This window comes from Crinia signifera, chromosome 4 (genome assembly GCF_055691185.1).
Source record: "Crinia signifera chromosome 4, ASM5569118v1, whole genome shotgun sequence".
Classification (NCBI taxonomy): Eukaryota; Metazoa; Chordata; class Amphibia; order Anura; family Myobatrachidae; genus Crinia; species Crinia signifera.
Window position 1 is genome coordinate 213059745 of NC_139220.1, and position 144179 is coordinate 213203923.

A 144179-nucleotide genomic window follows, 5' to 3' on the forward strand; every position below is an offset into this window, starting at 1 on the left:
ATTTTAAAAAGTGAAAAGTAACTATTATTACATTCCCCATAAAAACAAAACATTTAATGTACGACAATAACCTTCAATGTATGAAGAATTTTGAATAATTAAAGGTAAAAAATAAAGATTGCTGACCTCGACCTGGGTTTCTCTGTCTATTAGCAGTGAAATAAGATGATACTGTGGATAAAACCCAAATAGGCTGTAACGTCTGGGACTAGGTAGGCTAAATCGGTGTGGGTATTCACACATAAAGCATACCTCCCAACTTTTAAAAATCCTGAAACGGGACCTGACACTCCAAATGCGTAACCTATCTGAAAAGGGGCGAAGCTAAGGGGTGGAGAAGGCGTGGCCTAGCTCAGCAACCCCAATTTTTAACATTTTCAAGGGCATGCCCAGTGCTCCCCTAGGGCCTTATTCTGGTTGATGCGGGCGGACCGCGTTCGCATGGTCCGTCCGAGCAAATTCCGCATTCTCTCGGGAGAGCGTGAGTCTGCCCACAGCACAGCCGTGCACGGACGAAGTTCGTTCACATGAGCGTACGCCACGTGCTCGGACGGATCTCAGCCTTTTTCACCGACATCTGGCGTACATATGAGCGTACGCCACCGTTCTCGGATGGATCTCAGCCTTTTTTGCTCGGAGACTCAATGAGCATAAGACATTTAACAAACATTGCAAGTATAAAAAGGTGTCCCAAAAAAACATTGTTGGTGTTAGACGTGATAGATGTGTGAAACGAAGTAATGTGACTTGTATGTTTGTGTTGCAGTGAAACAGTTGACACATGTCGTCTCCTGTGATTTGTGGATCCTGTTTTCAAAATATGGAAAACACACTTGCATTAAGGGTGTAGATGTATACAAAATAAATAAATGTACATATTGAAACATGTGTAATTGGATTAATACTACAGAAACATAAACCAACCTTTAAATGGTGAGAAGTGTAGAAAGAGAACCTTCCAATGTATTTCAGGGCTGTGTATGGCTTGCAAGTACTGAAATGAGGCATTTCACTTAATAGGCTGCAGCATTGCTTAATATTGCAGTCAGGTGTATGCAATTTAATTGTAATTGGCGTTAATTAACAGATCAGGATGTCCGCATTCAGGCAGAAACTCTAAGAGTGGTATTGAGCACTCTTTGGTGTCCAACTGTTATTGGGCAAAAATCCACTGTGCGCTCGCTGAGCGAGGTGGTTGTCTGTCCGTGCAGTTTGAGTGCACACCCCCCGTGTACGCCCAGGTATATGCCCAGTTTTGCCCACTTTTCTGGCCTCTCCCATAAAGACGCCCACATCACTTCCACTCCTGTGCGAATGCGGTCCTCCCGCACCAACCAGAATAACCCCCTAGTAAATAAGCAGCCCCCTTCTTATACTCCCTTCCTCCCTCCCTGCACTGAAGAGATGCCATGCGCTTGCAGACAGCAGCAGTGATATTTGACTCCCCCCAACTGCCCCCCGCCCATGGGACAATGCTACACGTGGGATTGTCCTGCTGTAATTAGGACAGTTGGGTGGTATGCATAAAGATACCTTCATGTGAAAATAACCCCTTCTCAGATGTAGACATTAATGTGAGCAAATACTGCATTATTATTCACAAGAGGTAATCCTCTAGTAAATGTACTGAACACCATATTATAAGGAGCAGAGCCTTGACACACCTCTGTACAGAATTTTACAAGTGGCAGCTCCTACCTTATAGTAGGAGGGGGGCTTCCGCTGGGCACTGCTGCTCCTGGCCAGTCCCCAGCCGCTGCGGTGCCATTGACTGTACAATGAAGACAAGTATCGGCACTTGCGCATGTTGCGCGTGTGCAGTACCGACTGACACACACATTTTTTTTTTTAATTTAGTAGTTTTTATTGATTTTTCAACAGAACCTGATACCCAAACAGATAGACAAATCAATATGCATGTATGCATGTGGTATACAGCAAGTGAGTGGCATAGTACATCACAAAGAATGATAAGCATCATACATTGGTTACAGGATATATAAAGCACTTTCTGCGTACGATACTATATCAGGAATACCCAAAGGCGCCATTCGGGTGAATATCTAGTATAGTGAAACAGGAGTATATGGTAGAGATGTATCTAAGTATAATGCACCAAGTCTCTCATTGCAAGTTGTAGAGAAAATATCTGCATACCACCTCAGAGGAAAATGGCAAAAACGATATATTGACATTGAAGTGTCAAACAAGCAATAAAAATATAAATAAAACCAAAACAAACCTACCATATAACCCCCCACCCTGTACAACCCACCCCCAACTTAGGCGTACTTGGATCCCAAAACCTAAACCTACCCCTTCCCCACTAATTATCTATTGCGGACTATAGAAAGGAAGTAGATTAGTGGCCCTTAGCTAAAATAAAGTGAAAGTTACATTAATAGGATGTGGACATTATTATATTAGCTAAACTATGCCAAAAATAATCTAACCTACCCCTCTCACCCTACCCATCCACCCACTAATTCTATCATAACCATACCCCCCCCAACTGAAGGATGACTGCTGTATGGACCTAATGGGGCAGTGAACTTGTGGTAACGTAATATCTCAAAAACAACCTTCCCTTCCCGTCAAAAAAAAAAGGAACAGGTAAAAAGGGGTGTCATTATACCAGCAGACATGTAGCAGCGGATGGACTGAAAGTTAAGAGACAAATATAAAATCAGAGCAACAAGCACAGGAGCTGTAAATATTTAGTCTGGCCAGGCCCTCTTCTCATGCAGCGCCATATAAGTAGCAATTCGTCCATCATCCAACGTAGATCTCACATACAGCAGCCTGCAGTACTGGGATAAACGTTCCAAGGCCATCCCATCCAGCCAGGGATATTGAAACTAGGGATGTTCACCGGCCACTTTTCGGGTTTTGGGTTTTGGGTTTTGGGTTCTGATTACCTTGAGGTTTTGGGTTCTAATGGGTTTTGGCAAAACACCTCCTAAGTGTTTTGTGTTTGGATTTATTTGGGTTTTGGGTTCTGATTTTTTTGTTAAAAAAAGCCTAAAAACAGCTAAAATGGCAGAATTTGGTGGTTTTTTTGCTCCTACGCTATATTGACCTCAATAACATTCATTTACACTCATTTCCAGTGTATTCTGAACACCTCACACCTCACAATATTGTTTTTATTGCCAAAGTTTGCACTGAGGTAGCTGGATAACTATGCTAAGCCACACAAGTGTGCGGCACAAACACGTGGCTCATGTAAGAGTGGCACTGCAGCGGCAGACATGATGGCAGTTTAAAAAAATAGGCCCATAAAAGATACCTATCTGGCTTGATCATGCACTGTTTACCATGTGCAGCCAAGGAGCGGTGGGCATTTTGTGCAGCACAGAGTTTGTCTGCAAGTGTGTAACTGTTTCGATCACTTTAACATCCAACAAGACCCCTATCTGGCTTGATTGTGATTATGATTATTTATAATTAATTTCATCTGATTTTTAATTTGGTGATTAGTAATATTATTCATTTATTATTTATTATTACCATTCGTCTCGTCAATCATTGCCTAATGGGTGGAGGGGAGGGGGCTAATCAATGACTAGGTGGCAGCTGGAAGAGTTCTATCTGGCTGCGACTTCTGTAACTCTATTGATCGCTAGGGTGGATTCAGGTGATCTGGCTCGCTAGGCGGGTGTTCCCTTTGCTCACTGCTTCACATGCGTCCCTCGTGAAGCTGTGCGCTCTGTCGAGGAGGATGTCCTTTGCCGGTAGAGAAGTACTGATCTTCTCTCAAGGTGTTACGACTCGTAGCTGCACTCCCCTGCTACAACCTCAAAACAAGCACCAAGACCCCTATCTGGCTTGATTGTGCACTGTTTACACAGTGCAGCCGAGGAGCAGTGGGCGATTGGTGCAGCAATCAATTACTCTCATTAGTGGAATGCAATCAGTTGTATGCATTTAAAAGACAAGTCCCTCATACGAATGACTCTCAGCAGTGGGCACCAGACCAGACAGGTAGATGAAGCAGTACTAGACACCACACGGTAGATAAGTCAGTACTAGGCACAAGACCGGTAGATAAGGCAGTACTAGGAAGTACTAGGCACCAGACGGTAGATACGGTAGTACTAGGCAGTGGGCACTAGACCAGACAGGTAGATGAGGCAGTATTAGTTGTGTGTGTATCTGTTTTGGTCAGTTTAATATTTAACAAGACCCCTATCTGGCTTGATTGTGATTATGATTGATTGATTATTAATTAATTTTTTGATGTGATTGATTCATGGTCGAAACCCCGTTTAACAACCTGGTTGATCCTGACCCTGATGTGCAGTTTGTCTCTGTGCTGAAAGATCCCAATCTCAAATGGCAGACTGAACAACCTGTGGATAGCCATATTTCAAAAAATGTGAATGGGCTTGTGTGGCAGCCCACTACAGGATACCCCCTGTGCCCCTGGAGTGCCCCCAAAGAAGTTTAATTGCAGCCAATGCTGCTCAGAGGAAAACTGCAGGGATGTGAGGGGTTAAACAGCCCCAGCTCAGTCCACGTGCAGGGAGCCTGACACCCCCGATTGGCTGCCCAGGGATTGTGGCAGTCCACCCCTGGTGTACTCTTGTGCCCCCAAAGAGATTTTAATTGCAGCCAATGCTGCTCAGAGGAAAACCTCCTTTGCTTGTGGAAGCTGCAGGTCTGTGAGGGGTTAACAGACTCAGCTAGTGTCCTAGTGTCCCAGCTCCCCTGCACATGAGACAGGAAGCTGGGAGGTCAGAGGTGATCCCAGCAGCAGTGTGTGAGAGAGAGAGAAAGTGTGCAGAGGGGTGAAGAGCTTGTATCCTGAGCCAGGAAGCATGCAGACAGAGATGCTGTGCAGAGAGAAGCACACATCTGAGACCAGGCACTGGGAGCAAGGACCCAGCAGTTAATGACAGCCAGCACTGCTGACCAGAAGAAGGGGTGAGCAGCATGTGAAGGGAGATAGAGCCCAGTAGGAGTGACTGCAGAGACCTACAGCACGGAACTAGGCAGAGAGGGACATTGCCGCCCATCTGGGAGTCACCCAGAGGACCACACAGTACCCAAGACAGGCAGTGGCCAGCCAGGAGTCGTGACCAGCAGGAGCTGGCAACTGCAGCTGATTGTTCAGGTACTGGGGTGTTGGATACCCCCACTAACAGGACTGCCTGTTTGCCTCTGATACAGGAGATTGCCCTAAGGGATGGGAATCTGCCTGCCCCTCTTAGAGAGGATTTTTGATCACTTTTGTTATACATAAAAGTAGTGTGCACACTAAGTTATGGCCTAATCACCTTGTGAGGATTTCCTTCGCGGGACCGTTATTCAAATTCAGGAACTGTGTTGTTTTGCACCAGGGACTACCGCGCAGTGTATATAGGGTGCATAGCGCCACTTGGCGGACATGTTGTGACGTAATATTATTCTGTCATATTGTTATTGTTGTGATGTAATTTTTTGCGTAATCGTTCTCTCTTTAATCTGGTCATTGATTAGTTATAGCTTTAATTACTGAATGATATAAAGTGACTGTTTTGCATAAGTACGTGAGTGTATTGCAGCAACCCATTTACATATCTCCTTTAAATAAATATTTGTTGCTGCTAGCCGTAGTAGCCTTGTCTTTTGTGGGTTCTCCTTGGGTTGTGCCATTCCCTGCCACAGGTTCTCCGGAAGAAGCCGTGAGGAATCCAGAAGCTGCCGCCGTAATCAGCTCCAGATTCAGGTACTATTTTGCACCACACCGTTACAGGGGCACTGGCACAGGAGCGCAAAAGGAGAGGTCAGAGGTGAAATGAAACTGTGCCGGAGGAGGGTTTGCAGCAGCGTGAGAGAGGATGACACGTGCTTAGAGAGAGAAGACAGGCTGGGCACCCTAAAGATCCACAGAGAGGAGAGCAGCAGAGTGCGCAGCCTGGAAGCGTGCAGAAGTGAGACCCGCTAGAGAGGAGAGAGCCGGGCAGCGTTTCCGTGCAGGAGACCCGGCGGTGATGGACAGCAGCGCACACAGAGAGAGCCAGCAGCCAGCATCATGAGGGAGGCAAGAGGGAAGCCGTGAGGAATCCAGAAGCTGCCGCCGTAATCAGCTCCAGATTCAGGTACTATTTTGCACCACACCGTTACAGGGGCACTGGCACAGGAGCGCAAAAGGAGAGGTCAGAGGTGAAATGAAACTGTGCCGGAGGAGGGTTTGCAGCAGCGTGAGAGAGGATGACACGTGCTTAGAGAGAGAAGACAGGCTGGGCACCCTAAAGATCCACAGAGAGGAGAGCAGCAGAGTGCGCAGCCTGGAAGCGTGCAGAAGTGAGACCCGCTAGAGAGGAGAGAGCCGGGCAGCGTTTCCGTGCAGGAGACCCGGCGGTGATGGACAGCAGCGCACACAGAGAGAGCCAGCAGCCAGCATCATGAGGGAGGCAAGAGGGAAGCCGTGAGGAATCCAGAAGCTGCCGCCGTAATCAGCTCCAGATTCAGGTACTATTTTGCACCACACAGTTACAGGGGCACTGGCACAGGAGCGCAAAAGGAGAGGTCAGAGGTGAAATGAAACTGTGCCGGAGGAGACACCAGGGACACCAGGGAGACACCAGGGAGACGCTACCGGCCGGAGCCGGCAAAAGCAGCAGAGTACAAGGGTGCCCTACCCCCACTCAGCCTGTACCCTTCCTGCCCCAGCCCTGACTCCCCCAAGTCAGGGAGATCACATTCTCACCCATAAAGATGGTGACACAATTTTAAAAGAGGACAGAGAACAATCTCATGCACATGAGACCACTGTGCTTGATACAAGACAGACCAGAGTCCACCTAAAGGTGTCGGCTAGTACAGCATCCCTAAAAGTCTCAAGGCTCCAAAAAAAATTAGGCAGTGAGCCCCTGACCAGACAGGTACAGCAGTATTAGGCAGTGAGCCCCAGATCAGACAGGTAGATACGGCAGTATTAGGCAGTGAGCCCCAGACCAGACGGTAGATATGGCAGTACTAGGCACCAGACAGGTAGATAAGACAGTAGTACTAGGCACAAGACAGGTAGATACGTCAGCAATACTAGTATTGTGCACCAGCAGAATTTATAATAATTAATTTTCTTATTAGGTACTGTTCGGCCGTGGCACTCAGTGGCAGACGTCAGTGCACAAGCAGCATGGAATTCTTTTTTACAGTCCCACACAGCACAAGTATTATTTTTATTTTTATCAAATTAGATATAGCAGCTGTGTGGTTGGAGGAATATGGCCGACGTGTCGCTGGATGAACTGATCAGGAAACGGGGAATGTCCGTGGGCACCGGGATGTACCGCAGGGTCAGTAACAGGGGAGGTATAGGAAACGTGAGATCCAGACTCCAACCATCTGTGAACAATCGTCCACTTGCCACCAGTTTTCAGAGAACATTTGATGCTCGTCAGAAAATTGGTGTGACTGATGCACGCCAAAAACTAGGGATAAAAGATGCCCGTGAAAAGTTGTTGGCCAAAGATGCTCGCTTCCGCATAAGGGGTAAAGTGCAGGACGCCCGTGAAATGCTGAATTCGAATAAGCAACAGATCATGGCAGGAGACAAGCCTATCAAAGTGATGGACGCTCGTGAAAAGATTACTTTAAGAGGAGTGCTCCAACAGTGGTCGAAACCCCGTTTAACAACCTGGCTGATCCTGACCCTGATGTGCAGTTTGTCTCTGTGCTGAAAGATCCATATTTAAAAAAATGTGTGGCAGCCCACTACAGGATACCCCCTGTGCCCCTGTGCCCCAAAGAAGTTTAATTGCAGCCGCCCCCAAAGAAGTTTAAATGCAGCCTCCCCCAAAAAAGTTTAGCCGCCCAAAAAGATGTGTAACTAATTGTACCCAACTGGTCATCAAAAATAAATCAATCTTTATTGTGAAAACAAGGTATCAAGTGGCAAAGAAAAGGAAGCCAGTGATGAGAATTTTGTGAGCTGTGAAAGTATTATCAAGGAAACATAACTTTACTTAAGTTTTGAGGAAAGGCTTTATCGGACCATTTCATGAATAAAGAACAGTTGATGAAGAAATTAAAGAAGTATTCATCGTTCTTGTCATTAAATAAAAAGGAGAGAGATGCGAAGGTCAAATCATTACAAAGGTTATCTGATGAGGAAAAAGCAGTTCTCTCTAAAAGGCTATGCACATATGACAAATACTACAAAATGTTTGCAAATCAATTAAAAATTGAAAAGGGGGGCCAGAAGGTTTGTACAGCTTTATCTCCTAAAAAATTTCCAACAACTTGTTCCGAAGCAACTGTGTCTGTTAGTAGGTCAGCCTGTACAACTAACGGCAAAGAAAGTGACTATCTTCAAAACAAAAGGATTTTTGCCGCTTCAGAAACTGATCATGCTCAAGGTGAAGGCAGTCAGTGTACACCTCAGAATGCTAACCAAATACACAAAGTCCATGCAAAGATAAAGGATATTGTAAAAGAAAATTGCACTGACAAGTCTTCAACTTACAAAAACCAAGCTATGTATAAAACTGCAGTAACTGGAAAACTAAAAAAAACTTTAGCCGCCCACAAAGAACTTTAATTGCAGCCGCCCAGGCTTGATTCTGATTATGATTGATTGATTATGATAGATTGATTGATTATGATTGATTGATTATGATTGATTGATTATTAATTATGATGTGCCTGATCCTGACCCTGATGTGCATTAAAAATGACTCTCAGCAGTGGGCACCAGACCAGACAGGTAAAAAAAGGTTAGCCGCCCAAAAAAAGAAGTGTAATTGAGCCTTCCTGCCCCAGCCCTGAGTCCCCCAGGTCAGGGAGATCACATTCTCACCCATGAAGGTGCAGCAATGAGGTGGAATGCAAACAGCTATATGCATTTGAAAGACAATACCCTCATTAAAAATGACTGTCAGCAGTGGGCACCAGACCAGACAGGTAAAAAAAAGTGTAGCCGGCCAAAAATAAGTGTAATTGAGCCTTCCGGCAACAGTCCTGACTCCTCCAGGTCAAGGAGATCACATTCTCACCCATGAAGGTGCAGCAATGAGGTGGAATGCAAACAGCTATATGCATTTGAAAGACAATACCCTCATTAAAAATGACTGTCAGCAGTGGGCACCAGACCAGACAGGTAAAAAAAAGTGTAGCCGGCCAAAAATAAGTGTAATTGAGCCTTCCGGCAACAGTCCTGACTCCTCCAGGTCAAGGAGATCACATTCTCACCCATGAAGGTGCAGCAATGAGGTGGAATGCAAACAGCTATATGCATTTGAAAGACAATACCCTCATTAAAAATGACTCTCAGCAGTGGGCACCAGACCAGACAGGTAAAAAAAGGTTAGCCGCCCAAAAAAAGAAGTGTAATTGAGCCTTCCTGCCCCAGCCCTGAGTCCCCCAGGTCAGGGAGATCACATTCTCACCCATGAAGGTGCAGCAATCAAGTGGAATGCAAACAGTTGTATGCATTGAAAAGACAAGTCCCACATATGAATGACTCTCAGCAGTAGGAATAATGAATGGTGATGCAAGATGGAATTGTCCTTGGGCCCTCCCACCCACCCTTATGTTGCGAAAATAGGACATGCACACTTTAACAAACCAAACATTTCAGCGACAGGGCCTACAAAACTGTGGCTGAAATGATTGGTTTGTTTGGGCCCCCACAAAAAAATAAAACAATTCATAATATCTCCCTGTATAAACTGGCTCTACAGTAACAAGATGTCATCGTCACTCATCATCATCATCATCATCCTCCTCCTCCTCCTCCTCTGATTCCTCGCCCCCTTCAGTGTGTACTTCCTCATTCTCAGAGATTATCAATTCGTCCCCACTGGACTCCACAATCACAGGTCCCGTTATAATCTCTGGAGGCAATTCCTGCTCTTCATTGAATAAGTGATAATTCATTTTTATAAACATCATTTTCTCAACATTTTTCGGGAGCAACCTCCTTCGCCGCTCACTGACCAGGTTCCCCGCTGCACTGAATACTCTTTCGGAGTACACACTGGAGGGGGGACAACTCAGGTAAAATAGAGCCAGTTTGTACAGGGGTTTCCAAACTGCCTTTTTTTCCTGCCAGTACAGGTAAGGACTGTCTGACATGTCTACTTGGATGCTGTCACCAAAGTAATCATCCACCATTTTTTCAATGTTGACAGCATCCAATGCACCGACAGTAGACATGTCAGCAATCGTTGGCAGGTCCTTGAGTCCAGACCAGATGTCCAAACTCCCTCCTGCCTGCCCTGCATCCCCGCCAGCGGGTTGTGTGGGAAATCGCAGCTGTTTCCTCACAGGCACAGGTGGGGGAGAAAATGAAGGAGGAGCTGGGGCCATGTCACGGTCCCCTTCAGATGACAATCTCCTGACCAGCAGGTCTTTGCACCTTTGTAGACTTGTGTCCGCCGGAAACAGAGACACAACATACGCTTTAAACCGAGGATCGAGCACTGTGGCCAAAATGTATTCCTCTGACTTTAACAGACTGACCACCCTCGTATCCTGGCAAAGCGTATGGAGGGCTTCATCCACAATAGCGACATGCTTTGCGGAATCGCTCCGCTTTAGCTCCTCCTTCACTTTCTCCAGCTGCTTTTGTAACAGCCTGATCAGGGGAATCACCTGACTAATGCAGGCAGTGTCGGAACTGACTTCACGTGTGGCTACTTCAAACGGCTGTAGAACCTTGCACAACACGGAAATCAGCCTCCACTGCGCTTGAGTCAGGTGCAGCCCCGCTCCTCTGCCTATGTCGTAGGTGGCTGTGTAGGCTTGAATGGCCTTTTGCTGCTCCTCCATCCTCTGCAGCATATAGAGGGTGGAGTTCCAGCGCGTCACCACCTCTTGTTTCAGCTGATGGCAGGGCAGGTTGCGGAGTTTTTGCTCCCGCTCCAGCCTTCGGCAGGCTGTGGCAGAATGCCGAAAGTGTCCGCAAATTTTGCGTGCCACCGCAAGCATCTCCTGCACACTCCTGTCATTTTTTATGAAATGCTGCACCACCAAATTTATTGTGTGGGCAAAACATGGCACGTGCTGGAAATTGCCCATGTTTAATGCCCGCACAATGTTACTGGCGTTGTCCGACACCACAAATCCCCAGGAGAGTCTAAGGGGGGTAAGCCACAGGGAGATGATTTCCCTCAGTTTCTCTAAGAGGTTGTCGGCGTTGTGCCTCTTCTTGAAACCGGTGATACACAGCGTAGCCTGCCTAAGAAGGAGCTGACATGCAGGAGATGCTGCTGCTGCGGAAGGCGATGCATCTACCCAGTGGGCTGTCACAGTCATATAGTCCTTAGTTTGCCCTGATCCACTTGTCCACATGTCTGTAGTTAAGTGTACAGTGGGTACAGCCGCATTTTTCAGGGCACTGAGGACACTTTTTCTGACCTCCCTGTACATCGCGGGTATCGCCTGCCTAGTGAAGTGGAATCTAGACGGGATTTGGTACCGGGGACACAATACCTGCATCAACCGTTTAAATCCCACTCCATTGATGGCGGACACCGGACGTACGTCTAACACCAACATAGCTGTCAAGGCCGCAGTTATCCGCTTTGCCATAGGATGACTGCTGTCGTATTTCATCCTCATGGAAAATGACTGTTGGACGGTCAATTGCTTAGTGAAAGACGTAGCGGTCTTACGACTTCCCCTCTGGGATGATGACTGACTTCCCCTCTGACTTCCAGGAGCAGCAGCAGCAGCGGCAGTAGTAGTAGTAGTAGGCGTAGTGCTGCAGGATCCTCCGGAGGAATCTATGGAGTCATTCATGCAGGTGAGATGGACTGCAGGACTCCCCCCTATCCGGATCGAGGAGGAATTTGTCGAGGAGGGAGTTGGTGGTGTGCTTTTCAGGCATTTGGCTCCAAAAGGAGGACCAAGTGATTTAGGTGTCGCTGGACTGCTAGCCGCACTTTCTGGACTAAACACTGAACCATGACGCTTCTTTAGGTGACGTTGAAGGGAGGTTGTCCCTAGGTGGGCAAGATCCTTACCCCTGCTTATTGGAGTTTTACATAAGCTACAAATGGCAATACTTTTGTTGTCCGGATGCGGATAAAAAAAATTCCAGACCGCAGAGGTGGATTTATTGGTCCTTTGTCCAGGCATGACGATGGGCTTTTTCATCCCATGGACAACAACTTTTTCCACCACAGGTGCCTCATTCCCCCCTGGTGCGTCATTTAAGCAAACCAAGTCTCCATCCTCCTCGACAACTTCCTCCTCAGTGACAGCTACATCAATATCCTCCTCCTGGTGTACAACATCATCTTCACTAATAAAATCTGGAACTAGACTGTGGGTCATCCTTCCAGCATATGCAGAGGGCATACTGCAAATGGTGGAAGGAGCCACCTCTTCACGTACAGTGATAGGAAGGTCCGGCATCACAACCACCGCCACCCTCGGACTCTCTGTGGGGATTTGGGATATGTCTTTAGAAGGATGAGTTATTTCCAGATTTATTTTCTGAATTTTTTTCTGTTTCTTTTTCAGAAATTTTGTCAGACTTTTTTGAGTCGGTGTCAGCCTAACTCTCTTTGATTTCCTATTGGGCGGGGAGAGAGGAGGAGGAGGACTTTCCTCGTCATCTGAAGCTGCACCACTAGTCATGAAGTTAGGCCATGGCCTTAGACGTTCCTTGCCACTCCGTGTCGTAAATGGCATATTGCCAAGTTTAAGTTTCTCTTCCAACGATTTACATTTCATAGTTTTATTCCTTTTACGGAAGTTTGGTTTCAATTGTACATGCCCTCTGCCTTCACACTGGGCATCGGCCGTGGCAGACGACGTTGTTGGCATTTCATCGCCTATGTCATGACTAGTGGCAGCAGCTTCAGAACTATGAGGAAGTGCATCTTCATCTTTCCTTTGTTTGTTAACCTCCATATTTTGGATCTCCATTATTATTGTGGAGTTATGTCACAGAACAGCGCCACTGGTGTGCAATTATATATGTCAGTGAGTATGCACCAGCAGGCAGTTATACAGATACAGCAGTATTAGGCAGTGAGCCACACACCAGACAGGTACGTCAGTATTAGGCAGAGAGCCCCAGACCAGACAGGTAGATAATGATATACGGCAGTATTTAGGCAGTGAGCCCCAGACCACAAAGGTAGAGATATACGGCAGTATTTAATTATTTATTAGGCAGGCAGTATTTAATTATTTATTAGCCGGTGAGCCCCAGACCAGACGGTACATACGGCAGTATAGCCAGTGAGCCCCAGACCACAAAGGTAGAGATATACGGCAGTATTTAATTATTTATTAGCCAGTGAGCCCCAGACCAGACGGTACATACGGCAGTATAGCCAGTCAGCCCCAGACCACAAAGGTAGAGATATATGGCAGTATTTAATTATTTATTAGGCAGGCAGTATTTAATTATTTTTTAGCCGGTGAGCCCCAGACCAGACGGTACATACGGCAGTATAGCCAGTGAGCCCCAGACCACAAAGGTAGAGATATATGGCAGTATTTAATTATTTATTAGCCAGTGAGCCCCAGACCAGACGGTACATACGGCAGTATAGCCAGTGAGCCCCAGACCACAAAGGTAGAGATATACGGCAGTATTTAATTATTTATTAGGCAGGCAGTATTTAATTATTTATTAGCCGGTGAGCCCCAGACCAGACGGTACATACGGCAGTATAGCCAGTGAGCCCCAGACCACAAAGGTAGAGATATACGGCAGTATTTAATTATTTATTAGCCAGTGAGCCCCAGACCAGACGGTACATACGGCAGTATAGCCAGTCAGCCCCAGACCACAAAGGTAGAGATATATGGCAGTATTTAATTATTTATTAGGCAGGCAGTATTTAATTATTTTTTAGCCGGTGAGCCCCAGACCAGACGGTACATACGGCAGTATAGCCAGTGAGCCCCAGACCACAAAGGTAGAGATATATGGCAGTATTTAATTATTTATTAGCCAGTGAGCCCCAGACCAGACGGTACATACGGCAGTATAGCCAGTGAGCCCCAGACCACAAAGGTAGAGATATACGGCAGTATTTAATTATTTATTAGGCAGGCAGTATTTAATTATTTATTAGCCGGTGAGCCACAGACCAGACGGTACATACGGCAGTATAGCCAGTGAGCCCCAGACCACAAAGGTAGAGATATACGGTAGTATTTAATTATTTATTAGCCAGTGAGCCCCAGACCACAAAGGTAGAGATATACGGCAGTATTTAATTATTTATTAGGCAGGCAGTATTTAATTATTTATTAGCCGGTGAGCCCCAGACCAGACGGTACATACGGCAGTATAGCCAGTGAGCCCCAGACCACAAAGGTAGAGATATACGGCAGTATTTAATTATTTATTAGCCAGTGAGCCCCAGACCAGACGGTACATACGGCAGTATAGCCAGTCAGCCCCAGACCACAAAGGTAGAGATATATGGCAGTATTTAATTATTTATTAGGCAGGCAGTATTTAATTATTTTTTAGCCGGTGAGCCCCAGACCAGACGGTACATACGGCAGTATAGCCAGTGAGCCCCAGACCACAAAGGTAGAGATATATGGCAGTATTTAATTATTTATTAGCCAGTGAGCCCCAGACCAGACGGTACATACGGCAGTATAGCCAGTGAGCCCCAGACCACAAAGGTAGAGATATACGGCAGTATTTAATTATTTATTAGGCAGGCAGTATTTAATTATTTATTAGCCGGTGAGCCACAGACCAGACGGTACATACGGCAGTATAGCCAGTGAGCCCCAGACCACAAAGGTAGAGATATACGGTAGTATTTAATTATTTATTAGCCAGTGAGCCCCAGACCAGACGGTACATACGGCAGTATAGCCAGTGAGCCCCAGACCACAAAGGTAGAGATATACGGCAGTATTTAATTATTTATTAGCCAGTGAGCCCCAGACCAGACGGTACATACGGCAGTATAGGCAGTGAGCCCCAGACCACAAAGGTAGAGATATACGGCAGTATTTAATTATTTATTAGGCAGGCAGTATTTAATTATTTATTAACCAGTGAGCCCCAGACCAGACGGTACATACGGCAGTATAGCCAGTGACCCCCAGACCACAAAGGTAGAGATATACGGCAGTATTTAATTATTTATTAGGCAGGCAGTATTTAATTATTTATTAGCCAGTGAGCCCCAGACCAGACGGTACATACAGCAGTATAGCCAGTGAGCCCCAGACCACAAAGGTAGAGATATACGGCAGTATTTAATTATTTATTAGCCAGTGAGCCCCAGACCAGACGGTACATACGGCAGTATAGGCAGTGAGCCCCAGACCACAAAGGTAGAGATATACGGCAGTATTTAATTATTTATTAGGCAGGCAGTATTTAATTATTTATTAACCAGTGAGCCCCAGACCAGACGGTACATACGGCAGTATAGCCAGTGACCCCCAGACCACAAAGGTAGAGATATACGGCAGTATTTAATTATTTATTAGGCAGGCAGTATTTAATTATTTATTAGCCAGTGAGCCCCAGACCAGACGGTACATACGGCAGTATAGCCAGTGAGCCCCAGACCACAAAGGTAGAGATATACAGCAGTATTTAATTATTTATTAGCCAGTGAGCCCCAGACCAGACGGTACATACGGCAGTATAGGCAGTGAGCCCCAGACCACAAAGGTAGAGATATACGGCAGTATTTAATTATTTATTAGGCAGGCAGTATTTAATTATTTATTAGCCAGTGAGCCCCAGACCACAGACCGCCAGACTGGCAGATTCAGTGCAGGCAGCAGTGCAGCACCAGTGGACTATATATATATTTATATTTAATATAATTAATTAATAATTATATATATAATAAATGGCACAGCACAGCACCAGAGGTATGCCCCAGCACAGAGGAGACAGTACTACAGGCAGGTACACAGTTAGACTGTTCTCCTAAGCAGAGGAGAACATAGTACACAGCAGCACTGAGGGAGACAGCCCTAGCAAATAAAATAATTAATTACAGCACAGTTCACCAGAGGTAGACCGCACAGAGGAGACAGTAGTACTACAAGTACACAGTTAGACTGTTGTCCTAAGCTGAGAACAGAGTACACAGCAGCACTGAGGGAGACAGCCCCAGCAAATAAAATAATCAATTACAGGCAGCACAGCACACCAGAGGTAGACCGCACAGAGGAGACATTAGTACTACAAGTACACAGTTAGACTACTACACAGCAGCACTGAGAGACAGCACCAGCGATTGCAAAAGCTCAAGGACAAGCTCAAGTTTAAGCCCCAGCAGCAGCACCAACACACCCTCTCCCAACCCACTACTTAACTGGAGTGAAGATGGCGGGGGCGCGGCAGCTGCTTATAAAGCCTCGCGAAATCCGACGCCGGGAGATGACGTTCTAATCACGCGGACGGACCGAGTCAGGCGGGAATCTCCGAGCGCTGCTCGGAATCGGGCTCGGAATGATGACGTCCGTAGGGGCTCGGATCTCTGATATCCGAGCCCGCACATCTCTAATTGAAACACATAGAGGAAGCAGGCAGCGAGGGAGTTATTTATCAGCAGCACATCCGCTGGAGCCATAGGACGGATCTTTGTAAAGTCCCCAATATTAGGAGTTGATATCATAGTAGAGACAGCCGGGGGCGGCTCTTTCCGGCAGGATAGAACCAGAGAGGGCACAGATGCAGGTGACACATCAGTCACAGGTGCAGGGTTTGTAGAAGTAATGTGTACATCTCCAAGTTTAGCAAGAATCCTCTGTGTAGAGGCACTAATGGCCTCAAGGATTAGGTACAAAGGACCAGACATCCCTGATGTATTTTAACCAAGATACAGTTCAGAAAGATAGTAAAGGCTAGATTGTGGTGGCTAGCACACCACAACCACAACAATGGAGTATACGGATAAATGGCTGTCTGAAGCAGCCCAATGTACACAAAACTATTGGCAGGAGTGTTCAATGCTGCAATGATCTGCAGGGAGGCACAATAATCATGGTCGTCCAATATGTAGTCTGGAGCAGTCTGGTCTAGTGTAGTCTAGAACAGGAGTGTAGTACCTGAACTCGTGGGTATGGTGCACTCTTCATGTACAAATTGACCTCGGCCCAGCTGCTTGATGAGTGCAGCTATACAGTTGCAGGAGATAGGGGATACAGACTGTTGAGCCACACTCACCCCACTCAAGATGGATTCCAGTAATTGCCCCCGCTGCTGCAGCCTCCAGGCCCCAAGCAGAGTTGTAGATGGAGGAAGGAAGGATCCAAGATGGTGCCCGAAGCTCAGGGGCGGCCACACTGACGGGACAGGGCACCGGTGCTATTGCCCTCCGGAATTAAGGATCTGCCGCTGTAGAGATCCCAGGAGGTCCGGCCCCGCAGATTGAACACCAGCTTCCTCCGCAGCAGTCGCCAGGCAGTGCCGCAGCCGGAGCCGCCGAAGGGAGGATTTCAAGATGGCGCCCGGGAGTTCAGCGCACGGAGGGCCCGGCCAGCCACATCAGCCCACAGAAGCCGCACAAAGAAGCAGACGGCGGTGCAGGGCGTGCAGGAGATGCTCCGAAGGTTGAGTGGAGAGGGGTGAAGGATCACCGGACCCAGGGACAGGAGATTCAGGCAGGATATCAGCGGAGCTCCCTGGGCACACGTCCTCCTACTTGAGTTGCCAAGCCACGCCCTCGACTGACACACACATTTACTTGCATTTCTAATAGTAAAAAAAGTACCAAAATCCTTCATAGTAACATCCACATGGATTATTTTAGTGGTATTTCTTCTGCTGTAGTCGAGGTTGGGGTCTAGCCTTCCATCCATTGGACTTTCACCTACAGTGCCACACTGACCATAAGCATTAGGTTGACAGTGTCTAGGTCAACAGTCAAAAAGGATTACATGGGCTTTTTACTTTTTTGATCCCAACTGTCAACAAAGATGTCATGGGCACTGCATAGGTGCACCACGTCCCCTCGTATGGCTCGCTGTGCTTGCCATGCTTCAGGCATGGTGCCTTACTGCATTTGGCAAACTAGTCGTTTCTCCCTCTATGCGATGGGAGGGCATGAAATACTGCCTGCCGGCACATGTCGGCTAAAAAAAAAAAACATGTTGACCATTTGACTATCAACCTAGATACTGCCGACCTAATGTTTTTGTCGAACATTTAACCATGAGAACCTTAAGAATGTCAACCCATTTCAGGTGTTGACCTAAGCCAGTGGTAGCCAACCCTAGCCCTCGAGAGCTATCAACAGTTCACATTTTCCAGACAACCTAGCTGCTGCACAGCTGCACTCATTAATCACTGACACATTTTAAAAGATACACAGATGGAGCTAATTACTTCACTTGTGATTCTGTGAGGAGACCTGCATAACATGCACTGTTGGTAGCTCTCGAGGACTAGGGTTGGCTACCCCAGATCTAAGCCATGTCGACCTTTATTGTTCAACCCAAAGCATATTGTTCTTTTGTGTGTCAACCAAACGACCGTATAACTATCAAAGTACTTTATATAGAGGCTTGCACTTGGGTATCACCTAAATTAGAGAGATATCACAGTCCCACACCGACAGCTGTGCACCCTGCAGCACTGATAAGGGAGCATCTACACCTCTAGCTGCAACCCTGCAAACCCGCACTGACCTGGCTGCCCCATAAGCCACAGTACGTACGTACGCACGCACACGCACACACACACACACACACTCTCTCAGCCAATCAGCGGCCGCCCGGTCTTTTGAATAAGATTTCTTTATATTCTCCCGCCACGCCCCCGGTCTCCATCTGCGCCGCCTGCCGCTCCCCCAGGTAGCCGTCAATGCAGGTGGGGGGGACGCTGCGAGGCGGCTGGGGGACACAGAGGCGGCAATTACTTATAGCTGAGCCGGGCAGGGGGAGCCGGGAGCTGTCACTGTCAGTACGGAAGAAAAAAAAAAAGCCCATACAATGAATCGGCAGCCTGTGATTGGTCGAGCGCTCTCTCAGCCAGTCAGCAATTGGCTGAGAGAGCGCTCAGCAGCCAATCACAGGCTGCCCATTCATTGTATGGGCTTTTTTTTTCTTCTTCAGTACAGACAGCTCCCGGCTCCCCCTGCCCGGCTCAGCTGTAAGTAATTGCCGCAGCTGTGTCCCCCGCAGCGTCCATCCCCCCAGCCGCCTCGCAGCGTCCCCCCCACCTGCACAGGTAAAGACTGGGGATGGTGCGGCGGGCGGCGGGGTGTAACGTAACTATAGCACTGCAGCCCCCGGCGCCCGCACATGCATAGCGCCCCCCCGCGGTCGCGGGGGCTGCGGTGCTATAGTTACGCCCCTGCATCTGCAAGTCAGCTCCCCACTGATCTAGGGTTATCTTAGTGAATGGTGCAGAGCCATCCTTAAAATAGGGCCTGCTGCCTTCCCCATGGAGCCGTGGGCACCCTTTGGTGCAATTGTGAGTAACTTCCCTGCAAATGGTGCTGCTGTTGCACTGACTCTACTTGGGGGTGGAGGTTAATAGCAGCTCTCACACTGTTTTTATGTGCAAGAGGCATTGGATGTAATTCCTGATAGGCTGGCTTTCAATTTAGATGTATTGATAAGTGCTGCTATCATGTAGCCTTACAGCAGACAATAAAAAGGCCCATTATGGGTGCTGTTATCATGCAGTATAGGACCTTCTTCATGAGGCCCGGAAGCTTATCATATCTTTTGCAATGTATATTTAACTAAGATCTCTGAATTATCTTCTATTAGCAGCACCTGAGGGCATTACTTATGTGATTGAGCAGCTCTCACACTGTTTTTTGGGGTGGAGGTTTACCCAGAACCTCTACACCTGACTCATGTGCCTCCCAATGGGCCTATTGCTGCGCTCAATTCTTATACTGTCTAAACCAGGCATGTCCAACGTTGGCCCTCCAGATGTTGTGAAACTACGCATCCCAGCATGCTTTGCAATAGTTTTAGCATTCTCTAATAGCAAAACCGTGGCAAAGCATGCTGGGATGTGTAGTTTCACAACATCTGGAGGGCCAACGTTGGACATGCCTGGTCTAAACCATTGGCTTTAATCAATGCCTTTTATGGCACTATGTTCTGCTATGCTCTTATATTTTCTCTCGGTTACTCCCACTGTACACTATACCCAGGGTCTGATTAAGGCTTGTGGGTGCCCTTGGACAACAAAATTGTGGAGGCCTCCACCAGTAAAATGACCTCTTGCCCTGTTTATGGTGTGGCAATTGGAACAGGATTGCAGCGCAGAGCTGCACCAGTCCCTTCATCAGTGTCATGAACCTGATGTTTCATGTGGTGCTAATGAACAGCTGTATGCAGCCCGAGCAGTGGCAGCTATGTTCCAATTGCTGGGTAAGAAAACACAGAAGGTGGTACCTAGGTGGCCCAGTTCAGGGAGGGAGTGCAGACTCTGTCCAAATAGCTAGATCAGATGACCCGATATAGTGGGTTTATACATTTAATAACTTTCCATCAGTCAGCTTCTTGAATGACTAATCTCCCTCAGTGTAACCTTTGCAGTGAGCCCAAGATGGCTGCTTCCCCTGGGGCACAGGTGGATGGGATGAAGAATACACAGATTGATGGTTATGGAAGGACAAACTCAGAGCATTAGGATGCTGAAACATCCATTTAGTGTCATCTCTTCTATGATTAACACATTCCAACCAGGATAATCCTACAGAGTGCACTCAACATGGCTGCCTCATCTGGTACCTTTTGTGGGTTGAATATATAATCTGTGAAGTTATTACCGAAAAGACTGTGCCAACCCTGCAATATGCTTTTTGTGCTTTCTGTGGGGTAAATGTACTATACTGTAGCTTCTAAAAATGGGTGATGTTGCCCATAGCAACCAATTCAAATTCTATAATATCAGTACTTGTGTATTATCACGGCGCTCATTGCATCGCAGGCTATAAGGCATGCGATATCGCGCAATGTTCCCCAATGTCATACAATGTTAAAATTGTATGGCATTGTATATGACATACAATGCCATACAATGCGATGCAATGCGATTATAAATTGTATAAGCACCCTAATAGGTGCTTATAAGCACCCTAATGGGTGCTTACAATGTTAAATGCACCCCCGCGCCACCCCCACTATTAACGTGAACCCGAAGCATGGCGAGCGCAGCGGTACGCGTCCTTTGACCGTGTCATACCCCCACTATCCACGTCGGTGTGGAGTTGATCTCATATAGTGTGGCGAGCGCAGCGAGCCACCGAGCCCGAAGCGTGGCGAGCGCAGCGAGCCACCGCGAGGGGACGCGCATTACTTCACAGGTATATGCGTCCGCTCACCACGCTTCGGGCTCGGTGGCTCGCCACACTGTATAAAATCAATTCCACGCTGACGTGAATAGTGGGGGTATGAAAAGGTCGGAGGACGCGTACCACCGCCCCTCGCAGGCTCGCTGCACTCGCCACGCTTCGGGTTCACGTTCATACTGGGGGGTGGCGTGGGGGTGCATTTAACATTGTAACCACCCATTAGGGTGCTTAAAAGCAACCATTTGGGTGCATATACAATTTAACATCGTATAGGGGACTTACATCGCATTGCATCGGGTGTATGGCATGCGATGCGATGCAATCAAAAATCATGCGACTAAATATCGGGGGCTCCGTGATAGTACACAAGTACTTTCTATATTGCATCCTAGAACTGATAGACAGAATCTGATTGGTTGCTTTGGGCTATATCACATCTGTTCAAGCTTTAGTAAATATACCCTCGGTTTCTGTTGTTTTTAATTACTTCTGTGCAGTTTTCCATATTACTGTATGTAATAGCAAGTGCTTGTACAATGGACCATCTTCTTTATTTCTGAGAATTGGAGTACTACAGGAGAAAAGCACTATATAAATAAATTTATTATCTAAAATCAAATTAACAAACATTAGTTTTTTTTAAATAAATTTCAGTGGAATATGAAAGTTCCCCAAACCATGAATGTTCTCAAAGCAAACTCAGTACTGTTATCATGGGCTTGATACTGGTTCACTCGCAAAAGCAATTTCGGTTCTTCTTCATCTTTGCGGCCACAGCTTACGCTACGGAACTGACGTAGCGTAACACACACCACCCTGGGTCCACGCCACCTTCCTGTGTCCTCACGACAATCTATTACCTTTAGTAAAGTTGTGGCGAGTGGAGCGAGACACCAAGCTCGAAGCGTGGCGTGCGAAGCGAGCCCGCGAGGGAACAATGGCGCTATTCTGAAAGCAGGAAACGTAACTGGTGTAAGCAGTGGCCTCAAAGACGAGAAAGTACCGCAAATTCTCTCTCTAATGGACAAAACCATGGGGGTTATTTTGGTTCACTCTTTCTGACAAAATCCTTCTTAATGGACAAAACCATGTGGACTGCAGGGGGGCAGGTGTAAAATATGCAGAAATAACTAGATTTGGGTGAGTTATTTTGTTTCTGTGCAGGGAAAATAGTGACTGCTTTATTTTTACACTGCAATATAGATCTCACATTGAAGTAAAACCCCACCCAAATCTAATTATATCTGCACAAGTAACATCTGCCCCACCTGCAATGCACATGGTTTTGTCCACCTAAGAAGGATTTTTTTCAGAAAGAGTGAACCAAAATAACCCCCCATATGCACTTCAGGTGGGATAGATGCACCACAGGGTTGCCTACCTGACTTGGGTTGGGATCGTTTGGTCTACAGCCAGTGGCGTAGCTACGTTTTGGGAGCCCCCCCGCCGTTAGGGGGGGGGGGGGGGCACCCCTACCCCCGCCGCCGCCCATGCAAACCCCCCCTCAATCCCCCACAGCCTTACCTATCGCGCTGGTCCCGGCGGCTCCGTTCTTCTGCTGAGGACCACCAGAAAATGGCCGCCCCCATACAGCAGACAGTTTCAGAGAACTGTGTGCTATATGGGGGCGGCCATTTTGTGGTGGTCCTCAGCAGAAGAACGGAGCCGCCGGGACCAGCGCGATAGGTAAGTCTGCGGGGGATTTGGGGGGTTTAACTATAGCACCGCAGCCCCCGGCCCCCCCACATGCACAGCGCCCCCCCCGCGGTGGCGGGGGCTGCGGTGCTATAGTTACGCCGCTGTCTACAGCAAGTTGGTCGACAAGCATTAGGTCGACATGGGTCTAGGTCAGGCATGTCCAAACTGTGGCCCTCCAGCTGTTGTGAAACTACACATCCCAGCCTGACTTGCCATAGTTTTAGCTTCCCCTAATAGCAAAACTGTGGCAAGGCATGATGGGACTTGTAGATTCACAAGAGCTGGAGGGCCATAGTTTGGACATGACTGGTCTAGGTTGACAGGTCAATAGGTCGACACAAGCATTAAGTTGACAGTGTCTAGGTCGACAGTCAAAAGGTCGACATGGGGTTTTTCACAGTTTTTTTACCCAAATGTCAACACCGTCGACATGGACACAGTTTCCTGTGCACCGCATCCCCTCGCATCGCTCGCCATGCTTGGCACATGTCAGCTCAAAACAGTGAAAAACCCCATGCCGTTCATTTTGACTGTCAACCTAGACACTGTCAACCTAAATCCATGTCGACCTAGACCCATGTCGACCTATCGGTGTCGACCCAATGCTTGTCGACCAACTTGCTGTAGACCCAATGACCGTATCCCCTTGACTCTCTCCTCTCCTTCAGGGAGAAAATGCTCTGTTCCTGGACTTCCCTGGTAATGTATGAGTGTCATCACCTGTGGTGAAATTCCTTTCTTATCAATTAACTATCTCCCCACAGGTTAAATACCTCCCAACATTGAATTGTAGGTATGAGGGACAACTTGCACGCCGTTTTCGCCACTGTGGGGGCATGCTCAGCAGCTCCGTGAGCCATGGACACTGGGAGGAATGCGAGAACGTCCCCCAAAAAATGGGACATTCACGCGGTAAGCAGGACAGTTGGGAGGTATGAGGTGATGGTCATCATACATTACTAGGGAAGTCCAGGAACAGAGCATTTTCTCCCTGAGGAGAGGGTCAGGTAGGCAACCCTGATGTAACATATTGTGCAGAGAAAGTTAGATTTGGGTCAATTATTTTGTTTTTGTGCAGAGTAGATACTGGCTGCTTTATTTTTACACTGCAATATAATATATATATATATATATATATATATATATATATATATATATATATATATATATATATATATATATATATATACAGTGGTCGAAGTGGGGCGGTATACGGGGGTATGGCATACCCCCACTTTAATCTGAAGATAAAAAAAAAAAGTTTTTTTTCCCCCTCAGGATGCTCTCTGATCACTCAGCAGCACATATTGTGCTTTTGTAATACCCCTGTACAACGGGGCAGTCTGGCAGGGGACGTTGATGGACAGGGGGGTGTCCGAAGGTGCGCACTATATTCACTCTTTACTTTTCCATACCCCCACTTCAAAATTTCCATACCCCCACTTCAAAATTTCCACTTCGACCACTGTATATATATATATATATATATATATATATATATATATATATATATATATATATATATATATATATATATATATTCAGTTGGAAGTGCAAACCCCACCCAAATCGGTTTGCAGCTTAGAATGATATTGCTGGAGTCTGTCACTAGGAGTTTTGTTAGTGTACTTACTGATGATATAACTGCTGCTGAATTAAGCTTGTTGAAAAAAAAAAAAAAAAAACCTCGACAACAGTGAGTGAAGCGAAAGTTCAAGATATAGCCTAATGATGCCCAGTGCTGCTTACTGCAGGAAATAAGGGAGCAGCAGCTTTTTAAATACTGTAAGTGAATGTGATTTTGCTATTGCTGTGCAGATCTAATAATTGGCAGAACATATGCAACTTGCATATGATACTAAATGCAAATACTGTATGCATAGCAGCTGTGTCAGTATGCATCAAGTATTATACATGTTCTGAAAGCTGTATACATGCTTTTCTTTTCTTTGATATTATTGTGCTGAAGTAAAAGTAAACGCTACAGTACTTCCCTTTGGCAGTGCTACAACTACTGTACTTAAATATTAATTTAAGACAGGGTTGCCGACTTTGAAATGCTCCTCTCCGGGAAAAGCCCGGAGAGGAGACTTTCATTACCCGTTCGGGGGGCGGGGCTTGACTGTGACGTCATTAAGCCCCGCCCCCATTTCGGAACATACCCGAAATTGCTGATCTCCTCGGAGGGGGCGGGGCTAAAATGACACAAGTGTATCGTTTTAGCTCCGCCCCCTCCTCTGAGACCCGTGGATTGCGGCATTTAAATGCCACGATCGGGGGGCTCAGTGGGGGTCCCCCTGATTCCGGGAGGGTTACCCACCCTTCCGGGGGGCCGGGAGGGGGACCCGATTTTCGGGAGACTCCCGGTAATTCCGGGAGGGTCGGCAACCCTGATTTAAGAAACTTTTTTTTGTCCATTTAAATAATAAACCTACTTTTATATGCTTAGCTTAGTTATTTCAGAAACACCTCAGCTACTCTATGTCCCACAACTCGCTGTGAGCTTCCACACCTGTGCATTAATGCAGTGGTGTGGAAGCTGTGGTGCTGGTCACAACCCCTATTATTGCGCATAATAGGCCCTTGATAATTTTCAGCTCCAGGCCCATTTAGACCTTAATCTGGCACTGTGGACAGGTACATTGTATGTGTAAATCAGTGGTTCCTAACCCTGGTCCTCAAGTACCCCCAACAGTGCACGTTTTCCAGGTCAACCGGCAGGTGCACTTATTATTCAAACACATTTTAAGAGATCCACAGGTGGAGCTTATTATTTCTCTTGTGGTTCTGTGTGGAGACCTAGAAAACGTGCACTGTTGGGGGTACTTTAGGACCAGGGTTGGAAACCACTGCATTAATGGGAGACTAGGTAAATTGCATTAAATGTAGAGATGGCCATCACCGATTGATGGTTTATGGCCGATGTCAAATAGTTTTGCCATCGATGGGGGAGAACCAGATGGTTCCGCCCCATCAATGTCAAACTTAAATGACTAAGGATCAGGACATGGAGCATACAGTAGCTCTGCCGCCGACACCCGTGAAGCCCTGCCCCATACTTTGCTTGGCCCTACAGGCCAATCAATCAAAGAAAATGGATGACCATCGATATGTAAAAACATTGATGGTCATCCATTGCATAGTACAACACTATCGATGGCCAGTTGCACTTTTTCCATCAATGGGAAAAGGCCACGATGCCCATCCCTAATTAAAACTGTTGTTGTATTTTCCATGTAATTTGCATATGTTGTACTCCTTTCTATTACATTCTATTGTGCTGGTAGCCTACATTAATGCATCCAATGTGAGCCATACTTGAGCTGCTCGGGACCTTCACAGGCAGCAGGATTGCATGTGATATAGTGTATACTGTACAATATATCACATGCAATTCCAGCCAAGCCTACTTGGCTTGGATGTAATCCAAAAGATAGCTTCTGCAACCAGTACGACAAGCAGGCTCTGATGCTAAGTAGAGAGGACGGCGCATCACATTGAACCTGCTGTCAATCACATTTTTCCATGCAACTGATCACTGTAATCACATTAAAAGACCCCAAATCGCACTTACAGATGGTGCAGGCCTCTTTGCTGGCGAATTGCCAGAACGTCACCGCTGGCGATCCGCCAGCAGTCCGGCTCACTATCTGACTGAGACACTCGTGCGTCTCACGCGCACGCGCGTCTCAATCTCCATCTGCCTGGCGACGGGAACCCTGTCCGTCTCCGCTTCAGGGAGATGGACAGGGTTAGGGGGGGGGGGGTGCGGGCAGGAGGCGGGGACCCCGGGTGACCGCCGACAAGCCGGCGGTCACCCGGGGGAATCGCTGTCGGAAGGGGACGCGCGCGCCTCTCGTGCACGCGCGTCCCCTTCTCGCTGTACAGATGGCGGCTGGCGTCGCCATCCCCTGCAAGGATGAGTCCTGCCCCATCTGTATATAGCCAAGTGTATGGCCGGCTTTAGGGGAAAATTTTATAAGATGGGAGTTCTATTGAAGAAGAGATGTTGCCCATAGCAACAAATCAGATATGTCTTTTTATTTATTTAGCACCTTCTAGAAGATAATAGATCTGATTGGATGCTATGGGCGGGCTAAGGCCATTCCGACTCAAGAATCACACTAACACATTTAAGGGGAAGGGTTTATTTTCTTGTTTTCAATAAACACTCTGTAGGCAGTTTCTGTTGACTGGTGGGAATATTATTAGTTCCGTATGGTGCAATGTGTTGTAGATGTGATTTGAAAACTTGCATGGGCACCTTTAGCCTTTAAGCGAAATACAATGGAGAGAGATAAAGTAGCAGACATTCAGCTCCTTTAACCCCTACACACTAGACCCCCTCAACAGTTCACCCCAACAGTTCACATTTACCAGGTCACCAAGCAGGTACACAGATGTACTCCTCACTCACTAAAATTTTTTAAAAGATCCACAGGTGGAGCTAATTAGTTCACTTCTGTGTGGAGACCTGGAAAACGTGCACTGTTTGGGGGGTACTTGAGGGCCGAGGTTGGGAACCACTGTACTACCGTGTTTCCCCGATTTTAAGCCCTCCCCCGAAAATAAGACCTCCCCCAGATTTGGGCTGCTGCTCCAATATAAGTCCTCCCCCGAAAATAAGACCTCTCCAAATACCTAAATTTTCCGTTTAGAAAACCCCCCTTGATGTCCCCGTCCACCAGCCGTAACTCCCCTCACCTGCATGGTGTCGGTATGGTGTGCAGTGGCTTCTACTGAAGCCACTTCTCCCTTGCTCGCGGTCCCAGTCATGCTTTGCGAGCCGCGCATGACGTCATCCCGCAGATCACGCGGCTGCAGAACGGAGTTCTGTGGCGCAGTTCTGTGCTGTGTGTCCTGTTACCCGGATTTATTTTGATTGGGGGCATGTTAATTAAGGAGGACTGGGGGCATGTTTGTTAAGGAGGATTGGGGGCATGTTAAATGTCTGGCACCTGTTTTAGGACATTTGCTGTCAAGGTCTATTAAAATAAGCCCTCCCCCGAAAATAAGACCTATGGTCTTTTTTGAGGGTTCAAAAAAAAATAAGACAGTGTCTTATTATCGGGGAAACACGGTAGATGACCCGCACCATTGGCAGTATTGTTAAAGATGTTGGCTGTGGCTGAACAAATTCAGCATACACACTGAACGATGTTGGTAATTGATGTCACCGTGAACCCGATGAACATGCAGGTCGTTGGCATGTTCAGTGGGTCCCAGTCATTAACAATGCACAGGAACATGCATCGTTAATGACATTGAATATGCACACTACCCTAAAAAGATATCTCACAGAATGGTCGGTACTCTTTACCTAGAACGGCGCCCACGATGTCCATCGCGGTCATCGGGGGTAAAAAATCGCGGGCATCGCGGCCATCGCATGCACTAAAAAAACGGGTGCGACGCGATGCCCGCGATTTCCCATAGGGATCAATGTTAAAAGTGTCAATGGACGCGATTTTTGTGTTCAATGCCTCAATGCCCGCGATTTTTCCATAGGAAACAATGTTAAATGGCCCAAAGAGCCCTAATAGTCCCCCTGAAGCTAGAAATGGCCCCCACAATTGTTAACGCCACCCCACGATCAACGTGAACCCGAAGCGTGGCGAGCGGCGGCGGTACGCGTCCTCCGACCTTTTCATACCCCCACTATCCACGTCGGCGTGGAGTTGAGAATAGAATAGTGTGGCGAGTGCAGCGAGCCACCGAGCCCGAAGCGTGGCGAGCGCACGCGGATACCTGTGAAGCCCGCGAAGGGACGCGTTTTCCTGTGAAGGTATCCGCGTCCCCTCGCCACGCTTCGGGCTCGGTGGCTCGCTGCGCTCGCCACACTATTCTATTCTCAACACCACGCCGACGTGGATAGTGGGGGTATGAAAAGGTCGGAGGACGCGTACCGCCGTCCCTCGAGGGCTCGCGGCTCTCGCCACGCTTCGGGTTCACGTTGATCGTGGGGTGGCGTTAACAATTGTGGGGGCCATTTCAGACTTCAGGGGGACTATTTGGGCTCTGTGGCCCATTTAACATTGTTTCCTATGGAAAAATCGCGGGCATTGAGGCATTGAACACTACAATCGTGTCCATTGACACTTTTAACATTGTTCCCTATGGGAAATCGCAGGCATCGCGTCGCACCCGTTTTTTAGTGCATGCGATGGCCGCGATGCCCGCGATGGGCGCCGTGCTAGGTAAAGAGTACCGAATGGTCCTTCTCAGCCATGACTTTTAAAAAATTAAGTAATGTATATAGAACTTAGCTGCCATGTTACAAGGTAAAAAATGATAGAAGCTGAATGGTTGGCACGTTTATCTCTCCATGTTTATCTCTTTCCAAGGCTACAATTGTGTAGTCGGGTGATACTTGATTTGAGACCACTTTACACTGGCGACTGCACTTGGCAATAATAACGGGTGGGTGATGACACTGGAGGAGGGTAACGAGCCAGTGCTAGGAGATGAGAGGAGACTGTCACTGACTGTGGCGGCACCCTCCTCAGCCATGGACCCTTCCAGCCAGGCCCCTGCTGAGCTCAATATATGTTAGGGCTTTTCTCACAGCAGCCGCTGACATCCTATTCTATTTGGTGCAGCTTCAGAGGGATGCTGGCAGAGGGGGTGTGGAAAATACCCTCTCGTGCCAGCCTATAGCAAGTAACAACCAAATTGTGCTCTGTGAAGCAACCATCAGTGCCCCCACCTCTCACGGACATGCGCTGCACATAAAAAAAAAAACTTTGGGCGAATGGCTGCACCGTACAGCAGGCCTCTATAACTCAGGCGGTAGTTCTGCCCCTGCTCTAGTGGGCCGCTTGTCACTGCTAACTGGTGGGGAACAGAGGGCTAGACAGGATCAGGTTGGCATGCAGGCATCCGGCCCGTGGGCCGTATGTTGCCCACCCCTGGTCTACAACATAGTCTACCAGGTGACACAGGCAAAGGGACTGCTCAGGTGGGCAAAGGGACAGCTCAGGTCTGATTGGCTGTAGGCATCTCAGAGGAGACCCTTACAGCCATTCAGGGATAAGCGGGGTCCCTGGCACGGAGGTCCATGCGATTCCGTCATAGGGACTCTGTACCGTAGAGGAGCCGCTCCTGAAAGGATGAGGGTTTGGGTGTGTGTATATTACATTTTTTTTAAATAGTTTTGCTGTACTAGTGTGTGTGTGTGTGTGTGTGTTGTTTCTGCATTATTTTCACAGTAGAACTACAAGAACCAGCGGGCCCATTAATGCCCCCATGCTGGGACTTGTGGTTCACCAAGTCCCATTATGCGGGGGAGGCCTAGTGGGACTTGTAGTTCTACTTTGACAACCAATGTATTTTTACACTTTTTTTTAACACAAAAGCATCATCCCCGCCTCCCACATCCCAGGGGTGGCAGAAATAGCCCTGGGAGGGTGAAGCATGGTGGAGGACCCCTTTATTTGGGGGATCCCCACTCCCCCAGGTACCCCATCGGCATCCAGGGCTGACCAGCCACTGTGATCATAGTTCAGACGGGGGACCTTGCATAAATAGTGTCCCCCAGGCTGTGGCTTGACACTGCCACCTGTTAGAGCCTGCTGCTGATTACAAAATACAGGGGACCCCAGTCCCCCGTATATTTGGAACCAGGACTGGTTCAAGAGCCAAAGGCTGGTTTCTTAAATATGGTGGATCCACACACCATTTTTTTTATTTTATTTTAATTTTAGAGCACTTTTCTGGAAAGAATCATGCACAGATCTAACTGCTCTGTGCATGGTTCTGTCTAACTCGCCAGCCTGGACCTAGTCTGTTTTGCAATTTTAGGTCATTTTAAGGGAACAAATTAAAAATGTCCACCCTTTTACATTTGCGATTTTGATGTGATGTGTTTTCTATGTTACTGCAATTCTCACATCACTACATGTGTGATTTTCGGAAAATGTGTGATTTTTGATGGAAAAATGCACATTCCTGAAAATCGCAACATATTACATCTCGCCCATTATTTCGGGGCTATTGTTTTAGCTCAGTAATGGAATAATTATGGGTGATTTCTTTTGTATCTGATATATTTCCTGTGGGTTGTGTTTGTGAAAGCAACTTGAGCAGACCCCTTGGATCAATAGGCTTGCTGTGCCTTACAAATGTTTAACCAACCAAAAACAGACCTTTGATCAAGCCTTTAGTTGTTTTGTAATAGTGCAGTACATTGAATATTCTGTGGAACCTTGTATGTACCCATTCATCATCCAGTGAACACAGTAGGTACATTATCAATTAGCAATGCAGATATATATATATAATTAATTACCCCTTTCACATTACAGCTAAAACACGGTAAATTGCAGATTTTAAATGGCTTTAAAATGTTTCTAGCTGTAATGTGAAAGGTCCACAGACAATTTACCGTTTTTAAAATACCTGTAATCTAAAACAGGTTAAAACAAAGCAGTGTCCTACTCGTTTCAGAGCCAATCCATTTGTAGTGTAATACCCCTTTCACATTACAGCTAAAACACGGTATATTGCCAATTTTAAATGGCTTTAAAACGTTTCTAGCTGTAATGTGAAAGATCCAGAGAGAATTTACCATTTTTAAAATACCTGTAATCCAAAACGGGTTAAAAGCAGTGTCAAAAGCTGGTTTCACATTGCAAAAACCTGCTTTCAACCCGTTTTTTGCAACGTGTCTTAAAACGGGTCAAAAGCCAGTTAAACCCCTTTCATATTGCATGTTGTAAAGGTATATTGCAGTTTTAATACTGTTTTTGAACCTTCAGATTCCACCCGTTTCACCCATAGAAAGCCATACAATGTAATTTAAAAATAAATTTCCTGCTTGTGGGCGGGGATCAAGTGTGGTTATCATTTGTAGCAAATACCGTTTCTGAGCTTTTCAGACTGCAGGGAAAACGGCTCAGAAACGTGTAGGATCCTGCTTTTAACACGTTTCAAAATACCGGTATTTTGTAACCGGTAAATTGATTGTGGAGCTTTCATATTGCAGCTGGTACCATTTTAAAGCAGTTAAAAATCTGCAATATGCCATGTTAAAACTGCAATGTGAAAGGGGCTCTACCCGTTTCAGAGCCAATCCATATGTAGTGTGATGCTGCTTTCACATTACAAACCTGCTTTCAACCCATTTTTGTAAATGTTTCTTTAAACGGGTCTAAAGCCAGTTAAACCCCTTTCACATTACATGTTGTAACTGGTAAATTATCATTTCAATACCGTTTTTGTACCATTCACATTCAACCCATTTCACCCATAGAAAACAGTGGATATCATTTTAAAGGGTGTGGATTGTTTTATTAACCATACTTAGGTCGACACCATTGGGTCGACAGGGCTCTAGGTCGACATGGGTGAAGGTCAACAGGTGTCTAGATCGACATGGGACAAGGTTAACACGGGTTTAGATCGACATGGGTTATGTCGACAGGTCGTTAGGTCGACATGGTTTTTTTCCGCTGGTTTTTAACCCGAATGTCGACACAGTCGACATGGACACAGTTGGAAGTGAACCGCAGCCCCTCGCTTTGCTCGCGATGCTTCGGGCACTGTGCCTCCCTGTGCTCAGCACACTATTTTATTCTCCCACCACGCCCTAGTGGAGGGTAGGGCATGAAATACCGCCTGTCAGCACATGCGAAACCTGTCGACCTAACGCATGTGTCGACCTAAACCCATGTCGACATTGTCCCATGTCGACCTAGACTCATGTCGACCTTCACCCATGTTGACCTAGACTCATGTCGACCTTCACCCATGTTGACCTAGACTCATGTTGACCTAGACTCATGTCGACCTTCTGCCATGTTGACCTAGACCAGGGCTGGGCAACACCGGCCCTCCAGATGTTAATGAACTACACATCCCAGGATGCTTTGCATTAGTTTTGCTATGTGGCCATGCTGAAACTGATGCAAGGCATGCTGGGATGTGTAGTTCATAAACATCTGGAGGGCCGGTGTTGCCCAGCCCTGACCTAGACTCATTTCGACCTTCTGCCATGTTGACCTAGACTCATGTCGACCTTCTGCCATGTTGACCTAGACACCTGTCGACCTTCCAGCATGTTGACCCAACAGTGTCGACCTAAGGACTGTTGACCAAATGATCCCAACACCTGCACAGTATGTACTGGGTTAAAAAAAGTCTCCTCTATGCTCTTTACTTCCTGCCTGTGCCTGGTGAGATCACATGGGAGATAGCCTATCACCCTCTGTGACCTGCTCATGACTTGTAAATAACATTTCAGAGCCATTTACACTACAAATGGATTGGCTCTGAAACGGGTAGGACACTGCTTTTAACCCGTTTTGGATTACAGGAATTTTGAAAATGGTAAATTCTCTCTGCACCTTTCACATTACAGCCCGAAACGTTTTAAAGCCATTTAAAATCGTCAATAGACCGTGTTTTAGCTGTAATGTGAAAGGGGTATGAATGGCTCTGAAACAGTATTTACAAGTCATTAACGGGTCACAGAGTGTGATAGGCTATCTCCCTTGTGATCTCACCAGGCACAGGCAGGAAGTAAAGAGCAGAGAGGAGACTTTTTTAACCCAGTACATACTGTGCATATATTGGGATCATTAGGTCGACACTGTTGGGTCAACATGCTGGAAGGTCGACAGGTGTCTAGGTCAACATTGCAGAAGGTCAACATGGCAGAAGGTCGACATGGGCAAAGGTCGACAGGTGTCTAGGTCGATATAGGTTGACACATGCGTTAGGTCGTTAGGTTGACGTGGGTTTTTTCACTGTTTTTTGAGCCAACATGTGCCGACAGGCGGTATTTCATGCCCTACCATCCACTTAGACATGGTGGGAGAATAAAATAGTGTGCTGAGCGCAGCGAAGCACCGTGCTCGAAGCATTGCGAGCGAAGCGAGGGGCTGCGGTTCACTCCCACCTGTGTCCATGTCGACTGTGTCGACATTCGGGTAAAAAAACAGCGAAAAAACCCACGTCGACCTAACGACCTAATCCATGTCAACATTGTCCCAAAATCGGGACTGTTGGGAGGTATGATACCGGTCTTTTGTAACCGGTAAATTGATTGTGGAGCTTTCATATTGCAGCTGGTACAGTTTTAAAGCAGTTAAAAATCGGCAATATGCCGTGTTAAAATGGCAATGTGAAAGGGGCTTTAGTGTTGTGAGTCATGAGGACAGTCCCTTATGCTGCTTTCCCACTGCAGACCAGTTTAAAGTACTGGTAATCTTAAATGGTATTTAAAACGGTATTAGCATTCCCACTGCAGCAGATTACCGTTTTAAATACCATTTAAGTACCATTCCCATTGCAGTGAACCTGTATAATGTAGAGTGCCTAACCCCCCCCTTCCCCCAGTGTAAAGAGTGCCTAATTCCCCCCCCCCCCCCCAGTGTAAATAGTGCCTAACCCCCCCACCTCCCCTCCCCTTGTACTTACCTGTGGGCAGTGGGGAGGCAGCGGGGGTCATTGCAGGGTCCATGCAGGATACAGGCAGTCCCAGTGCCTGATGAGACCTAGTAGTTCACTTTTCGCATATGTAATGAGTGCACGTGCATACTAATGAGCCGCTCATTTCATATGCGCATATGTAATTAGCGGCTCATTAGTATGCACGTGCACACATTACACATGCACAAAGTGAGAACTACTAGGTTTCATCAGGCACTGGGACTGCCTGGAGGCTAAATAACGTTTAAGAGGCATTCCCACTGCCTCTTAAACGTTATTTAACCGTGTAGTGCTGCTTTCAGACCGCATAACTGGCTTTGACCCTGTATTTGGAAACGTTTCCAAAAACGGGTCTGCCAGATAAAACCCCTTTCACACCGCAGCACTTAAACGGTATATTACCGTTTAAGTGCCGATTTTTTGACACTGGCAGACCCGTTTTTGGAAACTTTCCAAATACAGGGTCAAAGCCAGTGCAGCCTTCAGCCCTCCCCTCCGTGCAGCTCCCCCCCCCCCCTCGCGTGTCGACCGAGAGCATGTCGACGCCCCCCGCGCATGTCGACGCCCCCCGCGCATGTCGACGCCCCCCGCGCGTGTCGACGCCCCCCCACCCCGCGTGTTGGCGCCCCCCCCCCCCGTGTCGACTTACCCCGTGCCGGTACCTCCGTTGTGGACTGCAGCTCAGTATGCTCGGAAAGCACTTATGAAAAAAGAGTCTTCCAGAAAATGGCTGCCCCATAGGAAACCCTGTTTAAAAAAACTGTCTTCCGTATGGGGGGCAGCCATTTTCTGAAAGACACTTTTTTCATAAGTGCTTTCCGAGCATACTGAGCTGCAGTGCCGGGAACCACAATGGAGATACCGGCACGGGGTAAGTCGACACGGGGGGGGGGGGGGGGCGCCGACACGCGCGGGGGGGTCGACACGCGGGGGGGCCGTCGACACGCGCGGGGGGCGTCGACACGCGCGCGGGGGGTGTCGACACGCGCGGGGGGGGGGGCTCCAGTGCTGTGAATACTTAATGAGCGCTCATTAAGTATTCACTGTGCTGAATTTAGGACCCAGCTCATTGGCTGGGTCCTAAATACCGTTTCTGAGCCGATTTTTGCGCTAAAATACCGGTTCAGAAACGGGTAGGACCCTGCATTTTAACCGGTTAGAAAAAACGGCATTTTCTAACCGGTTAAGTGGGACTGGACCTTTCAGACCGCACACATTACCGTTTTAAAACGGTAAAAAAACGGCAATTTACCGTTTTAAAAGTGCGGTCTGAAAGGGGCATAGGACTCTGCTTTGAAAACGGGTTGAAATACCGTTTAACTTTAAACGGTATTTCAACTCTGGCACTTTCCCACTGCAGCCTTAAACGGTATTTTGCCCTCAAAAATCGGCAATATACCGTTTTAAGGCTGCAGTGGGAAAGGGGCATTACTTCCTGTGCTTCCTGTTTTTCCTGTGCTTCCTGCATTTCAGCTTGACACATTACAACAATCCAGGATACCGCACAAATGAAATAACAGTATTATTTCTTATCAAATAGTGAGTATGATGCAAGGTAATAAGTTAATAGTGCTTTGTTTCTAATGCAAATTATTACTTTGCCGATGAAAATGTAATCAGAATGCAAGTGTGTTTGTGATGTGTATAGTATGGTTGACACTACCGACATTTCAATAGCAGGAAAAAGACACATCCGATGAATAAATAATTGGCACGTTGGATATTGTTATCAGTGGCTTCTTGCTTAGAGGTTTTTGAATTTGGTGAAAAGGGAAAATAATGTACTCTATATTAGAATTACATGAAGAGTGCACACTTCTAAATCTTCATTTTGCTATTTACACATCCAGTGATATAAGCAATATTGTAAACTAGGGTTCATGTAATCATTTTCTAGCTACTGCATATCCTCCACATGACCCATTCCATTAGGGACAAAATGCTCTGTATGCTTGCCATCACCTGTTTTATACAGGTTCATGTGTAAGAAAGGTGTTTCTACACAGGTGATAGCAATCATAAATGAAGAGGGAAGTCCAGAAACATACCTCCCAACAGTCCCGATTTTAGCGGGACAGTCCCGATTGTCAGGGCCTGTCCCGATGTCCCACCCGCGGGCGGCAGTGTCCCGCGGTGTGGGGGGGCTGTTGGGAGTCCCCCCTGTCAGCTGCTAAGCAGCGGGGAATAAACGCTGTGCGCATGCGCACAACGTCTATTCCCGCAGCCAGGGGGCTGGGGGCATGGCTAGAGGCTCACAGAGCCTCTGGGTCATGCCCCCATAGCGGCAAAATGGGGGCGTGGCCTCGCGGGAGAGCCGTGAGTATAGGCCACGCCCCCAAATTAGGCCATGCCCCGGAAATTTCAACGCGCCTGCGGCGCGCAGCAGCAGCGTCCCGCCTATAGACCTGGCAGAGTTTGGAGGTATGCAGAAAGAGAGCATTGTGTCCCTCCTGGAGAGGGACAATGTTGGAGGGTATGGTAGTATAATGTAATGTGTCATGTAGGGTAATTGTGTCAGTGTTTCTTAATCATCTGAGCTATCTTCTTTTGTATAAATATCCTTTTGTTGTGTATGTATCCATAGTAGGGGTGTGAAATTAGCCATAAACATGCTCTTGCGATTTAATTAAACTTATCATTAAATCATTATTATGGTATTGGAATAGGAGTGTTTGAGAACAAAGTCCAGAAACTCTAGGCTTACTCATTACTTATTACAACACAAGTAATTGGAACTAATTCAAACCCTAAATTCCACATACAGTACGTGCAAATTTGCCATTATGCAAACTGGAATAGCATTGATATAGCTATTTATATCAATTATGGTGATTCAGTATCCAGGCTTTTTATGTAACTCCAGGACTGCCATCAGAAATTGTGGGGCCCGGGACTGACAAAATAGGTAGAGCCCCCCTCCCTGTTGTGCCCATCACATAAACGTCTCCTGCAGGCATACCATAAGCATGCGCGGTCATTTGATAATTGCCAAGGTACCAATAACTCAGACATGTGAATGTGTCTGAATCAGTCTCCAAATGGAACAATGATTGAACCCCCCCCCCCCCAAAAAAAAAAAACCAGCAGCGAGATAGACCAGTGGGCAGCCCCTGTGTGTGGGGGGTGGCCTAGGTACTCAGAACCCCCCTGTATGCGCATATGTTAATGTCACCAGAATTTTTTTCAAAAATTTCTCTAACGAAGTTTGTTACAAATTGAGTGGGGCTTGATGATGCCAGCTCGACTTGTGCTCGGCTTCCCCCTACCGCATCTGTTCCTGCTGCCATCTCCACTCACAGTGTGACCGGCGAGGGTCTGTGTGTCCGCAGTGCCCCGAATGGTGGTAGGAGCTTTGCCTGGCTTTATCAATATTGAATCTTGTGGTAACCAGCCCACAGCAGTTATATATTTGGTACAAGTTCTGATATTCATAGTGGAAATCCACTACAGCTGTAAATAACTAACCTTTCCAGCATAAACTCTGTGAACGGAGATACTGTTATAATTCACAAATAGTATACATGATAATAGGTAGCAATATTCTGCCACCAGCCCTTGATAACAGCCAGTACTTGAGTAAAGAGAAATTAAATCTAGTGTGTCTAAACAGAATTTCATGCAAAACCATTTAAACATATACACATATATTACACGCATGTATTAAAATCGTCAGGAACTACATTTTCTTATCACTGCAGGGATACGAATATACCCTAATTCAGGGGTTCACAAACTTTTTTGAACCACGGCGCCCTAGAGCATCAAAATATTTTCAAGGCACCCCTAGGCCAAATGCTTCTTATCGAGAAATTCAGAAAAAAAATATTAAATTAAGTGCATTGTGTTTATGTCACAATTATCTGGTGAGGGACTGGATTTGCTCCTGTATGTCCACATATGTTATGATTGGAAGCCACAAGCACTGGTTTTGCCTGGTACATTGACCATAAATAATATGAATTGATCCTGGTCCACCAACCGAAGGCACCCCTGCATGTGTCCTGAGGCACCCTAGGGTGCCTAGGCCATACCTCCCAACAGTCCCGATTTTAGAGGGACAGTCCCGATTATCAGGGCCTGTCCCGCTGTCCCACCCTCGGGCGGCAGTGTCCCGCGGTGTGGGGGGGCTGTTGGGAGTCCCCCCTGTCAGCTGCTAAGCAGCGGGGAATAAACGCTGTGCACATGCGCACAGCGTCTATTCCCGCAGCCAGGGGGCTGGGGGCATGGCTAGAGGCTCACAGAGCCTCTGGGTCATGCCCCCATAGCGGCAAAATGGGGGCGTGGCCTCGCGGGAGAGCCGCAAGTATAGGCCACGGCCCCAAATTAGGCCACGCCCCCCGAAAATTTCGGCGCGCAGCAGCAGCGTCCCACCTGCTCAGATGGCAAACTTGGGAGGTATGGCCTAGGCACACAGTTTGGGAACCACTGCTCTAATTAATAATATCAGATATGGAGTGCTGGAATACAATATGTGTAAAAAAAAAAACTCCTTTGCTTATCCTGCTAAACCAATACTGTGAGCCACTGAAGATCTTCCTCTGCGCAGATAACATAGGGCGGGATGCACTATCACTTACTGCTGCGTTGTTCCGCTGTTATCGGTGCCGTTATCAGGATCGCGTATGCTGTAAGCATCTTTAGCAGAAGTGCGTTCTCTGCAGTTCCGCATTCCGCTCTCCTTCGTGACGGCGTCGGGTCTCCATAGGAACATACAGCTGTTCCGCACATGTGGTATGCACAAAGACTCGGCGCGGTGTTTATTCATGTTAATTAATCGCCACCTGAAGGTCGCGATATTAGGTCAATTTGAATCATCCAGCAGCGGGGGAGGCGGGGACAGAGCAGTAGGAGCTGGGCTGCTGCGGGGAACAGGCACTCCTCACCAGGGAAAAGTGAGCAGCAGCGGGCTGGCAGCAGTCATGAACCCACTTCCTAGTGCTGTTACCATTACGGGGGAGAGTCGGGTGAGCTGGGGAGTACATGAGCAGTAAAAAAAAAACGCGGAAGGGGGCTTTAACGCAAAGTAAAGGCGGTGTTAAAAACATTACAGAATATAGAGAAACTGGAAACAATATCGGTGCGTAACTGAGGCGGAAACATTGCGATAAAAAACATTATTCGGCACGAATGTAAGTGCATCTCCCCCTAGTCCACAAAATTTTTAGGGGATATGCTTGACCATATACAGGTGGGGCCGGGCTCTTCCTTGCTGGAGAATCGCCAGAACGTCACCGCTGGCAATCCGCCAGCAGCCCGGCTCGCCATCTGACTGAGACGGGCGTGCGTCTCACGCGCACGCGCGTCTCAATCTCCGTTGGCGGGGCAACGGGAACCCTGTCCGTCTCCGCTTCAGGGAGGCGGACAGGGTTAGGGGGGGGGTGCGGGCAGGCGGCGGGGACCACGGGTGACCGCCGTCAAGCCAGCGGTGACCCGGGGGAAGCGCTGCAAGCCTCTCATGCGCACGCGTCCCCTTCTCGCTATACAGATGGCGGCTGGCGGGGGATTGCGGCTGGCGTCGCCATCGCCATCCCCTGCAAAGATGAGCCATGCCCCATCTGTATAGCAGTGAACCTGCAAAAAAAGTTACAGTACTTGTGTACTAGCACGGCGCCCATCGCATCGCAGACCATAAGGCATACGATGGGATGCGATGCAATGGCAGGCGATGTTATACAATTTTAGGTACTTTTGTATTTTGACGGTGCCCACGAAATCGGCCGAAAATCGGCCGCAAATCGCATGGAAAAATCGGATGCGATTTTGCGGCAGATTTTTGGCAGATTTCTTTTTCTGGCCGATTTGCATGCTGTTCCATCATTGCACACCCCCGATTTCCATCGTAGTGCATCGCATGCAATATAGTGGCATGTGATGCATGCCATGCGATGCATGTGAAGCGATTCGATTTGTAATTGTACAATCACTCTGATGGGTGCTTACAATGTTAAATGCACCGTCATTGTTAACGCCACCCCCACTATCAACGCCAACCCGAAGCGTGGCGAGTGTAGCGAGCCCGCGTGAGGCGGCGGTACGCGTCCTCCGACCTTTTCATACCCCCACTATCCACGTCGGCGTGGAGTTGATTTTAGATAGTGTGGCGAGCGCAGCAAGCCACCGAGCCCGAAGCGTGGCGAGCGGACGCAGAATACATGTAAAGTAATCCGCTACGCTCGCCACGCTTCGGGCTCGCTGCGCTCGCCACACTATCTAAAATCAACTCCACGCCGACGTGGATAGTGGGGGTATGAAAAGGTCGGAGGACGGGTACCGCCGTCCCTCGCGGGCTCGCTGCGCTCACCACGCTTCGGGTTGGCATTGATAGTGGGGGTGGCGTTAACAATGAGGGTGCATTTAACATTGCAAATCACATCGCATCGCATGCCACTTGCTGGCATGCGTTGCTATGCGATATTTAATTGTACAATCAGGGGCATTTTCCCGAAAATCACATCGCATACCATCGCATAGTACCTGGGGGTGTGCAAGGATGGAATAACATGCAAATCAGCAGGAAATGGCCGAAAATCGGCAAAAAATTGGACGCAAAATCGCATCGCAGATCAAATCGGCCAAAAATCGGATGAAAATCGGCCGATAAATCGGATGCGATTTACATGAAATCGGGCGCCGTTGTAATACACAAGTACCCAATTTTAAATTAAACAATTCAAGTTTTTTTTTGTAGTGTTGTTCTGTCAAATGAAAAGTATATAATCAAAAAATAATATCTGAAAAAAAAAGCACCCCCAACGGCACCTCCACTATCAACGCCAACCCGAAGCGTGGCGAGCGCAGTGGTACGCATTCTCCGACCTTTTCATACCCCCACTATCCACGTCGGCGTGGAGTTGATCTTATATAGTGTGGCGAGCCACCGAGCCCGAAGCGTGGTGAGCGGACGCGGAATACATGTAAAGTAATACGCGTCCATTATATAAAATCAACTCCACGCTGACGTATAGTGGGGGTCTGAAAAGGTCGGAGGACGCGTACCGCCACCCCTCGCGGGCTCGCTGCGCTCGCCACACTTCGGGTTGGCGTTCATAGTGGGGTAGGCGTGGGGGTGCATTTAACATTGTAAGCCCCCATTAGGGTGCTTATACAATTAAAAATCGTATTGGGGGCTTATACAATTTAAAATCGAATTGCTGTGCATCGGGTGTATGGCATGCGGTGGCATGCGATGCGATTATATGTCTTGTGACTTAATAGCGTGGGCGCCGTGATAATACACAAGTACCAAAGTTACATATCCCTGGGCTCTCAGTCACAGGCATCACTGCATCCTTCTAGCTTGATGGTTCCTCACTCTGGCCCTTATTCTGGTTGGTGCGGTCAGAGCCGCACACGGGGCTCCGACCGCACAAACCTAGGGCCGCCCACCAGACGGATCGCCACGGCCGTCCATACACGGACGGCTGGCGATCCGCTCAAAAATGGTGGAGGCTACGCCTCCACCATGGTGGGAGCTGCCCCCTGCCTTCGATGGTCGACGACCATCGAAGGCAGGCCCGCACGCCGCGGCAGCTCCCGCAAGCTAAGACCACACGGACAATCGTCCGTGTGTTAGCTTGTATGGGGGCTGAAAGCTGACATCCGGCGACGTCAGCTTTCCGCCCCCATGTCATGGTAATGAGGGCGTCATGCCCTCATTACCATGCATACGCCCCGCGTTTGCATGGGAACGCCCATGAAACGCGGGGCGTACACATAGGGAAATGAGGGGCTGAAGCCCCTCACGCCCCTATCCGCCCCCTTTGCGGCGGACGAAATCCGTCTGCGGCGAAGGGGGCTGCACATGCGCAGAATGACCTCTGCGCATGTGCAGACAAAAAACATCGGCGGTACGGCCGCACGCGGGCCGTACCGTGCCGATCGGAATAAGGGCCTCTGTAAGTGCACGTCACACACAGAGCACTGTGACAGTGCAGTGTATAGGAGAGAGGGAGATGCATGCGGTCAGTCAGGGGTGAAGGGGGTGCTGGAAGCCGAACGGGCTGCGGGGACAGCGAGGCCCGGGCCCTACCTTCTGCCAGAGTGGCCAGGCCCAGGACAGTTGTTCCTATAGCACCCCCGATGGCGGCCCTGTGTAAATCTGTCAACCCCTTTATACAGAGGTGGACATACAGTAAACCTTTTTTGACCTCCGCTTACTTTTTAGTGCACATACACGTCTGTTTGCAGTGCATTAAGGTTTTTTCCATAGCAACACAGGCAAAAGATGAATTTATTGTATGACTCCCTGCAACAAAGGGTCTGGTGTTAAATGGGTGCAGTGAGGCTGTGTATCTCATATCTGCTGTGATCTAATATTAGGATTGCAGTGAAACCAACCTACTGTTGGTTGCATTTCATTATTTTCATATTGGTAGCAAATATGTTGCATTTTACTTTTGCACTTGATGTGATTACGTTCAACTCTGAATATAGTCATATTTGTCATGGCTTCTGGTGAAATTTTGTAAACCTCCCACTTTAATTCAATCATTTAATACAACCATATGCTGAGCAAATTGGTTTCCAGATGCCTTTGAGTAAGGTGCACAATTTTGGGGTCTACTAAATGACTTGACAGGAACAGACAGGAACAACAATTCATGACACTGGTCTAAGATAATAGTATACAGTATGCTGACTATTTTCAAAAGTAGGGTAGTACTCCCCAGTATCCTGGAGGTTACAGGCCTGATACTGATATGGACAGATCATCAATGTCGGATGCAGTGGATCAAATGTACATCCATTGTGATGGTGTTCGTAGAGAGTTGGATGCTTGGTAATAGATGGTTCACAATCAGATGCATAAACATATTACATCTTATGGGAGAGGTACAGGTGTGTTGCTGATTGTAGTTGTGTTCAGAGATCCTGCATGTACAGTAGGAGCAAGTTTCATCTTTGCTCCTTTGGCCATGGCTAGCCATGGCCAGCCATGGCTATTCTATTGTTCTCAGCTGCAATACGTATTGTATTGCAGCTGAGAACAATAGAATAGCCATGGCTAGCCACGCCCAAAGGAGCAAAGATGAAACTTGCTCCTACTGTAGGTGTCCATAATCCAATGGATAATCTGAACCTGCCATATGACTGCTGCAAATTTGGATGGTGTTCCTCAAGAAGCACCTAGTCATATTTAGGGCATCTTGGGGCTGATTCAGGATTGCTTGTTGCAATCTGAATTTGGCCCCAGCCAGATGGTCGAGGTTTGCACATGTGCAAAACCTGGCAATGAACAGCTTTGGTGAGTTACACACTCACTGGGCCATTTGCTGCGGAGAGGGAGGGCTTGGGGCGTCCTGGGGGCGGCAGCAGGGGAACACAAAGTGTTCTATGGGCATCTGCATAAAAACACTGGACATTCCCCTGTCAGCGACCATTGATTAATTTCTCTCCCCTTTGGCCGCATGAGAGGGCATGTGTTCGCGTACATATTCCCTTGCATGTACTAAGGGGAATCAGCGGTGCATGGGTTTAGGACTTTCGACCGGGCAGCGTTTATGGGCTCACTAGACAGCAAATATACGCTGCCTAGCGAGCCAACCTGAATCAGGCCCCTTGTCCATGCACATTTCAATGCATAGATCTACACCAGGGAAGGGCTTTGCAGCAGCATTGGCAAAAAGTTACAGACGTGACTGCAGAAAAAGATGAATAGATCTTCCCCCGACTCAGAATCAGGCCATAAATGTTAGATTTGTGGGTACTTGTTTCCTAGCACGGCCACAACGATCGTCATCGGGGGTCAAATCGGGGGCATCGCGGCCACTAAAAAATCGGGTGCGATGGGCCAGACGCGATGCCCGCGATTTCCCCATAGAGAACAATGTTAAATGCCTCAATTTACCCGCGATGACCCCGATTTCCCATAGGAAACAATGTGAAATGGATCAATTTACCCAAATTATCATAGGGAACAATGGTAAATGGTCCAAAAACACCCCTGAACATAAAAATGTCCCCCCAAAAGTACTATACGCCACCCCGCGATCAACGTGAACCCGAAGCGTGGCGAGCGCAGCGGTACGTGTCCTCCGACCTTTTCATACCCTACTATCCACGTCGGCGTGGAGTTGAGAATAGAATAGTGTGGCGAGCCCGAAGCGTGGCGAGGGAACGCGGATACCTTCACAGTTATACGCGTCCCCTCGCGGGCTTCCCAGGTGTCCATGGCGACGCAGACACCTGTGAAGCCCGCGAAGGGACGCGTTTACCTGCTCGCCACACTATTCTATTCTCAACTCCACGCCGACGTGGATAGTAGGGTATGAAAAGGTCGGAGGACGCGTACCGCCGCCCCTCGTGGGCTCGCTACGCTCGCCACGCTTCGGGTTCACGTTGATCGCAGGGTGGCGTCAACTACTTTTGGGGGGACATTTCACTGCTCAGGATTTTTTTGGGGGGTTTCTGGCCCATTTACCATTGTTCCCTATGCTGATTTGGGTAAATTGACCCATTTAACATTGTTTCCTATGGGAAATCGGGGTCATCGCAGGTAAATTGAGGCATTTAACATTGTTCCCTATGGGGAAATCGCGGCCATCGCGGGTGGACCATTTAAGCATTTTTAGGCGCACACGACGCGACCGACCCGATTTTTCAATGCATTTCAATGGAAAAATCGGGGGCGTCGGTCGCGTCGCAGGCCACTAAAATTACCCCCGATGGCCAAGATTTGTGGCCGTGCTAGGAAACAAGTACCGATTTGTGCTTCAACTTCCCTTTTTGGTAATTCTATTAAAGTAGTTAAATGTTAACTACAGTAGCATTTTGCCAAGTGAGAGAACATCGAATGATTATAAATATTAATACTCAGTTCTGCTCAATGATCAATGTGCCTGACTAAGCAGAGTGGAACATGCCAAAATAATCTGTTTTTCTTAGATACAGGGTCAAAAGCTGCAAGAAAATCTGACAACCAGAAGGAACAGATAAAACTTTAACCCGAAACTCTGATTGGAGCAAAAACAAGTGCAACAGATATAGAGAGGACACATTCCCTGAGACAGTCAAGCAAAACAACTATGGCAGGCACAACGCTGGGAAAGTCTGTAGAGAACCTGTCCGTGGTGGTCCATGGGGTTGGAGACCTTCGTTTGGTATGCATTTAACTATCCATTTTGCGTTTTAAATATGTAACTTAGTACATAGCAGGGGTAGCAGGGAGTATGCCTCTTCATTTATGTATTTATATTATTGTTTTTTTATTAGAGCATTCTCCAGTAGTTTAAATATGAACTTGGGAAACATTAGGTGTTGATTGACAGCGGCTCACTATGAAAGGATTACGAACGTAAGCAGTAGCCACGCCCTCTGATGAAGTCCCTAGAAACGAAACGCGTCAGGGTGTGGCCTGCTACGTTCTACTCTGATACTCACTGGGCGGCTGCTCTGAACGATGGGATTCCCTGTCCATGTGGCACAATCCAGCGTGCGCACCAATAGCGTCCTGGTAGACACCAGCACGGATCGCGTGAGCTGTTTATGCCCTGTGTTGATTGCATTTTAACATTGTGGTAACCAGCCCACAGAGCTTTTATGATAGGTACGAGCATACCTTTGTAGTACCTTGGAGTTTTGTCACTCCATTTTACCTAAATAAATCTCTTTTAATGCACCAGGGAGTGCCCTCTTCCTTTCCTCTGTTCTATCTATATGTGTGTGTATATATATATATATATATATATATATATATATATATATATATATATATATATATATATGGAAAAAAAGGGTGATTGGAGTGCGCAACCTAATTGTCTCTATGGTCACGTGAATAACATGTACCACCCAGTTTGTCCAATCAGTATTCAGAAGTCCTTTCTGAAGGTATTTTCTGTGTGTCCAATATTGGATTTGTTTGCAGTAATCATGCGATTTTCTTTTTTTGAAAAAACTTTTTATTTCGAAAAGCAACCCGACGCGTTTCGTCTTTACGACTTCATCAGGGGTACAACCGATGTATGATTATATAGATAACCATCTATACAGTAGATATTGCCGATTGAAATAGATTTAAATGTATCACTATGGTATTGAAGATAAAGCCAACCTTTTATAAAGAGTTGGGTATTCCAATAAAATTGTGGTGGATCTATTTAGGATGTTCCCAATTGGAGGGCGATTAATCGGTCACCAGTTTAGATCAATATAGTACTGTGGGTGTATCCCACTTTTTACGGACTGTTGAATATTCGTTGGTTTGTGGGTGATAAATCGGTCACCAACTTGGATCAGGAACTCTTCCAAAATGACTACCTCCTCCTCGCTCACTCTGGTGTATCTAGTTCAATCGGTACATGTTATTCACGTGACCATAGAGACAATTAGGTTGCGCACTCCAATCACCCTTTTTTTCCTTGTATTTCTTGTTATTCCTCACTAACAGGAGGAATTTTGGAGGTGCTGCATTAGGATTTAGCGCAATACAGAATCCAAACCCCCAATTGTGTATATATATATATATATATATATATATATATATATATATATATATATATATATATATAGAACAAGAATCCGGCACTCAAATAAATAATTACTTACTGGAGTGAAATGTAAGATTCATGAATGCTGCATTGCCATCCAAATACAAGTCCACAGGGGGCCAACAAACATAGAGGAGGAAGGAGGCGGCACTCGACAGACTGAGGTAAACAGGGTCCTTTAATCCAGGATTAATTGGATTAAAGGACCCTGTTTACCTCAGTCTGTCGAGTGCCGCCTCCTTCCTCCTCTATGTGTGTGTGTGTGTATATATATATATATATATATATATATATATATATATATATATATATATATATATATATATATATATATACCTTACTATTGCAATCCCCGGCACTCCCTTAGCCTCCACACTGGAGGTGCCTTGCTCCGTTGCCCTCCTGTGAAGGTAAACCTCAATGTATACTGCATGTACTGACAGGCGGCACTCTGAGACTTCCACACGTAGTGTTAAATGTGAAACTTTATTCTTCTACGTTTCGGAGCTCGTGGCTCCTTCGTCAGGATAACAAGTCATGTGTACAAAGTGCAAATTTAAAGAACAACTTACCGGCATGTCTCCTCCCTGCCGCGCTCCTGCACGTCCTCCGTCACCGGAACTCTCCTCTGACCTCTTCCGTTACCCGCACTGGCTTCCGGCGGGCACAGGAGGTCCTCGGCTTCTTCGGTTGCTAGGGCAACGCGGTGTTGTCGGAGTACACACTGCAATAATACAAACATGTGAATACATATTGTGCATCAATAAAAACTGTAATACATTGTGCCTACAAGTATAATCATATACCAGCAGCACGGATGCTGCCCGTTAAAACCTATTATGTGCAAAAATGCGTGCAGTGCTGAACTAGTGACCAACCTTTAAGACCATGTACTAACACATGGATATAGCTTAGTGTATATTTTTATAAACCTAAAAAAGCAACTATAATATATCATAGTTGTACAAAAATTTTTAAAAAAGTGCGCATCTATAGCAATCCTGGGAATGGCACTCCAGTTAGAAGATGCAGGTAAGTATCTGAAATGTCCGGTGCCTTCCTAAACAAGGGCAAGCAGGGTCCCCTCTGAATGTATAGTCTGCGCGGCGGCACTCGGAAAAAATACAAGACAACAGGCAATTGGGGTGCTGACGTTTCAAAGCCCGCAGGCTTTTTTTTTATCAAGGTGCTGGTGAACAAGAAAGCAATGTGAGTGGCTTACCTTTATGCCGGGCGGCACGCCGTCCGTGACTCCAGCCCACGTCCGGTGGGGAGGGCGCATGAGGATGACGTCACTCCGTCTCGGCTAGCGTGTTGGAGGCACGGAGGGGGCCCGATCTGAAGGGACCAATCACAGAGCACATCATATGTATGAATGAACATGCAGCTGTATATACGTGAACAAAAACAAAGTGCTATATACCTCAAACAAAAACATGAACACAGTGATGATGAGCTGCATGGTATACAAAAATGCATAAAACTAAAAGAGCTATGAAAAATATTAAAGTGCGAGTGCTTGAGTTAAGCCGTGTCAACATCAGGGTTGCATGACGTAAAGCGCAAGAAACGGGAGATGGTTCAACCTGATTCAATTATGCAACTGTGCAATATTATACGGCAAAGGCACAGTAAGTCTGAAACTGGAGATGGTTCACCCTGATTAGATTATACAATTATGCAATGGTATACGGCCATTTCAAGTGTCACATTGTGGCTATAATATATCTATGCATCAGATAGACAGATTACTGAATATCTAATTTAGCTGTATTGGATTTATAAAAAACAGGTTAATCCGAGATTTTCATTTTAAGCCTCTGGGTGCCAGCGTATCTAACATATATATCCAGCGGCTTTCTTTTTGTAAGAGGCGTAGTGATCTAGGCATAGGTGGTACATGATCTATGATCTTGTAACGCAAGGTGGCAATGGCATGTTTGGCTTCAAAAAAGTGTCGTGCTACAGGCTGTTCACTTTTGCCTGTGGCTATGGCTGCTTTAATGGATGACCTGTGTGCAGCTGCTCTCTCTTTGAATGTTCTATCAGTCTTGCCGACATAGTGTCGACCACAGGGGCAATAAATAAGATATATAACATATCTAGATGTACAACTCAACCGATATCTGATATTGTATTTCTTTCCAATGTGGGGGTTATAGAAGCAATCCCCTGGGATGAGATGGCTGCATGTGATACATCCGCAGCAACGGTAACACCCTAGTTTGGGTGTACCTAAGAATGTTGTAGGGTTAGGAATGGGATAACGGATATCATTGCGTACAAGATGATCTTAAAGGTTTTGACCTCTTTTGTATGCACTCATCAATGTTTTTGATTTTAGTGCGGGCAAGGTTTGGTCTGACTGTATGATTGGCCAATATTGTTTGGATATCCGATCTATGTCAGAGCTATTGGAATGGAATTTTTTGACCCAGATTATTCTATTGGACTGGTCTTTTTTGGATTTAGCTTCTAGGGATTTGGCCCTAGGCATTTTAGATATTTTATTCTTTGACTGTGATATTAGATTTTGGGAATAACCCCACTTGATGAATTTATCAGCCATTAATTCCAATGCAGGTGTGACTTTGGCCTCTGTGCTGGTTATACGTCGAACACGCAGCATTTGGGAATGTGTCAATCCCCTGATAAGGGGAGCAGGATGATGGCTGGTGGCATGTAATAAATTATTTCTATCAGTGGGCTTGGTGTAAATGGAGGTGCTGATAGCTCCTCCCCTGATAGAACATAACTGTACTACTTCACCCATCAAATTCACCTACAGTATTGACCCCTTGCAGGTACACTATTTGGATGTAAATATATCTATCAGGGGAGGAGCTATCAGCACCTCCATTTACACCAAGCCCACTGATAGAAATCAGTATGTGTTCGAGAGTGGTATGACCCTGGGTGTTCGGGGCTGCTCAGGAGCACTCCGGAATCATGTGTCCAGGCGTCTGAACACACAAGTGCCCGAACACCCGAGCATGCCGACCTCCTCGAGCTGCCTCCAACTTTCTTGACTGGCCGATCGGAGCCGCTGCTGCTTCTGGCTGCAGCACTACCTGCAGAAGTTATTGGCTGCAGCTTGAGCAACGGGTTTTCCTGGGACAGGACAAATGATGTGCCCCAGGAAAACCCACCACTCTGCCTCTGTGGAAATTGGAAAAAGAGAGAAACAAGATGGTGGTGGAGCGCTTACATTTAGAAAAAATAATAAATTGCAATTTGACCAATTGGGTATTACATAAAAGATACAATTTTATTCTATCATAAGCACATTTTTACAATAATAAAAGCATGATAAAGAGCACAATATACCTTGCATGCAGTAAAAAACTGAATAAAATAATAATAAGAAGAAGAGGCACCCCTATGGGAGTTTGAATGTGGACTTGGGATAGTTGGAATAAAGTCTCACTTTTTCCTAGTACTACTCTCCTACTGAATAGTCAATTGTTTAACTGGAATGGCGGGTATAAATATACCTGACTGGCAGCCTGATGTTTCAATCCCGCAGTGAGGAAAGGATGGAACTTCTTACGCTAGGAAGGCTCCAAAAATCAGCAGGTGGTGGTGTCCCTTTGAGAGTCCATAAAGCTGTCAGAGGACAGCGAAACATGTTAGGGAGCACCAACTTATTTTAACCACTTTTAAAATCACATGTTGGATAGATTGGATTCGATCCCCTTGGCTACTGGTCCATGCTTGAATTCACCTGCAAAAATCAGCCGTGACAAGTATTTCATCTACAACTGGGACACCACCACCTGCTCAATTTTTGGATTGAACTTTTTGCATACAATCGTGAGGATACCTCTAAACAACTGAGGACTACCCATTCCCTCCAGCGAATATAAATCATCCAGCCAGGTTTATGGATTCCCATTCTTAAGAAGCACGGACTCACATGACACTGAGGGTGAAATGTAATAGGATGAGAGATTCAGAAAGTGAGAGATTTGGTAAGAAATCTCCAGTTTTTTTAAAGTGGCAATCATTGACACAGCAAAATCACACTGGTTTTGCTGTGTAAATGATTGCCACTTTAAAAAAACTGGAGATTTCTTACCAAATCTCTCACTTTCTGAATCTCTCATCCTATTACATTTCACCCCATATAAGCAAAGAGACCAGAGGGATCGCAAAAGTGTATAAGTATACCAATTTCCAACTGTCCTATATGAAATTTAACTGACTTTTAATTTGTATTTGTAATTACATCGCCTGTACAACTGTTGATATTTAATGATTCAAATATTTATTTTACAGAATAAAAATAAATTAATTGTAATACTCAATGGATCCATTTCCAGTTCATTAGCGCTCCACACCCTTGTTGTTTATTTTGTTTGCTAATATTGGGGTTTGACACCCCTATAGTGGGAGCAGCTAGGCTCAACACACATATAGGTGCCCATTTTTTTATTTTCTAAAGAAAAAAAACCCTTTTCTTTTCCAGTTGATAAAGTACCGGTTGGAATTTGAGGAGAGTTGGTCCAAGTGAGGGGCAGTATTTGTAATCCACAAAAGGTCCAAGAGGGGTGTGTAGGCCTGATGCATTTTGTCATCCACAGATTTATCAAAGGTGTGATAGTTCACCATCCTTTCCTCACGACCGGAATAGAGACATCAGGCTGCCAGTCAGGTATATGGATACCCGGCATTCAATTTAAACAATTGACTGTTCAGGAGGAGAGTAGTACTAGAAACAAGTGAGACTTTATTCCTACTATCCCAAGTCCACATTCAAACTCCCATAGGGGTGCCTATTTTTTATTATTATTATTATTTTATTCAGTTTTTTACTGCATGCAAGGTATATTGTGCTCTTTTTATTATTGTACCAATGTGCTTCTGATAGATTAAAACAGTATCTTTTATGTAATACCCAATTGGTCAAATTGCAATTTATTCTTTTTTCTAAATTTAAGCGCTCCACCACCATCTTGTTTCTCTCTTTTTCCAATTCCCATAGGGGTCTGACCACCCCCAGGTGTGAGCAGCTAAGCAGTAACAACCCACCTCGCTAGCGCCCGTATATATTCTCTTCTACCTAGGTGGTAGAATATATATATCTTTTTACTCTGCCCCTGTGTTTGCTCAACAAAAAAGGATCAGAACGGAATATGCTGTGCTAAGAATCTGTACATAAATAAAGGATATGGGGCTGGTATTATTGGGTTATTAGCAATAGACAAATTGGAAGAATGTGCTACTACCTACAAATCTAATATTTGACATTATTGCCTATGCTCATTTCAATATTTAGTGTAGAAGTATTTATAGCGGTAAAGAAAAAAAAAAATCTATGCATGACCAAAGACCTTAAAACCCAGCTTCAAACTGTATGTTTCAACAAAATAAATTTTCTGGTATAGTAGAATTAATGTTTTACTTGTGAGCATTTTCCCGCATATGGAGGAATTTTAATATTTGCGTTAAAAGTCTCCTGCATAAAATGCTTTGCCTGGTGGTGGTTTCGGTGAATTCTGTTTTTGTTTTGTTTGTTTTTCTTTGAGGGGGGGAGCTGACCATGTGTCTTCGGGTTTACACCCATGGTCATTAGGTCAACCCATATTAGGTCTACATGCATTGGGACGATCGCTGAAACTCAACATGGCTTAGGTCCGCACCTCGAATACGGAGTACAATTCTGGGCCCCACATTATAAAAAGGACATCATAGAATTAGAAAAAACCCAAAGAAGAGCAACAAAGCTTCTTAGGGGAATGGAGAATTTAAGGTACGAGGAAAGATTAAGCAATTTGGGACTATTTACACTAGAGAAGAGACGTTTAAGGGGGGATATGCTCAACATGTATAAATATATCAGGGGCCAATATAAGGATCTGTCAAACACCCTTTTTTCTGCTAGAAAGGAATCTAGGACACGAGGGCACGAGTTTAGATTAGAAGAAAAAAGATTTTGTTCATCTAGAAGAAAAAATCTATTTACAGTCAGATCCGTCAAACTTTGGAACTCTCTTCCTGGAGAAGTGGTGTCGGCAGACACTATAAATACGTTTAAAATACGGTTGGACAAACATTTATTGGATAAAAACATCCATGGGTACAAATAAGTAACATAATCTGTCTTTAAAATATCAGAACATACTATACAACAAGGGATAAGCTACTATAAACATAGGTTGAACTAGATAGACGCAAGTCTTTATTCAGCCTCACCTACTATGTAACTATATAAAAATTTGTCGACATGGCTATTGTTGACATGGTTGGAAGGTCGACAAAAGCATTAGTTCGACAATGGCAAGAACAACAGTCAATAGGTCGACATGTTTTTTGGAGCCGACATGTGCCAACAGGCGGTATTTCATGTCATACCATCTACTAATCTACTAGAGCATGCAGAGAGAACAAAAGAGTGTGTCTGAAGCATGGCAAGCAGACGCGGTACACTTTGACGGTGTCCATGTCGACTATGTTGACATTTGGGATAAAGAAGTGAAAAACTCATGTCGACCTTGCCATTGTCGACCTTCCGACCCTGTTGACCTTAGCCATGTCGACCTACTTTATGTGTCAACAATGTTCCATACCCCATGAAAATGGTTCAGTTATCTGAAACTTTTTTTTCTCCTGACTGGCAGGTGAAGGATAATCCACAAAGCGGACTGATGAATTCTCTAATTCTCTTCATTGTCTAACAAGTCGGAAATAGTTATACATTAAAACTCTTAATAGAGTAGGCCAGGCATCAGTGACTTTTCTTTGTAATAATTGATTGAAAGCCATTTGTTCAAATATTGATTCTGAAAACAAATTTGACCAGAGATTTTTTCTTTGTATACACCTAGTTTATATTTTTTATGTTTGGTAATACCCAGTTCAGTTTTAGTACTGTGTTGCCAATTGTATTGATAAAGAAATATTGTTATTCATTTATATTCTATGTTTTATAGTTGCCCTACAAAATTGAGAGTTTATTATCTATATCGTTGGGTACCCTGATAATGTTTTTTTTAGCCTTCATTATTTTTATTTAAATCATTGCAATTAATAAGTAACAAGATTATTGTGTGAAATTATCTATTATCTATCTATTAGTATTTTTATTAAACTAGACCGACCTTTTTTCAAGACTTGGTTAAGTTTCATGCGTATTTCGAAGCTCTGAACACTGCCATTTTTGGTGCTTCCCAGTATATAATTAGGGAGGTATGCAATGCAATAAAAATGCAATAAAAACAATAAAAAGTAAAATGATAAACTAGTAAGCCTGCTCAAAGAAAAAGCTTTGAAAGGTAATCTGCTACCTTCTGTGTTTGTGCATTTGTGAGAAATAGATGTAGTTTCACTCTCTGCAAGCAGATGGCAGTGTCTCACAGACTCACGGACACCAGACATATACATTTTGCATGTCGAGCCATGCACATATTAGACATTTTTTTAAACAATGTGGATGATAACAATGGGTTCTGAATGACAAGTCATGCAAATCGTCCAATGTACTGTATATGCTCTATCATGATGCCAATGGGTCTTCCTGATGGTTATTTGATGCCTCTTCTGATCTTATGGACATGCAGGAAGATTTGTATATATTGTTAATGACCGCATACTCCGGGATGTGGCCACAGTCCGGGAGTTCAAGGGAAATCGTTGTCGACATTGCATCTTTTTGCAATTCGTCTCTAGTGTGTACCCAGCATTAGAGCTAAAGGGGGAAATTTACTAAAGGAAATTTGTAAAAAATCGGTGTATTTGTATCTAAGAATACACTTATTTTTGACATTTACTATCCCGAAAATATGGCAATTCGTATTCGTATTGATAGCACATCAATACGAATTGCCGTATTTTCGGGATAGTAAATGTCAAAAATAAGTGTATTTCTGGATACAAATACACCTATTTTTTTTACAAATTTCCTTTAGTAAATTTCCCCCAAAGTCTTTTTATTTATATATTCATTTATTCTGTACAGTGCACTATTACTCCCAGCCAGCTGTGGTATCCGCATGGCTGCCAGAAGATGTCTAGGTTCAAAGTTAAAAGATCGACATGCACAAGGTCTGCATTTTTTTTTTTACCTTTTCATACTTTTCCATTCACGTGGACTCTGATTGTGAACAGTAAAGGTGCCTAATGCAGCAGCAGCAGCATACTTGCCTACTTTTGAAAACTGGTTTCAGGGAGATTATAGTTGGTAAAATAATTGTGCACAGCGCCCTATTGAGGGTGTGTGTCATGCTCCACCCAAAGGGTGTGTGTCATGCTCCACCCAAAGGGCGTGTCTAGTTCCATATATGGTGAGAATGTGAAAAGACATTGTTCACGTGGCACCTAGAAGCGTGGGTGTGTACTGCTACATCTGAGAGGAATTTTTAAAATTACTTATATCCAAATGTAGATGAGCCCCAAAGCAGTTAGTAATAGCTACTGTACTTGATAAAGTGTTGGGAAATGGTGCTGATGTAAATGTATCTGTCTCTCATTCCTTTTTTCCCAAAAAATGTAACAGTGTAATGTGGGCTAGGTGAAATGAGGGAGATTGGTAGACTAATGAGGGAGAGAGGGAGATTGCTGCTATTTCATGGAGTCTCCTGCAGAATGCAGGAGGGTAGGCAACTATGAGCAGCTGGGGATGTGGTACACTTATTAGTGACACAAAAAAGTGAAAAACTCATGTCAACATTTTTCACGTCTACTTTTTGCTTGTTTCTAACTTTCACCTATGTTTTCCTTGGGCGTGCTGACCTTTTGCTGTTGGCCTACTTATTTTCTGTGAGCTAAACCACTCTCGCCAGCTGTCATCATGAGAAGATGTCTGGCCTCAAGGAATCTGTCTAGGCCATTACACTCGTTTCTAGTAGATTGACAGTGTTTTGTTATGACTACAGATGCAGTCTATAGATTACTTATCTCCCCAGTATGTAGTTTATTGTTTTATAGAACCTAATTTCAAAGGGCATCATAAATAAGTCACCATTCCAATTCCCTTAGAAATATTACTACAGTTCAGACAGATTCATGAAATGTAGGTGACCTTTCCCCATAGCTTTCACTTTTTAAATTTACAGTGGTTATTACAATGACAATACTCAACCACTAATATTGTGATGCTCTGGCTGTATTAATCCCAACACCTCTATGATGAATTTAATATTTAATGTGCAAACTGATCTACACTGGTTTATGTTTGTTCAATGCCTAGTTCACAATTTGATCTGTTTTAATTATTATTTTTTGTTTTTATGGTTCATTCTAGGAAAATCGACCAATTCCTGAGCCAGGTCAAAATGGTACGTTTTATGTCATATTGGTAGTGACCATAGCTATACCATTTATTTACTTAGACTGTGTATACTGTATGTATAAATACATGTTCTATTCTCTTATACAGTTACAAATGTGCTTTTATACTTTGCATAAATTACATGATCATGTGATGAGTTAGTATTCAATTTGTTACTTACACCGCACAATGTACAGGCAGTACTTGGCACAACTGTAACACAGGATAATTCGGAAGCTTGACCAGTTGGTTGGCAACACACATACATACAGTACTGGTCATTGTTCAGTAATGTGCGAAAGGTGCTGTAATGATGTTAGGTGATTTTAGTTTGGTTGTAGATCCTATGGTTTAAAGGTCCCACATGACAGAATCTCCCCTTCATGGCCCTCTGCCCTGCCCTGACAACCCTTCTGGTTTCCGGCACTTACTGGGTGAATATGGCCTCAATGACGCTTGGCAGAAAATGATTCTCGGGTATATAATTTACATTCTGATTCAGGTATACTGCAACTGAAGCTGACATCCTGTCCTTCCCTAAAAACAAATTAGCTTTACCCAAGTTAAGGCCCCCATACACTAGGGCGACTTGTCCTTAGGACAAGTCGCCCCCGACTTCCCCCTGAGCTTCCCCGGCTGCTCCCCGGGGGAGCTTGATTAGACTGGCACTTGATGTGCCATTTTTTACATGTGATAAATCGTCTCGATTTATCACATGTAAAAAACCCGGGGAGCAGGGGGGGGGGGGGGGGCTACAGAGGTGGGAGCAGGGGACTCTGTGTCCCCCGCTGCTGGGGACGCTGCGGGGGACAGCGTCTGTGTCCCCCGCTGCTGGGGACGCTGTTCCCCAGCGTCTGTGCGGTAGAGGGAGCAGGGGGGCTGGGGACTCTGTGTCCCCCGCTGCTGGGGACGCTGCGGGGGACAGCGTCTGTGTCCCCCGCTGCTGGGGACGCTGTTCCCCAGCGTCTGTGCGGTAGAGGGAGCAGGGGGGCTGGGGACTCTGTGTCCCCCGCTGCTGGGGACGCTGCGGGGGACAGCGTCTGTGTCCCCCGCTGCTGGGGCGTCTGTGCGGTAGAGGGAGCAGGGGGGCTGGGGACTCTGTGTCCCCCGCTGCTGGGGACGCTGCGGGGGACAGCGTCTGTGTCCCCCGCTGCTGGGGACGCTGTCCCCCAGCGTCTGTGCGGCAAGGCGGTGCAGGGGGGCTGGGGACGCTGCGGGGGACACAGGCGGCATAGAGCCGGGCAGGGGAAGCCGGCCGGGAGCTGTCAGTAATGAATAAAAAAAAAAAAGCCCATACAATGAATGGGCAGCCTGTGATTGGCTGCTGAGCGCTCTCTCAGCCAATTGCTGACTGGCTGAGAGAGCGCTCAGCCAATCACAGGCCGCCCATTCATTGTATGGGCTTTTTTTTTTTATTCATTACTGACAGCTCCCGGCCGGCTTCCCCTATCCGGCTCTATGCCGCCTGTGTCCCCCGCAGCCGCGTCGTGTCCCCAGCCCCCCCTGCTCCCTCCACCGCCGCGCCGCCCCACTAGGTCCCAAGTCGGGTGGTCGGACGTGCAGCAGGTCCGACCACCCGACGCAGATCCGATGCGCACGGGACCGCGCATCGGATCTGAGGGGACATCCAAACTAGCCGATTTTGGTCCGATTTCTGCCAGATCCGTCTGATCTGGCTGAAATCTGACCAAAATCGGCTAGTGTATGGGGGCCTTTAGACTGTAAGACCTGCCTGGCCCTGAACTTCCCATGGTCCCTTTTTGAACTTGAAAAAGCTATTGATGATCTACCCACGTGATAAGGCCCCTGGACCTGATGGATATCAGACACATTTTTATAAAAGCTACAAAACAGACTTGGACTTGATACTATTGAATTTCTTCAATGAGGCATCTAATTCTAGTAGCTTTCCAAAAGAAATGTTGGAAGCGCAGATTGTGTTTGATATTGCTAACGGCACCAGACAGGGGTGTCCTTTGTCATCCCTTATATTTTCATTGGCAATCGAGCCCCTAGCTGAGACTATTAGAATGGATGGAGATGTGCTGGGACCTGTGATTGGGAGTGTTGCCCATAAAATCAGTCTGTTTGCTGATGATATCCTTCTGTGTATGTTGAACCCTGAGACTTCTTTTCCCGGACTCCATAACGTTCTTGACTATTTTGCAAATGTATCATATTATAAATTGAATTCCTCTAAAACTGAAGCAATCCCGCTTAATATTTCCCCGGTGACACTAGCCCTACTCAAAGATAGTTACAAATATGCATGGCAGTTGCGTTCTATTAGGTACTTGGCTGTACACTTGTCCAGGGATGTTGACCTTGTTGATTGTACTTATATACCATTACTCTGCTCATTTGAGAAGTTCATTAAAGAGTGGCTTCTTCACGAAATCTCGTGGCTGGGGCGAATAGCTGATTACCTAATCTGATGTATCTCTTCTGTGCCATTCCACAATCTATCCCAAAACCCCTTAGTTGTAGAGCCAATTGGGTGTTTCCATAATATATTTGGAAGGGCTCTAGACCCCATATTGCTAGGCGCACTTTAGTATTGCCGAAACACTCCAGAGGTGTTGTTTATGCCGGCTTTGACAGTTACCACTAATATGGCTTAGCCGTTTACTATTCTACATCTGCCCACTGTTATGTCCTGTAGATTGTCCTCCCTTTATTACAGAGGAGGAATATTTTGTTGGTACCAATATATTATTTTGTTGGGCAAGAAGGGGAAATTAATTTCTCAACCTAATTTGGAGAGAGATTTATCTAGAGTTTTTCAGGATACTGAGTGGGATTCGATCTCTATGTCCTGTTTCAAGGTATCTAAATGCCTCCAACACTGTGAAATGTTTTATAAATTGTTTCATAGGGCCTACTTTATTCCACAGTGGCTGCATCTTATTTGGCCTTCGGCGTCCAGTCTTTGTTGGAGAAACTATGGGTGCATTCAAACTATTTTACATATTATTGGGGATTGCCCGGTTTTGTCGCTGCTGTGAATAGAAGTATTCTCCCTCATAGGTGATGTTCTTAGAATATTACCATACCCCAAATCCTCTCTTAATCTTGCTAAAGATACTGTACATGCTGGGTCATGTACTGATTTCTACCAAGGCAGCCATAGGACAATTGTGGAAATCCCACTCTATACCCAGTATACAAACCATTATTAAAAATAGTCACAAACACTTTGTGTTTGAGACAGCTGGGTTTAGATATTCCTCCTTGCCCTCCTCTATTCATATAAAATGGTTTAAGTGGAGTGAATACCAGGAGAGACAGGGACATTCTTCCATTTATAGCGACCCCATTGATATATCAGTTTCTTCCTCACCCTCCATGGCAGCCATTACTCTGGGTTATTTCTTCTTCTCCTATGTTTAGACAGGTAAATTTGACTCCGCCCACCTTGGGTATATATCCTCCCCTTCCTCCTCACCCTACAGTCTTTTTCCTGTCTCAAAGATTAGGATAGGTAGATAGTTTTTTTGTTTTGTGCCTGGGCTACCTCAGTCTTTACAGCTATTGTCCATGGGTGGCCAGGCTGTGGGGTGGCTCCCCGGGTGAAGAGGCACCCATCAGGCTGCATCCTGCGCTGTGTGCCTGGAACTGCTGCCAGATATCAGGCTGTATCCTGTGGCATCCACTCTATTGCCCCTCCATGCTGAGTCCATGCAGTGTGACGCTGGGAACAGGTGGCTCAGCGCTTCAGGCTGGAGGTTGGCGGAAGCAGTAAACTGGGGCGCCCGTTCTAAGGGCGGATGTGACGCTCGGGCGTCTGGAACACTAGGGCAGATGTGACGCTCGGGCGTCTGGAACACTAGGGCGGATGTGACGCGGCGGCGTCCGGAAGGCGCTTCTGCGCATGCGCAAATGCCCGGCGCCGGATTTAAAAACGCTGGATCTGACACACTGCCGCAGCTTGTATGCTGAGCTAAGTGTGAAGACTGCAGAATGGATCCTGTAAGCGTTTTTACCCCCCTGAAGCTGAAACTGCCATGGAGAGGTAAGCCCTTAGTGAGGCACATTTATTGCTGTATGCTATGCAAAGTTGAGGGCAGTTAAGTGATAGGCTTTTATATATCTGATTTTAGTGTGTCTAAGGCTTCTAAAAAAAGGAAATCTAAATCCAGGAATATGCCCAGTACATGTATGCTATGTGACAAGGATTTACCTCCTGAAAAGGATGTCCATATATGCAAGGGCAGCAGACAGCCAGCAGAGGCACAGTCTATGACCATGCTCCAATTATTGGACTGGATGAAGAAGTCCTTCGTTACTAAGGATGAGTTGAAGGAGGTTCAGGGGACTAAGAGAACAAGGTCTCAAGTCAGTTTAGGTACAGGATACAGACGATTCTGGTGACGAATCCGGGGAGGTCCCTGAGAAGGAGAGGTCATACAATCCAGATTTGGTTGATAATCTCCTGAAGTATATTTACAAGGTTATGGACATTAAAGATAAGGAGGAGGTCCGTGATGCCCTGTTTGAAGACAGGGTTGTGAAAATTAGAAACTTTCCAGTGCATAAAGTGCTTATGGACCTAATGGTTGGTCAATTTCAGAAAGTGGACAGGAAGTCTAGTAACTTTAAAAGGTTGGAACGGATGTTCCCAATTAAGGATGAAGCTTTTGCGAAATACTGTACTGTCCCTAACGTTGATGCGGCGGTGGCCAACGTTGTGTCAAAAACTACAATTCTCCTTGAGGATGGTGCTAGTCTCAAGGACAGTATGGATAAGAAATCAGAGGGTGCACTGAAGAAAGTGCATGGTGCCTCAGCAGTGTCCTTAAAGGCAGGGGTTACTATGGCGTCAACCTCCAGGGCCTTGAGAGCATGGGGCTTATCCATGGCCACCGATATTGAAGAAAATGTGTCAAGGCAGTATTTGCAAAAGAGCATGGGTATCATGATGAAAGCCATTGACTTTTTGTGCAAGGCATCTTTGGATGTTATGGAGTATGCTGCTAAGACCATGGCGGCAGGTGTGGCAGCAAGGCGGGCAGTATGGCTGCGCAGCTGGTCAGCGGATGCGTTCCAAGAACATTAGGTATTGGTTAGATTGGTTCCTGCACACTGCTCCCAATTGTTCAGGTCTAGCTGCTCCACTTGCCGAGAGACCGGCCCGGCTGGGTACTGCAGTTTAGAGTGAATTAAGTGCAGCGCTCTGCCCCTTGGTGTCGGGTGTCGGTAGCCTAAATAACGAGTACGTGTGCGTGCTCAAAAAGAAAATCTTTACTAATAAGTGGTGCAAATACATAAACACATAAAATTGATTTAAAGGTACATTGCTGCAGTGGAATTCTGAAAGTGCAGTGTACATAAATACATATACATGCAAATACAAATATTACAGGCGGTGGGTGATAATACTGAAGGAAAGGGGATATTATGGGCACTACGTGCACATCAGGGGTCTGCCCTGCGTGATGGAGTGCCCAGGGGATGGGTGGGGGAAGAAAGAAATTGGTTCGGTAGCGGTGATCTCTCCACTCAGTGGGGATCCCAAGGTTAGGGTTGGCTGGGTGGGGGGTCCGGGTTGGGAGCAGTGGATCACCGATGGGTACAGGTGCAGCGTACCGCTTGCCTGTATTGAAGAGCTGTCCTGTGGTGACGTCCAGGTCCCGGGTTGCAGCTTGAGTGGTGTTATGCCTGCGGTCTTAGGTGGTGGGACGGAGGTGGGTGATCGTCGTGGGAGCCTGGGGTCGGGGTGCATGGCTCCCAGGATCTGGGCGCTCCGTATGCCTCCTTCCCTGGTCCGCTCGACTAGTCGGGTGTTTGGCTGTTCGCCGTCCACCTTCTTAATTGGGGTCCGTGGTCGGTGACGTGGAGTGTCTGACAGAGGTCACGATCGGGGGTTTGCTGGTGCGCGTCTCCCCCATTGTGAGTCCTTGCCGACGGATCCCGGTTACTCACCTCTTCCCGTCCCCGGCGTGCTGTTGTCCTCTCTTCACGGGCGTCTCTCTCTCCTCGGCAAGCACGAGAGGTCGCCGCACCTGTACCCACCGGTGATCCACCGCTCCCAACCCGGACCCCCCACCCAGCCAACCCTACCCTTGGGATCCCCACTGAGTGGAGAGATCACCGCTACCAAACCACTTTCTTTCTTCCCCCACCCGTCCCCCAGGCACTCCATCATGCAGGGCAGACCCCTGATGTGCACGTAGTGCCCCCAATATCCCCTTTCCTTCAGTATTATCACCCACCGCCTTTTATTTTTGAGCATGCACACATAGTCGTTATTTACACTACCGACACCAAGGGGCAGAGCGCTGCACTTAATTCACTCTAAGTTCCAAGAACAGGCTGGCTTCACTACCCTATTAAGGGTCTTTGCTATTTTGGAATAAATTGGAGTCAATTATCCAAAGAATGTCCTGTGGTAAGTCGGCTAGACTGCCGCAAGATGCAGAGGTACGGTGGACAGTCACCTAGAGAACATTTCAAGGAAGCCAGGGCCTATAGGCCTGGAAGGCAGTATGGTAGATTCTCTGGGTCTACAAGGCAGTCCTTTCATCAGGCATCCAGAAGGGGGTTCAAGAAGTTCTGACAACGAAAGCACAGGAGAGTCCATTCCAGTGGGAGGAAGACTATGGAAGTTTGTCCACCAGTGGGAAATGTCAGTACAGGACAAATGGGTCCTTTCGATACTAAAATATGGATACAGGCTGAAGTTCAAGCAGTTTCCAATAAGCAGAAGGTTTCTGAAGTCAAGAAACCCTACAGATTAAGGAGAGATACAGGCGTTGAGACAAATAATCAAGGATCTGTTAAAGTCCAGAGCAGTAAAACCAGTTCCTTCCGGAGAGAAAGGGGACGGCTTCTATTCAAAAATGTTTTTGGTTCGGAAGCCATCAGGGGCCTTTTGGACAATATTAGACCTCAGAGACTTAAACAAATATGTTGTAGACAATAAGTTTTATATGGAAACTCTAAAATCCATATTACAAGGTATAAGGCAGGCAGATTTCTTGGCATCGGTGGATCTGAAAGATGCCTACTTCCATGTACCCATTCACCCAAAACACAGAAAGTTTCTCAGGCTTCATGTGTTGAATCAACATCTGCAATTCACATGCCTCCCGTTTGGCCTGTCTGCTTCCTCGAGGATCTTCACAAAGGTCCTAGTAGGTCATGTAGCCTACATAAGGTTACAGGGGATAGCCATGTGGTCCTATCTGGACGATCTCCTAATTTGCGGAAGGTCAGAGCAGGAGGTAGAGCAAGCAGTACAAACTACAATACAAATTCTACAGGCACATGGATGGCTGGTCAATCAAGACAAGTCATCTCAAACCATGTCAGAATCTGCAGTTCTTGGGCGTGATGATAAACACTATCAAGTACGCGATTTCTCTGTCTCAAGAGAGGTGCGTCAAGATCCAGGAGTTGGCTGCCTTAGTTCAGTGTCAGATGAAGTAATCTCTGCATCTAGTTCTTCGTTTTCTGGGGATGATGTCGTCCACCATAGACCTAATCCCGTGGGCAAGGTGGCGGATGAGGATTCTGCAAAGAGAAACCTTGACTCGCAGGCGAGTACATTTAGACCTAAATGCCAAAGTAGAATTAAGTCAAAGTGCAAGAGATTCTCTGGTGTGGTGGCAAAGTCCACTCCTGAAGCACAGAAACACTCTGTTATCTCAGCCTCATTATGTGACATTAACCACAGACGCAAGTTCCTATGGCACATATGCAGGAAGCAAGCTGTCAAGGTCTGTGGTCCAAAACAGAACGCGCAATGTCTTCCAACCAAAGGGAAATGCGAGCAGTAGTAAATGCAGTGTGTCACTTTAAGGATCAAGTGAAGTACAAGCATCTAAGAATATTGACAGACAACACCTCCGTAGTGGCATACGTCAACAAGCAAGGCGGCACCAAAAGTCTGACCTTGTGGGAAGAAGTCACAAGAATATTGCCGTGGGCAGAATCAAATCTGCTGTCACTGTCAGCTCTGCATGTTTCCGGCGAAAGCAATACTCTGGCAGGGGAATGGGAGTTAAATCATCAGGTGTTCATAGAGGTAACCCAAAGATACGGGGTCCCTCAAATAGACCTCATGGCGACAAACATAAACAGCAAGGTTCAGCGCTTCTTCTGGAGATACCATTTTCCCGGGTCAGAAGGAGTCGATGTGTTCTCCCTAAAGTGGGACTTCAAACTCTCCTATGTGTTTCCCCCATTCCTGATGATTTCTCGCATTCTGAAGAAAATAAGACAGGAGCAGGCCATGGTGGTGATTATTCTCCCTTAGTGGCCCAGACTGAGCTGGTTCCCAACTGTCCTCAGGATGGTTCCCAGCTGTCCTCAGCGGCCTTGGACTCTGCCGATGATCCCTGATCTGTTGCATCAGGGTCCACTACTCCATTCAGGTATCAAAACCTTGAAATTGACTGCCTGGATGTTGAGTGGGCGATTCTGATAGAGAAAGGGGTGTCAGAGCAGGTGGCAGGCTTTCTGTTGAAGGCAAGGAAAGCAGTTTCTTCTAAGATATATCACAAAATCTGGAGGAGATTCCTATCCTGGGCTCAGGCGTATCCCGAGAACATAAGGTTTGGAACACCTTGTGTCCTACAATTTCTCTGATGGTTTTGTGCTGCGACTGGCAGCTTCAACCTTAAGAGTTCAGATATCTGCTCTCTCTGTCCTCCTGGATAGGAAATTGTCAGATGATCCACTCATCAAAAGGTTTGTACAGGCATTAACCCCTTCCCGACATTTGACGTATATATACGTCATGGCCGGGATGTACTTCCCGACACATGACTTATATATACGTCATGACTTCAAAGTGTCACTGCGTCTAGAGACGCAGTGACAGAGGGACGATGTCTGCTGTCCCTGACAGCAGACATGTCCCTGCATGCCCAGGGGGGGCGGCGATGCCGCCCCCCCGTCGGCGATCGCTGTGATTGGCTGTTCAATGTGAACAGCCATTTGCAGCGTTTTCCTGTGTTACCGGCGAATCAGACGCTCGGTAACACAGGTGTCAATCACCGCCGGGTGCGAGGGGGCATGAGGGCGTCATCGGTGACGAGGACACCTCACCCCACCTGCCCCCAAGGCTGTGATTGGTCCGTCGGACCGACGGACCAATCACAGCCAAGGCGCGCCATTTAAACTAATGGTGACTGCGCTGCAGACGCCATTCCGGTCTGGAATTGCGTGCAGAGCGGTCACCGGCCACTCTGTCCTGCTATACATACCTGAACCTTGCCTGATACTTACCTGATCACCGCTGATCACCGCTGGTAGCGTGCTGCCAGCAGCTGGATGCTTCCTGGATCTTGTGACTTCCTGTGTGCTGCTGCTGCAGTGTCATAGAGTCACAGATAGTGATAGATAGTCAGAGATAGTCAGAGATAGTGACAGAGAGTGATAGAGAGTGCTATATTTTGTGTCTGCTGCACCCCCTTTTGTGCTGATCACTATATCTGAGCTGATCAGCAACTTTTTGGGGGTGCAGAGGTTTTTTTTTTATATATATATACCTGTCAGTTGCACCAAAGGTTGTGCTGCCTGTGCAACTGACTGCTGCCCCCCCTGCTGCCCCCCCTTTTGTGCTGATCAGTTTAAATTAATTAAGATCAGCAACTTTTTGGGGGTCCAGGTTTTTTTTTTTTATATATATACACCTGTCAGTTGCACCAAAGGTTGTGCTGCGTGTGCAACTGACTGCTGCCCCCCCTGCTGCCCCCCCCTTTTGTGCTGATCAGTTTAAATTAATTAATCAGCAACTTTTTGGGGGTCCAGGGTTTTTTTTTTTATATATACCCTGTCAGGTTGTGTGCCTGCTGCCCCTCACTGCTAATCAGTGTTGCATCACTGCATCACAGATCTGCAGTTTTTTTTTTGGAGTGCAGTGGGGTTTTGTTTTTACACCCACGTTGCTTTTGTGGGTGTCCTGTGGCCGCTGAGCGCTGATCAGTGACGTACAATCACTGAACAGCATTTTTGGCACAGGGTTGATATCATTTTTTTTCTGCAGTTTTTTTAAATTTTTTTTTTTTTTTGGAGAGTGCTGTGGTATATTTTTTTAAATAGTTTTTACACCCACGTTGCTTTTGTGGGTGTCCTGTGGCCGCTGATCAGTGACGTACAATCACTGAACAGCATTTTTGGCACAGGGTTGATATCATTTTTTTTCTGCAGTTTTTTTAAATTTTTTTTTTTTTTTTTACACCCACGTTGCTTTTGTGGGTGTCCTGTTGCCTTTGAGCGCTGTTCAGTGACGGACGTTACTGACCAACATCTGTGCTCAATTTTTGGCGCAGGACCTTTTTTTTTTTTTTTTTAACCCCTTCAATTTTTTTTTTTTTATTGGGATCAAATTCCTGTATAAAGTATATTTTTTTTTCTGCACTACATACACACTACACACTACATACCCCCCGTGTTGAAATAAAGTTTGTACCCCCCCTACACTATACACGTGTTGAAACATTACACTTACAGAAACACAAAAATAAAAATGGCATCCCAAATGTCATCCCAAATGTCATCCCAGTCATCCAGAAGAATGTATTCAGCGGAGGAGGCATATGCCATGCAACCTCTGACTCTGACACAGCCAGTGATGCAAGCGGGGAATTTGAAGGATTCGTCTTAAGCTCCTCTTCCTCCTCTAGTGATGAGGGACCCCCTCAAAGACGCCCCCGTAGAGCAGCTGAGACCCCCCCCCAAATGATTGATCCCGTATGGACCCCACCACCAGACAATTTTGAGCCCCAGGTTCCTGAGTTTTTGGCCATCCCAGGAATCCAATTTGATTCAGCAGGTCTCAGAGAAATTGACTTTTTCAAATTATTTTTCTCTGATGATTTTATAAATTTAATGGTGGACCAAAGTAATTTATATGCCCAGCAGTTTATTGCTCAAAACCCCACGTCATCATTTGCTAGGTGGACCCCTGTAGACGCAGTAGAGATGATGACGTTTTGGGGTCTGGTGTTACATATGGGCATAGTAAAAAAGCCAGAAATTAGGCAATATTGGAGTACAGATGTTCTGTACAGCACCCCACTTTACCGTATGGCCATGACTCGGACTCGTTTTGAGATAATCCTTAAATTTTTACATTACACCGATAATGCACAGTGCCCACCCAGAGATGATCCCACCTTTGACCGGCTATTCAAAGTCAGGCCGGTCATTGATCATTTCAGTGCCAAATTTGCAGAGATGTACATCCCTGAAAAATTTATTTGTATCGACGAGTCCCTTATACATTTTAAAGGAAGGGTTAAATTCCGCCAGTACCTTCCCAGTAAGAGGGCAAGGTATGGCATAAAAATGTATAAGCTGTGTGAAAGCACCTCAGGGTACACCCACAGGTTTAGGGTATATGAAGGGAAGGATTCAACAATTGAACCGGCAGAATGCCCCCCCTCCCTCGTAGGTGTTAGTGGAAAAATTGTCTGGGATTTAGTGCACCCCTTCCTGGATAAAGGTTATCACCTCTATGTGGATAACTTTTACACTAGCATCCCCCTGTTTAAGGCCCTTGGTTCAAGAGGTACAGCAGCTTGCGGTACTGTGCGCAAGAACCAAAGAGGCCTCCCAAAAACGCACATTGCCCAAGTACTGAGAAGGGGTGAAAGCAGGGAAATATGCACCGAAAATATGTTGTTGGTCAAATATAAGGACAAGAGGGATGTCCTTATACTGACAACAATTCATGGAGACAGTACCACCTCCGTCCCTGTACGAGGTACCAGTACCCACACCTCAAAACCTAATTGTAGCCTAGATTACAATAGGTACATGGGCGGAGTGGATCTTTCAGATCAGGTACTGAAGCCGTACAGTGCCCTGCGGAAAACAAAAATCTGGTACAAGAAGCTGGCCGTGTATATCATCCAGATGGCACTGTATAACGCTTACGTGCTATTCCGTTCTACCAGCCAGAGGGGGACATTTATGCACTTTCAAGAGGAAGTCATAAAGGGCCTAATATTTGGGAACCAGCAGGCAGAGGGCCCCAGTACTTCTAGTACTGGCCCCCGTATTGTACCAGGGCAGCATTTTCCAAACGAAATCCCCTCCACTGCAAGAAAGGGCAGGACACAAAAAAGGTGCAAAGTTTGCTATAAAAAGGGAATAAGAAAGGATACTATTTTCCACTGTGAAACTTGCCCCGACAAACCCGGCCTATGTATAAAGGAGTGTTTTAAAATATACCACACATCTATGGATTATTAGGTTCATCATTTCACCGTGCTTCGGGGGTCTTGCTAATGCCACATAGCACCCACCATTCATTCCACCAGAATCTGAGCTGCAAAATCCAAAAATCACTCCTTCCCTTCTGAGTCCTGCCATGCACCCAACTGGTATTTTTTGGTCACATATGAGGCATTGCCATACTCGGGAGAAATTGGGGCATAGATTTTCGGGTGCTTTTTCTCCTTCATACCTTATGAAAATGAAAAATTTTGAGCCAGAACTGCATTTTTGTGTAAAAAAATATTATTTTTCATTTTCACTGCCCAGTTGTATCAAAATTGGTGAAACCCCTGGGGGTTTGAAATGTACACTATACCCCTAGATGAATTCCCTGAGGGGTGTAGTTTGCAAAATGGGGTCACTTGTGGGGGGTTCCACTGTATTGGTGCTTCGGGGGTCTTGCTAATGCGACATAGCACCCACCAACATTCCACCAGAATCTGTGCTGCAAAATCCAAATATCACTCCTTCCCTTCTGAGTCCTGCCATTTTTTGGTCACACATGAGGCATTGCCATACTCGGAAGAAATTGGGGCACAGATTTTGGGGTGCTTTGTCTCCTTCATTCCTTGTGAAAATGAAAAATTTTGAGCCAGAACTGCATTTTTGTGTAAAAAGTTAAATTTTTCATTTTCACTGCCCAGTTGTACCACAATTGGTGAAACCCCTGGGGGTTTGAAATGTACACTATAGCCCTAGATGAATTCCCTGAGGGGTGTAGTTTGCAAAATTGGGTCACTTGTGGGGGGGTTCCACTGTATTGGTGCTTCGGGGGTCTTGCTAATGCGACATAGCACCCACCAACATTCCACCAGAATCTGAGCTGCAAAATCCAAAAATCACTCCTTCCCTTCTGAGTCCTGCCATGCACCCAAATGGTATTTTTTGGTCACATGTGAGGCATTGCCGTACTCGGGAGAAATTGTGGCACAGATTTTGGGGTGCTTTGTCTCCTTCATTCCTTGTGAAAATGAAAAATTTTGAGCCAGAACTGCATTTTTGTGTAAAAAATTTAATTTTTCATTTGCACAGCCCAGTTGTATCAAAATTGGTGAAACCCCTGGGGGTTTGAAATGTACACTATACCCCTAGATGAATTCCCTGAGGGGTGTAGTTTGCAAAATGGGGTCACTTGTGGGGGGGTTCCACTGTATTGGTGCTTCGGGGGTCTTGCTAATGCGACATAGCACCCACCAACATTCCACCAGAATCTGAGCTGCAAAATCCAAAAATCACTCCTTCCCTTCTGAGTCCTGCCATGCACCCAAATGGTATTTTTTGGTCACATGTGAGGCATTGCCGTACTCGGGAGAAATTGGGGCACAGATTTTGGGGTGCTTTGTCTCCTTCATTCCTTGTGAAAATGAAAAATTTTGAGCCAGAACTGCATTTTTGTGTAAAAAATGTAATTTTTCATTTGCACAGCCCAGTTGTATCAAAATTGGTGAAACCCCTGGGGGTTTGAAATGTACACTATACCCCTAGATGAATTCCCTGAGGGGTGTAGTTTGCAAAATGGGGTCACTTGTGGGGGGATTCCACTGTATTGGTGCTTCGGGGGTCTTGCTAATGCGACATAGCACCCACCAACATTCCACCAGAATCTGAGCTGCAAAATCCAAAAATCACTCCTTCCCTTCTGAGTCCTGCCATGCACCCAAATGGTATTTTTTGGTCACATGTGAGGCATTGACCCCGTACTGCAAAATGGGGTCACTTGTGGGGGGGTTCCTAACTTTTAGCATCTTATGGTGCCTAGAAACCTACATGGTGCCTAAAAAATAATCTCATAAAAAGGAGGCTCCAAAATCAAGTAGGTGCTCCTTCTATTATGAAGCCTGTGGTTTGGTCAACGTGCACACTAGGGCCACATATAGGATATTTATGAAAACAAAAGAATTGGGGGAATCAATTTTTAGTCACATTTCTCTAGTAAAATCTACTGTGTTCCTTAGAAAAATGTATTAAAATTGCAAATCTGCAAAAAAAAAATGAAATTTTGAAATTTCACCTACACTTTGTTTTAATTCCTGTGAAACACCTAAAGGGTTAACAAACTTCCAAAATGCTGTTTTGAATACTGTGAGGGGTGCAGTTTTTGAAATGGCATCATTTATGGGGGTGTCTCACATACAAGTCCCTCAAAGTCACATCAGAACTGAACTGGTCCCTAAAAAAATCAGTGTTTGAAATTTTCTTGAAAATTTGAGAATTTGCTATTCATATTTTAAGCCTCCTAGTGTCCAAAAAATTTAAAAGGAAGTTGAAATAATGATGGAAACATAAAGTAGACATATGGTCTATGTTAGTTATTAACTATTTTGAGTGGTATGATTATTTGTCTCACAAGCAGAAAATTTAACATTTTGAAAATTGCTAAATTTTCCATTTTTTTACGACATTTTGGTATTTTTCACAAAAAAACACAGACTGTATCGACCCAAATTTACCACTAATTTGAAGTACAATGTGTCACGAGAAAACAATCTCAAAATCACTTGGATAAGTAAAAGCAAAAAAAAGTTATCCCCACTTAAGTGATACATGTCAGATTTGAAAAAAAGGGCTCTGTCAGGAAGGCAAAAACAGGCTGCGGCGGGAAGGGGTTAAATAAAGAACGTCCAAGAGTTAAAGAGCCCTTGGCTCCATGGGACTTAAATCTAGTTCTGAACAACCTTATGTCTGCTCCCTTTGAGCCACTGGACCAAGTGCCTTAGAAAGACAACTTTCCAGGACACCTACTTCAAACAGCCATCCCTTGTGTCAGGAGAGTGAGTGAACTTCAAGCGCTGTGGTCAGAACAGCCATACTTAAATATCTTTCCTGACAAAGTAGTACTGAGAACAAACCCTGGATTCCTACCAAAAGTAGTTTCAGGGTTTCACCTGAATCAGGAAGTAGTCTTGCCAACTTTCTTTCCAAATCCAAAAAGATGCAGAAGAGGAAAGATTGCATAAGTTGGTTGTGCACAGAGCAATTTCAGTCTATCTTCTGAGAGTAAGTGAGATTCGGAAGGTGAAACAGCTCTTCATTCTCCACTCGGGACAGAGGAAAGGAGAAGCAGCTTCTAAAGGAACGATAGCCCGATGGATCAGGGAAGCTATCTCGTTCGCCTATAGAGAGAGCAACTTGGAAGTTCCAGAGAAGCTAAAGGCACACTCCACTAGGGCAGTCTCGACGTCGTGGGCCAACAGAGCGCTGCTCTCAGCAAAATAAATATGTGCCGCATCTACATGGTCTTCCATTCATACTTTTTCCAATTATTATCATTTGGATGTATCTTCCGCCCACTTTGGGAAGGTGGTGCTCCAACAAGCTGTACTGTGATTATGTTTAATATATCCTTCTTGAGCATCATCTAGTTGTGTGGTTTTTTTCATTGTCCCTCCCTTTATTATAGTTTTGCTTTGGTACATCCCAGAGTAATGGCTGCCATGGAGGGTGAGGAAGAAAGGATCTAATTATACTTACGATAATTCCGTTTCTTCCGATCCACTCCATGGCAGCCTAGATTTCCCTCCCTGTAATTATCTTTTATATAGGAGACACTCAAAAGACTGCAGGGTGAGGAGGAAGGGGAGGATATATACCCAAGGTGGCGGAGTCAAATTTACCTGTCTAAACGTAGGAGAAGAAGAAATAACCCAGAGTAATGGCTGCCATGGAGTGGATCGGAAGAAACGGAATTATCGTAAGTATAATTAGATCCTTTTACATTCGCCTGAGCTTGGATTCATCTTAATTGATCTTGATGTCAGTCTGTAGTGCGTAGTCCTTGTGTCCCCTTGCCCTTTATTTTTCCTTCTGTTGTTTTGTCTTCTTTTTCCCTTTTTGTTTTTATCACAAGCTTTGATTCTTATATGAACCGTTTCAATGTCCTGGTGTTATACAGTACATGCAGATATCAGTTTATACGTTTTTGTAAGTATATATGCTTTCCCTATTATGTATATTTCTACTTTAATTTTTTGTAATCAATAAAACATTTAATAATTAAAAATAAAATCTGAAAATTGCCTTTTGCTATGAAGCCCCTCAAAAGTTCTGGTGCAACCAATTACCTTCAGAAGTCACATAATTTGTAAGCACCTGTGTGCAATCTAAGTGTCACATGATCTGTCAGTATAAACACACCCTGCAACACCACTAATACCCCTTTCACATCGAACCTAATTACTGGGTTCATGCTGGATTGACCCAGTAATTGGTGCAATGTGAAAGGGGTTATTGGGTCCTGCAAACCAGTAGCAACACGGCAATACGAACCGGTAAAAAATAAGGGTTCTTAGCGGTTCGTTGCCATGTTGCTTTGCCGTTCACACCAATGGAGGAGGCAGTGCTTCGCAGCAGAGCCAGCTCTAAGCGCTGCCTCCTCTCCCGCCTCCAATTATGCTTTGCTGCACCTCTGCCGATTCGCTGAGAAGATCTGAACATACCAAAATGCAGGGTCACACCGGGACTGAACCGTTTCAATGTCCTGGTGCGACCCTGCATTTGTGATCTAAGAGCAGTATAAGCAAGAGGCATCATGCCATGAAGACCAGGGAGCTCTCCAAACAAGTCAGGGACAAAGTTGTTGAGAAGTACAAGTCAGATCTGGGTTATAAAAAAAATCCAAATCTTTGATGATCCCGTGGAGCACCATCAAATCGATAGTCTTCAAATGGAAAGAACATGGTACCACAACAAACCTGCCAAGAGAGGGCTGCCCACCAAAACTCACAAACCGGACAAGGAGGGCATTAATCAGAGAAGCAGCACGGAGACCAAACGGTAACCCCGAAGAAGCTATGGAGTTCCACAGCAGAGACTGGTGTATGGGACCACAATAAGCCGTACACTCCATAGAGCTGGGATTTATGGAAGAGTGGCCAAAAAAAAAAGCCATTACTTAGTGTTTTAGATAAGAAGGCACGTTTTGAGTTTGCCAAAAGGCATGTGGACACCTCCCCAAATTTATGGAGGAAGGTGCTCTGCTAAGATGAGACGCATCAATTATCGAATGCGTTTTGTACTTTTTAAGCACAAATTGCATCTTATGTAAAATTATTGGATGGTGTTTATGGGCTTGTGCGATGCGATGCGCGTTCCCGGGAGTCCGATATTGTATGTCTAAAAAAGTACGTGCTGCACGTACTTTTTAGACTACATCTGAAATGTAACATTACAAACATGGGCTCATCACTTCGCATCGCATGCATCCAAGTGCACATCTCATAGCAAGCTGGAAGAAAAATTGTATATAACCATTGTACAGACAAAAACGCATAGCACTGTACAATTGTAGCGTCTGTGGGCACCTTACAATTTAACCTTTCGGCCACCAAGGAAAACATTATGGTTGAAATTTACTAAGATGTGAATTCTACTTCACATGTGTTGTTGCTATGGGCAACCAATCAGAATCTAATTATTTATTTAGCACCCAGAAGATAGTAGACCGGATCTGATTGCTTGCCCATAGCAACATCACATGTGAAGTAGAATACACATCTTAATAAATTTCCCCCTATGTCTGGTGCAAACCCAACACATCCCATCACCCCAAGAGCACCATCATGCTGTGGGGATGCTTTTTAGCAGCAGGGACTGGAAAACTGATTTGAGTCGAAGGAAAGATGGATGCTGCTAAATACAAGGTAAATCTTAATCATACCTGTTTCAGTCTGCCTGTGATTTGAGACTGGGATGGAGGTTCATCCTGGAGCAGAAAAATGACCCGAAACATACTTTTTTTAAGGCACTGTAGCTGTCCTACGGTAGTTAAATGTTCGCCAATTGCTAAGAAATGAATTGAATCAATATTTTTCAACATTATATTATATATTGGCTTGGCCAATAGTTGGCTATATGTGTGTAAATAAATTGCAATATTCTATTTTTAATTACTCGTTAATGAACTGAGTAATAATAATAATACAGCACCTTTGTTATATTAGGACTTAAAGTCCTGTAGGTATTTGCAGAGGGTGGCAGCCATCTTGGGTGTGCTTTTAAGTAATCATTTACCTTGGGTGCTCCATTGCTATTCTAAGTAATCGTTCATCTTGGACACCCTTACTTGCTATTCTAATTAATCATAAAGTATCTTAATGTCTATTTGCTTATGGAGAGGGTTGGTTATGGCGCTAATGATAACTATGCTTGTGGGAGCAGCTATGACTGAGAGATCTAATCTCATAAAATGCACAATAAGTAAAGGAAAAAAATCGTTATGCGCTCACCTGGTGTGCATTAACAGTGTACAGATGACATGAAATACAGTCTGTTGAAGTGAAAATACGTTTAATGTGGATAAATACAAATGTTTAAAAAGGTATAGTGTATGGAAAAGTCAGTCTGTGACCTGGAAGGTGACTACAGGTCATTGTGGGTGTTGGTGAGTATTGCTATGAGCCCTGGTGGGGAATGGGGGTATCAGCAGAACCCTTTTACCATAAACCTCCTTGGATTATTTCTCATACAGATGAATCATGCCTTATCCTTGCTGGCGATCCGCCAGCAGCACGGCGCCGCTATCTGACTGAGACGCGCGTGCGTCCCCCACGCACGCGCGTCTCAGTATCTGGGTGGCGGGGCGGCAAGTGGACGCATTACTGTCCGCCTCCCGCTCGAGGGGGCAGGGGGGGACCCGAGGAGGCTGCGGGGGGGGGGTGCGGTCGCCCGGTGTGGGCACCGGGCGACCGAGGGCAGCACCGCCGGAAGGGGACGCGCGCGCACCTCGTGCACGCACATCCCCTTCCGGCATACAGATGGCGGCGGGCCAGGGGATGGCGATGGCGACGCCATCGCCATCCCCTGCAAAGATGAATCCCGCTACATCTGTACAATAAGTCTGTGCGGATGTGAGGACTAGGTCCTTGTGTACAAATAGCTGTGCCTCTGTGTGAGCCTGCCCGAAGCCGCTCACTGCCGGACAGACTCACACAGAGGCACAGCTATTTGTACACCAGGACCTAGTCCTCACATCCGCACAGACTTATTGTATTTGACATAAACCAAGGAGGTTTATGGTAAAAGGGTTCTGCTGATACCCCCATTCCCCACCAGGGCTCATAGCAATACTCACCAACACCCACAACAACCTGTAGTCACCTTCCAGGTCACAGACTGACTTTTCCATGCACTATACCTTTTCAAAATTTTGTATTTACCCACATTAAACGTATTTTCACTTCAACAGACGGTACTTGTGTATTATCAGGGCGTCCAATTTTTTTCATTGCACGTTAAAAATCGCGTCGTATCGCATACAATCATATCGCATGCTATACGACGCGATTGGACCCGATTTTTAATGGTACAGGCACCCAGATGCCTGATTCCTATGTTAAATCCCCCCCAGACCCGGTTTTTGATTGTACACCAACCCTGATGGGTGATTACTATGTTAAATGGCCCCCCATTGTTAACGCCACCCCACTATCAACGCCAACCCGAAGCGTGGCGAGCCCAGAAATACGCATCCTCCGACCTTTTCATACCCCCACTATCAACGTCGGCATGGAGTTTATTTTATATTGTGTGGCGAGCCCGAAGCATGGCGAGTGGACGCGGAATACATGTGAAGTAATACGCTTCCCCTCGCGGGGCTTGCTGCGCTCGCCACGCTTCGGGCTCGGTGGCTCGCTGCGCTTGTCACACATTATAAAATCATTCCACGCCGACGTGGATAGTGGGGGTATGAAAAGGTCGGAGGACGCGTACCGCCGCCGCTCGCCACGCTTCGGGTTGGCGTTGATACTGGGGTGCCGTTAACAATGGGGGGGGGTCTGGGGGAGGGATTTAACACTGTAATCAGGCATCAGGGTGCCTGTACAATGTAATATCAGGTATAATCGCGTTGCATCGCATTGCATGCCACTAGTTAAGGCATGCGGTGCGATATTAAAATTGTACACTCCTCCCGGGAAAGGCTCAAAATCGGTTACCATCGCATCGCATGCCTTAACTAGTGGCATGCGATGTGATATATCGGGCGCCCAGATAATACACAAGTACCCAACAGACTGTATTTCATGTCATCTGTACACTGTTAATGCACACCAGGTGAGCGCATGACGATTTTTTCCTTTACTTAATGTATATTTGCACATTTAACTATTACATTTTGATAAAACAAATGTATTTAACAAGTAATCATAAGTAAAGTCAAAAATGCTTTCAATTCAGAACTATACTACAAGTTGTGAAACTGGCTCTTCTCACTCATTTGGGAACCTGACAAGAAAGGTTACTAACCCCCTGGGCTATACTCACTCCGAAGATAAAATCTGGCCTTTGTAGTTATTATATAATATATCATCCTAAACAGAATATTGCTGTGAAATGTGATGCTAGCAAATATCCCCTTACAAGTTAGTAAATGTAAAAAAAAAAAAATCTTCTGTCTTCACAATTGATATTTTGTCATGCCTGTGTCGAGCCTTTTGTGCAATCTGGGCTGGTCCCATGCTAATACAGGTTGAGTATCCCATATCCAAAATGCTCAGGACCAGGAGAATTTTGGATAACGGATTATTCCGTATTTCGGAATATTTTAATATTTCAATTATGTATTTTGAAGTATCTTGCATGTATGCTGTATAAACACATAAAATACACACAAATATATTTTATTTGTTCAAAAAACAAGGTTTCAAAACATGAAACAAAATGTGTGTACTATCTCAGATATTGAATATGAATGCCAAGCAATCATTTTCTTGCACATATATAGTGGCAGTTACATATCATGTCACCAGTAGTGCTGTTACAAATGTCCCCAGTGAGTTTTTAGCAAAAAAAATATTTTTTTTTCACTTTCTGGAATGTATGGTTTTCGGAATAATTCGGATAACGGATACTCGGATACGGGATACTCAACCTGTATCAATATCAGTGATTTGGCCATGAGGTACCCACACAAATTATACTTCTTATTCAAGAATTTAATCTGTTTCCTCATTCCACCAGCCAAGGACTTCTGTAATGCTTTGTGTATTATTTAGTGTTATTGTGTGCCAATCACTTAAGATTACAAGGTAGTGGGGGAAATGTATCAAGCCTGAAGTGAGCAAAGTGGTGAAGTTGGAACCTACCCTGTTTTAGCTAGCATTTAAAAGGTACAGTCTATATATTTACAGCTTAGTTGCTTTGGTACTTATCTTTCTTTAGATGGATTAATACTGTACATCTCCCTCAAAACATCTAAGGGCAAGATAGTTTGAAAGATGAAGTGGTACCCCCGTGGGTGTTTGTATGAGGGAAATCAGGCTCTATTAGGGCTAGATGTATCAAAATACATCGCCGCCCTTCGCCCCCCGATGCCAGCGCATATGTAACGGAGCCCACCCGCGATACCTGTACTCTGGTCTGTGGGGGGTCTCTGTCACCTCCCAGCCGGCTTCTGCTGCCTACCCGCCAGGGACAGCTAAGCAGGCTGTCCCCGGCGCCTCCTCCTCCCCCCTGCAAGCGGAAGGACGTCCGGCTGCGTTGATAGGGGGAGGAAGGGCTTACTTTCCGGGGTCCAGGAGGACCTGCAGGAAGGTAAGCCCAAGGGAGAGGGGGAAAGGGGGGTCGGCGAGGCGGCGGGGTTGCGGCGGGCGGCGAAATGAAACCCATAGGCTTCTATAGGGTATCGCCACCCAAAGGTGGCGATACCCTGCCCTGCGATAACGGTGCGGCCGGGTAATAGTACATAGGAAAATGCGGTAAAATGGGGGTTTTACCGCATTTTCCCTTTAGTACATCTCGCCCTTAGTGCCCACCCCAGATTGCTGATTTCTCAGAGCTTTCTATAGCAGGGCATGTTTTTTAGAACCCCTAGATGCATCACAGGTGTACTCATTACTGATACATACAGTAAGTCTACATATTATTATTTTTCATCGGTCGGACCAGGGTTATTTGTGCAATGTGAATGGGGGTATTAATCGGCACTGCCCATATCCCCCTTCTATTTAGACTCCATGGATATTTCTTCTAAAGTAAATGGGAAGTCACAAATTATTTAATGTGCTGCAGTGAGCAGTTTCTGGTGTTAATTAAGTTTCCTAAAAGTATAAAATACTTTTATACCACAGCCATTACAATTTCACATTTTATTTTCCATGCTATCACAACAAATATAATAATTTATTGGTCAAAAGATGGAGTGGTGCAGTATTCCTTTTCTGCTGGAACATTAGCAGTGTCCTCAAGGGAAATAACACTTTATTTGTATCTGTCACAGCCAAGTACTTTTACTCCATATATATCGAGGCTAATGAAGATTTAGTTTTCTATGTTTGTTTATAGTAATCCCTGTCTTTTAGGTGCAATTAATTACTCAGGGCCCGATTTGGAGATGTACGTAAACCAGATGGTTCCATACATCTCCGATAATGGGGTGCATGTGCAGGACGTGTTCTGCTCATGTGCTGAATGGTTCCTTCCTTAGTGGTTGCAAGCAGTGCCCTCAAGCCACCACGGATTTCCAGATGCAGATTTCCTGGATCCAACAGCATGAACAGCCTAGCCATCCTGCGTAACCCAAGGGTTACTCAGTCGGTTAATTATCATGGAAGGCCACTGGGAATCACATAAGTATGCAGGAGGTGTCGAATTCCACAAAATGCTTTCTCCTACCTTTGCATATTTTCTGAAAGCAACTACTACCAAAGACATACTGTAGCTGCTGTGGGAACTGCATCCATCTCTGAATTAAGGGTACTCTTTACCTAGAAGGGCGCCAGCGATTGAAATCGCGGGCGTCGGGGGTAAAAATCGCGGGCATCGCGGGTACATAAAAATCTGCTACCCGCGATGACCGCGATTTTCCCATAGGGAACAATGTTAAAAAGGCTGATTGAGCGCGATTTTCATGTTAAATGCCTCAATGCCCGCGATTTGCCCATAGGAATCAATGTTAAATGGTCCACAGAGCCCAAATAGGCAGAATTAACCCTTAAATGTCCCCCCAAATTTTTAACGCCACCCCACGCGTCCTCCGACCTTTTCATGCCCTACTATCCACGTCGGCGTGGAGTTGAGAATAGAATAGTGTGGCGAGCGCAGCGAGCCACCGAGCCCGAAGCGTGGCGAGCGCAGCGAGCCCCACGAGGGGACGCGTTATACCTTCACAGGTAGACGCGTCCCCTCGCGGGCTTCACAGGTGACCGCGTCGCCACGGACACCTGTGAAGCCCGCGAGGGGACGCGTATAACTGTGAAGGTATCCGCGTCCCCTCGCGGGGCTCGCTGCGCTCGCCACGCTTCGGGCTTGGTGGCTCGCTGCGCTCGCCACACTATTCTATTCTCAACTCCACGCCGACGTGGATAGTAGGGCATGAAAAGGTCAGAGGACGCGTACCGCCGACCCTCGCGGGCTCGCTGCGCTCGCCACGCTTCGGGTTGGCGTGGATCGTGGGGTGGCGTTAAAAATTTGGGGGGACATTTAAGGGTTAATTGTGCTTATTTGGGCTCTGTGGCCCATTTAACATTGATTCCTATGGCCAAATCGGGTCCATTGAGGCATTTAACAGTAAAATCGTGTCCATCGGGCCTTTTAACATTGATTCCTATGGCAAATCGGGAGCATCGCGTCGCGGGCATCGCGGGTACATTTATGGCCGGCCGCGACGCGACCGACGCGATTTCCATGTTTAACATGGATTTCAATGGGAAATCGCGGGCATCGCGTCGGTCGCGTCGCGGCCACACATAAATGTACCCGCCCTCAGTGGCAAAAATATTTGGATTCAAATATATTTTGATTTCAGATTTAAAATGTTCAGTGGTTTCGGAGCAGTGTGTCGTTTCCCAACTTTAACCTTCTGTGTAAAAATAATGCTACCCAGCAGGGGAATACCCAGAGTTTTATGGGCGTGCCCATAAAAAACACTGGGCGTTCCCCTGGGAACACAGGCATGTTGCCTGCTCAGGGCGGGCAGCTGATGTCAGCATCCGGCCCCTCTTCGGCAGACTTCGATGGAAATAAGGGGAGAGAAATCATTCGATGTTTGGCGACCTATAAAATGATTCCCCCCCCCCCCCCCCGCATGATACTGAGGGGATTCAGTCGCGGGGGGGGGGGGCGTTGGCCAGGTGGCATTTATGTTGTCATTAAGCAGTGAACGATCGCTGCCTAGCGATCCTTGCTGAATCAGGCCCTTATGTGAAGTATCTAATGTATGGACCTTTTACAATGAAATCGTATTAATTCATTTGCATTTCCATTTGACTAATTTCAATCCAGTCAACCATTTGTGGCAGCAGATGGAACAAGTTTTCCATCACTAATTCATTTACTTGGAACTTATTGGAAGTCATTTATGAAGCACTAATAATTACTTAATTTTGCACCTGAACGGTTCTGCCAGCATGCTTCAGGTCACATGTCTCCCGCCTGCTCTCAGGAGAAGCTGCCGCAACCTACACATGTACCCAGGTGTGTGTACCATCTGCAGAGGTACACAGTTAACATTTAAATGTCACAAAGTCTAGCTTCATACTACTTTAAAACCATCCCTTTTCAATAGATACTTTTTTCAGGGTTTTTTTTTTATACTTTTATTTTTTTACTTTGTCTTCACCTCATACTTTCATACTTAAATATTGTTAAGAATAATGAGGACAGTATATTACTTTTGAATTTGTTTTGTATTGATCTTTTTTTTTAGTACGTTGCTTGAATAGTTCCTGGAAATAATCCCCTTGTGTTTCGAATAATAACATTAACATCTACAATGCAAAAGACTTCTCCAAATTTACCTTGTAAGCACTAAGGATTGAGGGGAAGATTTAGTAAGCTCAGTGAATTGATAGTGTCTGTTTTTTTTTAATCACCGGCCAATCAGCTCCTAACTGTGAATTTACTGGCTTGGTTTAAAAATGACAGGTAGGAGCTGATTGGCCGGTGATAAAAACTAGACACTTTATCACTTCACCGAGCTTACCCCTGAGTTCCATCTGTTCTTAACCCTTTCAAATCCAACATGTATTCAGTCTCAACAGCCCTAGCGCTATTAGCAGATCCAATGGTGAGCCACTTTAAAATAAAAACCTTAACATCATTCAAGATTCAATGTAGACCATTTTTTATTGAAAAAAAATGATTAATTAATTTAAACATTTAAACCAGACTGAATTGTAAAAAAATTTGGACTGCAAAATGTTAAGATGCTCACACACTATACAATATCATTAACCAACTGTTAACACCTTTAGTAGTCATAAGGCGCGATGTACAGTTCTAAGGCCACAAATGCGACCAAAACTCTGTAAATGCGCAGAAGGACTTCCTGTTTCTAAACCCATCAGCCCAGTGATTGTAAAGGGCAGCTGATCAGATACTATTTGCATTTCTAGGTACATATTGGTGTTAACAATGGTATATACTCAAAAAATGATGGGATGTATTGCATCAAGGGTGCAATGTTTAGGCGATCCAGACCATGGGCTTTATTGAACACATACAATGCTAAAAGAATCGATTTTCAATCCTGGAAGCACCACAAGGGAGAGTAGCACCGCAGGAATTAGAGTGTCACTGCACAGAATTTGCATCAGTCACTAAATCTAGTAAATTGAAATGTTTTAAGCTAATTTCCAATAATATTTTTTTTACAGAGGTTTTGCTAAAGATGCATTCAGTTGGAATATGTGGTTCTGATGTACATTACTGGCAGCATGGTCGCATTGGAGATTTCATTGTGAAAAAACCCATGGTTCTTGGACATGAAGCATCCGGGACAGTGGTTAAAGTGGGAGCTGCAGTTAATCATCTTAAACCAGGTATTTCTCCATGAAGATTACTCTGTGGCAACTTTAATATTCAATCATTAACATATTACATTTTTTTTAAATAGTAATACTTATATATAATGTGTTCCTTAGTAATAAATACAAGAGAAAAACTGACTTACAAGAAGTCACTTTATGGAGCGCTTATAATGAGTATGCTTGATCAAGAGCTGCTGCTTTCAGGGAGTAGCCAGCTCGCTAAATAAATGGAAAAACAAGAAGAATATAAAGCAGCGCTGAAAATAAAAAAATTTAACTATACCAAGTGACTCAATAAGTACAACACTTTTATTAGCACAATAAAACTGGTAAAAAGAATGGTTTTATAAAATTCACAAGTTCAAGGACCTGATGCAATTAAGGTAATGTTAAGAACTGCATGAAGATTTAAATGGAACCTGCACTGAACCGGGCTGGGAGTCGCCTTTCTTGTCGTAAGAGTCCTGCATGCATTTTGTAATCCTGGGTTCCGCTGGAGGTGATGTCCTGTGGCTATAAATGTTATAATTACCAAGTCCAGACAGCCTCAACCAGTATGCTGGTTGGATCCAGGGTTGGAAAGCCAGGCACTCCTTAATTATGGTACATTCATTCAGAAAAATCAGCAGGTGAAGAAAGAGTTATTGGGGCAAACAGGTCATGGTGTGCTGAAATTCATTGGTCAAAGCCGCTCCTAATCAATTGCTTTGAAAAACAGCGTCATAGTAAATCTACCACCAAGTTGGAAGAAGATTTTATTAACATGCTTCATAGTCTAACATTTGTCATGGAGGTGCAGAACTCCAGTTCCATCTATAATCTGTATCAGGGGTGGCCAAACCAGTCCTCGAAACCTACCAATGGTAAACGTTTCCCAAATCACCTAGCTGCTGCACAGCTGTAGTCATTATGAACTGTCACATTTTCAAACCTGCTGCATTCATTCCTACTATAGATCCACAAGTTGCCTGAAAAATATGAACTGTTGGTAGATCTTGAGGATAGGTTTGGCCACCCCTAACATAGAAACATTGCATTTGACAGCAGATGAGAACCACTTGGCCCATTTATTCTGCCCCTTTTTTAAACAAGTTACCTCAAACCATATTTGATCCTTATTTCTTTGTGAGGATAAGTACAGTATATGATGTACATTAGATATTGCTTTGTAACCACTGTGTCTGAAATAAATTCCTTATGGATACCATCTGTGTATTGTGTGTTGGGCATCTTACTTAGTGGGGACCTCTACCCACTACTGACTATAGTTACAGCGGATGTCAGATGTCCCCGAAAGCTGCCCAGCTACCGCAACCCCCCCTGTGACCGCGAGACAAAAAGACGCAAATCGTGCTGATTTTGCCCTACCCACAGCAGGACAACGCCTTAAAAACGACATTGCATGTCGGGACCTTGACTAAAACAACACAATCGCTCTGGCCATGCCCCAAACAAGTATCTACTCATGTAGCTCCATCCTGGCCCCACCCCTTTTCACTCCCGGCGGCCCCGCACCCCCTGAGCTGGCTGCCCTCTCCCGGAAAGGCCAGCCGGAAAGTAGATAAGTATGCTCAGTACATGGTTTGCACCAGCCAATGTCTCCATGCCACACGGTAGTTATACCAGTGCCTACATTCCCTAATGGCAGCCATGCAGAAACCCATACCAATGTGAGGAACTGAATATATCTTTTGTTTTGACTTTGCAGGGGACAGAGTGGCTATTGAACCAGGCGTCCCAAGAGAAACCGATGAATTCTGCAAAACTGGCCGCTATAATTTATCTCCCACAATATTTTTCTGTGCTACACCACCTGATGATGGAAATTTGTGCCGATACTACACGCACAATGCAAACTTTTGCTATAAGTAAGAAATTTCATTTTGGGAATATTTTCAGTTTTTTACTGTGTAGCTTTGGACAATATCATTATTATAATAGTTTGTGATCCTATATAACTATTATCAGACTCTGGCATCTGTGTCTTATGCTTATGTCACGGCTGACTTTCGTTATGCCCACTGGAAACACCTTGAAATGTCCTATCGCAGGTGCAGTTTCTTTGAGAATTACCTATTCTGGTTTCAGTGGTTTCACTGACCTGAAGACGTGGCTTAACACCAAGGTATGCCCATGCTGCAAAGCACCTTATGCCATTAAATGTGATGCGTTTAATGATGCACAGACGATGGGTATGGGTCATTAGGTCGACCAAATGAAGGTCTTTATAAATTGAGTCGACCACTGATGGTTGACATGCCTAAAGTCAACATGGTCAATAGGTCAACAAATGCATTAGGTGGACATGGGTTTTTCACGTTTTTCTTTGAGCCGACATGTTCCGATGGTATTTCATGGCCTACCATCCACTATGGCATGAAAGTAGAATATAATAGTGGGCCTGGCACTGTTGACCTTAGACATGTTGACCTTTTGTCTCTGTTGACCTAAGGCCTGTCAACCTTCATTGGTTGACCCGATGTAGGTTAACCTAACGACCGTGTCCCCAGACTGTACTCTATCTTTGAGCAGCAACAATCTTTGCAACTTAGTCACATGAACAGATTTACAACATCAGCCAAATTCGAGTGGCATTGACACGACATCCACCTCTGAATCCGGCCCTATGGGTACCACATTTCTGATTGGTGCAGTTTTCAAATACAATTGCTGTCTATTGGGTCAACCAATACCCATTAACCCAATAGTGATAAGCAATAATCTCATGAATATCAGCCCAATGCATTTTCAAACCAGTTATAGACTTTATGACATTTTACATTAATTTTATTCACATGATTGCTGGAAAACTAAATTATTTATAAAAGTTTTTTTTAAAGTAATTAATAAAATGAACCAGCTGACACTATTAACAAAATATGGAAACATGCAACATATGTGTACATAGGGATGATTCTGGTTGACTTCCAAAGCTGCGAGAGACGATTTTGAATGCGAATGGATGTTTAGCATCCGCATCACCAGTGCATTAGCATGGTCATGCTCAGTGTTTTCGCGGGAATGCCCATGAAATGCTGGGCGTTCCCATGGGCGTGACCGTGGATGCCCCCCACACACACTGCTGTGGTCGACATGGCAAACGTTGACAAGTACATGTGGAGGACCGGGTGAAAAGGTTGGAAATGGTAAAGGAAGGCATCACATTAATAGCTCCATATCCTAAAATGAGTCCTAATAACACTATGGGCAGTATTCAATGAGAATTTTGACTTCCTGCTGCGTTCCGGAGCCTCGCCGGCTCCAGTATTCAACGAGTCAGGGGCTCACTGCCCCTGACCGGCGAATTTTAACTCCTACGGCGATGCCGCAGGGAGCCTGAGGACGGTGGCAGGCAGGGAGATGGAAGTTTGTGGGGGATAGGTGGGCTCCCTGGGAGCCAGGCAGCACAGGCTGCCCCCCGGGATAGCCAACAGGGGACCGGGTATTCACTACACTCGATCGTGCATATGTAATGATCAGGTGCAGTGAATATATTAATATCTAATGAGCGGCTCAGCTCTCGGCCCCCTGCTGGCTGCTGTGTAAAAAAAAAAATATATATATATATATATATATATATATATATATATATATATATATATTTTTTTTTTATTAAATATATATTCATGTGCTGTAAGCACATGAATAAAAATAACATGCCCCTCCTCAGAATAAAATTCCTGATTTTTTTACACCAAATGTAAAAAACAAAACACTTTATTTTAAAAGTTCACATTCCACTTCACCATAAAAAGATAGCGATTGCTACTCGGTGAATCATGGCGATAAAAACCTTGAAATGTATTCGCCATCTGGTCATTGAATAGGGTGATTCACCGTTTTAGTCAAAAAATCGCCGTACAGCACGAAAATAGCACAAAATCACCATAAAACATGGCGAATCAGCCTCATTGAATACTGCCCTATATATTTAGGTATCTGGGAGAGACTAAAATATATTCTGTATAAACACAAACTTACAACTATAATTCTTATGTCAGCATTGCGAATGGGCTACCTCACACTTCACTTACTGTTACAGGCTTCCTGACAATGTAACGTTTGAGGAAGGAGCTTTGATAGAACCTCTCTCTGTGGGAATCCATGCCTGTAGAAGAGCCGGGGTTACACTTGGAAGCAGAGTATTTATCTGTGGAGCAGGTATGGCTAAAGATATAATGCAGACTCTTCTAATGCTGATCTGATTAGCGGACTTCAATGACTGGCAATTTTCTGAGAGGGGGCTTGGCACAATTCAGCATATTAAAAAATTCCAGACTAGACGATTATGATAATTTTGTAGCCAAAATCTGCCACTTGAGTTTATCCAACATGTTGGCTATTACCAATCACCTGGTACTGGTGATTGGTAATATTCTGCTGGTGTGTGCTCCTTATAAAGGTTTTTGAGATTTTTTTTGTTGTTGTTTTTGCTTTGCATTAAACCTCTTGGGCATAAGGCATTCCGCACAAGTATTTGTCAAGTCTGTGCTCTATTTGCGTTTACTATTATAATTAGAATGTGGAAACATTGGGTCTAATTCATAATTGTTCACAGGGCAAATGTGTTCTCAAAATGAGCAAAATCATGTGCAGTGCTGGTGGGGCACATGCAACAAGTACAGAGACAGTTAGAATTGGGTGAGGTGTGTTTACAATTAAATCCAAATTGCAGTGTAATAAATAAAGCAATCAATATTTACTCTGCACAGAACAACATAACCCACCCAAATCTAACTCTCTCTGCGCGTTACACTTGCCTCACCTGCAGTGCGGCATGGGTTCGCCCATTTTAAGAATACATTTGTCCTGCGATCAGGTGTGAATTAGGCCTATTATCAACAATTAATACAATGTTTATACTTGCCTTAAAAATATGAACTACTCAGTGGGATTTGCATAGTTATAATTGTTTCAATTACTCTTATGACAGGGGTTCCCAATCTTTTTTGAATCATGGCACCCTAGAATACAAGAGCTTTTTTTCACACCCTTGGCCAAAAAAATGTAGAACAAATATAAAATTGCATGAATTTGAAATGAATTGTGTTTATATGTGATCCTTAGGTTCAGTTATATGGTAAAGGGTTCTGTTTGTACACAAATGTTATGATTGGTAGTCACCAGAACTGGTTTTGTCCATACATAATTGACCATAAATAATGTGACTTGGTCTTGGATCAACAACCTGAGGCACCCCTGCAAGTGTCCTGAGGCATCCCAGGGAGCCTAGGCGCACAGTTCGGGAACCACTGCTCTATGAAATGTTTTGTCTTCTATTGTAATACAGTATTTCCATGTACTTTGCTTTTTCACATCATACTGTAGTCCACATATAAATCATTTATAATCAGCATTTTGTGTAATATACTAATGTTTCAAACATTTATTTGTTAGGACCTATTGGCCTGGTTTCTCTAATTGTGGCAAAGATGATGGGAGCTTCACAAGTAGTAATAAGTGGTAAGGATATCTTATGTATATGCACATGTTTTTATATATTAATTAGCTAACGTCCTGTAGAAACCCCAACATACCCAGAACAGCCGATGGAGACAGAAACAGGATAAGTATGCAGCAAGCAATCAGTAACGTCAAAGAATAGTTACTAGTCATGTTGATTGCTTTGCTGTGTTTTTTTTTCCTGATGTGTATATGCCCCAGGAATTTAATTTTTTTGCCTCTACTTGCCTGCAGAATTGTATGCCAAACACCAATTCCCACCTCAGCTCAGAGTCAAATGTGAAGTCTTTAACCCCTTCCCGACATTTGACGTACATTTACGTCATGGTCGGGAAGCACTTCCCGACACATGGCGTAAATGTACGTCATGGATTTAAACTGTCACCGCGTCTATAGACGCGGTGACAGTTTCAACATGTCTGCTGTCCCTGACAGCAGACATGTCCGTGCATGCCCAGGGGGGGCTGCGATGCCGCCCCCCCATCGGCGATCGCTGTGATTGGCTGTTCAGTGTGAACAGCCATTCACAGCGTTTTCCTGTGTCACCGGCGAATAACGTTCGCCGGTGACACGGGATCAGAGGTGATTGGTGCTGTAAAGTACAGCACCAATCACCGCGGGGTGTAAGGGTGACACTGGTGTCACCCCACCTCACCCCGCCCGCCCCCAAAGGCCGTGATTGGTCCGTCGGACCGACGGACCAATCACAGCCAAGGAGGGGGATTTAAACTAACGGTGACTGCACTGCAGACGCCATTCCGGTCTGGAATAGCGTGCAGTGCGGTCACCGTGCCCACCTGCCGCCATATACTGACCAGAACCTTGCTCCATACTTACCTGATCGCTGCTTCATCACTGCTTGATCACTGCTTGATCTGTGCTGGATGCTTCCTGGATCCTGTTGCTACTTGTGCCTTCCTGTGCTGTGAAATTGTGCTGCTGCAGTGTAATAGCTAGATAGAGAGATAGATAGAGAGAGATAGAGAGAGATAGAGAGAGATAGAGAGAGATAGAGAGAGATAGAGAGAGAGATAGTGTCAGAGAGTGCTATATTTTGTGCTGCTGCAGTGTGATATAGTTATAGATAGAGAGAGAGAGATAGAGAGAGATAGAGAGAGAGATAGATAGAGAGGCCTAGTGACAGAGTGCTATATTTTGTGCTGCTGCAGTGTGATAGTTATAGAGAGATAGAGAGAGATAGAGAGAGAGAGATAGAGAGAGATAGTGACAGATTGTGCTATATATTTTTTATATAACTGACTGCTGCCCCCTCCTTTTGTGCTGATCAGTATAAATTAACTGATCAGCAACTTTTTGGGGGCGCAGGTTTTTTTTATATATAGATATACCTGTCAGTGCTGCTGCTGCAGTGTCATAGAGTGATAGATAGTGAGAGATAGAGAGATAGAGAGAGATAGTGACAGAGAGTGATAGAGAGTGCTAAATTTTGTGTCTGCTGCCCCCGCCTTTTGTGCTGATCACTATATCTGAGGTGATCAGCAACTTTTTTGGGGGTACAGAGGTTTTTTTTTTTTTTATATATACCTGTCAGTTGCACCAAAGGTTGTGCACCTGCTGCACCTCACTGGTAATCAGTGTCGCATCACTGATCACCTTTTTTTTTTGTGTGTGTGCTGTGGGGTCTTTTTTTAATTTTTTTTTTACACACACTGTGATTTTGTGGGTGTCCTGTGGCCGCTGTGCGCTGATCAGTGACGTACATCACTGATCATCTTTTTCGGCACAGGGTTGATCTATTTTTTTTTTTTTTTTGATCAAATTCCTGTTGCCTTTGAGCGCTGTTCAGTGACAGACGTTACTGACCAACATCTGTGCTCAATTTTTGGCGCAGGACCTTTTTTTTTTTTTTTTTTTAACCCCTTCAATTTTTTATTTTTAACCCCTTCATTTTTTTTTTTTTTTATTGGTATAAAGTTTTTTTTTTTTTTCTGCACTACATACACACTACACACGACATACCCCCCGGGTTGAAATAAAGTTTGTACCCCCCCCTACACTATACACGTGTTGAAACATTTCACTACCAGTAACACAAAAATAAAAATGGCATCCCAAATGTCCTCCCAAATGTCCTCCCAAATGTCCTCCCAGTCATCCAGGAGAATGTATTCAGTGGAGGAGGCATATGCCATGCTTGCCTCTGACTCAGACACAGCCAGTGATGCAAGCGGGGAATTTGAAGGATTCGTCTTAAGCTCCTCTTCCTCCTCTGGTGATGAGGGACCCCCTCAAAGACGCCCCCGTAGAGCAGCTGAGACCCCCCCCCCAACAATTGATCTCGTATGGACCCCACCACCAGACAATTTTGAGCCCCAGGTTCCTGAGTTTTTGGCCATGCCAGGAATCCAATTTGATTCCACAGGTCTCAGAGAAATTGACTTTTTCAAATTATTTTTCTCTGATGATTTTATAAATTTAATGGTGGACCAAACTAATTTATATGCCCAGCAGTTTATTGCTCAAAACCCCACGTCATCATTTGCTAGGTGGACCCCTGTAGATGCAGTAGAGATGATGACGTTTTGGGGTCTGGTGTTTCATATGGGCATAGTAAAAAAGCCAGAAATTAGGCAATATTGGAGTACAGATGTTCTGTACAGTACTCCATTTTACCGTATGGCCATGACCCGGACTCGATTTGAGACAATTCTTAAATTTATACATTACACCGATAATGCACAGTGCCCACCCAGAGATGATCCCACCTTTGACCGGCTATTCAAAGTCAGGCCGGTCATTGATCATTTCAGTGCCAAATTTGAAGAGATGTACATCCCTGAAAAATTTATTTGTATCGACGAGTCCCTTATACATTTTAAAGGAAGGGTTAAATTCCGCCAGTACCTTCCCAGTAAGAGGGCAAGGTATGGCATAAAAATGTATAAACTGTGTGAAAGCACCTCAGGGTACACCCACAGGTTTAGGGTTTATGAAGGGAAGGATTCAAGAATTGAACCGCCAGAATGCCCCCCCTCCCTCGTAGGTGTTAGTGGGAAAATTGTCTGGGATTTAGTGCACCCCTTCCTGGATAAAGGTTATCACCTCTATGTGGATAACTTTTACACTAGCATCCCCCTGTTTAAGGCCCTTGGTTCAAGAGGTACAGCAGCTTGCGGTACTGTGCGCAAGAACCAAAGAGGCCTCCCAAAAACGCACATTGCCCAAGTAATGAGAAGGGGTGAAAGCAGGGGAATATGCAACGAAAATATGTTGTTGGTCAAATATAAGGACAAGAGGGATGTCCTTATACTGACAACAATTCACGGAGACAGTACCACCTCTGTCCCTGTACGAGGTACCAGTACCCACACCTCCAAACCTAATTGTATCCTGGATTACAATAGGTACATGGGCGGAGTGGATCTTTCAGATCAGGTACTGAAGCCGTACAGTGCCCTGCGGAAAACAAAAATCTGGTACAAGAAGGTGGCCGTGTATATCATCCAGATGGCACTGTATAACGCTTACGTGCTATTCCGTTCTACCGGCCAGAGGGGGACATTTATGCACTTTCAAGAGGAAGTCATAAAGGGCCTAATATTTGGGAACCAGCAGGCAGAGGGCCCCAGTACTTCTAGTACTGGCCCCCGTATTGTACCAGGGCAGCATTTTCCTGATGAAATCCCCTCCACTGGAAAAAAGGGCAGGACACAAAAAAGGTGCAAAGTTTGCTATAAAAAGGGAATAAGAAAGGATACTATTTTCCACTGTGAAACTTGCCCCGACAAACCCGGCCTATGTATAAAGGAGTGTTTTAAAATATACCACACATCTATGGAATATTAGGTTCATAATTTCACCGTGCTTCGGGGGTCTTGCTAATGCCACATAGCACCCACCATTCATTCCACCAGAATCTGAGCCGCAAAATCCAAAAATCACTCCTTCCCTTCTGAGTCCTGCCATGCACCCAACTGGTATTTTTTACACATGTGAGGCATTGCCGTACTTGGGAGATATTGGGGCACAGATTTTGGGGTGCTTTTTCTCCTTCATTCCTTGTGAAAATGAAAAATTTTGAGCCAGAACTGCATTTTTGTGTAAAAAAATGTAATTTTTCATGTTCACTGCCCAGTTTTATCAAAATTGGTGAAACCCCTGGGGGTTTGAAATGTACACTATACCCCTAGATGAATTCCCTGAGGGGTGTAGTTTGCAAAATGGGGTCACTTGTGGGGGGGTTCCACTGTATTGGTGCTTTGGGGGTCTTGCTAATGCGACATAGCACCCACCATCATTCCACCAGAATTTGTGCTGCAAACTCCAAATATCACTCCTTCCCTTCTGAGTCCTGCCACTTTTTGGTCACACATGAGGCATTGCCGTACTCGGGAGAAATTGGGGCACAGATTTTGGGGTGCTTTGTCTCCTTCATTCCTTCTGAAAATGAAAAATTTTGAGCCAGAACTGCATTTTTGTGTAAAAAAATGTAATTTTTCATTTTCACTGCCCACTTGTATCAAAATTGGTGAAACCCCTGGGGGTTTGAAATGTACACTATACCCCTAGATGAATTCCCTGAGGGGTGTACTTTGCAAAATGGGGTGACTTGTGGGGGGGTTCCACTGTATTGGTGCAACATAGCACCCACCATTCATTCCACCAAAATCTGTGCTGCAAAATCCAAAAATCACTCCTTCCCTTCTGAGTCCTGCCATGCACCCAACTGGTATTTTTTGTTCACATGTGAGGCATTGCCGTACTCGGGAGAAATTGGGGCACAGATTTTGGGGTGCTTTTTCTCCTTCATTCCTTGTGAAAATGAAAAATTTTGAGCCAGAACTGCATTTTTGTGTAAAAAAATGTAATTTTTCATGTTCACTGCCCAGTTTTATCAAAATTGGTGAAACCCCTGGGGGTTTGAAATGTACACTATACCCCTAGATGAATTCCCTGAGGGGTGTAGTTTGCAAAATGGGGTCACTTGTGGGGGGGTTCCACTGTATTGGTGCTTGGGGGGTCTTGCTAATGCGACATAGCACCCACCAAAATTCCACCAGAATCTGAGCTGCAAAATCCAAAAATCACTCCTTCCCTTCTGAGTCCTGCCATGCACCCAACTGGTATTTTTTGGTCACATGTGAGGCATTGCCGTACTCGGGAGAAATTGGGGCACAGATTTTGGGGTGCTTTTTCTCCTTCATACCTTCTGAAAATGAAAAATTTTGAGCCAGAACTGCATTTTTGTGTAAAAAAATGTAATTTTTCATGTTCACTGCCCACTTGTATCAAAATTGGTGAAACCCCTGGGGGTTTGAAATGTACACTATACCCCTAGATGAATTCCCTGAGGGGTGTAGTTTGCAAAATGGGGTCACTTGTGGGGAGGTTCCACTGTCTTGGTGCTTGGGGGGTCTTGCTAATGCGACATAGCACCCACCAAAATTCCACCAGAATCTGAGCTGCAAAATCCAAAAATCTCTCCTTCCCTTCTGAGTCCTGCCATGCACCCAACTGGTATTTTTTGGTCACATGTGAGGCATTGCCGTACTCGGGAGAAATTGGGGCACAGATTTTGGGGTGCTTTTTCTCCTTCATACCTTCTGAAAATGAAAAATTTTGAGCCAGAACTGCATTTTTGTGTAAAAAAATGTAATTTTTCATTTTCACTGCCCACTTGTATCAAAATTGGTGAAACCCCTGGGGGTTTGAAATGTACACTATACCCCTAGATGAATTCCCTGAGGGGTGTACTTTGCAAAATGGGGTGACTTGTGGGGGGGTTCCACTGTATTGGTGCAACATAGCACCCACCATTCATTCCACCAAAATCTGTGCTGCAAAATCCAAAAATCACTCCTTCCCTTCTGAGTCCTGCCATGCACCCAACTGGTATTTTTTGTTCACATGTGAGGCATTGCCGTACTCGGGAGAAATTGGGGCACAGATTTTGGGGTGCTTTTTCTCCTTCATACCTTCTGAAAATTAAAAATTTTGAGCCAGAACTGCATTTTTGTGTAAAAAAATGTAATTTTTCATTTTCACTGCCCACTTGTATCAAAATTGGTGAAACCCCTGGGGGTTTGAAATGTACACTATACCCCTAGATGAATTCCCTGAGGGGTGTCGTTTGCAAAATGGGGTCACTTGTGGGGGGGTTCCACTGTATTGGTGCTTGGGGGGTCTTGCTAATGCGACATAGCACCCACCAAAATTCCACCAGAATCTGAGCTGCAAAATCCAAAAATCACTCCTTCCCTTCTGAGTCCTGCCATGCACCCAACTGGTATTTTTTGTTCACATGTGAGGCATTGCCGTACTCGGGAGAAATTGGGGCACAGATTTTGGGGTGCTTTTTCTCCTTCATACCTTCTGAAAATGAAAAATTTTGAGCCAGAACTGCATTTTTGTGTAAAAAAATGTAATTTTTCATTTTCACTGCCCACTTGTATCAAAATTGGTGAAACCCCTGGGGGTTTGAAATGTACACTATACCCCTAGATGAATTCCCTGAGGGGTGTAGTTTGCAAAATGGGGTCACTTGTGGGGGGGTTCCACTGTATTGGTGCTTGGGGGGTCTTGCTAATGCGACATAGCACCCACCAAAATTCCACCAGAATCTGAGCTGCAAAATCCAAAAATCACTCCTTCCCTTCTGAGTCCTGCCATGCACCCAACTGGTATTTTTTGGTCACATGTGAGGCATTGCGGTACTCGGGAGAAATTGGGGCACAGATTTTGGGGTGCTTTGTCTCCTTCATTCCTTGTGAAAATGAAAAATTTTGAGCCAGAACTGCATTTTTGTGTAAAAAATGTAATTTTTCATTTTCACTGCCCAGTTGTACCACAATTGGTGAAACCCCTGGGGGTTTGAAATGTACACTATACCCCTAGATGAATTCCCTGAGGGGTGTAGTTTGCAAAATGGGGTAACTTGTGGGGGGGTTCCTAAATTTTAGCATCTTATGGTGCCTAGAAACCTACATGGTGCCTAAAAAATAATCTCGTAAAAAGGAGGCTCCAAAATCAAGTAGGTGCTCCTTCTATTATGAAGCCTGTGGTTTGGTCAACGTGCACACTAGGGCCACATATAGGATATTTTTGAAAACAAAAGAATTGGGGGAATCAATTTTTAGTCACATTTCTCTAGTAAAATGTACTGTGTTCCTTAGAAAAATGTATTAAAATTGCAAATCTGCAAAAAAAATGAAATTTTGAAATTTCACCTACACTTTGTTTTAATTCCTGTGAAACACCTAAAGGGTTAACAAACTTCCAAAATGCTGTTTTGAATACTGTGAGGGGTGCAGTTTTTGAAATGGCATCATTTATGGGGGTGTCTCACATACAAGTCCCTCAAAGTCATATCAGAACTGAACTGGTCCCTAAAAAAATCAGTGTTTGAAATTTTCTTGAAAATTTGAGAATTTGCTATTCATATTGTAAGCCTCCTAGTGTCCAAAAAAATTAAAAGGAAGTTGAAATAATGATGGAAACATAAAGTAGACATATGGTCTATGTTAGTTATTAACTATTTTGAGTGGTATGATTATTTGTCTCACAAGCAGAAAATTTAACATTTTGCAAATCGCTAAATTTTCCATTTTTTCACGACATTTTGGTATTTTTCACAAAAAAACACAGACTGTATCGACCCAAATTTACCACTAATTTGAAGTACAATGTGTCACGAAAAAACAATCTCAAAATCACTGGGATAAGTAAAAGCAAAAAAAAGTTATCCCCACTTAAGTGAGACATGTCAGATTTGAAAAAAATGGCTCTGTCAGGAACGCAAAAACTAGCTCTGTCAGGAAGGGGTTAAAAAATAAAATAAAATCACAGCCAATTCTGATTAAATAAGCAAAATATAATTAAATGCTTCCTGGAATGCAGCACTACAGACTATCTTGGGTAAATCTACCTGTTGTTACTAGTTAATAGTATACATTATTATTTAGTTTCCAGTTTAAACTTGTATATTTTTATAGAAGGTATGGGTTTTTGCATAATACAGTGTGTAAGCACATACTATTATGTATACATTTTTCTATAGCTTGTTATAGTTTTGTGTCATTTTTTTAAGCATGCTTTTTTTGTACCCGTAGAAGAAATAACAATGGTAGATAACAGTTTTTGGGCATCAAATGCACCATTTATCATGCAAATAGTGAACCTTATTTGTAATGCCTACCAAGGGTGCCATATAAGCTTGGAAACCGAACTTTGCCACTATTAAACTGCTTCAACACCTTCTAAAATCTATTCTGTGATGTCATTTGCCATTAGCAACTGTTTAAATGGTGCCAATCGGGCCTACCACCACTTATTTACCCATATTTATTGCTCATTCATTAGGAGTTATGTATTAGCTAGTAAGCCAACCCAAAGCAACATCTTTGACAGCTAGTCTGCTACCTTCTGTGTTTGTGCATGTATGAGAAATGTAGCTTGCTGGCAAAGTGGTCCATTTAATTTTCAGTAACGAATGTGATACTGCGCACCATGCGAGCTTGTAGAGAATATGCATAAATGGTATAATACATTTCAGCATGATGTATGCTATTTTGTCAGTTCAGAGTTGGTAAAGCAGACTGGATTGGGAATTAATTACTGTGTTCAGTCACCATGAATCATGCATAGCTATCAGTTCAGCAATGTTATCATCCTTTTCACTCCTGTCTGGCTGACTACCGGACAGGTACATTGTATGTGTAAATCAGTGGTTCCCTACCCTGGTCCTCAAGTACCCCTAACAGTGCACGTTTTCCAGGTCACCCGGCAGGTACACTCATTATTCAGGCACATTTAAAAAGATCCACAGGTGGAGCTAATTATAGCACTTGTGATTCTGTGTGGAGACCTGCAAAACATGCACTGTTGGGGGTACTTGAGGACCAGGGTTGGGAACCACTGGTGTAAATAATGACGCCACAGCCAGTCATCAGGGCAGAGCAAATGATAACCTAAGCCATTTAAACGCATTGGAAAATTAAACTGGATTATCTCAGAAACAGTACTATAAAATATATTGAATAGATATAGAAATTATGGGGGAAATGTAATAGGATGAGAGATTCAGAAAGTGAGAGATTTGGTAAGAAAGCTATAGTTTTTTTAAAGCAGCAATCATTTACACTGCAAAACCACTTTCATTTTGCAGTGCCGCTTTAAAAAAACTGGAGATTTCTTACCAAATCTCTCACTTTCTGAATCTCTCATCCTATTAAATTTTACCCTGTATGTCAACTTCCTCTTAGATATAGTTCAGTCCTAGAATTTGCATTCTCATTTGTTAAAGGTTTTGGTTTTGGTTACCAATTAATGTTTTCTGATGCCATTGTTTCATATATTGGAAATCATTAACTTCAGCATTTGATAACATTTTTTTTCTGTCTCACCTTTCAGCCACTGACATAGCAGACCTCTTCCTTGGTATTTTCATGATTTAATCACCCAGGTTCCTGTGAAGGGAGAGGTGGGGGAAAGTCCTCCAGTAAAAAAAAATGAACCTGTATTTTCCAGGCTGGTGCATGATCCATTTAATATCGGTGATAGGTTATCATTTGTGACTGACGTATAAAAATTTTTTTGTTTTTGCCATTTTGATTACATAACATGTTCTCATTGTGATGGGTTGAGGATATAAAGTATTTATATGCCTATGCAAATTATACTGAATGTTAAAACATTTTTATAATATTTACTTTCATTCAGTTTGTTAGTGTGTCTCTTGTTAGGAGTTACCTTGGCGTCAATAAATGTTTATGACTCGATGCACTTTTGTTGTTTTGGGTTTATGTGAATAGTGTGACTAGTACTGAATGTTGAAGTCTGACGTTGAAGTTTATATGAAGAATCTGGAGTAGGTTATGCATTGTAGTTTTTATTTTCAAGCAGACCTCTTAACAAACAGAGAAACCATATTAGGGGATGCACTCACTGTGCAGAAGATGTGCTTATCTCAGATCAGAGATCTATGGGGCACGTCATGTCTTTTGTCCCAGTTGCTAGGAAATAAGTAGAAGCCAATATTGGTTCAGTACAAAATATGTCTGCTTCCACTATTTGTAGTGCTTTAATATTGTCTACTTTAAACTATATAACAGCACCTAAATGCAGTACTATTATTGCAAATAAAGGTTTGCTTGGTCAAAGTGATTACCTACAGTACCTGCCATTACAAGATCCCCAATTCCACTTCAAGTAGCAAAAAAAGACCAGCACACCATCTTAAAGGACTATTCAAAATTATATATTTGTAATATTTAAAGTAATTAGCCTGGCAACAGAATATGCTTTATATGTGGCAAATGGTCCAACGCCCAAATCTGTTGATTTCATACTTCATGAGTTTCCCTGTTGCAGAATTTGCAGATTGTACCTGTGGTTGTAGGCTCCATGCAGTGTTTGTGGCACAGATCCTGTTTTTTAGTCAACGGGTCTTATGCTGTCACAAATTCCCCTATTCATTCTAGGTTACATGACTGATCAGTCCTTTCCCTCTTATTTTTTTAACATCTCAATACTCTGGAACCTTCTGCTTCACATTAAGAATGTACGCTCTCACCAGCAGGACCTTCCACCATCTTGTTTCATCCCTCCAATCAGGCTTTCTAACTTAAAATTTGTACACACTGATAAATATATTGCTTGTTCCATCGAGTGGGCGATATGTCTGTAGGTCATGGAAAGGTGTGTCAGCCAATATATCTGTGAACGATGTCATTCACAGACCTATAGTGTGATATATCTGCAGCAGAGCTAATGCAGATATATCTTGCAGATATATATGAGTGTGTGTACGGGTGACCCACAGATTGTCCATACACGTCCTGCAGGGACTAACCTTATAGCTGGGAGGGCAAATTTAAATTCCTGTCAAGTTGTGATATATGCATGGGCATTTTGAGACTGTCAATCACTGATGGTCTGCAGCCACAGTGCAACAGTCCTCGCAGTTCTGTACTGCACATGTGCATTGCAGGTGTGGTACATTCACCATATACCAAGCATTGTTACTATTAGAACTTTGCGGCATGTGCAGCACTTCTAAAGAGACCTGAATCGAGCGCATAGTGTGCACATATGCAGCTCACTCCAAAAGTGCCAGCTGGTTTTCATAAAATAGTTACAGAGACAGTCATACATTTCAGGTAGAGATGAGCGGGTCCGGATCTCCGGGATCCGACAGATCCGAAAATAGCGATCCGAGTCGGAATCCAAGTTCCCGCCTGAATTCCGGACCGAATACGAGGCAAAACGTCATCATCGCGCTGTCGGATTCTCGCGGGATGGGGATGATATATAAGACACACGCACGCCCCGCCATCTTCACTCCATTATAGGAGAGGGAAGAGGGTGGGTGGGAGATCTGTGCTCCGTGCCCTGTGTTGAATTTGATTGATTTTTTTTGTTGTAACTAGGTGCTGCAGTGCTCACATTCAATTAGGGTCTGCAGTGCACGCAGGGGCTGCAGTGCTGCTGACTGTACACTCAGTGTACAGGGGCTGCAGCCTGCAGTGTCCATTATACAAGGGGCTGTGTACAGGGGCTGTGTCCAGTGTACAGGGGCTGTGTCCAGTGTACAGGGGCTGTGTCCAGTGTACAGGGGCTGTGTCCAGTGTACAGGGGCTGTGTCCAGTGTACAGGGGCTGTGTCCAGTGTACAGGGGCTGTGTCAAGTGTACAGGGGCTGTGTCAAGTATACAGGGGCTGTGTCCAGTGTACAGGGGCTGTGTCCATTGTCCAAGGGCTGTGTCCAGGGGTTGTGTCCAGTGTTACAGGGGCTGTGTCCAGGGGTTGTGGCCAGTGTACAGGGGCTGTGTACAGGGGTTGTGTCCAGTGTACAGGGGCTGTGTACAGGGGTTGTGTACAGGGGCTGCGTCCATTGTCCAAGGGCTGTGTCCAGGGGCAGACTGTCAAGTGTGACGGCTGTGTCCATTGTCCAGGGACTGTGTCCAGTGTAACGGGCTGTGTCCAGTGTGATGGCCTATATCCTGTGTCCAGTGTGACGGGCTATAGTCAGTGTCCAGTTAAACAGGCTGTTTCCAGTGTCCAGTGTGACGGACTATATCTAGTATCCAGTGTCCAGTGTAACGGGCTGTGTCCATTGTCCAGGGGCTGTGTCCATTGTCCAGGGGCTGTGTCCAGGGTGATGGGCTGTGTCCAGTGTGACGGCTGTGTCCAGTGTACAGGAGCGGTGTCCAGAGAAATAAATAAACGTAATAAATAAAATAAAATAACACATTTTTGGAGGATGATGGAGGAGGTAATAGTGGGAGATCAGCAACCTGATAGAAGTGCTGAAGCTGCTACCATGTCATGACAATGATTGGTTTGTTAAACTGTGCATGTCGTGTATACAACATAAGGGTGGGTGGGAGGGCCCAAGGACAATTTCATCATGCACCTCTTTGTATTTTTTGCTCTTTGGAGCATTTCTCTTTTTTTGGGGGTAGTTTATTAAACTGCCACCCTGTCTTCCCCTGCAGTGCCGCTCTGCTTCCAAGATGTGCCAGGTTGGAAGTGTAAGGTCCACATGTATGTGATGCCCACTGCTGTCGCCTAGCTTAGTCATCCAGCTACCTCAGAGAAAATTGGGATGTTTGTACTTCAACTGCGCTGATGAAATGAAACGCTGCCTAGGGTATACGAATGTGAAGGTTCACCAACCTTCAGTACAAATAGAAAATATACAAAAAGAAATATAAATATAAATCCTTTTTGTATATTTTCTATCCAGCTACCTCAGTATAACCTTTTGGCCCAACTACAGTAAATGAAAACAATTTTGTAAGCTGTGGAGTGATCAAAATTGACTAGAAATGAGTGGAAACTAATGTTATTGAGGTTAATAATACTTTACGGGCAAAAACCGGCCCAAATTCTGTTATTTTAGCATTTTTTCATAAAAATCCAGATCCAAAACCAAAACCCACAAGGGTGGTTTTGCCAAAACCAGTCCAGATCCAAAACACGAAGGGAGATCCAGATCCAAAACCAAAAGCCAAAAAAAGTGGCCCCGGCACATCTTTATTTTCAGGGTTTTAGTAAACAAAGAGTTAACCAGCACGGGCTTGTTTCTCAAATAAAGTGATGGTTTCTTTCAAGTTAAAAACTGAATGAAATAAAAAAAAACATACATATATTGAATGTATAGACACAAGAATAGCTATAATGAATAGAATTTAAATAATTTGATACCCTTGAAGGACATTTGAGGACTCCTATATCCGGAATACTTTGTTCCACTTGCGGGAATGTCTCTGTTTATAGCAGCATGTAATTGCAAGGTGGCCGAATCCTCATGCAGTTTGCAAAGTAATGGATTTTGTGGTCCGGTAAATCTTGATATGCTTGGAGTAGTTGCTGCAGGTCCAATCCAGATGTATTATGTGCAGGATGACCAAGTGGAGAGAGTGAAACCCTTATCCAGTGGAACTTGTAGGTAAGCAGTATTCCCCAGGAGTCCAGTGATGTCAAGGGGTTGTAAAGTCTGAGAAGCTCTACGCTTGTCTCTGGGTATAAACACCCAGCTTCCTCAGGAGCAGATTCAGAATGACTGTCTGAGTCCGTATCTGAATCTGCTCCTGAGGAAGCTGGGTGTTTATACCCAGAGAAACGCGTAGAGCTTCTCAGACTTTACACCCCCTTGACATCACTGGACTCCTGGGGAATACTGCTTACCTACAAGTTCCACTGGATATGGGTTTCACTTTCTCCACTTGGTCATCCTGCACATAATACATCTGGATTGGACCTGCAGCAACTACTCCAAGCATATCGAGGTTAACCGGACCACAAAATCCATTGCTTTGTAAACTGCATGAGGATTCGGCCACCTTGCAATTACATGCTGCTATAAACAGAGACATTCCCGCAAGTGGAACAAAGTATCCCGGATATACAGTAGGAGTCCTCAAATGTCCTACAAGGGTATTGAATTATTTTAATTATATTCATTATAGTTATTCTTGTGTCTATACATTCAATATATGTATGTTTTTTAATTTTATAAAATTTTTAACTTGAAAGAAACCGTCACTTTATTTGAAAAACAAGCCAGTTACTAGGTGGGCTGTCTAATGTGCTCTAGTAATACATTTCAGAACATGGAATCCCCCTCCAGTTAACTAGCGTTAAGTGCAGAAATGCACTTGACGCTAGTTCATACATCTGCCCCAGTGTGCAGTAAATAGGCGCTTTAAGAGCGTAGGAGGCCTGTGTGCAGCCTCTGTTCCAGTCCCTCCTCTCTCCCGGCCAGTGCTGCTCTAGTGCACAGCTCAGAGGGCTCAGATTCTACTGCGCTTGGGCAGAACTCCAGAAAAATGGATGTCGTGGCCATTTTATTGGGGAAGTGCTGCTTCCTTCATCATGGAACTCCAGAGGAGTAAGTATTATAAATGGTGCCGTGAGGGCGCCCTGGGACTCAGGGGCCTGTTTGCACTGTGCACATTGCACCAATTATTAATACGCCACGGGTGCTGTGAAAATAAGAATAATGCATACTGCGTAAGACCCATTGTATCTTCTTGTAGTTTAAGTGAACATTTAGATATGTGGTTTTATGTTGGTGATATCTCCCTTCACTGGCACTCAGTACACTGACCATTGGATCTTTTTCCAGATTTGTCTTCCTCACGGCTGGAAAAAGCCAAACAAGTTGGAGCAGATTATATATTCCAAGTCACCAACGAAACCCCAGAGCAGACTGCACGGAAAGTTGAAGACCTGTTTGGGTGTATGCCTGAGATTACTATTGAGTGCACTGGAGCTGAGTCCTGTATACAAACTGGAATCTATGTAAGTAGACTGTACAGGAGCAATACAATTTACCAAGGGGGGTATTCAGGCGCCTTAAGAACTGCTTAACCAATGAGCTGCTGCTTGGGTGAGGTGTATAGTCACCCACCTCGGATGTACACAATATATGCAGAAAAAGAAAAAAGCAGCGCTCAGTGTGAGGATAATACCATGAATAAACAAGCGGGACTGTTTACACTTACGAAACAATTTATTAAAAAATATTTACTAACATTTAAAATATCGCAATATTGCTAAATTCTCATATAATCTGATTGAAAATGCACATGGGCATGTGGGGGGCAGCACTGAGGGGAGTGGATCCTGGCTGTAAATGTGGCAAAAGTATTTCAGACTGAATATAGTGTTTCTCACCACTGGAGGATGTATTGGAGCAGTCTCTGTGTGGGTCCTCTCAGTTTGCGGCCAGGGTGTTGTTACCGCTGCGGTCTCCACATAGGAGGGGTCCTGGTGTCTTTCTCCAGAATTAAGCAGCTGAATAGGATGGATTAAAAGCCGATTGGGTGATGGTTAATGCCGGGACGTCTGTGCTCTCGTCACTAGAATGCGGTGGATATCACTTAATATCAGCAGTGAATGGGTTGCCAAGGTTTTTAGGATAAGTGTCGAGGTTTCAATGTGGTACTGTGACCCCTCTCACCAATGCGTTTCGCTGATGTAATACAGGTTTTTCAAGGTCCACCTGTAATCAGCTGTATTACATGACTTGATAAAAGTTGTGAGAATACAACTAAAACGTTGTCTAAACAAGCCACTGTAGATGGTGTTGCGGCCTTGCACTCTCCGTAACATTGGCAGCTGCCCCGGTGCCTTCGCGTGTAGTAAACAATGGTAGAAATAAATGGCGGCACTCGGAGGTCTTTCCAAAAAGTGTATTGACAAAAATGGTGGGAGTTTCGGAGCTTGCGCTCCTTTGTCAAAACGTCTCACCTACATGCTTTGGCAAAGGAGCGCAAGCTCCGAAACGTTAGCCCACCATTATTGTCAATACACTTTTTGGAAAGACCTCTGAGTGCCGCCATTTACTATATATATATATATATATATATATATATATGTCAAAAAAGAGGACAGGAGGGGCGCTCCATAGTGCACAAATGACAGTTTTATTAAAATGATCATAAAACCACTTTCAAAAAAAGAGACAAACAATTGCTTGTACCATAAAAAAGAACGCTGTGGGCTGGGTACCACAAGGCTTTTGTATATACAACACGACCCGGCAAACTCCTACCAGCCGTCCGGAGCACTATCGCCAACCAGGATCACCCATCTCTATATATATATAGATATATAGATATAGATATATAGATATCTATATATATATATATAGATATATTTATATATATATATATATATCTATATATATATATAGAAAGTGGTTTCTCTAAGGTAGAGACACAGGCACTCGCCACTTTATCCAAAAATAACTCAGATTTTTGGTAAAAAATATATAAAGTTTATTTCTCAAATGAGCCAGCAGGTCAAAGAGGTTAGACACATCACCAAACTCCGACGTTTCGGTCCTTCAATAATGGACCTTTATCAAGGAGCCTAATAGAGCACAGAAAACAATGTAAACAGCAAACAATAGCTTCCACACGTTTAAGTGCTCATAGGGGATGCAACATAATACAGACATATATAGGTAAACTTACGTTTTTCAGGTGAGATATAGGGTACAGCAAAGCCATAGGAGCTGCATGCAAACCAGCATGGAGCAGTGGTGGTAAACACTGAGAGGTGCTGGCTTGGTTTAAATAGCCCCAGAACGGAAATGAGCAGCGCTGGATCCGGCCGGAGACCCTGGTGACGTCACTTCCTGTGTGACGTTACCAGGAAGTGAGTAGGACTGGTGAAACGCAAGCTGGGGCCGGAAGGCGGAAGTGGCGCTTCCGCTGGTTGGAACGCATCGCTAAGCGTGCGTTCCACCTAGTCTCAGGGAGTTCTCAGGGAGTACTCCCTGAGACTAGGTGGAACGCACGCTTAGCGATGCGTTCCAACCAGCGGAAGCGCCACTTCCGCCTTCCGGCCCCAGCTTGCGTTTCACCAGTCCTACTCACTTCCTGGTAACGTCACACAGGAAGTGACGTCACCAGGGTCTCCGGCCGGATCCAGCGCTGCTCATTTCCGTTCTGGGGCTATTTAAACCAAGCCAGCACCTCTCAGTGTTTACCACCACTGCTCCATGCTGGTTTGCATGCAGCTCCTATGGCTTTGCTGTACCCTATATCTCACCTGAAAAACGTAAGTTTACCTATATATGTCTGTATTATGTTGCATCCCCTATGAGCACTTAAACATGTGGAAGCTTTTGTTTGCTGTTTACATTGTTTTCTGTGCTCTATTAGGCTCCTTGATAAAGGTCCATTATTGAAGGACCGAAACGTTGGAGTTTGGTGATGTGTCTAACCTCTTTGACCTGCTGGCTCATTTGAGAAATAAACTTTATATATTTTTTACCAAAAATCTGAGTTATTTTTGGATAAAGTGGCGAGTGCCTGTGTCTCTACCTTAGAGAAACCACTTTCTGTAAATTGGAGTTCGGAGTACACTCTGCACCCCTTCACAGGACACCCCACCGTTGATATACTTCTTCCACAGTGAGAGTGCGGTCTACAACCTAACATTATATATATATATATATATATATATATATATATATATATCTCGTGGTGGGCACAGCATTCAGTTCTCACAGAAAATATAGACAGTACAGTGTCTGTATTTATCGAGGTTTCAGTGCTTTATTGTATGCACTATCTTCAGGATACTGAAGATAGTGCATACAATAAAGCACTGAAACGTCGATAAATACAGACACTGCACTGTCTATTTTTTCTGTGAAAACTGAGTGCCGTGCCCACCACGAGATATACCTGCTTTTCAAGTTGCAAGGGCACCAGTGATGGATATCCCATGATTGGGAGTGCCGGTCCACCCACATATATATATCCACTCCGCTCAGTTCGGTATGTACTCTGGTGCCAGCAGCCAGAATAGGATTGTGGCTGTGTGTGTGGGTTTGCTGCAGCACAAACGGAGACGAATCAACTTTGCCAAATAAAGTTTTACTGTGTGACAACACAAATCTCTGATTTGTGTTGTCACACAGTAAAACTTTATTTGGCAAAGTTGATTCGTCTCCGTATGTGCTGCAGCAAACCCACACACACAGCCACTATATATATATATATATATATATATATATATATATATATATATATATATATATATATATATATATATATTTATATTTATAGTGCAAGCCGGCACTCACTCCTGGTTGTTAGCAAACGCCTTTGGGTGCCCTCCGCAAGAGATAAATAATTTGTAGCAGAATGGCAGCATCACTCCAAAAGGACTTTGTTAGAAGGATTTATTGAACATATCAGGTCACAACGCCATGGACGATGTTTCAATGTAACAACATTTTCCTCAAGACAGCGTGTGGCCGAACAAACAGTTACATACACAATGTTCGGCCACACGCCGTCTTGAGGAAAATGTTGTTACATTGAAACGTCGACCATGGCGTTGTGACCTGATATGTTAAATAAATCCTTCTAACAAAGTCCTTTTGGAGTGACGCTGCCATTCTGCTACAATATATATATATATATATATATATATATATATATATATATATATATATATATATATCAGGCGGATGGGCGACACTCAGAAATAATTCACCTCAGCAAAGTGGTTTTCAAAGCCTCTTTATTATGGCTTTGTCATCAGGACATAAACATACTGTAACATGAAACAAGTGCACATTTTATACATACCCTCCCCCGTGCTGCCAGCCGCAGGAACACAGAGATCGCGCATTGCTAACACGTCACCACCCCTTGCCCGTCACCATGACTACCAGTCAGGCGTCACAGAGCAGGAGGACGTGCGCATGCTGCTTGTCTCGCGTCTGCGTAACCATGGTGTCCATATGTAAACAAAACAGATCACCCAGATAATACAGAATACGGCATTGAAAAATACATATAACAATCAGTACATCTTATACAAATACAATACACATTGCAGTACATATGGGGACATAATACAATAAAACATTATGCAAAAAAGGAAAAATCAGTTCAAGTTACCTAATAGGTGATATCTGTCTAAAGGAAGCAATATAGCCCTGGAGCTTCATTGAGGCCACCCGGTGACAGCGTTCCCAAACGCTGAATCCACATGGCCTCACTCCTTAATAACTTCAATGATCTGTCACCCCGTCGCAAGGACACTGGGACATGATCAATAATGATACATTTAAGTGTCGCAACACTGTGTTTAGCCTGGAAAAAGTGGCGAGCGACTGGCTTGTCACTGCCACCCTTCTCCAGAGCGGCTTTAATAGATGAGCAATGACCCGCTAAACGCGCACGAAGAGTTCACTCTGTTTTCCCCACATAATTCAGGGAACAGGGGCAGGAAAGCATATAAACGTTAAACTTTGTAGTGCATGTCACTCGATGTTGAATCAAAATATTTTTCTCTGAGTGCGGGTGGCAAAAATAGGGGCTAGCAGTCATCGAGCGACATGCAGTACAGTCTAAACATTTAAAGCAACCTTTACGGGGTAAATTTTCACTTATATAAAAGCCCTGGAGTGACGCTTTCGATGCATCTCTATATATACTCTCCAACAATAGAGAGTACTTTTTCCTCCAAGCTACCCTTCCTTAAATCGCCTGGACATGCCTGCATTGGGAACGTCCAGCGTTCCCATGAAAATGCTGGGCGTTCTCATGGTAATTCCCCGATTAGAAGAGACAGGGGTATTTGTCACTCGCACAGGTCTGTCCTCTTATACTAAGGGACACTTATAGGACCCCCCGTGAGTAACCAATGGAATACTATGTCTGTTACACAAAGTTCGGAGGTGTGCTACCCCTGGACAACAGAGATATATGGACGCAGCATTTCAAAAAGAAACAAGAAAAAGGATTGTCCCTGGTGTGATGCACCTGTTACAGAAATAATCAAACAATAAAATTTAACCTTTATTTGTTAATTTAAAACTTGTGAAATATAAATCACACACGAAACAAAGTAAGAGTGATGGACAAAAGATAGAATAGGTGTGTAAAAAGGACGGTGGCTGTTTGGCAACGCACTGTTATCTGTTCTGACGTATATATGTGTATCAATATAAATGAGTACACCAATTACATATAAGATTGGTTTGTAAGCACTTACATCCACGCACACCCAAATATAATATAAACATTTTAACGGGTTAACTATGACCCGTATATCCTTGAGAAACGGATACCCCGCAGACATTAAGAAAGGTCTATTCCTCGAATTATATAAGCCCACAGTTCCTCTGACTGTACAGTCACCCGTAATACAACCTGCTAACTCTGTGCGGCCACATCGTCATTCATTCCATATCCATTTTGGGTTAATTTTTTGCGGGGCTATTACACTTAACGCCCGGTTCCACTTTATTTTCTTTCATTACATCTCACCGTATTTTACGTTATTCATCTAATCCATTTTCTAATGGATAATTTTCTAATCATTTAACCCATCTATTGAAGCATATTATATATTTCTTGAAAATTCGATCCAATAAGGACATATGTGCTATAATTCTAAATAAGATCAAGCGCTGATATTCAGACAAAGACAATGGAAGGAAGATGCGACATATGCAATACATTTAAAACCGCAGTTGGTATAATAGCAGTTATAATAGCAGATACAGTGGGGGAAATTTACCAAAATGGATTCGTAGAAAAAAGGTGTATTCGTAGGGAGAAATACACCTTTTTTTTACGAATTTGTATTTTCGGGATTTACAATCCCGAAAATACAACAATTCGTATTCCTAAAGATGGAACATTTTGTATTTGTATTTACAAATACGAATGTCTACACCATCGATAGGATACGACAGAAATCACCATTCAAAAGAATGGTGGTTCCTGATGTACTAAGCAGCCGTACTGATAATACGGCTGCTAAGTGGTGTGAAACACCCACGCAAATACGACAGGAAAATACACCTTGCTTTCCCTGTTGTATTTGCTTTAAGCCTGCACGGATCAGTCAGATCCGTGCAGGCTTTAGAAAAAAAAATATTAAAAATAAATCGGCGTGGGGTCCCCCCCACAGCTGTAACCAGCACCAGGCTGAAGGGCCGGGGCCGGTAATTAAAAATCAGGGAACCCGACAAATAGGGGTTCCCCGATTTTTAACAACCAGCTCCAGGTCCGGGGCTGGTTCCCAAAATACGGGGGACAAAATGAGTAGGGGTCCCCCGTATTTTAAGAACCAGCCCCAGGCCAAACCAGCCAGCAGGGTAATGCCACAGCCGGGGGGAGACTTTTTATACAAGTCCCCCGGCCAAAGCATTAACCCCCTGACCAGTCAGCCTGGCCAGGGGCCCTGGGGGAGTGGGGACCCCCCCCCAATAAAGGGGTCCCCCCCCCTCCAGGACTTACCTGACCCTGAAGCCTGGTGCTGTCCCCGGTGACCCTGGGCGGTGGGCATCGAGCTGATAGTGGTGTAAAAAATAGAATAATCTATTGTCTAATACTGGGGCACTATGAGTCCCAGCAAGCCTCCACCGCAAGCTGGGACTTGGAGAACCACAAGTCCCAGCCTGCGGGGCATTAAAGGGCCCGCTGGGTCTTGTAGTGCCACAGTATTAAAAATAGTAAAATAAAACAGACACACACTTAAAATAAAACTTTAATACATACAAAGCCCTTACATACATATACTTACCTATCTTCTTCCCGTAGGTAGCCCTGGTCCTGTGTCATCTTCTGGTCCTGTGTCGTCTTCTGGCTCCATGTCGACGTCGCTGTCCATGTCGTCCTCGCTGTCGGCGGTCCGGAGTCCGACGAAATCCATGGAGGAAGCTGTGGAAGGAAACCATACTCACCTGTCCCAGGGCGACGTAGTCCAGGTAAGGGGTCTTTGCAAAAAAAAAAAAACCGACACGCGAAACCAGCCGGACAGCAGAGAGCCGCACAGTGTTTGTGTACATCGTGCGGCTCCGCCTTCCGAATGCCGCTATTGGCCGCCTTGTTAGGCGGCCAATAGCGGCATTCGGGAGGCGGAGCCGCACGATGTACACAAACACTGTGCGGCTCTCTGCTGTCCGGCTGGTTTCGCGTGTCGGTTTGTTTTTTTTGCAAAGACCCCTTACCTGGACTACGTCGCCCTGGGACAGGTGAGTATGGTTTCCTTCCACAGCTTCCTCCATGGATTTCGTCGGACTCCGGACCGCCGACAGCGAGGACGACATGGACAGCGACGACGACATGGAGCCAGAAGACGACACAGGACCAGGGCTACCTACGGGAAGAAGATAGGTAAGTATCAGTATGTAAGGGCTTTGTATGTATTAAAGTTTTATTTTAAGTGTGTGTCAGTGTGTTTTATTTTACTATTTTTAATACTGTGGCACTACAAGACCCAGCGAGCCCTTTAATGCCCCGCAGGCTGGGACTTGTGGTTCTCCATGTCCCAGCTTGCGGGGGCGGCTTGCTGGGACTCATAGTGCCCCAGTATTAGACAATAGATTATTCTATTTTTTACACCACTATCAGCTCAATGCCCACCGCCCAGGGGCATCGAGGACAGCACCAGGCTTCAGCCTGGTCAGGTAAGTCCTGGAGGGGGGGACCCCTTTATTGGGGGGTTCCCCACTCCCCCAGGGCCCCTGGCCAGGCTGACTGGTCAGGGGGTTAATGCTTTGGCCGGGGGGACTTGTATAAAAAGTCTCCCCCCGGCTGTGGCATTACCCTGCTGGCTGGTTTGGCCTGGGGCTGGTTCTTAAACTACGGGGGACCCCTAGACATTTTGTCCCCCGTATTTTGGGAACCAGCCCCGGACCTGGAGCCTGGGGCTGGTTGTTAAAAATCGGGGAACCCCTATTTGTCGGGTTCAATGATTTTTAATTACCGGCCCCGGCTCCTTCAGCCTGTTGCTGGTTACAGCTGTGGGGGGGACCCCACGCTGTTTTTTATTTTTTTTATTTATTTAATTTTTCTATATTTTTTTTACACACTGCAGCCTGCACGGATCTGACTGATCCGTGCAGACTGCCTGTACGAATTCGTATTAGCGGCCGTATATATGGCCAGCTAATACGAATTCCTACGACATCGGTGGGTTACAAAGCAGTCGTATATGACTGCTTTGTAATTTCCCCTCCGGAACACGACTTTGCATACGACTGAAACAGTCGTATGCAGTCGTAGGGGAAATACCAATACGAAAAACTAGGTTTTTCATATTGGTAAATTTCCCCCATTATCTGCTGACATACATGACATGGGGGCTGGGAGGAGCACATCCAGATGAGATTAGCATGTGGCAATCAATCAACAAGCGGCGAGAGCCGTGATTGGTTACACGCACCGGCAGCAGGTTTAAAAGGAGCTTCCGGGTATCGGGTCTGGTTGGCCTTGAAAAAGCTAAATGCGGAGCGTGCGCCGGCTAGCGGTGCACTGTTTGGCAACGCATATCTGTTAGGAATGCATTTTGATCTGTATTTTCTTCCACAGGTTTACACTTAAAAACCCGGTTTTAGGGTTCTGCCGTTATTACTTAAAATCTGGAAGCTGCACTGTCAACTGCTGACACATTCCTGGTCTAGACAGACACCTATGTCTACCCAGACAGCAGAGTTGACACGCACCTCCCGATAAATAACAGCTCAGGTATACACCGGAGCAAGAGTCACCTCATTAGCCTGTGACAGACATTGTTACAACACACTACATGTCTGCCCAGGCAACATTGTAGCACTAGCCTTGGAGACTCACAGCCACGGTGCTGAGACCAATACTAACTTTGAGTCACAATCAGTCTAGTGTCTGCATTGCTCTGTCAACTGCTGGTACATTCCTGGTTAAGACAGACACCTATGTCTACCCAGGCAGCAGAGTTGACACGCACCTCCAGATAAATAGCAGCTCATATATTGGAACCAGAGTCACCTTATAAGCCTGTGACAGACACTGTCTAGCTTTGAAGACGCAGTACACGCAGCCACGGTGCTGAGACTATTAGTAACTTGGAGTTGCAATCAGACTAGTGTCCACATTGGCAGATCTATATAGTGGACACCGAGATTAAAAAACTACACAGCCATAGTGCTGACAGCACTGTCTGTTTGATTGATATATTTATCTATTTAAGGTATATGTAGGTATTGTTATATCAGTACCTTAGACTGTGCCTTATCCTTATTATTTCTTCCCAAGTGTGGAATTATAACCACTATCAGTATTAATACCTCGAATTGTGCTTTATTGTCAATACTTGTCTCTAAATGTGGAATTATAACCACTTATAAACACAGCAAATTTTGCACATATATGCATGATCTCATGAATCTGGTATTATACTGATGAATGGATAACTCTAGGGCGTACAGACAGTCTAACAACGTGGGCATCAGATCATTACCATACAGCCACAGTGTTGAGAATATCAGGTGTTTGCTAAAATCATTTTGAGCTGCACCACAGCTTTCTGCCTACAATATACCTGTACTGGCTTAATATATCTTTCTAACCCGAGTACTTTCAACACCCCTCTTGTCCCAGGTGTGGAATTCTACCACTTACAAATACAGCAAATCCCGCTCATCCTCATACACATGAGTTTAGGAGCGAGTCAGCATATAGACAAGCGGGCAACTCGAGGCCATCTGGTGACCAGAATCCCTGTAGTCCTGAGGCTGCGATAACTAACACTGTCTCCGTGATACCTCACTGATACAGAAATATTAATTATAGTATCTATCCCTACAAGTAGGGGACACGGGACTTACAGTGTAAAGGCAGTTTAACCCACTCTATAGAGAGCTAGGCATTTGCAACCCTCTCTTCAAGTGGTACCAATACCACAACCTGTGACGCTACATAACACAACATACACTGAATCAGAACTGATAACAGTGCGTTGCCAAACAGCCACCGTCCTTTTAACACACATATTCTATCTTTTGTCCATCACTCTTACTTTGTTTCATGTGTGTTTTATATTTCGCAAGTTTTAAATTAACAAATAAAGGTTACATTCTATTGTATGATTATTTCTGTAACAGGTGCATCACACCAGGGACAATCCTTTTTCTTGTTTCTTTTTGAAACGCTGCATCCATAATTCCCCGATTACGTGGGTGCAGGCGGTGGGCAGCAGATGTCAGCTTCCCGCATAGGTCACCCAGAAGATCTGAGACACCACAGAGGATACTGTGAAAATAGTCATAATGTACTGATGTAACTGAAAGCACAAAAACTGAGAAGAAAGATAAAGATAAAGAAACAATTGTAGTACAACTTGTAAAAACCAGTAAATGTGTCTGCAGTTGAAAAAAAGATGAGTATCTCCATTTTTTAACACACAGTGACATCCTTGGGAGATGTACTATAGTAGCGTGAATCGTGCAACTATAGTGAAAACACCCTCCTCCGACGATCCCCGCTAGAGTGAACAGCACACCAGCCGGTTGCTTATGCACAGTGTCTCATCCCTGGTCCGCTCCACTGGGCGTGTGTGAGATCTCACCAGCATCGCAAGATCTCATGTGCAGACTAGAGACAGTTAGCTTCCGCAACCAGGGACAGAGCTGTGGTCAATGGTTACACCTGCAGCTGTTTAAATTGATAGATGCAGGTATTGGAGTGGCCAGTGCCACTAATGGTTCATGCATTGGCCAGTAAATAAGCAGCGCCAATAATGACGGGCATAGTGTTAGATTGCAGCGCTCAGCGCCTGTCTCCGCATACACTGCTTAGTATAAGACTTACAGTCTTCCTTTTCCCCCTTGCAGCCAACGTAGTTAAGCGTCACCCTGAGTGACAGGTCGCTTAAGCGAATAGCAGGGCAGAGACCCCTGACCCTGCTGGCAGCGTTACTCTTTCCTGTGAGGAAGTCCCCGCGTTAGAGAGTGTGCCTCAGATCGTGTGTGACTCCGTCCATGCTGTTTGTAGCTCCACGTGCACCGGAGCGCATAGGAGAAAGCCCCCGCTGTAAACCCGTTACCAGCGTGACCTTTTGCACAGGGAGATCAGTCATCATTGGCAGCAGCGAGACTGGGAGAGATACCGCAGCGTAAACCAGCAGACTGTCATTTACCCTGCACGCGCCAAAACGCTACAGCTAAGTAACAACCAGAGACTGTCGTTACCAAATGTACAAGTTGTATTACCGCTTGAAGTTAACTACTAAAGTACTGTTGTAACCTACAAGCCTGCCACTTGAATAAACCCTTCAAACTGGTTATATCTTCTAAGTGTGAGGTCTAACAACCACACTGCACGTACTTATATACACTCTGCCAATAGGTTATGGGCCCAGCACGTCACGTGCGCGAAGATTAACCCCCTGAAGACAAAGTGCTAGCGCAGTACATAAAAGAACACAAAGGAATTATTTCTGAATTGCCATTTGTGGAAGAGTTAACGAGAATGCACAGTACAGGGCATAGCATGAACTTTCCAAAGCTCAAAGGCTCAGAGAATTACACTACATGGAAGTTCGCTATGGAAATGCAGCTTAAGAGGGAGAAGCTATGGAAAGTCACAATAGCCCCAGGAGAAAGTCCAAACCCAGAAGAGGTAGACAAGGCCATTGGCACAATAGGCCTGGCTGTGGAGCAGCATGTTTATTCTACTATCTGTGGGAAGGAGTCCGCTAAGGACATGTGGACAACTCTGCAAGGTGCTTATGAAAATAAAGGCTTAATGAGAAGGATAAGTCTGAGACGCACACTGTATGGAACAAAATTGAATGCATGCAAGGACATGAACGATTATATTGATAAAATACTATCGATAGCTCAGCAATTGGCGTGTGTAGGAGCAAAAGTGGATGAGGAAGAAGTAGCAATGGTAATGCTGCAGAATTTGACAGAGGAATTTGACTTTCTGGTTGTCGCACTAGAGTCAAATGAAACCAAGCTTACAACTGAAGTTGTGAGAGCCAAACTACTACAGTTCCAAGAAAGAATCCACAAGGATGCCATGGCTGAGGGTTCTGCCTTAGTAGCAAAGGGTGCGAAACCCAAGAAATGCACATTCAAATGTTATGTGTGCCACAAAGTAGGGCACAAGGCTTCAGAATGCAGGCTGAAGAACACTAGTGGCATGCACAAGCGGCATGATAAAAAGAACGAGTCAGCACTGAATGTAACAGACAAGCCAAGGAGGGATCTCTGGTACATGGACTCGGGAGCCTCTAGACACTTCAGCTGCACAAGGAGTGGTTCAATTCTTTAACACAGTGTAACCCCACAACAGTTACCGGGATTGGTGAAAAGATCCTTACTGCTTCAAGTGTTGGGACAATCACAGTGAGACTAAGAATTGAGGGACAGACAGTAGTCACAGATATCCAAGACGTCCTGTATGTACCAGAATTGGGAAGTAACCTCATCGCTATCAGCGTACTCGAGGCAAAAGGCTACAGAGTCCAGTTTGCAAAGGGCAAGTGTATGGTGCATAATGGAAGAGGGACTGTAATTGCTTCAGCAACCCGATGCAACCAACTATACGTTCTAGACACAGATGAATATGTAGCTTTGGCAGCCTCTGCTGAAAATGAGTCCATGGAGCTCTGGCACAGACGTTTGGGACACTTAGGATATGATAATGTCCAGAAATTAGCTGATGGGATGGCAACAGGAATCACAGTGAAAGACACCGGAAGACCTGTGTGCGAGAGTTGCATAAAAGGCAAGCAGACCCGCAACCCATTTCCCAAGTCAGCAGGCAGAGCAGAAACGCAATTAGCTCTGGTGCACACAGATGTGTGCGGACCAATGGAAGAGGAGTCAACCAGTGGTTACAAGTACTTCATGACTCTCATCGATGACGCCACAAGAATGACACACGTATACTTCATAAGGAAGAAAAGTGAAGTGGTCAAGAAAATTGTGGAGTACAAGAACCTAGTGGAAACTCAGACGGGCCTAAAGCTAAAGGTCCTGAGATCCGACAATGGGGGAGAGTACGAAAATGAAGTACTAACCGACTTCCTAAAAAGGCATGGCATAAAGCATCAGCTGACGATGGCCTACACGCCTGAACAGAATGGCGTAAGTGAAAGGGCGAACAGAACAATCGTTGAAAGAGCACGAGCGATGGTGAACGATGCTGGCCTGGAGAAGAGTTTTTGGGCAGAAGCTGTATCTACTGCAGTATACCTGAAAAACAGAACACCTACAGTGGCCGTGAAGGGAAAAACTCCCTTAGAGGCCTGGTCTGGGAAGAAGCCAGACATCAGTCATCTTCGTGTCTTTGGGAGCAGAGCTTATGCACATATACCAAAAGAGAGAAGGAAGAAACTTGACCCAAAATCAAGACAGTGCATATTGCTAGGTTATTGTGAGGAGAGCAAAGGGTACAGGCTCTGGGATGCAGAGAACAGACGTCTTCTGAAATCAAGAGATGTGATATTTCAAGAAACAGCATCACCCACAAAAGCAAAAGAGCAAGAAAAGCAAGCACTAGTAGAGGTATGTGAAATAGAAAGCATACCTGCAACAGAAAATTCTGAAGAAGGAAGCGAACCAACTAAAAGAGCTTCTGTAAGAAGAAACAAGGGCATACCAGCCAGAAGATATGAGGAAGAATATGCGAATATTGTTTTCAGTGAACCTCAGAGTATTCAAGAAGCGAAAGCGTGCAGTGATTGGGCGAAATGGAAATCTGCAATAGACACAGAGTTATCAGCACTGAGAGAGAACGATACTTGGACCATAGTAAACAGGCCAAGCAACCGCAAGACAGTCAAGAACAAGTGGGTCTTCTGCAAGAAGTTAAATTCAGACGGAGAAGTTGCCCGTTACAAAGCCCATCTTGTTGCTAAAGGATACACACAGAGATCCGGAATTGACTATGGGGAGATATACTCACCTGTTGCGAGGTATAACACTCTCAGATTAGTAATTGCAGTCGCCACCTTACAAGACTTACTGCTATACCAACTAGACTTCGATTCAGCGTTCCTAAATGGAGAACTACTTGAAGAGATCTATATGGAATCACCAGATCATTATGATGAGAATGAACTTCAGACAGAGAAAGTGTGTCTTCTGAAGAAATCCATATATGGCTTAAAGCAGAGTGGTCGTTGCTGGTACATAAAATTGGACACAGTACTACTTGAAATGAATTTTATTAGATCAGAGACTGACCACTGCCTTTATCATAAAACTCTGGGAGAAAAGTTGTTCATCATAGCAGTCTATGTGGATGATATACTTATAGCAGGTCACGAAGATCACATCACAAGTGTAAGAGATCAACTGAAACAGAGATTCAAGTTGAAAGACTTAGGTCCAGCCAATCATCTGTTGGGCATGAGAATTGTTCAAGACTTGCAAAAGGGAACAGTCACAGTCGACCAACAAACGTACATCGAGGCAACAATCTTGAAGTATGGGATGGCAGACTCCAAGTCAGTGAATACACCAATTGACAAAAGCATCAAGATTACAAAAGGTATGTCACCAACCACACAAGAAGAAGTAGAGGAAATGCAAGATGTTCCTTACAAGAACGTGGTTGGAAGTCTTATGTATGCAAGTATTGGAACTCGTCCAGACATCACTCATGCAGTCAGTCGGGTGAGCCAATTTGCAATAAATCCTGGAAGACAACACTGGATCGCAGTGAAGAGGATTCTGAGATACCTAAAAGGTACAAGTTCCTTGAAATTAAAATTCGCCAAGACAAGCAATTCAAATTTGAAAGTCTTCTGCGATGCCGACTGGGGAGCAGATGAAGATGATCGTCGTTCCCACACCGGTTACCTGTTCACACTGGCCGGAGCAGCAGTTAGTTGGGCGAGTAGAAAACAACCGACCGTTGCTCTCTCAACAACCGAGGCCGAATACATGGCTCTTACAGAGACATCAAAAGAAGCGCTCTGGATCAAAGAGACTTTGTGTGAGTTAGGTCTACTTTATGAAGAAGAGACTATCAGTATCGCATGTGATAACAGGGGAGCAAATAGATCTTTCCTGTACTACCAAGCACCATGGAAGGTCAAAGCACATCGCGATAAGACATCACTTCATCAGAGAACTAGTGGAGAACAAGTCCATCGATGTTGAATACATTGCAAGTGAACAGAATGTCGCTGACATGCTTACTAAAGGACTGTCGGGAAACTTGCTTACTAAGTTCGTGAAGGACTGTGGACTTGTCTAAGTTCAAAAATGTTGATTTGAAGTTTTTGATGTTCTGAATGTTTTTTCTCTCTAACCATATTTTCGGTTACAGGTATTACAAAAGGACAAAGCATTGTATTGAGTTCTTTTATGTAGCCGAAGACAGCCTTAAGCGAGGGGGAGTGTTAGATTGCAGCGCTCAGCGCCTGTCTCCGCATACACTGCTTAGTATAAGACTTACAGTCTTCCTTTTCCCCCTTGCAGCCAACGTAGTTAAGCGTCACCCTGAGTGACAGGTCGCTTAAGCGAATAGCAGGGCAGAGACCCCTGACCCTGCTGGCAGCGTTACTCTTTCCTGTGAGGAAGTCCCCGCGTTAGAGAGTGTGCCTCAGATCGTGTGTGACTCCGTCCATGCTGTTTGTAGCTCCACGTGCACCTGAGCGCATAGGAGAAAGCCCCCGCTGTAAACCCGTTACCAGCGTGACCTTTTGCACAGGGAGATCAGTCATCATTGGCAGCAGCGAGACTGGGAGAGATACCGCAGCGTAAACCAGCAGACTGTCATTTACCCTGCACGCGCCAAAACGCTACAGCTAAGTAACAACCAGAGACTGTCGTTACCAAATGTACAAGTTGTATTACCGCTTGAAGTTAACTACTAAAGTACTGTTGTAACCTACAAGCCTGCCACTTGAATAAACCCTTCAAACTGGTTATATCTTCTAAGTGTGAGGTCTAACAACCACACTGCACGTACTTATATACACTCTGCCAATACATAGCAACCCTGTCATTTCATTCAAATCTCATCCTTCATACATGGGGTACTTTACACCATATTGACATTTAATACACATCTACATGAATGTATCCCCTATTAACCGCTTCATAACTCAACACTAATTATGATCATATCTTCCACAGGCAACACGCTCTGGAGGGACTTTGATACTTGTTGGTTTGGGTCCTGCCATGGTCAATGTGCCGATTGTAAATGCAGCTGTGCGAGAGGTGGATATCAGGGGTATATTCAGATATTGCAATACGTAAGTACTATCTATTACATCCTTAAATATTTAGAAGCAATATATATATGTTTGCTCTTCATGTGCAATAGTGTAATGTTTATCACAAATTATTTTGTTTGTTGCAGATGGCCAATGGCTATCTCAATGCTGGCTTCTAAGAGAGTGAACGTGGCTCCTTTGGTTACACATCGGTTTCCTTTAGAAAAAGCTCTAGAAGCATTTGAAACCACAAAGAGGGGTGAGGGAGTAAAAGTAATGCTGAAATGTGACCAGAATGATCAGAACCCATAATACTGGAGGTCAGAATAGCTTAGAATGCCCTTTTATTATTATTCATTACCCTGATGTATTTTGTTCTGGAAATTTAGGACAAATTGCAATACAATACCAACGAAATGTGTCCGACCTATTACTGAATACAAGCACCTTACAGTTTCATACATATATCTTAATGGAATTGTAAGACAATATATCAAAATAGTTTTACAATCTATTAACAGCATGCCAACCCTAATGTAAGATACTGGGATATTACAAAATGCACATGGTAATGGCAGGGCTGTTCTATTTTCCTTAATTATATCCATACTTGTCTTTGAATGATTATTGAAATATGTTGATACATGTCCTAATTTCTGTTACTACAATCTGCATTTCATTTTGTTTAACAAAATATTCTTATATTAAAATTACTATTTACAAAATGTACTTTTTAATATCTTTATTTGCTAAATAATTCTTATAATAGAATCATCTATCACACATCTGTACATAATTTTATAATTGATGCATCAGTATTTATGTTGACTTTACATTGGCATGTATTCAATGCGGCTGGCGAGGGTTTTTTTATGGCGCGGATGGCTTGTTTTCAACGAAGATCACTGAAAACAAGCCATCCTCGTCGTTTAACCCCCTATCAGGCTGCTCTATGTTCCGGGGGGATCCTCACCATCAGGATGGCGAGGATTCCCCTGAATGGCGAGGTTCGCAGTTAATGCAGTGAACTCGCTGCATAAAGCCACAAGCCTATGTATTTTGGCTGCCGCACACGCCGTTTCCACCTCGCTTTTTAGAAATAGCGAGGTGGAACGGCGAGTGCAGGGGGTCAGTTGAATACTGAGGGCGGGCTATGATGGCGAGCAATAGGCACTGCTCGCCATCATAGTTCGCCTGATCGGTATTGAATATAGACCAAACTGTTCATGTGCAAAACTCATTTTGGAACTTGTTTCCTAGCACGGCGCCACCGATTCTAATTGTATGCCATCGATTTTTACATTGGAACCAATGTTAAATGGTCTCTGAGACCCGATTTTACATTAGCCCCAATGTTAAATGCCCCCCAGACCCCATTTTTCATTGTTTGCCCCCCATTGTTAACGCCACGCCATGATCAATGTCAACCCGAAGCGTGGTGAGGGACGCGCATTACTTCAGACATATTACGTGGCCCCTCGCAGGGCTCGCTGCGCTCGCCACACTTCGGGCTCGGTGGCTCGCTGCGCTTGCCACACTATATAAAATCAACTCCACGCCGACGTGGATAGTGGGGGTATGAAAAGGTCGGAGGACGTGTACCGCCATTAACAATGGGGGGGCATTTTACATAATTAACCATAAGGGTGGGTTTACAATAAAAAATCGGGTCTGGGGGGCATTTAACATTGGGTCCAATGTGAAATCGGGTCTCAGGGACCATTTTTACATTGGGTCCAATGTAAAAATCGGCATGCGATACGACCGATTTTTAAAGTGTATTAAAAACGTCTTTAAAGCCCGAAAATCGGGTCGGTCGGGTCCCATCCCATACCTTAAGTTAAGGTATGGGATGGGACCCGACAGGCGCCGTGCTAGGAAACAAGTACCCTCATTTTTTATTTGAATGCACACTTGGGGGGAAATATAATAGAATGAGAGATTCAGAAAGTGAGAGATTTGGTAAGAAATCTCCAGGTTTTTTAAAGCGGCAATCATTTACACTGCAAAACCAGTTTAATTTTGCAGTGTAAATGAATGCCGCTTTAAAAAAAACCTGGAGATTTCTTACCAAATCTCCCACTTTCTGAATCTCTCATCCTATTAAGTTTCCCCTTTGATCTTCAAATGTACTCGTTGGGAAAAAGATAATTTGGTGGATTTGCATTGGGAATTTACCTTCCACTGATTGAGTTGAAAAGTGTCACCCCATCTGATATGCGGTCCTGTTCACAGCGGATCCGAGTTGGAGATCCGATTTGCTTGCAGCCTCTCGGCAGTGGGGAATGTGATCACGTACGATATATATCTCATGTGAAATGACCACATGCGATATGTCTCATGCATTGCTGCCACCCAGGAAGCTCCCGGGTGACTCAAGGGGGATTGTCTGTGACTTCCCCAGGGTAGAAGTTGCAGTAATGGATGGGGGCCATTATAGGATCTGAGCAAGCAGTATACTCAAGCAAGGTTTAGCTCAGGAAGTCCTACAGATGTGTCCACATACATCTAGCCTTCTTGTGCGTTAGTTGTTTCATGCCGTGGAATTGGCATAAGCAGACCTTACAAATTAAAATAATATAGAGCATACCTGTATTTTGTGTGAGACTTTGATTCCATTATTAGAGAAGTACATCTGGTAAATGCTAATGAAGTAGATAACAAGCAAGGTGCTTACCTTGAGCCACTGCTCCAATTGATAAGTGGGGTGGTTCTGGTTGGTTTAAAAAAGCAAACTCCTACTTTAAAGGACCAATCCATGTGCATTGCAGGGGGGCAGATGTAACATATGCAGAGAGAGTTACATTTGGCGGAGTTATTTTGTTTTTGTGCATATTAAATACTGACGGCTTTATTCTTACACTGCAATTTAGATTTCCGTTTGAACACACCCCACCCACATCTAACTCCCTCTCTGCACATGTTACATCTGCCCCACCTGCAGTGCAGCATTGTTTTGTCCATTATAGGAGTTTGCTTTTGAAAACCAACCAGAACCACCCCCAAAGAGTGCATACTATGAATTGTGAAGGCAGCAAGAAAAGATGGGAATGTCATTGTTTACCTAGGGACAAATTACATGGCTAATGCTGAATGTATTGCAAGAAGAAGGGGAGAAGGTGATTTTTTTTTTTTATTAGGGTGATCTACAGAGGACCAGGTCAGGAAGAGGAACTGACAATGAACCTAATCCATGACATCATTAAAATACTCTAGGTGACAGACCTTTTGTATCAAACCAGTTAGGAAAAACACAAGAAAAAAAAAACCCAGTGTGGTAACAAGTATTGTGAAAGCAAAAAAGATGACCTTTAGGAAATATGAAGACAAAGATAATCTTTTTAGACGAGGGTAATCAGATGCAGGGGAGTAACTAGAATGATGTGGGCCCCTTAGTAAAATCTTGGATTCCCCCCCCCCCCCCCCCCCATTGTCACATCAATGTTCATGGGGGGGGGGGGGGGGGGGGGCAGAAGAAAGAAAGAAAGAGTAAGAGACAGAGGGTGTCAGGGAGAGAGAAAGGGGAGAGTGCTTCGTGGAAAAAGAGAGGGTGAGTAAGAGAGAGGGGGATCAAAAGGGAGAGTGAGAGATTGTCAGGGTGAGCAAATAAGGGAAACAAGGGAGAGAGCATGTCAGCGAGAGACAGGGGGAGAGAGCGTGTCAGCGAGAGACAGGGGGAGAGAGCATGTCAGTGAAAGACGGGGAGAGAGGGAGAGGTTGTTGGGGAGAGACAGATGTAAAGATAGAGGGTGTCAGAGAGAGAGACAGTGCAGGTAGAGAGAGGGGTGGGAGACTGTACAGGTGCCTCTGTGTACCTTCTAATCACCCCGTACCCAGTACAGCAGTACAGGTGCTGCTATGTACATTTTATTTACCCACCCCCTCTCAGTTAAGGTCCCGCTTTGTACCTCCCCATCTACCCACCCCCAGAACTAGGGATGCTACCTCTGGCAGCATTGCTCCAGCTCCACCAAGTCTTCAGCCTGCCAGGGTCTCTAGACTGTACGCACCGCTGAGTTTCTACACCAAACCATGGTGTCTCCGCAGCACATTGCCTGATCTCTGCTGCACCAGGACTCCATACCGCCGCGCCACTGCACAGCGCCGGGTCCCAGACACCACTACACACCACCAGGTCTCCAGGATGCGCCGCCGAGTAGAGAGAGGGGGAGGAGAGAGGCAGGAAGGAATAGCTGGATCACCTCCTACAGTGCAGGGGCATGGGACATCGACGCTGCCAACCTGCTACTGCCCGTGGCATTATTTTAAAAAATTCAAAGGGTACAGGGGATTGCTAGCTTGGCCTCGGGCCCCCCCAGCGGCCGGGCCCCATAGCAACTGCATCCCCTGCAACCTCCATTGTTACGCCACTGATCAGATGTGCAAAGGCACAACCTGTGGAGAAAATGGCATAAACTTTATTTAAATATATATGTGAAAGTAGAAAAACTAAAGGAGGAATAATAGGACTATCTACAGTCTATATCTAAAATATTCGAAACCAGCCCTGTTTTCCCTATTTTCCAGCAGAAATGGGACTGTGTGTTACATGTGCTGTCATAATTCTGACAGGCTTGGGCCTAGCTGTTGCTAGGCAGCAGTCTCAGCTGTAGTAATTATCCTCCTACAAACCTGCCTGGACTTGCCTGGTATTCTGCAAACCTGCTATACAGTACTTTGCCTGGTATCCTGCAAAACCTGTCTAGTCTGGTATCAAGGGCATAATTACCATTGGTGCAGGGAGTGAAGCTGCTATGGGGCCCACAGATGAGAGGGGCCACCTCCCCTGTAAAAGTAACATATTCTATATAAATATTTCACCATTGGGTGATACATAGGGGCCCTTATAAACTTTTGCTATGGGGCCTACAAATATCTAATTATGCCACTGTCTGGTATCCTGAAAACCTGCCTTGCCTTACTTGGTATGCAGAAATCCTGCTTTGCTTTGCATTGTACCCTTCCATTATACAGTACATTGCCATTCTGGAGTGAGCAATCCTGTCATTGTACCCTGTCAACTTGCAGCTCAGTTTAACCCTTTACATAGCAGCCATATTTACAATTTCCTGTATTCTACTCACAGTAAAATCACTCCAAACCTTCATTTATCATTTCCTTGCAGTTTCAACTAGGGTGGCCAATCCCGGGATCAGGATCGGCGGGATCCTGGGATTTGGCCCCCAAAATGCCAGGATTTAAATCCCAGGAATGGAGAAACACTGCCCGGCTTCTCCCACACCCGGCAGTGCAGCACTGCGCTGCGTGACGAGCTCTGAGGTCACGCTGCCCAGGGCACACAGCCACACATCCCGCCTCAGCCGTCCGCCCGCCCACCCAGCCTTCCCGGCTTCCGGCCACCCCGCCATAGGAGCCCGCCTGGCAACCCAGCAGCCCTCCCACCCGCCCACTCCGTAAATGGAAGTAAATATGCAGGTGACCAGGGTGTTTTTTATTATTAGGGAAGCCAATCCCGGGAATCCTTGGATTGAAAAAATGCCCTGGGATTGGCATTCCTAGTTTCAACCCACTTGCTGAAGCCCTTGACTTGTCAGGTCATATTCTCAACGTAAATAATTGTGGTCCAGCACAGATATCAGGTGACCCAGGCAGGGGTCTGCAACCTGCACACAGGGTGCCGCGAAGTGCAAAACTCCTTGTGGAGTTCCCTAGTGAACACCCCCGGTGTGTTAAACTATGCGCCTCAGTGCTGGGTCCTGCCAACCACCTTTATCTATAGTACCTTCGGTGTGTGTGTGTACCCTAACACTGTTGCTGCCAAAAACACATGTTTCACTGAACCTTTTTATCGGGCAATCTAATTGGATAACCTGATTAAAAACATTGGTGAAACAATTGTGGGGGGGGGAGTAAAAGTTTTTTGCTTCCAATGTTTTATATAATTGGATGCAGGGCCATTTTTCCCATTGGGTTTAATGGGCAGTTGCCATGGGGCTCAAGGATTGTAGGGGCCCACTGGGGAAGATGTCACTGCCCTGGGGAACAGCGGCGGGGATCAGGGCAGCGGCGTCCGTGCAGGCAGCGGAGGTGATCTGGACAGCGGGGGTCTTTGAGCTTGATGTAGCGATCTATGCATCTGTCCAGGGCATCCATCCAGGCAGCGTAGATCTTGATGTAGTGCTATTTGCTGAGCAGGAAGCGCTGTTGATTTTGAAAAGTCTGGCCGGACGCTGATTGGCCGGACACTTAGCCAATCAGTGTCCGGCCAGTCTTTTCAAAATCTGCAGCGCTTCCCGCCTGGGGGCAAATAGCGTTACATCAAGGTCTGATTTGCTGCTGCCTGGACGGACGACACTGACAGCTGCCACCCAGATTGCTACATCAAGCTCCCAGCCCTCCGCTGCCCGGATCACCATCGCCGCTGCCTGGACGGACGCCGCTGACAGCTGCTGCCCAGATCGCTACATCAAGCTCCCAGCCCACCCCCGCTGGTGCTGCACATAGGTGGGTGGAGGGGGTGAGGAGGAGGAAGAAAGGGGAGGGGGGGTTGTGAAGGGGGAGGGGGCCCTAAAAATTATTTTGCCCAGGGGCCCTCTATATTATTAAGACGGCCCTGATTGGATGCCCCCCTAAATCTGTATAAAAATTGCTATGATGGTACTGCGGCTTTGGATTTTTTCCATGCCAAGGCAGGTGAAGCATTTTCCCCGAAAGCAGCCCCATTCATGGCTTTGCAAAAAAACACAGGTTTCACTGAAGTGGGACTTTAATAAAAGTCTTCTCTAGTCTCTAATCCATTGATTTTCAACCTTTTCCAACTCGCGGCACACCGTCGAGACTTTAAAATTGCCAAGGCACACCATTAGGACCCCACAGGGAAAAAACACACACACACAGTGGCCCCACAGTAATTATACAAACACAGTGGCCCCCACTTTAGTATAAATACAGTATTGATGTCACATACCCAGCAGAAAGAGAAGAGATAAGAAAGTAAGGATACAGAAATACACACATTGCACATTTGTTCATTAATTCTAATATTGCAGGAAGCTGGCCCTCCATAAAAATGAATTAAGAAAATGTTTTTTACAAACAGAGGCTTGCTTATCCCGTATATTCCTCCTGCCACACATACCTGGTGCACACAGTGTGGACAAGGAGTAGTGGTGGGTGGAGCAGAGGAGGTGGACCCAGAGGAGCAGCGGTGACGCACGGGCGGGCGGGCAGGCAATCCAAGCTGAAAGGCGAGGTGGCGTGCATGACCTTTGAGTAATCACAGGTCACACGCCGTCCTACGGAAGCAACCAGGGGCTGTGCAGCGGGCGGCAGCGGCTGAAACTAATAGCAGCGAGAGCTGCACACGGAAGCGGCCAGCTACATTAAAACAGCCACGGCATACCTGGTAAGCGGCTGCGGCACACCACTAGTGTGCTGCGGCACACCAGTTGAAAATCGCTGCTCTAATCCTTTAATCGTTCCCTGAAAACTCACCTCTTAGCTAAACATCAAATTCCAGAGCCGCCCCACATAACCTTCATAAACTTTTCCTATCCAATTACATCTACACTTTACAATCCACACATATCCTCATTCTCCACTTTCCCATCTTTCTGACCTCAGGCCAATATTGATAGATGACCATATCATAGAGCACACCAAGAACCTTTGAAATCTGGTGGACAATTATGCAATAAACTATTATGCACTTACAGTACAATGCCCATTTCCCTATAGATTGTAAGCTTGCATGCAGGGCCTTCCTACTGTACCTCTATGTCTGTCTCTAAGGGTCTTATTCTGCTCGATACGGTGGGACCGTATACGGGCGGATCTGGGTTTTTATTTCATCTGCGCATGCGTAGCTTTCGCAATGCGCAGGTGCGGCGACCTCACACCGCTCACAGACGGGTCTCTCCGTGCGAAAAAACCTGTCCTCAAGAGTACAGTCATTGTGGGCTCCATGGGGGCGTTTTTAGGGGAGCGGCCGGAATAATGAAGAAAACTGGGCGTAAACATGGGCATACACGGGGGTGTGCACCAAAAATATACGATGCTACAACTGCTCGATCGGCGAACGCACCGTGCATTTTGGGCCAAAAACAGCCGGACGCCAAAGATAGCTCCAGACCACCCCTAGAGATACCGTATGAGAGCAGACGCCTGGGTCTGCTAATTAACGCTGATTACTACACCTGAATGTAATAAGCAATGCTGCAGCCTATTAAGTGAAAACTATGATTTCACTACCTGCAAGTCACACACAGCCCTCAAACACATTGGAAGCATATCTTTCTACACTTCTCTACATGTAAAGGTTGGTTTAATTTTAGGTAAGATTCATTCTAAGACCTGCTTACATATGTCAAGGTAGTTATTTTATAACCATCTACACCCATTCAGTAAGTGTTTTGTATACTTTAAAAAGCAGGACACTCAATTCACAGAAGTCGACATGTGTCAACTTTTTCACTGTAACACCAACATAACTTTATTTAAAAGTAAAACCAATGTGGGGACACATAGATAGTGATTAAAATGCCACATTAGAACATAACAAATATACATGTAATGAGGATTAAAATGTTGTTTTATTAGGGTGTTTATTAAGGTAGACAATTGAGTTAATAGAAAACAATTATTGAATAACAGTTCGAATAATAAATTATATGTCTTAAATATACTTGAAAGGCAAGATTTGCAGTGCCATATATGTGAAGGGTATGCCACCGTGCACAGACGTACGCTCACTCTCACGATCGGTGACACACGCTGAGTTTTCCATTGAAAAAAGGCGAGACCCGTCCATGCACTGTGGCGTACGCTCCGATATATGGAAGATGGTGTGAAAACGGACGCGACCTGTTCGTACACGGTGGCGTACGCTCTGTTGTACGCCAGTTAATGGTGTCTAAGAGGAGACCCGTCCCTATACGGTGGCGTACGCTCAAGTGTACGCCACTCCCCATTGTCGGTGTTTGTGACCGTCCATATGCGGCTGTTCTGTGGGCGGACTTACGCTCACCACCCGCGTAGGGAAACGTACGGTGAAACGGACCGTATGTACGTTGCACTGACCGGTACTTATGTAGTATCTGGGCTGCCGATTTTTTGATTGTATGCCTTAAGTTAAGGCATACAATCAGATGCGATGCGATATCGCATCGCATCGCATGCGACCATCGGATGCGATGACCCGATTTTTCCATAGGAATCAATGTTAAAATGGACTGAGTCCATTTTAACATGGAATTCAATGGGGAAAAGGGGTCCTTTTCATACCCCTACTATCCAAGTGGGCATGGAGTTGGATATACTGTATACTGTATATTAGAAACTCTTAGTAAATATAAATAGACAATATTATGCAGAAAAGTAAACTTTCCCAAAACTGCATGATTTTTAAATAAATGTTATATTGATATACTTGAAACTTTAATTATACCATATAAAGTTATATGGTATTCAACTACGTATTTACTTAGAAATAATTCAGTTTGACGTTTATTTCAGTACTTTATACAGTAACTTCAAGTATAGGGTATTTTGTATTAATGTTTATAGAAATGGAATCGGGAACTTAGGTCGACCCCATTAGGTCGACTGGCAGGAAAGTCGACCTGATTTTAGGTCGACATGGGCCAAGGTCGACATGACTTAAGGTCGAATTTGCATAAAGGTCGACTGGTCATAAGGTCGACATGGGTTTTTCGCTGTTTTTTATCCGAATGTCGACACAGTCAACATGGACACAGTTGACAATGAGAATCGGACCCTCGCATTGCTCGCTTCGCTCGCAATGCATCGGGCACGGTGGCTCGCTTTGCTCGCCACAGCTTTAATAACCTCCTCCACACCCTAGTGGATGGTAGGGCATGAAATACCGCCTGTAGCACATGTCGGGTCAAAAAACAGTGAAAAACCCCATGTCGACCTTATGACCAGTCGACCTTCCTCATGTCGACCTTTATGCAAATTCGACCTTAAGTCATGTCGATCTTGGCCCATCTTGGCCCATGTCAAACCTTCCTGCCAGTCGACCTAGTGGGGTCGACCTAATGACTGTAGACCTAAGTTCATTCTAATAGATGACCGCTTCCCATAGAAATACAGTCTTTAAAACAAGGACACAGCAGAAAAATGCAAACATGGCTATTCTTGCACAACATTGTCCTCATTTGTCCTTTAGTTCCTTTTTGATAATGTGTGTGTTTTATTTAAGCTTTAGAACCTGACCTGTTGGATAGCTATGATGTTACACAGTACAGTATGTATCTTAGGTCGCTAACTCCTCTGTTTGTCTGTGATAACACTTCATGCCAATGCTGCAAGTGAAACATTTTTTTATTTGATACTCTTTCTTACTAATGTTATACAGACTGCACACCCTAATAATATGCATGAGTTGGGACATGTAGTTTCATACTGAAAGCACCATAAGACTCACTTTTTCTCACCCAAAAAGTGGGGGGTAAAGTGTGTGCGTATTATGGAGCGAATACTGAAAAAAAAAACGGCAAAAAACAACTGGATGCTGGAGAAGTCCTACCTGACAGTCACCGGCGGCATGACTGATAGGCAGTCCCATTGGAAGGGAATGCCAGACCGGGATGTTATAAACAGAGAAGCCACTCCCTGCTTTTTGCACATCTCTAGATGGCTTCTAAGGGCTGCAGCCCATTGAAATTGTGTGGCTTAAGCTACAGTGCAAAGGTCTCCCGCTGGATGCTGCAGGCGGTGGCCTGATGACCGGGTGACTGGGGAGTGGGACTGACATGTCTGACTGTCAGCGGCTGGCAGGAAATTCACGGACGGGCTCCGGCAGGGGGGGGGGGGACGGGGACGAGGAGGGGTCTGAATAACTTACTACTCACCTAATGGCTGCTTGCTGCGGTCTGCAGATGATCGCTGACGCTGCAGGCAGCTTCTTGTTCTAGTTCTTCCTCCGGGCTCTCCTCTGCGGTAGCGTAGCTTCTTCCTGCTGCTGCTGGCCGGCTGCAGCTCACTACCGCCCTCCAGTGGCCGGCGCCCTAGGCAAATGCCTAATCTTGCCTAGTGGTGGCGCCGGCCCTGATTAGAATGCTAAAGAGTGTTATATTAGTACATTTTTTATTGAAATACAGGTATTTGAAGAATGGTGGATGGTAGCATAAAGCAAGGATTATAGAAGAATAAAGATTTGTATTAAATAAAAATTGATATAATAACCTAAATACAATACTGTGCGCCACATTCTCCAACCTACAGAAACACGTTATTTAGACAATCTCCAGCAGCAACAAGAGACTAGGGGGATAGCATGTGGCAATACTTCTTCTGGTAGTGGGAAAATAGGATCAGGCCCACCTAGTCAGCCCCAGAAATAACTACAAGCTTAAGCTAAATGAAGGCATCAAGGATATAATGAATCGAGCGAACAGTACAGTGCTCTGAAATCTTAACCCCTAATGACCCCCACAAAAGGGGTGTCTCAAACCCCCAAGTTATAATGGGAATTTAGTTAATGGTGGTGCTCTGGAGTTTAGTAATGGATGGTAAACTGTAAGTATAGAGATAGACATTGATGGAAAATGTGTGATTGTGGGGCAGATTTATTAAGCTCTGTGAAGTGATAAAGTGTCTGTTTTTTATCACCGGCCAATCAGCTCCTAACTGTAAAGTTACAGGCTTGGTTTGAAAAATTACAGGTAGGTGCTGATTGGCCGATGATAAGAACCAGACACTTTATCACTTCAGCGAGCTTGATAAATCTACACCTCAATTCTAAAAAAAAATGTTCAGGGAGCAACAACTGGGCTGAATTGTTTATAAAGGTAGTATGTGTGTCCCACGAGGTCCACAAGGCTGCTGGGTGTTCTTATTACAGGTGTTGTAGTGGTGTGGTTCTAATTAGTTCTTCTCCAAAAGGTGTGTCCCCAAAAACGTATCCCACTTTGTCTCTGTCTCACTTCTCGAAGTTCATCAAAGAACTGTCATTCAGGTCCTTCCGGAATGTCCACACCTCAGGTGTGTTGCTGAAATATCTGCTGTTTAAAATATCTTTATGAGGTGCGTGAGAGGGAAGGTATGGGTGGGCCAATTATTAACACTGGTGATTGTAGGTTTAAAAGTACATTCATTTAATGCAAATTTTTCTTTAAAAAAAGTCAGTGGTTTAAACAAGGTTCAACAGGTGCACATGTGGTATTACCAGTTATGAAGGTGTCCAAAGGTGTTTTGTATGGTTGAACCATAAGAACCCATTTTTTTTTTGTGTTATTTAAAAATGTACAGATTTATTCTTGCATATGGTTAGAAAGATCGGTACTTGTTTCCTAGCACGGCGCCAACGCTAAAAATTGTGTCCATTGGGGCCCCTGGAATCGCGTCGATCGCATGCAACCAAATCGCATGCGATGCGATCAACGCGATTTTTACATTGGAATCAATGTAAAATGGTCCCTGAGACCCGATTTTACATGGGCCCCAATGTTAAATGGCCCCCAGACCCCAATTTTTATTGTTTCCCAACCCTGATGGGTCAAATGGCCCCCCATTGTTAACGCCACCCCATGATCAATGCCAAAGCGTGGTGAGCCCGCGAGGGGTGGCGGTACGCGTCCTCTGACCTTTTCATACCCCCACTATCCACGTCGTCATGGAGTTGACTTTATATAGTGTGGCGAGCCACCGAGCCCGAAGCGTGGCGAGCGCACTCGCATTACTTCACAGGTATTACGCGACCCCTCGGGGGGGCTCGCTGCGCTCGCCACGCTTCGGGCTCGGTGGCTTGCTGCACTCGCCATACTATATAAAATCAACTCCACGCTGACGTGGATAGTGGGGGTATGAAAAGGTCGTAGGACGCGTACTGCCACCCCTCGCGGCCTCGCTGCGCTCGCCATGATTCGGGTTGCCGTTCATCGTGGGGTGGCGTTAACAATGGGGGGGGGGCATTTATCATGTTAAATACCCATAAGGGTGGGTATACAATAAAATATCGGGTCAATTGGCCCATTTAACATTGTTCCCTATGTAAAATCGCGTCCATCACATCGGTCGCATCGCATGCCTTAACTTAAGGCAGGCGATGGATGCGATTTTTTCCATTGTCGGGGAAAAGGCTAAAAATAGCCCTGAAATCGCGTCGGTCGCATCCATCGCATACCTTAACTTAAGGTATGACCTACGACGGGCGCCGTGCTAGGAAACAAGTACCGAAAGATCATTGATGTGACAGAGAAAGAGAGAATAAATATTAATAGACATGGGAATAAAGTAAAGAGATATGGCATATGTAGCCTGATGGCAAGGATGAAAACTTGCTACTATTTTAAAATCAGTGTCAGATAATTGCATCAGATCTGGGACAGGGCGCCTCTCGCCATACTTCCTTCTCACATGAATTGTCTTCAGCATATGGTATGCTTAGGAACTGAAAAAATAAAAAAACATAGATCTTATTGCTACTTTTGCCCTAATGTGCAACTACACTTCATGATCTAAGGTGTCCGCTATGATTTCTCCCTTCATGGGGATTTTAGGAGTAAATTTACTAAGATGGGAGTTCTATCCAAGATGTGGGGCAAGATGTAATAGGGGGCAATTTTTTTTTTTTTTTAGAACATGCAAATTTTGGGGTTCAAAAAACAGCCAAAATTGCATGTTTACTGAAAATTGCACATGTAGTAGTATGCAGTTTACAGTAAAAATCACACTTTTTACCGTGACCCAAAAAAAAATTACGGAACTTGTGTAGTTTCACGGTACCAGTGCGTGCCCGCTCTAGCTTTGAATCCTGGCAGCCTGCTAAATTGCCTTACTTCTCTTAGCTACTGTTTTCAGCTGAGCGCGACCACTTCAGTCAGCATAGATAGTGTTATTAGTTGCAGTTATCGTGTCCCCGTGACCACCTTAGTCAGCGTAGTGTAGCATCCCTGTAGTCGCATAGTTGGAGGCAGTGTTGTAGCGTCCCTGTCGGAGGCAGCGAGCGTAACGTAGTCAGTCATAGCGGTACGCAGTTAGCGTAGTCAGTCAGCTGTAGGATTGTGTGAGAGACTGACGTACATGATGGCGAACCTGACTATATTCTCTCTGCCCCAGACGGAGGAGGAGGCAGTGGCATTCCTGCAGGGCCACCAATTCCTGCCACACACCCAGACCTGCCCCAATGGTCACCCCATGAGGCTGAGTGTGAGGGAGCGGATGTGATGCTGCCATATCCGCAGCTGCCGGAAAAAGGTCAGCGTCAGGTCAGCGCAGTGGTTCAGTGGGAGTCATCTGACATTTGTTACCCTGATCCGCTTTGTGTACTGCTGGGCTAAAAAGCTGACCAGCATCTGGTTCTGCAAGCGTCACCTGGGCATTTTGCAGAAGACGACAGTCATGTACAATACTTTGATGCGGGAGGCCTGCACTGTTGATCTGCTATCACAATCTCACCAGCGCATTGGTGGAGGTGGAGGAGAGCCTCTACGTCCAGCAAAAGAGCCACGTTGGCCGCATACTGCCTCAGCAGTGGGTCTTTGGGGGCATCTCGAGGGAGACAGGCCAGTGCTTTATCACGGCAGTGGAGAGGCATGATGCCAGCACGCTAATGGCTGCCATTGAGACCCATGTGAAACCAGGTACCGCTATATACAGCGACTGCTGGAGGGTGTATAACACACAGCAGTTGGAGCAGGCTGGGTACCAGCACGCCAGGGTGAACCACTGGTAACACTTCGTGGATCCGGACACCGGGGTTCACACCCAAAATATTGAAAGACTGTGCTTGGGATTGTGCAAATGGTGCAATAAGCGCCAAAGGGGGACCGCGCATCATCACCTGGACTCGTATCTCCAGGAGTTCATCTGGAGGAAGAGTGTAGGTGCAGAGGACCCCTTCAAGCGCATGCTGCACTCGCTGACCCTGCTCCCCCAAATAGACAAAGTCGACGCCGCAGAGCCAGAGTCGACAGCATCCACTTCAGCAGCTGATTCCAGTTCAAGTGCTGATGATGGCACTGCAGTTCCTTAATAATGACTTCTTTCTAGATTTTCTCCTTTTTTTTCTTTTATTGTTCTTAAAATTAATTGTATTGTTATTTAATAATTTTGCTCATCATTCATCTTCTTTATCATTCACTAAAAAACAGTTAACACATGTCATCATTACTGTCTCAGGTGTATGATTTTGCAGGTGTGAATGTGTTCCTGAAACACCCCCTCCATCCACGCCATTCCGAAGCGTAGCGAGCGGACGGGGCACGCGTCCTCCCGACCTTTTCACACCCCCACTATACATGTCAGCGTGGAGTTGATTTTATAAAGTATGGCGAGCGCACGCAGAATACACGTGAAGTAATCCGCGTCCACACGCGGGGCTCGTTGCGCTCGCCACGCTTCCGGCTCGGTGGCTTGCTGCGCTCGGCACACTTTGTAATATCAACTCCACGCCTACGTGGATAGTGGGGGTATGAAAAGGTCGGGAGGACGCTTACCACGTCTCCTCGTGGGGCTCGCTGCGCTCACCACGCTTTGGGATGGCGTGGATGGTGGAATAAACAAGGACAGCTGTTACAATGACAACTGGTGTCATTGTGAACAGGTTTAATAGTGTTTTGCACACTGCACCCCTATGTACCCCTATACCCAACTAAATTTAGATGCTTTAGCATCTAAATTTAGATGGACCCTTCTTAGTGTTTTGCAGATAGTCTAAATTTGGACACTTTAGCATCTAAATTTAGTGTCTACATTTTATACACCCCCTTTGTTAGCGGTGTGCCGGGGTGTCTATATTTAGATGCCCCCTTTTGTAAGCGGTGTTCCGGGGTATCTACTTTAGACGCCCCCTTTGTTAGCGGTGTGCCTGGCTGTCTATTTCTGTATGGAACTACAAGTGCCACAATGACCTGTCAGCGCTGGGCTGCCACGAAGTCAGTGTAGGACGCTGATAACGTAGCTTAGAGAAGGCAGCCTGGTGTGCTGGGGTGTCTACCTTAGACGCCCCCTTTGTTAGCGGTGTGCCGGGCTGTCTATTTCTCTGTGGAATTACAGGTGCCACAATGACCTATCAGCCCTGACAACGTAGTTCAAGCTGGCACCGTGAAACTACACAACTAAGGCAGCTGGCAAGCTGCCAGAATTCAAAGCTAGAAAGAGCGGGCGTGCGCTGGCATAAGGCAGTTTGGCAAGCTGCCAGGATTCAAAGCAAGAGCGGGCGTGCGCTGACGCCGTGAAACTACACAAGTACCAAAATCACAATTCAAAAAATTGCATCTATATGATTTCTCATTGAAAACATTAAAATTGCAAATGTAATAGGGTGAGATTTTTCAAATCCCACCCTAAATATGACCAAAGATTGCCAGAAAAATAGACCAGGGGCCAAATGTAATATGGTGAGAGATTTTGGGAGAGTTTTCCCATTTTTTTTAAAAGTAACAATCCATTCCACTGCAAAACCAGGTTGAATTTGCCATGTAAGTGATTGCTGCTTTAAAAAATATGGGAAAACTCTCCCAAAATCTCTCACTTTCTGAAACTCTCACCCTATTACATTTGGCCCCTGGTTCTGGCAGGAGAGTTTGCCAGAACCATGCACAGATCAGTGAGATCTGTGCATAGTTCTGTCTGTAAAAGTGCACATTTACCCACCTGAGTATAACCAGCACCGAGCTCTCTGAGACGGTCTTGGTTAGAGAAATACTGGGGACAACAGTGTTGGGTTTCAATAACCAGCACCAGGCTCTTGGCCCGGTCCTGGTTTTAAAAGTATGGGCGACAAAGAGGGTCACCCCTATTTTGGAACCAGCACCAGGCTCCAGCAGCCAGCGGTGTAATGCTTCGGCTGGGGAACACTTTTTACGCAAGGTTCCCCGGCCAAGCATGATCACCCAGGCTGGTCGGCCTAGTTAATCTCCCTAAAAGCAATGTAATTGTGGCATCTCAAAGGTGACCCCGATTAACATTGCAGTCAGGGACATTAGCCAGGTTCCATCATAGGCACCCATGTTAATTTCTTTACACAGGCTCCTATGGTGAGAATTGCCCATAGGCTTCCATGTTAATGTCATAACATGAAAGTCTATGGAGATGGCTACATCTTATCAGGTGTGGTGCTCAGCCCTGATTGGGTGAGGGGAGTGCTAGTGACTGATATCACTGGGATTATTTTTACCCCTAGCTTGCCTACTGTAGAACAGGACTCAAGCTACTAGAGGAGGTGAGTATGAATTTTCATTTTACACATACACGTGGATTTTTCTACTGGACAAGGGGACCTTGCTAGGTGAGTGTATGTTGTATGCATGTATGTTAATAAAATTTGCTTACATATATTGTGGAGAATCTCCATAATTGGTAACTATATAAAGTGGCTTATTTTTATTCTCTATCGCCAGTACTGTGCATAACAGACTTTAATACTAACTCCAGGACAATGAGGACTGATTAATAAACAGTTATTCCTACTAATTTGTTGGTGACCAACTACAAAATTATTGGAAAATCATTCCTATCAAGGGACATTAATCGATCCTCATAAATCTCAGGTTGTTTATCAGAGATTGGCCATCCCTATATCAATACTAATATATTGATTTTTTTAAATTGTTATATATTTTTTTGTATTCTGTGCTGGCTAATATTATTATAATGATTATTATGAATGATTTTTTTAGATGGAGATATATATGATCTATTTTCTTTTTGAATTATATGTATATTTTTAATGAAAAATAATGGCAGTACTCTAACGCAGTCTGTATTGTTTACTCTATATCTTTTGGTTTGATGTGGTTGAGTATCCACATCCGACCGCGGCTTGACTAATAGACTATCAATATTTTCATTTATCTATATTGTTAAAACTCACATTTATAGTGCACAGTCATTTTCTTTTATGGGAAACATCTCATCTTAAATACAACTCCCATCATAGTAAATTGACCACAAGATTGTGAAGGCTATTTTTACTCACTTGGATTGTTGTTTTGTTAAAATATCCAACTTTCATTTTATCACTGACTTTGGTACATTGGCATCTAGGATTTGTCTATGTTTATTGATAATAACATAACTCTTTCATCATTGCACCCTGGCAAATTGGTCAGTTATTTTCCCTACCATACAGTACAACCTCAAAATAGACCCATCCTAACTCCAATTGTAAATTGTGTTTTTCCCTAAATGTACGGTATGTTTTTTTTATATAAAACAACAGTAATTTATTCTAAAAACGTTGTGACTTTCTTAATATTGTTTTGCTTCCTTCAGATATTGATATTGACTTTCGATATGGAGTTGTAGAAAAAAAACTACCTTCTAATAGCTGCTCAATGCAGATCATTTGTGTACTGTGGACTGCAAAGAAACAAAGGGTTAATAGTGCCTGGCCATTTCTGCACCTAGTTTCTCAGGCAAATGCCACAATTATTGCTATCCCTTTTGCATTTCCCAGTTACCCTATGTATATATAATAAGAGGTAGTTACTTGTCATATTCAATCAGGATAAACTCCCCTAATCAGTTACCAACCTCTGGATTTCTCCCCTTGTACTGTATGTGTATAAATTACCACATACACAGTGAATTACCACATCATACTGTATGTCACTAAAGTTGTAGTCAGCTTAGGGGAGTCAGATCTCACACATTTCAGAGTGTAACCCTCTCCAGTACGAAGATGAACATAAGCTACTGTATTTCTGGTTCTTGTTGTAAAACTTTTTACTTACTGTATATTGTGAAGAGGCTTACTTAATGCCAGTCCACACATGCAAATCTGTGAAAAACAGTTCATTCAGAAAGGATGACATTTTCAGTGATTAGGCTCCTTTGTTGAGATCCATGATGGAAACCATTATCACGGAAACCTCATGGAATCACCACCGTCAGGTATGTGTCCTCAGAAAGCAGGTTGACCGCATTACTGTGAAAAATCCTTGGAACTTCTGTGCTGTGCCTGATGTGAACATCCCAGGAGCTGGCCACCATACAGTTTGGTATTTCTATTGTATTGTTCTCCTGTGTGTTATTTTGCAAATGTTGCAGTGTGTTTGCTAACACAATTTTAAAAGTATCATAGCTCTATGGGTGAAAGTTTTTGTAATGTAACCTTATTCATTCATTCTCTATGAAATATTTTCAAACATCCAGGTTTGAGTCACTGCTCAGTCTCTTGTGTCAGCTATACCTTTCCGCATGACATTTACAGTGAAATGTGGAGGTCTCACTTTTGTGAGCAATTTTTCACAGCCAAATGAATTGAACATTTTCATTAAGATTTTCTAAGTCATCTTGTACTTAACAACATTAAAATAAAACATTTAATGTAATTAAAATATCAAGAATACTCCAATAACTAGGATCTGAGCATATCATGTTTCAGTCAAAATAGCTAGTTGTTACAGTATATTCATATCAAAAGAAGGACTGGAAGTCATGTATTTAAAAGTTATTTTTTTATTTGTTTATTTTATTATAAACATAAAAATGTTTGGTAAATATGACATGCCAAGTGAATGGGTAGATGTACAGTATGAAGCAGTGCCTGGTACTTTATCACCGGCCAATGAGCTCCTGACTGCTAAGTTACAGGCTGGGTTTAAAAAGGGACAGTCAGGAGCTGATTGGCCAGTGATAAAGTACCAGACAATTTATCACTTCTCATCCCTTATCACTGCATCATACATATACCCGATAGTTTTTTCTTTATCATATACAAATCTGATATTGTGGATACAGTAAAATCCATAATATTACTATATAATATAGGCATAATACAGGCACAAATGAAAATTCCAAACATGTCTTTTTGGCTTAAAACAGTTGACAGATAATATAAAATGCAATACACCTACTGATGTTTCTTATAGTATACTATTGTGTTGTATAAAAGTATTTTGCTGCAATATACATATATGCTTACATTGCCAAATACATATAATTCAAGAGAACCTGAAGTGGTGTTGATGAAAAACTGTCAGCAAGATATCAGTCACAATGTCCCGTGATTTAATCCATACTGTTTGCATTATATATACAGTATTTACTGTATTGTTCTGTACTGTACTGGTAATAAATAACTTAGCAGTTCAGGAAATGGTGCACTAAAAATTCTCATAGTGGTGGATAAAATATGACTCATCTCGTTTGTTAAGCTTCCGGCAAGCGTGCTCCACATTTTTAGTCATTCCAGGTGGACCACAACTAAACACGCCAATTTTCTTTACCTTTTAAAATAAACAGAACAAAAACACAGTAAGTTACAAGCATCGGTTTCTTGACTTGTAATATATAAACCTATAAAATATAAAGGTTCAGAAGATGTCATCCTCAGTACAACTGACTATTCTAAATGGCTAATAGGTGGGAAGTAACATGCAAATCTTTAAGTCTAGGGAAAATATTGGACATGCCACAGTAATCAAGGTACAGTATTTCATTGCTTGCAGATTACCTCTAAACAAGAAGTGCAAATTGCAGCTTGGGGAACTACCAGGATCTCTGTAACTCTTGCAGATCATAGTTCACAAATACAGTCTGCATGCACCCTTGATGACTCATGTTTCCTGGATTTTATTAATCATACCCAGGGACGGTCTAAGGCTTCTTATCACCCTGGGCAAAACTTTAACCTAAAGCCCCCCCCTCCCCTTATACTGCCACCAATACCCACTTTCCAACCCACTTGCCTTACATTCCAGATTGGCAGGGTGCATCCCAAAAATCCTGTGGTCCTCCCAGCCCACAGTGAAGGTGGGCAAGTATCCTGCTTTCCCTGGAGGCCTCCCTTTGCCACCCACAACAGAGTACAAGGAGGAGGGGGGCAGCATAGTAGGGAAGTATGCCTCAATGGAAAGTATGGAGGTGAGGTCTTAGAGGTTCCACACCAGCCACCTGCATTAAGTACAACAAGGATTCTCATAGACGTCCTTGATTTTTTGATAGGCAGACTCGGTGGCGACCCCAGATCCGGGTGCTAGACAGCTAAATAATGGTAGAGCCAGCCCTGATCATGCCCAAACAACAAGATGTTAGCCTGATTCTGAGACAGAAGTTAAGTTCACATACATTGAATTTCCATCAGAACTCTAGGAGGGGCATGCAGGAGAAGAGATGCATTCTGCATGTAAGGGTGTGTACACGGGCCAATCCAATGACCACCCAAATCGATTCAATATTGGCGGCCACTGGGACCCCGTGGGGTGCCCACATTGACTGGCAGGGAGGGACGGCGCTGTGTGTGGGGGGGGGAGGGAGTGTCATGCTACATTGAGCAATATAGCCCTCTTTCCAAGATATTAGAAATAAACTGTGCTGCACAGTATATTTCTACATTGGATTCCAATGCTGTGGAGCTGCACTTCAGGATCGAATCAGGATCACTATGTGCTATGTGATTTTGACTATGTAGTCAAAATCGATAGTGCAAATCAAACTGGCTCTACACAACATAAGGGATGCAGTTATAATCCCGGCGGTCGTAATCCCGGCATTCAAATTCCCGACGCTGGAATCCCGGCCGAAGAAATCCCAACACTTTCTCCCTCTGTGGGTGTCCACGACACCCATAGAGGGAGAATAAATTAGTGTGCCGAATGTAGCGAGGCACCGAGCCCGCTGCGTGGCGAGCATAGCGAGCCCGCAAGGGGGAGCAATCCACGCCCCACCTTGTCGGGATTTCGGCGGTTGGTATTCCGGCCTCGGATTTTGAACGCGGGATTCCGACCACGGGGATTTCGTATCAATTCCCAATATAACTATGACTGACATCACATGCTAGGATCCCACATCACGACCATTAGCAGATGAGTTAGCTTCACCTTAGACCAGCTGTCAACGAAAGCAGGGACTTCAAGGGCAGAAAGTGTATGTGGTGACACGCAGACCCTTCGCTTTTCCCTCCTAGGAGACAGGGACCACACACCTCTGTTTCTAGGATTGCAGCCCCCTCTCTGCTACTTCTTGACGCCCTCAACACACTGCCTGTCAATCAGGCAGGGAGGAACTACAGCAGTGGTTCCCAAACTGTGTGCCTAGGCACCCTGGGGTGCCTCAGGACACTTGCAGGGGTGCCTTGGGTTGGTGGACCAAGATTAATTCATATTATTTATTGTCAATGTACCAGGCAAAACCAGTGCTTGTGGCTGCCAATCATAACATATGTGGACAAACAGAAGCAGATCCTGTCCCTAACCAGATATCTGTGATATATAAACACAATGCACTTACTTTAATATTTTTTTTCTGAATTTCTCGATAAGAAGCATTTGGCCTAGGGGTGCCTTGAAAATATTTTGATGCTCTAGGGCGCCGTGATTCAAAAAAGTTTGGGAACCCCTGAACTACAGTATAGCTGTCATTGCAAGGACCATACTGCACATGCACAGAATGGGCCTCGCACAGCTGACAATATACGGGCAGCTCCTCAGCAGCGCTAATCTCTAAATAAGGCGCCATGTCAGTTAGACATAAAATCTTAATACATAAAATGTTGGAGGACTGTGAAGAGCTTTGGAAAACACTGCAACATGAAGACATGAGAATCTATTGAGAGATATTTAGTTTGTTTAAATAAATGCAAATCATTTACCTGCATGCAATTACCAATTATGCAAGTTAAGACTCGTTTTTTCAGTTCATGCTAAATTCATACTATGTACTAAAATGTAACACGCATTAACATCTGGAATATATGTGCATTTGCTAGTTTTTGCATTAAATAAAATTGTAATAAAATAGTATTCTATAATATTGGACTATGAAACATATATGACATTTATTGGTTTATTATTCTAATTTGCTTATATTGATGTATTTACAATCTTCTATGCATACCTTAGGATGAACTTCTTGTAAGGAATTAAAAAATGCCAGAAATGGTGGTCTCCCAAAATGTGTGGTGGATCTCAGTCCAGTCAATATACTTTGGTTCTGGACTTTCTGGAAGTGTCTCTCACAGATGTACTACAATAAAACAACCAAGGTTAGATTTGTTTACGAGGCTTGTGTACATAGAAAAAGAAGCCGACTTCGATGACGCACAGGTTGGGAAAAATTATACTTTTATTGTTCTTTTCAAATTTACGATTTCTGTTACTAAATTTAAAAGCAGCTAAATAAAATGGTTATAGGTGGTGTCATAATTCCAGACTAACAATGCAAACCAATTAAGGACAGTAATGTCTATCATTTTTTCAAAAATAAAGAAGGCCAAAGATTACAGAGCATTCACCGCCTTTGATTTTTTTTAAATAGCTTTCTAGCGTTGTGTTTTTATATACAGGTTTATTTGTGAGAGGATGTATGGCACAGTTATCTCCAGGGCTATTTTTCAGCAGGCTCCAGCAGGAACTGAGGCCCTTATTCTAGTTCACTCTTTCTGACAAAATATTTCTTAGATGGACAAAACCATGTGCACTGCAGGTGAGGCAGGTGTTACTTGTGCAGAGATAATTAGATTTGGGTGGGGTTTTACACCTGCCTCACCTGCAGTGCACATGGTTTTGTCCATCTAAGAAATATTTTGTCAGAGTGAACTAGAATAAGGGCCTCAGTTCCTGCTGGAGCCTGCTGAAAAATAGCCCTGGTTATCTCTATAATTTCATTGTTCTGTAATGTTTTTATAACCATTTGGTTTTCATGCATTTAAACTCAGTAATTTAAATCATGAATTTAAAAGTACAAACAAAAGCTAAGTTGAGTTTTTCTCACCAGTGCATTATGGAAGATGACATCATCTCTCTGTGTATAGGTAACACCACCTATTCTACAGTACATTAATGCATTGAAGAAAAGGCAGTTAACATTTCCATAAACTAAATAGTTATGTTAAATCTTTAATTATAGTAACGGGTATTCTGTTATCTCATTGACACCAATCAAGCAATAGCATTATGTTGATGATTTTAGATAGAGAAAAGAGATAGAGAGTTGTGCGTTTACCAGCATGGCTGTGCGGAAGTCAAACTTTTCAGTCAGCTGCGTGATGTATATGTGGACTGACAGTAGCTCGTGTTTATCATTTTCCTCTACCTCTCGAATAATATCTGTTAACCATTCAAACTGTCTCTGAGTACGTGTCACCCATATGAAATAAACCTGAATGAGGAGAGGACAGTGTTGGCAATGTTAAACATTTTTATCTTTAAATTATCCATAGGCTATAGACAACACTATATTAGTATCACTTTGTTAAATTAGAGTTACAAATTGCCTTGGTATGCTGTCGAATGGTCCACAGTGAAAAGGTAAACCGTCATTAGATCGACCACTATTGTTCGACAGGCAAGGGTTTGACACCGCAAAAAAAGTCGACATGCATTAAGTTTACATGTTGAAAAGGTTAACACAATCAAAATGTCAACATGGAAAAAGGTCGACATGAATTTTCAATGATTTTTTTTATTTAGACCGACTTGTTTATATGGAGAATATAAGTATGCCCAGCACAGCGTGGAACCACGTCTGAAGCATGGCGGACACAGAGATACACTTATATGGTGTCCATGTTGACCTATCGACACCAAGTAGTGAAAAAAAAAGGTACTTCCTCATCTTTGCTGCCACCGTTTACGCTACGGAACTTTCGCACTTTACAGCGCCACCACCCTGGGTCCACACCACCCTCATGTGTCCACACTAAGCATCAGCGTCCCCTCGCGGGCACGCTTCACTCATCGCGCTTCGGGCTCGGTGGCTTGCTTCGCTCGCCACAACTTTACTAAAGGTAGAAGATTTTCAGCCAAAATCGCTTTTTGCTGATGGAAACGGTACACTGAGCCATATGGTTGCTTGGCAATATATTGCTGGGAGCTATTAAGGCAAAATTGCTGAGCAACCAAATTGCACCGTGTGACCATTGATCTGCTCATACCTTCTTGCAGTGGATCCTTGCATTGACTGATGATTTGAACACCAAATCCTTGAGGATTGAAGCAAAAGGTGTAACACCTATTCCTCCACCAACTAAAACAGACACTTCAAACGTATTCCATTCCTGATGCCCTTCGCCAAATGGCCCATCCAGAAAAAGCTGTAAATACATTTTTAGAAAACAGGAAAACCGGGGTGTTATAATAAGTAAAATATTTTTTCCTCTCTGTGCTTGAGTAATTCTTTTCTATACAAATATTTATTTAATCTGAAATAAAATAGTATAGTTTAGTATATGAATGCACAGCTACAGTACAGTATGTCCAAATATTCAAGGAATATACTATGCCAAGATGCTACAGTCAGTATACCTTGGGATATTTCATCTCTACCACGTTATGAGGTGAGTAAAGCTCCCTTAGTCTTGTTGTCCATGGCCCCACAGCTCTTATATGTAAACTTAAAGTGTCCTCGTGGGGTGCAGAAGTGAGTGTGAAAGGATGGTACTCATCTGTACCAAGAGATAACGAGGCAATCCTAACCCACTGGCCAGACTTGTAGTCAAATTCAGATGGACGCTGGAACTTCAGATATGTTACACCTGGAAAAAAGGTAAGGCCACTGTGAGGAAGATTTATAGAAACTGGCTCATAGCAGGAAGGTTCTAATCCCAGAGCAATCCATCAGGCTCTAACCATATATTTACTCATGCAGTTTAGATAATGAAATTGATTTGTTATTATTATAGTAATTCTACCCATGGGAACAACTTTTTAGTTACTACTTATTAATATGATGTCTAATATTAGAATAATAATATTTGCATATAAAAATGCTAATTTGTTAATGGAGTTTAGTGTGTAAGCTATATAGCAGGATGTTACATTTATTTATTTATT

The 144179-nt window shown here is 44.8% G+C and overlaps 2 protein-coding genes across 6 annotated transcripts in view; one reads left to right on the forward strand and one right to left on the reverse strand.

Moving 5' to 3' along the window:
* Positions 1-24587: 24587 nt before the first annotated feature.
* Positions 24588-119160, forward strand: SORD (sorbitol dehydrogenase). Of its 5 annotated transcripts, XM_083183740.1 has the most exons (11): positions 31076-31144; positions 35811-35876; positions 45222-45436; positions 56067-56100; positions 81911-82075; positions 83772-83931; positions 86106-86224; positions 87461-87526; positions 102116-102291; positions 118394-118515; positions 118623-119160. In XM_083183740.1, exons 3-11 carry the CDS (start codon positions 45362-45364, stop codon positions 118786-118788), a joined length of 1083 nt encoding a protein of 360 aa, XP_083039866.1. In that variant the 5' UTR covers positions 31076-31144; positions 35811-35876; positions 45222-45361; the 3' UTR covers positions 118789-119160. The 5 variants fall into 5 exon arrangements, with proteins under 5 accessions (XP_083039868.1, XP_083039867.1, XP_083039866.1 ...); XM_083183742.1 differs by lacking the exons at positions 31076-31144; positions 35811-35876 and adding an exon at positions 24588-24692; XM_083183741.1 differs by lacking the exon at positions 35811-35876 and having other exon boundaries at positions 31051-31144.
* A 19344-nt stretch (positions 119161-138504) lies between these two features.
* The window catches only part of LOC146073026 (dual oxidase 1-like), a 109260-nt gene continuing 103585 nt past the window's right edge, over positions 138505-144179 (reverse strand). The window contains exons 29-33 of the mRNA XM_083180200.1: positions 143652-143881; positions 143282-143440; positions 142351-142506; positions 141244-141372; positions 138505-138635 (exon numbers count right to left, since the gene is read on the reverse strand). Coding sequence (XP_083036326.1) covers positions 138513-138635; positions 141244-141372; positions 142351-142506; positions 143282-143440; positions 143652-143881 — 797 coding nt within the window. The 3' untranslated portion in view covers positions 138505-138512. The remainder of the gene's footprint in view (positions 138636-141243; positions 141373-142350; positions 142507-143281; positions 143441-143651; positions 143882-144179) is intronic.

Excerpts from the sequence above, each read along its gene's own strand:
- SORD (XM_083183742.1), top strand. The coding sequence starts at position 45,362 with ATGGCAGGCACAACGCTGGGAAAGTCTGTAGAGAACCTGTCCGTGGTG. Across the intron at positions 56,101-81,910 it reads TCCTGAGCCAGGTCAAAATG|AGGTTTTGCTAAAGATGCAT; the intron begins GTACGTTTTATG and ends TTTTTTTTACAG. Across the intron at positions 102,292-118,393 it reads GTATACAAACTGGAATCTAT|GCAACACGCTCTGGAGGGAC; the intron begins GTAAGTAGACTG and ends TATCTTCCACAG.